General features: G+C 43.4%; 2 protein-coding genes across 2 annotated transcripts in view; one reads left to right on the forward strand and one right to left on the reverse strand.

Annotated features, from left to right (window-relative positions):
* Nucleotides 1–18,858: 18,858 nt before the first annotated feature.
* On the reverse strand, nt 18,859–109,821 carry phf19 (PHD finger protein 19). The gene is made up of 14 exons (XM_084308063.1): nt 109,656–109,821; nt 63,508–63,717; nt 58,412–58,493; nt 54,088–54,183; nt 42,920–43,014; nt 39,789–39,937; nt 36,074–36,169; nt 35,652–35,841; nt 34,692–34,759; nt 34,331–34,477; nt 33,536–33,596; nt 33,142–33,227; nt 25,308–25,403; nt 18,859–25,198 (listed from the first exon to the last, which is right to left on the reverse strand). Exons 2-14 carry the CDS (start codon nt 63,706–63,708, stop codon nt 24,859–24,861), a joined length of 1,707 nt encoding a protein of 568 aa, XP_084164189.1. The 5' UTR covers nt 63,709–63,717; nt 109,656–109,821; the 3' UTR covers nt 18,859–24,858.
* Nucleotides 109,822–140,541: 30,720 nt separating this feature from the next.
* LOC311223294 (rap guanine nucleotide exchange factor 1-like) overlaps nt 140,542–144,179 on the forward strand; it is a 147,761-nt gene continuing 144,123 nt past the window's right edge. The window contains exon 1 of the mRNA XM_084308087.1: nt 140,542–140,636. Within this exon, the coding sequence (XP_084164213.1) occupies nt 140,609–140,636 (28 nt within the window). The 5' untranslated portion in view covers nt 140,542–140,608. The remainder of the gene's footprint in view (nt 140,637–144,179) is intronic.

Raw genomic sequence — 144,179 nt, forward strand, 5'->3', positions numbered from 1 at the left:
GAATAAACATTTACAATTTTTTTTTAAATGGTCCATTTGCATGTTCTTGGTATCTGAATCTAGGGACATATATGGATCAGTGTCAGAAATAGTGTGTCTGTTACTAGGCTTGAGTAAATTGTAATGAACCAAAGGAGAATATCAATTCTATTTAAAAAAAAATATATCTTTGACTGTAAATAACACCATGCTAAAATTGACCAGACCTGAAAAATCTAAGCAAATGAATAAAGGGAAGATGATTAAACAGAAGGTTTTGTAACGTTCAGGTTTGTGGGAGATAATCCCAAAAAATAAGAGAAATTTAAAAGTAAATCCAGAAGTCAGATGATTGACAGGGGCTGGTGTGAGCTGGGTAGGGTAGTTTTTCGAAATTTTAAAGCCCTGAGTCTCTTCCTTCAAAAGACTACACTCACTTTTGGCTGTGCCACTTCCTCCTGTCAATATGCGCCGGTTTCCGACTCAATGCCCTGAGATTTCTATAATCTTATATTTCACTAATAACAGTTAAAATAATTGGTAAACAAACATAATGCTGAAAATATACACTTTTACTGTATATCTCGGGCTTAAGAGGTTAACCCTGTGAGGCCCAAATTAAAAAGAAATTAGCAACTTCAGAGGCCAGAGGGTGGGACATAAACACATTTACTATCAAATAGCATTGTGAGGCTGAACAACAGGACCAATTGACTATACATGTGCTTAAAGGGGAACTATCTTATAAATGGCTTTTTTCAGTGTTTACCATTGTTTCTTAGCTATGTGGACTTATATTAATAGGATATATGTCTCTAATTCTCATATTGGCGAATTCTTCCAATTCTCCTCTCACAATATTCACCCTCACTGAACTGAGTCATCTGAAAATGTGCATATCTGTGATGTCAGAGATTTCTCAGCTGCATAATAATGTGGCAGTTGATGTGGCAGTTGGCACCAGGCCACACAGTGGTTGGAGCCCAGCCTCAAAACGGCTTAAGATCTTGAGGTAGAAAAATGCGGTTTTTAGTACTTGATTAGAAATACAAAACAATGCATTTTTTTGGGGGAAAAAACCTAGGTGTTCCATAGACTCACAGGAATTGTGTAAAAGTGCCCAAATAGTGAAAGAAATAGTAAATAGTAGTATAATAGTTAATAGTTCCCCTTTAACATTTTTTAAATAAACATTATTTTTTTAAATGGCTAAAAGTGATTTTGTAATTTTGCAACCGTGGGTCTCACAGGGTACTTTTAACCCTGTGAGGCCCAAATAAAAAAGACATTAGCAACTTCAGAGGCCAGAGGGTGAGACCTATAAACACATGAAGGGTGCCGTGACTGAAAAAAAAGTTGAGAAACGCTGGTATATGGTGTGGCTCTTTGTGGTACCACAGTAATTTTTTTGTGGCTCTTAGTCTCTGACTGGTTGGCCACCCCGAACATGAGAGAGTAGCAGACAACAAAGTGCCTGCTCCCACAAGTCCTCTGTCCCTGTATACGTCTCCCGTACCACAAGTTGTGACCACCTCCTCAAATGACAGTACAGCAGAGCTTGTTAAGATGCTGGCAGGTGCTTTGAGTGTCAACAGAATTCCAATTCCTGAACCTTCATTATTCAGTGGGGACCCATTGAAATACAATGACTGGAAACGTTCCTTTGAAATACTGATTGATCAGAAGAGCATTGATGACAAGGAGAAGATATACTACCTCCGTAGGTATGTAAGTGGACAAGCTAAGAAAGCACTTGATGGCTATTTCTTACTCGGAACCAAATCTGCCTATGTTGCAGCATGGAAGATTTTGGAGGAGAGATATGGTAATCCATTTACAATAGCAAAAGCATACAGAGACAAGCTCCAAGCATGGCCCAAGATGGGATCTAAGGACAGCTTTGAGCTCAGAGAGTTTGCAGACTTTCTCAGGAGTTGCGAGGCTGCCATGGTCAACATCAAGGCATTGGACATTTTAAATGACTGTAATGAAAACAGGAAAATTCTTTTAAAGTTGCCTGATTGGCTAACAGCGAGATGGAACAGGATGGTTATCCAAGAAGAAGAAGAGCGTAACCAATTCCCCTCCTTCAGCCAATTTGTAAAGTTTCTGACAAGAGAAGCGAAAATTGCCTGCAACCCTGTTACATCACTACAGTCACTGAAACAAGGTGAGACTGAAAAAACAAAATGCCCAAGATATCAAAGCTTTGAAGCAAAGGCACTGACCACATGTTCCAATGAAAAGAATGTCATAACATGTATTTTCTGTGAGAAGTCAGGGCATACTTTGCATAAATGCAGGACGTTCATGGAGAAAACTGTTTCAGACAGAGTCAAGTTTGTTCAAACCGGAAAGCTATGTTTTGGTTGTCTCAAGTCTGGTCACTACTCAAAGAGCTGCAACAGTAGGAATGTGTGCGACGTGTGCCACAAGCAACATCCTACATGTCTGCATGAGGAGCGAGCCAAAGAAGGACAAAGACCACCACAAGCCAAGCTAAAGCTAAACAAAGAAAGACCTCAATCGACACAATGCAAAGAAACAACCACAAACTCTACTTCACAGAGTAATACTTCATGAAGCTAACACACAAACAACTGCAATAATTCCTGTCTGGCTTTCATCCACGACTCAACCAACACAAGAAGTCCTTGTTTACGCTCTGTTGGATTCTCAAAGCGACACAACCTTTGTTATAAGGGAAGTAGCAGAAGCGTTGGAAGCAACCAAAGTCAAGGTCAAAGTCAAGCTCTCTACTATGACCTCAAGAACCACAGCAGTAAGCTCTGAAAGAATAGACAACTTACAAATCCGTGGCTTTTACTCTGGTAAGAAGATATTGTTACCACCAGTCTATACTCGGGATTTCATTCCAGCCAACAGAACACACATACCAACAGATGGAACTGCAAAAGCGTGGTCCCATCTAGAGCACCTCCAAGGAAAGATTGCACCTATGCAGGACTGTAAAGTAGGTCTGCTCATTGGGTACGACTGCTCACAAGCCCTGCTTCCAAGGGAAGTTGTGTCTGGCGAAGAAAGTCAGCCTTATGCACAGCGTACAGACCTTGGATGGAGTATTGTTGGCCATGGGAATCCCTGCATAGACTACGGCGACGCCATCGGAATCAGCCATCGCATAGTATTGAGACGAGTAACAGCAGGTGTGAAACGTTCTGTTAATCTCAAAACTGAAGTACACTATGTGAGCCGAACCCAAGTAAAAGAAATGACTCCCTCAGACATAAGAGTTCTTGAACCAGACTTCTCAGAAAGAACTGGAGAACATGATCCTGTGTCTCAAGAACATATCAAGTGCCTGTCGAAGGTGAGAGAGACCATCACGCAAAAGAACAATGGTCACTACGAAATGCCGTTACCATTCATAGAAAAGAAAAAAGAAAAGAAAAAGAAAAAAGAAGAAAAAACGACCTGTCGGAGAACTCAAGGTGGGAGAAATGAAGAAAGATAATCCTGAACTCCACAAGGCTTTTGTGTGCAACACTAAAGCAAAGGGAAACAGATGATTATTGGATCGCCTACAGAGATTCTCGAATGTGTCAAGTGTAGAAAGTACAGAAGATGTACTGAAGGACAAAGAATGGGTGACTTACCACAAGATCGGAAGCAACTCCACCCTTCACTTACGCTGGCATAGACTGCTTGGCATAGACTGCTTTGATCCGATCTATGTGGAAGGGAGGAAGAATCTCAAAATACATGATCTCTTACGTACCTGTCTATGTTTAAGGGCCATACACGGGGTCAGATGGTAGGGTGAGAAAATTGAAATTGCTGGTGAGTGACACCACCGTTGACCTTAAAAGGTAAACCTACAACTAAAAGTTCCTTGATAGACCTGTACAGAAGGTTATAACGCTACTCGAAGCAGACTAATTTAATGTTTTGCCTAAAACTTATGTTAATAATGATATTTACATTTAGTCATTTAGCTGACGCTTTTATACAGGGCGACTTACAAGTTCTGTACAAATCCCCAGGAGGGGCACAACTAGCGGCTGAATGACCACAAGAAATATTTAATTTAGAAGATAACCAAATTATGTTCAGAGAAATCCCACGTGTGTGCGATTTGGTGGGTGTAACTGTGGCCATTATATGGTTTCATCATTTATATGTTATTTCAGTTTGTAAGTGTAATATTTGAGAATGTATTTATGTTTAATTTCTTATTTTCTTTATTATTTAATTTGCTACAATTTATAATATATTCATTTTGACGTCTGGTCATATATGGTGTCCTGTTAGGCTGCTGTCGCGTTTTTACCTTTGGAACTGATTAAAACACCTGCGAGCAAGCGGCAGGAATGGTCCGAGACGAGTTGTACAGGCTCTCTAAATTCTAAGAGTGTACCACTATGTGTAGTGTACCACTATCAAGACTGTTACCAAGAACAGAAGAATAAGACCCCTTTTTACGTAGCATGCAGCCAACGAGGTATTTAATGTTTGTTTGTATTTTGTTTTTCTGATGTGTTGTTTTCATACCGTGTATATTATTGTTTGTGTTGACCTGACGCGACTTGTGTTTCTGTTTAAGTTTTCACGGTGGATTGGAGGACCAAGCCTTTAATAAACCCGTCGAAAGGAAACCACTTGTGTCTGCAGTGCTTGGAAGGAGTTACAGGTAAGGTCAAGTAGAAGTCTGTCTGACCAGTTTGTTTTGTGATGTTTGTAATCTTGTTTTTAGCACCTTTGAGGTGCTTTGGTACCATGAGATGCAAGCATAGTCGTAGTACCCTTGAATGAGTGCTCCTGCCAGAGTCTTCAGGGTATTCTTGTTTACCAGAGAGGAGATCCGATACAAGAATCTAGTTCGTTGGTTGACTTTTTTTATTACCTTGGATGCCATTTTTGTCACAGGAAAGATTTTCCTCTAGGATGGAACCTAGGTGGAACTACATGGAACTCTCTTCAGACATATTTACATGTTGTCTAGTGTTAGTCCCCTAAATAGTATTTCAGAAATATATAAAGACTAACCCTAAATAACATTGAGAAGTTTTGATCTCTCTCTCTCTCTCTCTCTCTCTCTCTCTCTCTCTCTCTCTCTCTCTCTCTCTCTCTCTCATCCATGGCAGAGAAGCATTGTGGTGTAGATGCCTGTGACACACACACACACACACACACACACACACACACACACACACAGTCAATGTGGCTAAGCTGCAGTTACCATGGAAACAGCAGGCTGGTTTTAAACAGAATGACAGAAGGGGTGTGTGTGTGGGAGAGAGAGAGGGGAAGATAATGGGGGAAGGATAAAACAATTATTATTATTATTTCCATTTCTACATATTATTTATTCTAGTATTTCTATATTTCCTTATTCTAGTATTCCTTATTTATATATTTCTTTATTCTAGTATTTATATATTTCTTTATTCTAGTATTTCTGTCTTTATTCTAGTATTTATATATTTCTTTATTCTAGTATTTATATATCACTTTATTTTAGTATATATACATTTCTTTATTCTAGTATTTATATATTTCCTTATTCTAGTATTTATATATTTCTTTATTCTAGTATTTATATATTTCTTTATTCTAGTATTTATATATTTCTTTATTCTAGTATTTATATATTTCCTTATTCAAGTATTTATATATTTCCTTATTCTAGTATTTATATATTTCCTTATTCTATATTTCTTTATTCTAGTATTTATATGTCTTTATTCTAGTATTACTTCATTCTAGTATTTCTGTCTTTATTATAGTATTTATATCTTTATTCTAGTATTTCTATATTTCTTTATTCTAGTATATATATTTCTTTATTCTAGTATGTATATATTTCTTTATTCTAATATTTATATATTTCCTTATTCTAGTATTTATATATTTCCTTATTCTAGTATTTATATATTTCTTTATTCTAGTATTTATATATTTCCTTATTTTAGTATTTCTATATTTATTTCTTCTAGTATTTAGGGTTAGGTTTATTCTATATTTAGTATTTTAGTCTATAGTTCTTACTGGTTGGCAGATGACTTTCAACCATAGTATAAAAAAAAAAAAAAAAAAAAAAAAAAAAAGCAGCTTCAATAGGAAAAACAAACACATGTCTCAGTAATATCAGACCCACAACAAGCACATTCATGTAGAGTGCATTGTAATTGTAATTCAGTGTGGAAACAAATTTGTAACAAAAATATAACCTGACATAAATATGTAACAGAAATATAAACAAACTGGCGGTCAGGTGGCGTAGCGGAGATTGCGCTTGTCACCAATGCAAGAGGCTGCGGTCTCGACTCCCGGAGTCAGCATTGCTTGGGGCTTGGTCTGATCGCTATACTAACCCGTTTGGCTGGGTTAGGGGGAGGGCAAGTCATGGGTGGGAATCTGGCGTTGTGGACAGCGACGCCTACAGGTCAGGTCTGGGCGCTTGCTCAGCGGAGGCAGGACTTGATGAAGGCAGCGTGACCTCCCACGCGTTACACTTCACCAATGAGAGTCCTCGCTGCCAGGTGAAAAAAGAGTCACTGGCTGTCGCCGTGCGTGTCGGAGGAAGCGTGCGGATGACTTCAGAAAGAAAAAGAAGGGGGGAAAAGATAATAAAAAATTAAAAAACATTTGCACTCTGGTTGGATGCCAAACTTCTTTTTGTTGTACTGTACTTGTGCTTAATGACAATAGATTTGAATCTAATCTAATCTAATTGTTGTCCTGGGGCCAAAATTAATTCCTTTCTTGAAGAAAACAACATCTTAGAAGAATTTCAATCGGGATTCAGAAAATATCATAGCACTGAAACTGCCCTCACCAAAATAATCAGTGACATCAGGCTAAACTCTGACGAGAATAAGATCTCCATCCTTATCCTGCTAGATCTCAGTGCAGCATTTGATACAATCGATCACGATATTCTAATCGATCATCTTGAAAACCTTGTCGGTTTCTCAGAACATGTGCTAAGCTGGTTTAAAACATACATCAGAGGGAGGAAATTCTATGTTAAACTAGGAGGCCACATGTCTGAGATATATGACAACAACTATGGAATTGCACAAGGGAGTTGCTTAGGTCCTTTACTCTTCTCCCTTTACATGTTACCGCTGGGTGATATCATCAGAGAACATAATGTAGGTTTCCATAGCTATGCGGATGATACACAACTGTACATATCTGCTGAACCAAATGATACAGCGATTAACTCCATTACAGACTTACTTGCTTACTGGCAATAAATAAATGGATGAGTAAGAACTTCCTGAAACTAAACGAGAACAAAACTGAAATTCTAATTAGCGGCCCCAAAACGAAAAAAGAAACGTTAATAAATAACCTGGGAGGACTAACCCCTTGGATCAAATCTGAGGTCACTAGTCTTGGGGTTATCATAGATTCAGAACTGAACTTCAATTCTCATATTAACAAAGTGACGAAAACATCGTTCTTCCATCTCAGAAATATAGCAAAAGTACGACCATTTATTAATCAAAACGATGCTGAGAAGCTAATTCATGCATTCATATCTAGCCGGTTAGACTACTGTAATGCACTTTTCACAGGTCTCCCTAAGAAAACCACAGAGAGGCTTCAGCGAATCCAAAACTCTGCAGCCCGACTGCTAACTAGAACCAAAAGGAGAGAGCACATTACTCCAGTCTTAGCTGCTTTACACTGGCTTCCTGTAACATTTAGAATTTACTTTAAGGTCCTTCTCCTTACATACAAAGCTCTAAATGGACAGGGACCTAGCTACATCGCCAACACTCTAATAAATTACAGGCCAGCAAGAACACTGTGATCATCAGCTGCTGGACTACTAGAGGCTCCCAGAAACTGTCAAAGAGGATCGGTGATGCAGCCTTTATCAACTATGCCCCAAAACTATGGAACAAACTACCCCAAAACATCAGGGAAGCCAACTCACTAGACATCTTCAAAAGACAGCTTAAAACCTATTTCTTTGCTCAGGCATTTAAATGACAATTCCTATCAAATTCATGTGTCGGTTCTATGCTCCGCGCCAAACATGGCAGCGGTAATACGCATACGTCTGCATGTATCAACAAATGCGCATGTTGGTGAATTTATGACTGTGTGCCATTATTACTATCAAATGTAATAATTGTGGAATATTACTATAATGATGCACTGTCATTTTAAGAGCACTGCTCTGTTGTAATTCAAAATTGAACTATTTTATCACACTTTTTACTTCTTACTGATGCACTGCTCTGTTGTATGTTAAATACCCTGTTGTATGTCCGTTATATTTTTATAATTTTTAGACTATTTTTAAACTGGATCATTTTAAACTCCCACTCGGGGCATCGAAGTTTGAGGTGACGTTGTCACAACCGTTACACATAGAGTCTACACACACCTGGAGGCCATTATCTTCATGTTCCATAGAGTCTACACACACCTGGAGATGCCATTATCTACCATAGAGTCTACATACACCTGGAGATGCCATTATCTACATGTTCCTTCCAAGGAGTCTACACACACCTGGAGAGGCCATTATCTACATGTTCCATAGAGCAGTGGTTCTCAACTGGTCTAGCCTCGGGACCCAACATTTTCCTTAGTCATTAAGTTGCGACCCAACATTTTTAACCACTATGATTTATGTAAAAAAAAAGAAAATTGCAGTAATACGCAATCTTTCAAAATATGAAATAAACACAAAAAGTGCAACAAAAGTGTAACTATTGCTAAAAACCCAATGAAATAAAATAATAATAAATAATATATGCTTCTTAGCAGATTTCTTAGCTTAACATAACAGACCTAAATTTGGGGGAACTAATGGGATAACTGGGGTTGCAACAAAAGTGCAACTAGGGCTAAAAACCCAATGAAATTAAATAATAATAATAATAATAATAATAATAATAATAATAATAATAATAATAATAATAATAATAATAATAATAATAATAATAATAATAATAATAATAATAACAAATAATTATGCTTCTTAGCAGACTTCTTAGCTTAACATAACAGACCTACAGTACGTTTGGGGGAACTAATGGGATAACTGGGGTTGCAACAAAAGTGCAACAAGGGCTAAAAACACAATGAAATAAAATAATAATAATAATAAATAATATATCCTTCTTAGCAGACTTCTTAGCTTAACATGCAGGGAACTAATGGGATAACTGGGGATGTTGTTTGCTGGGGTGATGGTAGACAAAGCAACTCTGAGGTCATGCTCAATGTCCAATCTGTTCCTCCGCTTTGTCTTCAGCTAGACCAGAGCTGAGAAGCCACTTTCACAAAGATAGGTAGTGAGAAAAAAAAAAGTATAAAAAAAAAAAAAAAAACATTTTTTTTTTTTTTTTTTAACACACACATCCGCGACCCACTCAAAATGGCTCCGCGACCCACCAGTTGAGAAACACTGCCATAGAGCACACACCTGGAGAGGCCATTATCGACATGCTCCATAGAGTCTACACACACCTGGAGAGACCATTATCTTCATGTTCCATAGAGTCTACACACACCTGGAGATGCCATTATCTACCATAGAGTCTACACACACCTGGAGATGCCATTATCTACCATAGAGTCTACATACACCTGGAGATGCCATTATCTACATGTTCCAAGGAGTCTACACACACCTGGAGAGGCCATTATCTTCATGTTCCATAGAGTCTACACACACCTGGAGAGGCCATTATCTACATGTTCCATAGAGTCTACACACACCTGGAGAGGCCATTATCTACATGTTCCATAGAGTCTACACACACCTGGAGAGGCCATTATCTACATGCTCCATAGAGTCTACACACACCTGGAGATGCCATTATCTACATGATCCATAGAGTCTACACACACCTGGAGAGGCCATTATCTACCATAGAGTCTACACACACCTGGAGAGGCAGCGCAGTGAGAATCATGTTCTTCGATTTCTCCAGCGCCTTTAATACCATCGAGCCTTCGTGGCTAGCAGATGCAACAGGACCACGGCCTGTTGGCCTGGATCACTGACTACATCACCGACAAACCACAGTTCGTCTGACTGCAGGGCTGGTGACCTTCCTGTTCACCCTGTTCACCTCTGACCTCTGCTATAACTCCAGTACACGCCACCTACAGAAGTTCTTCTTTGTCGGGTGGTGCGACAGTAACCACCTCCAACTCAACACCAGCAAGACCAAGGAGCTGGTGGTGGACTACCGGCAGAGCAAGAAGGAGCCCCCAACACCCATCACTATCTGAGGAAAGGAGGTGGAGATGGTGGAGACCTAGAGACCTGGGAGTAAACTTGAACAATAAACCGGGCTGGTTGGACAACACAGAGAGCCTCTACAGGAAGGGACAGAGCAGACTGTTCTTACTGAGGAGACTCGGGTCTTTCAACGTGTCCAGCTGTTTTACCAGTCTGTGGTTGCCAGTGTCCTCTTCTTCGCCGTGGTATGCTGGGGGAGGGGGGGGGCTACATCAACTCAAGAGACACTAACAAACTGAACAAGCTGGTGAGGAGTAGTGGGAGTCGAACTGGTCAAACTGGAGGTGGTGGCAGAGAGGAGGATGAGGAGCCACCCACTCTATGAGGAGCTAGCCAGGATGAGGAGCACGTTCAGCCATAGACTCTTCCCACCCTGACACACCACAGATCACCTCAGCCAGTCCGGCATGCCAGTAGCCATCAGTGGGCATGGACTGCAGCCAATAGTAGGAGAAATAACGGCTGGAGAATCTGGCAACATTTTGTTAGGACTGTTTGATTTAACTAGTAAACACTACAGACTCTGTGCTACTACTGTATTATCCATAGAGTATACATTGTCTATAGTGTATTCACATTCTATTATAATAATATTAAAAGAAATTCCCCTGCCTGTACCTCCCCTCCCCTGTGTTTGCATTTGTGTGTGTGTGTGTGTGTGCGTGTTCATGCATGTGTGTGTGTGTGTGTGTGTGTGTGTGTATGTGTGTGTGTAGATGTGTGTGTGTGTGTGTGTGTGCGTGTGTGTGTGTGTGTGTGCAAGTGTGTGTGTACACTTTCTCTTTAACTTTGGCTGTTGAATATTAGAATTATAGGACCACAAACCAACCAACTGTGGGAAGACATGAAGAAATTAAACACTGCACTGCCCTCTTATGGACAGAACTGAAATTACAGTAACAGACAACCCCTAATCAACTGGCTCAAGGTTTCTGCTGGATCCCCACATCCACATGACAGGACAGGAGTACTAGTGTGTTTTAATGAGCCTGGCTTCCAGGTTCGCATCCAGTTCATTCAGAGATTCTTGTTCTGTGTTGCATATTGTGTTAGATTGCTGATCCAACATTATCACACAAACTTACATTTGCCAGTGGGCAGGGTTGATCTGTGGGCGTGGCCTTCAGGTGATGATGTCACTCTGAGGGTGTGTCTTAAGAACCAGACGGTACAAGACTCTGCCCTCTTCTCTGCCAGGAGCAATGGAAGGATCTAGAGAAGAGAGAGAATAGATGGGAGGAGAGATGATAAGAAAAAAGAGGAGATGAGGGGAGAGAAGAGAGGTGAGGAGAGAAAGGAGAGGCTAAGAGAGGAGAGAGAGGAAAGGAAGACAGGAGAGAGAAAATGAGAGGTGGTGATAAGAGAGCAGAAAATTAGAGGATGTGGGAAGAGTGTTATAGTAAAACTAGGTTTACTGGTTCAGTCTGGTTTTACCTGGTTACACGTGGATCTGTAACTGGTGTATCAATGACATACAAGGAGAGTGTGTATGTGTATGTGTGCGTGTGTATGTATAGTATGTGTGTGTGCGTGTGTGTATATGTGTGTATGTATAATTTGTGTGCATATGTGTGTTTGTATACAGTATGTGTGTATATATGTGTGTGTGTGTATATATATGTGTGTGTCACTGTGTATGTATATAAATGTGTGTGTGTACCTCGTGGTGGTCTAGTACCAGTAGTTGTCCAGCAGGGAGCACTCTGTCCTCTGGACCTGGTGGTGTTGTTGTCCAGCAGGGAGCACTCTGTCCTCTGAACCTGGTGGTGTTGTTGTCCAGCAGGGAGCACTCTGTCCTCTGAACCTGGCAGTAACAATGCCCCTGTCACAGTGATGATAATAATAATAATAATAATAATAATAATAATAATAATAATAATAATAATAATAATAATAATAATAATAATAATAATAATAATAATAATAATAATAATAATAATAATAATAATAATAATAATAATAAAGGACTGTTTGTCCTGCGGTCAGGTCAAGAGGACAGAGTGCTCCCTGCTGGACAACAACACCACTTTCCAACAACAGCCTTGACCAGGGCTCCAACCGGTGATCGTCCGGTCATGAGTCCGACGCTCTACCCATGCAGCCATGCTTTTGCAAACACTGGCGCTGCTCTGATGGCTGCCTTTCTGATCGCTCCGACGAGACTGTGCTTTATTTTGTTAATTTTTATAGTATTCGGAGTTTTATTTGCACCAACTGTTGGTGCATTATATGTGTATGACCGTCAGTCAATCATTGACATTGGATTAAGAAAAACTTACCGTTTGGATTGCTCTCTGGATCGGATCGCTGAACAGCAGAAATGGCCCGCCGAGATCCTTTGTTATGCCGGCCATGGACAAGACCACCAGAAGCCGCCGCGAAGACGAGGAAAGAGAGCCGGGGTCCGGAACAGACTGAGGTCCAAACGACACAGAACCACATTGCCCAGCATATTGTTGGCCAATGTGCAATCGATAGGGAACAAATTGGACGACATCAGAGCAAGGATCCAATTCCAAAGGGACATTCGGGATTGTAACGTCCTCTGTTTCACAGAAACTTGGCTGAGTCCAGATGTCCCGAATCATGCAATAGAACCGGCAGACCATTTCTTCGTTCTCCGCAAAGACCGGACGGCATTAGAGTCACTAAAGACGAGAGGAGGCGGCATTGCCTTCATGATAAACAAGGAGTGGTGCGATTTAGGCAACACAAAGGAAATGTCTAACCACTGCTCCCCAGACCTGGAGTTTATCACGATAAAATGTCGACCCTTCTTCCTCCCAAGAGAGTTAACGTCCATCATCCTCATCGGAGTGTACATTCCACCACACGCGAACACTGGGGTCGCACTTTCAAAACTTCACGACGAGGTAAACAAACTCCAGGCAGCTAATGTTGACGCTGCCATTTTGGTCTTGGGGGATTTCAACAGCGCGCGTCTTAAAACGGTGCTGCCGAATTTCTATCAGCATGTGACCTGTCCCACCAGAGGCGAGAACATATTAGACCATGTATACTCGCAATTTAAGAATGGGTACAAGTCACAGGCTCTTAGTCCATTCGGTAAAAGCGATCACGCCGCCATTTTTCTTTTGCCTAAGTACAAACAGAGTCTCAAGCGAACGCCGGTGGTCTCGCGAGAGGTTAAGCGTTGGGCCGTGACGTCAGTGGAGTCACTCCAAGCAGTGCTGGGAAGCACAGAATGGAGTGTATTCCGTGATAACACAGCCAATATTAACGAATACACCGAAACGGTGATTGACTATGTCTGTACTCAGGTAGAAGTAATAATCCCCACCACCAAAATTAATATCTACCCAAATCAAAAGCCCTGGGTAGACAAATCCGTCCGTGAGGCTCTGAAAGTGCGCACAACAGCATACAACACCGGGCTGGTGACAGGCAACATGGAAGAACACAAGATGGCAAGATACAACGTCAGGAGAGCAGTAATAGAGGCAAAACGGCGTTACAGGGATAAAGTTGAACTTCAGTTTGAACAGGCTGACTCTAGAGGCATGTGGCAGGGCCTCAGAACAATGACAGACTACAAAGGAACCCCCCTCAAACTGAACAGTGACATCTCCTTAGCAAATGATCTCAACTCCTTCTATGCGAGGTTTGAGGCTGTGAATAACAACACCAGCCTACAAACCACGGCAATGGGGGGGGGGGGTCTGCTGATGGAGACTCAGTGTTCAGGGTAACAGAGCATGAGGTGAGACGGATCTTTAAAAAAGTGGATATCAGGAAGGCAGCAGGACCGGACGGCATCCCCGGCCGCGTCCTAAAAGTCTGTGCCGACCAACTGGCCCCGGTATTCACTGACATCTTCAACCTGTCCTTGGAACAGGCCGTCATCCCCACCTGTCTGAAGAAGTCCACCATCATCCCTGTACCCAAAAAATCTACGCCCGCTTGCCTCAACGACTACCGCCCTGTAGCCCTCACCTCCATAGCCATGAAGTGCTTTGAGAAGCTAGTGAAGGGCTACATCTGTTCCTCCCTCCCCATCAACCTGGACCCTCTGCAATTTGCATATCGCCCCAACAGGTCCACGGAGGACGCCATAGCCCATGTGCTGCACACAGCAGCATCACATCTGGACAAGAGGCAGGGGAACTATGTGAGAATGCTGTTCATCGACTACAGCTCAGCATTCAATACCATAGTCCCCTCCAAACTCATAGCCAAGCTCAGGGACCTGGGCTTGAACTATGACCTGTGCCAGTGGGTCCTGGACTTCCTGACGGGCAGACCCCAGGTGGTAAGAGCCGGCAACTGCACCTCCTCATCCATCACGCTCAACATAGGGGCCCCCCAGCCTGTACGTTAATGCCAAGCAAGCAGTGCAAAAATGCTTCCGCATTCGTCACCGCACGCTAGTGCGGTAAAGCGCCCTTCTTTTCAGACAAATGCTACCGTGCGTGCACCGGCGGCGGCGTGTTCGCTCAGGTGCGTGCGTGCGCCGGCGTGCCCGCGCATGCGACACGAGCGGAGCTCAATATATATAAGTCACCGCCCCTTATTCAGTATCCAACAAATAGCTCAATTGGTAAGGACACATGGCTGTGGATCCTATGGCTTGTTTGCTGGCGAGTTCGAATCCCATCGAAAATATTTTTTAACGTGATTTTTTTTTAACGTGTATTCTTTCGCCGATTAAGGTTAGGCATTGTTTCGGAGTTGGTTAAGGTTAGAACGGTTAAGTTTAGGCGCTGTTAAGGAGCTGGTTAAGGTTAGAGTTTGTCAAAGAGAATGGCAATATAATTTCTATGGTTAAGGTTAAGGTTAGGCATTGTTTCGGAGTTGGTTAAGGTTAGAACGGTTAAGTTTAGGCGCTGTTAAGGAGCTGGTTAAGGTTAGAGTTTGTCAAAGAGAATGGCAATAGACAGCCTATTTCCGCGAAAATGAAAGGCGCATTACTGCATGCCACTACGGTAAATTTTTGCACTGCTTGCTTGGCATAAAGCTACACGCGGCCCCCCAGGGCTGTGTTCTGAGCCCCCTCCTCTACTCCCTGTACACACATGACTGCGTAGCACAGCGGAACAACAACACCATCATCAAATTTGCTGATGACACAGTAGTGGTGGGCCTGATCTCTGCCAACGACGAAAGGGCCTACCTGGAAGAGGTAGAGAACCTGTCACAGTGGTGTCAGGAGAACTGCCTCTCCCTGAACGTCAGCAAAACAAAAGAGATGATTGTGGACTTCAGGAGGTCGGGGGTCAAGGACTACAGCCCCCTCAGCATCGACGGGGCACCAGTTGAGAGAGTGAACAGTTTCAAGTACCTCGGAGCCCACATATCCGAGGACTTGACATGGACCACACACATTGACAGTGTTGTGAAGAAGGCACAACAACGCCTCTACTTCCTCAGGCGCCTAAGGAAGTTCCAAGTCAGTCAGAAGATCCTTAGGAACTTCTACTCATGTACAATAGAGAGCATCCTGACCGGCAACATCACCTCCTGGTTTGGGAATAGCACTGCACAAGACCGTAGCAGACTACAAAGAGTGACACGTTCAGCCGAACGCACAATTAGAGGGGGGCTTCCCACCCTCCAGAACATTTACAACAAGCGGTGCAAGGGGAAGGCTAAGAGAATTATTAAGGACTCGAGCCACCCGAACAACTGCCTCTTTGAACTGCTGCCGTCAGGCAAGCGATACCGGAGTCTTATGGCGAGCACAGAAAGACTCAGAAGGAGCTTCTATCCCCAGGCCATCAGGCTGCTAAACGAACAATAATCGCTAAACGAACAATAATCACTATGCAACAACCATCAAATGCACACAGCACACACACCCACACGCACACACTCACTCAAACAAACAACACACTGCAGCACCCACTCTCCACACTTTAGATCACACAAACACACTTACACTTTATATTTATTGATAAAGGATTTGCACTACAACTCGTACACCTACTGTGAATTGTACCTAAACTGCACCTCGTCCATTTATGCCTTGCACTATATAGTATTGTATATTAGTACACTGCACAGTATTGTATATTGTATGGTAACTACGTCTACGAACATTGTACATATGTCTAAACTGAACACTGTGACCTCTTTTTTTACTTCTAATTTTTACTATGTCTTTATTTCATACTTATCTTGTCATGCACAGTCTCTGGAGCGCAACAGTAAGAAGCATTTTGTACAAAAGTATTCTGTACTTCTGTATGACAACTATTAAAGAAACTTGAAACTTGAAACTCCCGGACATCACCTCCTGCCACGGTCAGATCAGTGGATTGGGACATTTAGTTGATATGTGCATGAGCATGATGAAGAGTGTGTATATCAGACTCTACTCTTCATCACATCTTGGTATTCTGACTCATCTTCATCACATCTTGGTATTCTGACTCCTCTTCATCACATCTGGATATTCTGACTCCTATTCATTACATCTGGATATTCTTTTTTTTTTTTTAAAGGGGAACTATCTTACTGTTTCTTTCACTATTTGGGCAATTTGATGGATTTATTTTATTCTATGAAACACATCTGTAAGGTTTTTTTCAAAAAAAAATCATTGTTTTGTATTTCTAATCAAGTACTGTAGAGCAGCAGTTTCTGCCCTTCAAGATTCCAAGCTGTTTTTGGCTGGGCTCCACCCATACTCACAATGCACTTTGAGTGACAGTCACCCACTGCACTGCAGATACCTTTTGGGGGAGAGATAGATAGAGAGGGACTAATTAATTTCGCTGCAGGGGGGCATAATCCCACGGGACAATGCATTGGTAACTTGTTTCAAATGACAATATATACCCACGTGAATATTATTGCACGGATCAGAATACATTGATTGGGACTGTTACTGCTTCATATAATGAACTAACTATTAATTGAGATGTAGAATAACTATTCATTATTCTCCGTCTATGCTGACACTGTGGTTACCCATCCATGACAGGTCAGAAAGTCTGCTGTGAAAAGAGCCTGTCTGCACGAAGACTAATTCCTGGACATTGATTGAATCTGGATAATAAATAGATTCTGATCAACTCACCGATCACCTTCATCCAGCCCAGAAGCTGCCTGACTATAGCGAGGCCTGCAGATCTTTAGGACTTGTCTCTCTTCTACTGTCAGATAAGACAGACCATCAGTCTCTCTGTCCACTGGTCCTCATGGTAACCCAGAGTGTGTAATGGTCTTAAAAAATAGAGCACCCTGGGACACGTCGTCGTAACACCTTGATTCTCTAAACAGATTAACTCCACTGTTACCGGGAGGGCCAGGGGAAGACTTTCTCTTTCAGCTGCCGATTGGTCAAGGTGACATTTAGAACCTGGGTCACTTTAAAAACGACTGTGGTCACTTTAAAAACTGTATACATGTTTTGCAATATTCTGAATCGTTTGTATATTATTACTTATTACGTTTAGTACTGTATTTTATTCTTGTGACTATTTTATTATTTGTATTTTTGCACAATCTAGGCGGACATGGCCACCTACATTTCACTACATGTCTTGTGTGTGTGTGTGTGTGTGTATGTATGTGACAAATAAAACTCAAACAATGAACATATCAATGACGGATCCATCCAGATAATCTGCAGGTAGATTTACTCTCTGAACTGTTAGATGTAAGAGCTGGACATAGTTTCCCACCTCACAGCCATCGATTAGTACAAAGGCTCTTATTATCATAATATTCTAATATATGATGTAACAAAGGCTCTTATAATTACAATATTATCAATTATGATGTAACTAAGTCAGTGAATGAGAGGATGACTGGTCAGTAAATGAGACAGAGGATGACTGGTCAGTAAATGAGAGGATGACTGGTCAGTAAATGAGACAGAGGAGGACTGGTCAGTAAATGAGACAGAGGATGACTGGTCAGTAAATGAGACAGAGGATGACTGGTCAGTAAATGAGAGAGGATGACTGGTCAGTAAATGAGAGAGAGGAGGACTGGTCAGTAAATGAGACAGAGGAGGACTGGTCAGTAAATGAGAGAGGATGACTGGTCAGTAAATGAGAGGATGACTGGTCAGTAAATGAGAGAGGATGACTAGTCAGTAAATAAGACAGAGGAGGACTGGTCAGTAAATGAGAGAGGATGACTAGTCAGTAAATAAGACAGAGGAGGACTGGTCAGTAAATGAGAGGACTGGTCAGTGAATGAGACAGAGGAGGAGTGGTCAGTGAACGAGAGGACTGGTCAGTAAATGAGACAGGAGTGGTCAGTGAATGAGACAGAGGACTGGTCAGTGAATGAGACAGGAGGAGTGGTCAGTGAATGAGACAGAGGACTGGTCAGTGAATGAGACAGAGGAGTGGTCAGTGAATGAGAGGAGGACCGGTCAGTGAATGGACAGAGGGGGACTGGTCAATAAATGAGACAGAGGAGGACTTAAGGTGAAGGGAGACAGAGGAGGACTGGTTAGGGACGTCAGTGAATGCAGACAGAGCAGGACTGGTCAGTGACATCAGTGAAAGGAGACAGAGGAGGACTTAAGGTGAAGGGAGACAGAGGAGGACTGGTTAGGGATGTCAGTGAATGCAGACAGAGCAGGACTGGTCAGTGACATCAGTGAAAGGAGACAGAGGGGGACTGGTCAGTAAATGAGACAGAGGAGGACTGGTCAGTGACATCAGAATGTTTTTATTCCACAACATGAAAAACATAGATAACACAGCAGCTATCAGCCGATTGGTCAAAACAGGAAATATAAACAGGAAGTTGTCAGATTGTCAACAGAAGAACAGGTCAGTGAGAAGCAATTTGTGGTAAATTGTTAATACAGTATCCTTTCCTATCAGGACTTCATCTCTCCTCGTCTTCCATCAGACGTCACAAACTGATACATTCCCCTGACATCATAATGATGCATTCATCTGACATCATACTGATCAAATCTTACCTTAGATGATAAATAGAAGCATTATGTTATATCAGATCAATATTAGTATGTTATGATATCAGATCAATAGAATCCGTGTGAAATGATCTGATCAATAGAATCAGGATATATGATATCAGATCAATAGAATCAGTATATCATATCAGATCAATAGAATAAGTATATCATAGCAGATCAATAGTCAGTATGATATCAGATCAATAGTCAGTATGATATATCAGATCAATAGAATCGGTATATGATATCAGATCAATAGAATCAGTATGCTATATCAGATCAATCAGTATGATATATCAGATCAATAGAATCAGTATGCTATATCAGATCAATCAGTATTATGTATCAGATCAATAGAATCAGTATGATATCAGATCAATAGAATAGGTATATATCAGATCAATAGAATCAGTATGCTATATCAGATCAATCAGTATTATGTATCAGATAGAGAAATAGGGTCTAGATTGAGAAAAAAAAACAGAATTATCCTTTAAAATGGAAATTTTCTGAATTCAAAAGAAATGTCATTCCTATGGTCCAAGACGGTCCAACGCTGTTAGTAAACATGAACAACTCTCCCAGATCCAAGAACACGTGTGAGTCTATCAAGTCTAATGTCTGAAGCTGCTTCATAGACAATGCATTGGGTGACATGACAGAGGACACCCAGGGGAATGCATATATACAGTACATGTGCATTTTCAGATCTGAGAGCACTACTATATAGATTAAAGCTCATTTGGGTATACAAACTCAAACAAAAATTATGTGGGTCCACAAAATCAGTCTCATTCCTTGTCAATGGAGCAGCTCTAGACTGTATACATGACTTCTGCTGTGGGCGGCGGACTGAGAGCGGGGGACGCAAGCAGACTGGAGAAGCTGGTCAGGAAGGCCAGTAACATGTTGGGGGTAGAGCTGGACTCTCCACACCATCATCGACAACCCCTCCCACCCACTACACACCGACTTGGCTGATAGAAGGAGCACGTTCAGTGTTAGACTAAGACTCCCAAGATGTAACACTGAACGGCACAGGAAGTCCTTCATTCTGACAGCCATCAGACTATATAAGGCATCACTGTGCCTCACTGAGCACAGAGCGACAGTACAAACTCTGGCATATCTCCTGGACTTTTTACCTTTACGTCGACACTTCATTCATTTTACACATAATTGTATTACGGTGTACATTATACTTTATATTACTCTATATTTCTGGCTGTACATTTTAGAATGTATATACATATTTTAGAATGTATATCCCGACTGTATTTTTATTCTTATTTGTGATTATAGATTTTAGATTCTTTACTACCTAAATGTTTATTGCGAGCGATCTGTAGTGCTGAGATTCCCTCGGGATCAATAAAGTACTTCTATTCTATTGATCACAGGTTCTTCTCTGGCTCCTGCTTCGGGAGAGAGCTGCTCATGATCACAGATATTGGCCTTTCCCAGGCCATGGAAATAACATACTGGAATTCTTAATTCAGGTGGAATTCTCCTTTAAAAAAAGGTATAGTTAGGATTTTTGTACATTTTAAGTTGTATGAAATAGTTGTTAGTATAGTTGATGTAATGCCATTAACTTAACACGTGGTCAGTGTTCTGGTTCTGAGCAAATTAGGAAGCTTCAAATGGGTCACGAGACAATAGGTGTTAATCCACACTACGCAGGCTACCGTTTTAACCCTCCACAGCAGAATACCTAATTTATTACGCTTGATTCATGTTGGAACAAGGCTCAGCATATTGTGACTATGTCACTTTGGGTCTAGTTCAACTGAGGAGGGTCATGGCAGACCCCGCCGACCCGGGTCACGACCTCTTCACCATGCTCCCCCACGACAGGCGGCTACGGCTCTATGGGGAGCTGCTAGGGTCGGAATTTTAAACCCTATTTTGCATTGCCAACAGATCATTAGCCATTACACTTTATTGTCTTGTCTCATTGTATCACTGTTTTGCACTCATTCCATCTGTGAAAAAAGTGTATGCCCTGTACTGTAAATGCGGTATCACATTCCTATGTGTTTTTTTTTAGGGCTGTCAAAATGAATGCTTTAACTCTGGAGATTAAATTAAATGATTTAAAGCGTTAAAAAAAATTATCTAGATTAATCTATGGAGTGAAAAATGTTCAACGTTCTGAACTTATCAGTATATTTGCTTGTTATTTTTTTGCATCGACTCATGCACCTTTTTGAAAATCGTCCGACATGAAGATGGAACACATTTAGTTGTTAATATGATTTATATTACTGGTAGTTCATACAAGACATTATCGTCCTCTAAGCCAAACTGCACTTTAACATAGGCCTGGGTTGTTTTTATTTCTGTTAGCGCCACGGATATAAGAAAGCGGTCTAGCTGAGTCAATGTTGATGGTTTTGTTGAACATTTGTATTTCACAGGAGAGAAACTGTATTCAAAGAAAGCTATTAAAATAGTCTTTGAATCTAAATATACTTTCTTTGTGTTGATTTTACATTAAGTCCATGATTTTACTCAAGTAAATATCTGTTACAAGCTTCGGTCTTAAATAGGAAAATGCGATTTTTAATCTAGATTAATTACAGAAAATTGTGAGATTAATTAGTAAAAAATAAATTATCGATTGACAACACTAGTTTTTTTGTATAATGGCGATTAAAGTTGAGCTGAATCCGTTTAGTGGTGCATATAGTAACAACGTTTACCTGCATGTTATTGTGTGGATTAACACTTTCCTGTCTGTTTGCTGCCTGTCTGGAGCTTCCTGGTTGGCTCAGAACTCCGACCATGTGACGGAGTAAGGTAACAGCACAGCATCAACTACACTACTAACAAATATCTCCTAACTATCCCTTTAACATAAGGAGATAAAACACGGGAGTATTCATACATACAGTATATTCATATATATTGCTACATATATTCATACATATATTAATACATATATTCATATACAGTATTTTGACCTGACCCCATCGCTGGTGGTGACCTAATGATATAACTAAATATTAACATTTATTTTCTCTTTACAATATAACGCCAAAACAGGCCTCTGATCAAAAATCAACTGTCACAATCAATGATCACAAATGGGTTTAGTACATAATATTTGGTTATTTAGGTTATTAAGTCAATACTTGCATAGATATGTATCAACAGTGCAATAAAACAAGGGAGGAATAATAGGATTATACACATTATAATCACAGAGGTTAAGAGCAACGTAACTGTACTTTACTATACTGTACTGTGATCTACTGTACTGTGATCTACAGCCTTATAGGGTAAAAGAACGAGTACAAACATTTAGAGAAAATAGAATACTTTCACCGCTAGGTGGCGCTGAAATCTCTAAAACTCAGCTGCAATTCTCTCTGTACTTATTTCAGATTCAAAATGTCTGAAAAACACAAGAAACGTCAGGGTTATACGTCCGAAACGTCTAGCGGGTTAGAATCCCAGGGAACTGCCGACTAGAATATTAAAACAGCTGCTGTTGAAGATTCATCTCCAAGAATTCCAACACCCAACAGAGATGCCTTTCAAGGACTATTTGGCTTCCATGTTGGAAGAGGCAACGGTTACCATGTGTTGACATTTAAGGACTGTATAAATCAAAAGTGTAATAATTTGGCATCTTATTACGGGATCTTGTAAACACTTCACATTGAAACAGTGATATCACGTTTCATCTATACTCTACCACTACACAGACATTTGGCATTTTCTTTCTAAAGTGGTTACCAAATTTTAAAAGGCAGCCCATGTTGGAAGAAAGAGAACTAGACAAACATTCCATGCAAGGCCTCTATTCTTTTGGTTTTTCTTAGAATGTTAAAAGGTGACCTTTAAAGGGACAGTCCACCGTTTTAAATCTGATTAGTCATTTCAGTCCAAGATGTTGCCCTCCAGTATCCCCCACCAGCGTACAACGTTTTCCCGCTTTCAATACAAACAATAGTATAGTCTGTCTTTTTTTAAGACTGAAAAGACAAACCAAACTGTGGACCCGATCTAACTAGAGGTTCTACATGAGACCCATCCTAACTAAAGGTTCTACATGAGACCCATCCTAACTAGAGGTTCTACTGTACATGGTGGTTAGTTAGATGAAATGTTTCAGACAACAGCCATGAGTGCTCTTTGTTACCATGGATACAACATTCACAATGCCCCGTCACCATGGAGACAGAGACTTTAACAAGTGCCTCTTTTGGTTTTAAACCAACTCACACGACTTTCTCCGTCATATGGAGAAATATTTCACTGAATAAAACACCAACTTTTAGTAAACAAGGAAACGTTTAGAAGCATTATATCTTCTAGCCGCTAGAAGAATCTAGCGTATAAAACTACTTTGTCAACTCAAACCGTTTGGAACACAGAAGCTTCCCTACACTGGAACTGTTGAGTTATAAAACTCTGGAACTGTTGAATTATAAAACACAGGAACTATTGAGCTATAACACACTGGGGCTATTGAGTTATAAAACACTGCAACTATTGAGTTATATAACACTGGAACAGTTGAATTATAAAACACAGGAACTATTGAGCTATAACACACAGGGGCTATTAAGTTATAACACACTGCAACTATTGAGTTATATAACACTGGAACAGTTGAATTATAAAACACAGGAACTATTGAGCTATAACACACAGGGGCTATTGAGTTATAACACACTGGGGCTATTGAGTTATAAAACACTGCAACTATGTGTGTGTGTTATGCACATATTAGGGATAAGCCAAGATGAGAATAATCTTGTGGTCAACTTTTAAATCTCAGTTTGGAATGTTGTTAAAAGACCTTGAAAAGGAGGAACAACATTTGTGGAACTAATGTTGTTGGAATTAGAGCAGGGGGACATTTAAAGATGAGGGACATCTATAGTAAAGATACATCTATTGTAGAGAGACAACTATAGTAGAGAGACATCTATAGCGGAAGGATATCTATAATAGACAACAATAGCAGAGAAACATCTATAGTAGAAACTATATGAGAGGGACATCTATAGAAGAACATTTATAGAAGAGAAAATTATAGCAGATGCACATCTATAGTAGAAACAACTATAGTAGAGACATCTATAGTAGAGACATCTATAGCAGAGGGACATTTATAGCAGAGGGACATTTATAGCAGAGACATCTATAGTAGAGATACATCTATAGCAGAGGGACATTTATAGCAGAGACATCTATAGTAGAGATACATCTATAGCAGAGGGACATTTATAGCAGAGGGACATCTATAGTAGAGACATTTATAGTAGAAGGATATCTATAGTAGAGAGAGCATGAATGTTCACAGCAAATGTGAAAATATTTGAATAAAAACGGTTCCAGTTATGTTGTTCACAGCCCAGACCTGGTGCATCTATCATATCCGAGATACTTTAGTTTCAGGCGTTTAATAACATAATTCATAATTACTTCTTTTGTAAATAAACTCAATATCCCAATGATTGTTCATAGCAGTAAAAGAAAGTCAACCTTTAAAAATCCCTAGTGTGTATATGCCTGTGTGTGTGTGTGCGATTGATCTTTGGCTCTGTGGAGCCCAAATTCTTCACATCAGCCAGACTTCCTAAAAAGGAAAACCTAGACTTCCTAATAAGGACATCGTAGACTTCCTATTAAGGACATCGTAGACTTCCTAATAAGGACATCATAGACTCCCTAATAAGAACATCCTAGACTTCCTAATAAGGCCATCCTAGACTTCCTAATAAGGTGTTGTCCCCTCCCACTCAAGCAAGTATTGGACAGTGCCCTGTGGAGTGACACGTCTCGCCAGCACCTGATATCTCTCCCCATTGGTCAGCCTGCCAGCCACTCCAAAGTAGGAGGAGATAGAGGAGTGGAGTTGGGAGGAGTCAGAGGAGAGGTGGGAGGAGTCAGAGAGGAAATGGGAGGGATCAGACTGGAGGTGGTCCGTTGCATCTTGGTCTTCCATTATCCCAGCATTCTCCTCTCCTCCTAGCTCCTCCTCTGCCTCTCTCCGATTGGCACGCTGGCTGTAGCTGTTGCTAGGCAACTTCCTCTTCCTGCTGCCCATCCTCCTCCTGATTGGACAGAACAGAGAGAACAATAAATAAAGATAAACAGAGAGAGAGAGAAAAATAGAGTTATAAGAGACAGGGGTGTGTGTGTGTGTGTGTGTGTGTGTGTTACCTGAAGTCATAGGAGATAGAGGTGGTGGCAGATCCGGAAGTGGAGGCAGCATCTGTAGAATCTAGATCTAGACTGACTGTTCTACTGGAACTAGAGCTATAGAGAAGAGGAAGAGATGATAGAGGAGAAGAGAGGAGAGGAGAGGAAAAAAGAGGAGAGAGGAGAAGAGAAAACAATAAGTTATAAATAAGTATAAATAACATCGGATGCCTAGCTGAAGCAGGCTGTGAGGGCGGGGACCAGGGTTTGGGCTAAAACCAAGAGTTCATGGAGCTTTTGCTCTATTGGCCCTGAAACTGAGGACCCGCCTTCCCTTGAGCATCAGATCAGACTGTAGGGGTGTAATGGTACACGTATCCGTACTGAACCGTTTCAGTACTGGACCTTCGGTTCAGTATGCGCTGTGTACCGAACGAATGCAACGGTACGTTAACCACCAATGGAACGTGCGTGCAGAACCTTTTTTTGCATGCAGAATTGTATTCAAAACTCCAAGCTCACCCCTTCCCAAAATATAACTTGCGCAACAGTGTTGTGCGTTCGTTCAGCCCACGCACAACATTGAGAGATTACCTGTAATTTAGCATAGCCTTATAGTGTGGCTAACGCACACACACACTCGCGCACACCCTCTCTCGGTGTGTGAGGAGGATTGGTGCTAGATTGAGATGGGGCTGTCTCTCGGAGATCAAATTAATGATAGTTTGTGGCATATAGAACGGACATTCATACACAGCAACGCGCCTCCAAACAAGGTGTGACAAACATGAATTTATATATTTTCCTTGGCATGAAACAGGAAATAGTATTTACTAGTCGTGGGACTCGATACATTTTTTTTATAGAATTAATGAGAGACTTTATAGTTAATTAATCTAAATTAATCACATTTTAATCGCATATCAATATTTGACGCGAAAAGCTAAATTTTTCAATTAAAATTGATTTTGGTATACGAGTGAATCAATGAATATACATTATACATACGTTTAAGCTGCAAAATCCTGTATTAGCTACTACATAACTACACAGACCAACAGATCAATGCAATTTTTAACAAAGTGTAAAACACAACAATTTTAGGAATAATATATATATAGCGCAAAGGACCTTTTGTAAACTCAAGCAGTTTCGAGGTAAAAGTAAAACGCAGTACTTTCAAGTACATTCCAGAACAGTTGACCATTGGAAAAAATAAACTCTTGATTGATCTCAATTTCTCTTATTTTTTCAGTATTCTGTATGAACGAACATGGAAAGTTAAATAAATGAATGTAAACTTTCCCCCACTGTACCGAAAACCCAAACCGTGACTTGAAAACCCAGGTACGTACCGAACCGTGACTTGAAAACCCAGGTACGTACCGAACCGTGACTTGAAAACCCAGGTACGTACCGAACCGTGACTTGAAAACCGATGTACGTACCGAACCGTGACTTGAAAACCGAGGTACGTACCGAACCGTGACTTGAAAACCGAGGTACGTACCGAACCGTGACTTCAAAACCGAGGCACGTACCGAACAGTGACCTCAAAACCGAGGTACGTACCGAACCATGACTTCAAAACCGAGGTACGTACCAAACCGTGACTTGAAAACCGATGTACGTACCGAACCGTGACTTGAAAACCGAGGTACGTACCGAACCGTGACTTGAAAACCGAGGTACGTACCGAACCGTGACTTCAAAACCGAGGCACGTACCGAACCGTGACCTCAAAACCGAGGTACGTACCGAACCGTGACTTCAAAACCGAGGTACGTACCGAACCGTGTTTTTTGTGTACCGTTACACCCAAAGTAGACTGAAGCTGATACTATCATAGCAGCACCACCGACTGATAATACAAGCTGATACCATCATAGCACCATAGACTGATAATACAAGCCGATACCATCATAGCACCATAGACTGATAATACAAGCCGATACCATCATAGCACCATAGACTGATAATACAAGCGGATACTATCATAGCACCATAGACTGATATTATCATAGCACCATAGACTGATAATAGAAGCTGATACTATCCTAGCACCAGACTGAAATTACAAGCTGATACCATCATAGCACCATAGACTGATAATACAAGCTCAGTGTTTCCCCTAGGATTTTTTTCAGGGGGGGGTGGTAGGCCCCCAAAACTACTGTACTTTTCGAACTATAAGACGCGGCTTTTCCCCCCATTTTTCGACCCTGCGGCTTATATAACGGTGCGGCTAATCTATGGATTTTTACAGCTAACTGGGCGCACTCCCTCAGCTCTGTGACCGTCAGATCAGACTCCTAAATCTGCTGCAGCAGTGCACGTCAACCACGTCAACAAACCATTACGGCAAGAGTCTAGTGTATGAGCAGCTCAGGGCTCCTCTTTCAACATGCTGCCTACCTACTGTACCCGGCGCCAATGTTATGAGAGCTAACGTTGCTACCTACTGTACCCGGAGCTGCTAACTGGCTAACGTTATGAGAGCTAACGTTGCTACCTACTGTACCCGGAGCTGCAAACTGGGAGCTGCTAACTGGCTAACATTATGAGAGCTAACGTTGCTACCTACTGTACCCGGCGCTGCTAACTGGCTAACGTTATGAGAGCTAACGTTGCTACCTACTGTACCCGGCGCTGCTAACTAGCTAACGTTATGAGAGCTAACATTGGTACCTACTGTACCCGGCGCTGCTAACTGGCTAACGTTATGAGAGCTAACGTTGGTACCTACTGTACCCGGAGCTGCTAACTGGCTAACATTGCTACCTACTGTACCCGGAGCTGCTAACTGGGAGCTGCTAACTGGCTAACGTTATGAGAGCTAACGTTGGTACCTACTGTACCCGGCGCTGCTAACTGGCTAACGTTATGAGAGCTAACGTTGGTACCTACTGTACCCGGAGCTGCTAACTGGCTAACGTTGCTACCTACTGTACCCGGAGCTGCTAACTGGGAGCTGCTAACTGGCTAACGTTATGAGAGCTAACGTTGGTACCTACTGTCCCCGGCGCTGCTAACTGGCTAACGTTATGAGAGCTAACGTTGGTATCTACTGTACGCGGCGCTGCTAACTGGCTAACGTTATGAGAGCTAACGTTGCTACCTACTGTACCCGGCGCTGCTAACTGGCTAACGTTATGAGAGCTAACGTTGCTACCTACTTTACCCGGCGCTGCTAACTGGCTCTATCATTATGAGAGCTAACGTTGCTACCTATATGTACCCGGCGCTGCTAACTGGCTAACGTTATGAGAGCTAACGTTGGTACCTACTGTACCCGGCGCTGCTAACTGGCTAACGTTATGAGAGCTAACGTTGGTACCTACTGTACCCGGAGCTGCTAACTGGCTAACGTTGCTACCTACTGTACCCGGAGCTGCTAACTGGGAGCTGCTAACTGGCTAACGTTATGAGAGCTAACGTTGGTACCTACTGTACCCGGCGCTGCTAACTGGCTAACGTTATGAGAGCTAACGTTGGTATCTACTGTACGCGGCGCTGCTAACTGGCTAACGTTATGAAAGCTAACGTTGCTACCTACTGTACCCGGAGCTGCTAACTGGCTAACGTTATGAGAGCTAACGTTGCTACCTACTGTACCCGGCGCTGCTAACTGGCTAACGTTATGAGAGCTAACGTTGCTACCTACTTTACCCGGCGCTGCTAACTGGCTCTATCATTATGAGAGCTAACGTTGCTACCTATATGTACCCGGCGCTGCTAACTGGCTAACGTTATGAGAGCTAACGTTGCTACCTACTTTACCCGGCGCTGCTAACTGGCTCTATCGTTATGAGAGCTAACGTTGCTACCTATATGTACCCGGCGCTGCTAACTGGCTAACGTTATGAGAGCTAACGTTGCTACCTACTGTACCCGGCGCTGCTAACTGGCTAACGTTATGAGAGATAACGTTGCTACCTACTGTACCCGGCGCTGCTAACTGGCTATCGTTCCTGTTTAAACAAAAATGTTAATAAATGGGAGCTTCCTCAAACAGCCATCTCTTTCCCGACAATCCCCTCTGTGCACGAACCCTTACATATGGTAATTAAACATTAAAACACCTGCGGTTTATAGTCCAGTGCGGCTTATATATGTACACATCATTCAATTTAGCTGCTGCGGCTTATATTCAGTTTCAAGTTCAAGTTTCAAGTTTCTTTAATAGTTGTCATACAGAAGTACAGAATACTTTTATACAAAATGCTTCTTACTGTTACGCTCCAGAGACTGTGCAAGACAAGATAAGTATGAAATAAAATAACATAGTATAGCATGTAAATTAGAAGTAAAAAATGAGGTCACAGTGTTCAGTATAGACATATGTACAATGTTCAATGCAGAATAGACGTAACTGAGTTACCATATAATATACAATACTGTGCAGTGTACTAATATACAATACTATATAGTGCAAGGCAGAAATGGGATGAGGTGCAATTTAGGTACAATTTACAGTAGGTGTACGAGTTGTAGTGCAAATCCTTTATCAATAAATATAAAGTGTGTTTGTGTGCTCTAAAGTGTGGAGAGTGGGTGCTGTAGTGTGTTGTTTGTTATAGTGAGTGTGTGCGTGTGGGTGTGCGTGCTGTGTGCATTTGATGGTTGTTGCATAGTGTTTATTGTTCGTTTAGCAGCCTGATGGCCTGGGGATAGAAGCTTCTTCTGAGTCTTTCTGTGCTCGCCTTAAGACTCCGGTATCGCTTGCCTGACCGCAGCAGTTCAAAGAGGCAGTTGTTCGGGTGGCTGGAGTCCTTGATGATTCTCTTCGCCTTCCCCCTGCACCGCTTGTTGTAAATGTTCTGGAGGGTGGGAAGCCCCCCTCCAATTGTGCGTTCGGCTGAACGTGTCACTCTTTGTAGTCTGCTACGGTCTTGTGCAGTGCTATTCCCAAACCAGGAGGTGATGTTGCCAGTCAGGATGCTCTCTATTGTACATGAGTAGAAGTTCCTAAGGATCTTCTGACTGACTTGGAACTTCCTTAGGCGCCTGAGGAAGTAGAGGCGTTGTCGTGCCTTCTTCACAACACTGTCAATGTGTGTGGTCCATGTCAAGTCCTCGGATATGTGGGCTCCGAGGTACTTGAAACTGTTCACTCTCTCAACCGGTGCCCCGTCGATGCCGAGGGGGCTGTAGTCCTTGACCCCCGACCTCCTGAAGTCCACAATCATCTCTTTTGTTTTGCTGACGTTCAGGGAGAGGCAGTTCTCCTGACACCACTGTGACAGATTCTCTACCTCTTCCAGGTAGGCCCTCTCGTCGTTGGCAGAGATCAGGCCCACCACTACTGTGTCATCAGCAAATTTGATGATTGTGTTGTTGTTCCACTGTGCCACGCAGTCATGTGTGTACAGGGAGTAGAGGAGGGGGCTCAGAACACAGCCCTGGGGGGCCCCTATGTTGAGCGTGATGGATGAGGAGGTGCAGTTGCCTGCTCTTACCACCTGGGGTCTGCCCGTCAGGAAGTCCAAGACCCACTGGCAGAGGTCATAGTTCAAGCCCAGGTCCCTGAGCTTGGCTATGAGTTTAGAGGAGACTATGGTATTGAATGCTGAGCTGTAGTCGATGAACAGCATTCTCACATAGTTCCCCTGCCTCTTGTCCAGGTGTGATGCTGCCGTGTGCAGCACATGGGCTATGGCGTCCTCCGTGGACCTGTTGGGGCGATATGCAAATTGCAGGGGGTCCAGGTTGATGGGGAGGGAGGAACAGATGTAGCCCTTCACTAGCTTCTCAAAGCACTTCATGGCTATGGAGGTGAGGGCTACAGGGCGGTAGTCGTTGAGGCAAGCGGGCGTAGATCTTTTGGGTACAGGGATGATGGTGGACTTCTTCAGACAGGTGGGGATGACAGCCTGTTCCAAGGACAGGTTAAAGATGTCAGTGAATACCGGGGCCAGTTGGTCGGCACAGACTTTTAGGACCCGGCCGGGGATGCCGTCCGGTCCTGCTGCCTTCCTGATATTCACTTTTTTAAAGATCCGTCTCACCTCATGTTCGTTACCCTGAACACTGAGTCTCCATCAGCAGACCCCCCCCCCCCCCCCCCATTGCCGTGGTTTGTAGGCTGGTGTTGTTATTCACAGCCTCAAACCTCACATAGAAGGAATTGAGATCATTTGCTAAGGAGATGTCACTGTTCAGTTTGAGGGAGGTGCCTTTGTAATCGGTCATTGTTCTGAGGCCCTGCCACATACCTCTAGAGTCAGCCTGTTCAAACTGAAGTTCAACTTTATCCCTGTAACGCCCTTTTGCCTCTATTACTGCTCTCCTGAGGTTGTATCTTGCCGTCTTGTGTTCTTCCATGTTGCCTGTCACCAGCCCGGTGTTGTAGGCTGATGTGCGCACTTTCAGAGCCTCACGGACGGATTTATCTACCCAGGGCTTTTGATTTGGGTGCGGATTTGGGTGTGGCTTATAGTGCGAAAAGTACGGTACTAGTGTTTTCGCGGGGCGCGCTTGTCACGGATACGTGGTGTCAACAGTGTCGTCATAGACGCGCGCAGTAAGGCGGTTGTTAGTATCGGTGCATTTGTCTACACTGAGCTGAAATGAAACGATTGTACATAAATTAGGTAAACAATATTTATTTACAACACATAAATTCACTTATTTACAATTATACATACAGTAGTGACAACACGCATATGAACTATTTACAATACAGGGAGGCACATACATCACTCTTTTGTCGGTCAGCAGCATTTTCTACCGGGCAGTCCGGTAGAGAGAGAGAGAGAGGAAGAACGGGAGACAGAGCGGGGGGAAGACATTCGGCAAGGGACGCCGGGTCCGGGAATCGAACCCGGGTCAGCCGCTTCGCGACGCAGCGCAATACATGGTGTGCTACTAGAGCACCCCTGTATAATTATTTTTTAAGTTTAAATATTAAATATCAACATTATCTGGCCATCCTCAGTAAATAGTAAATACTATCAAACTTGCCAAATACCAGAGTTGGGACGGGCACCCGCGCGCACACACACAGAAAGGGAGAATGGCTTATATGAACTATCCAGTTCATATATCAACTAGGGATGCTCGATATTGGCTTTTTTACCGATACCGATATACCGATATTGTCCAACTCTTAATTTCCGATACCGATATCAACCGATATATGCAGGCCCCCCCCCCCCCCCCCAAAAACTGAATAATTTCAGGTAATTAACATTACATATCTCTTGTCGTGTAATTAACACAACATTATGCATACTTTGACAATAAATAAAATAATAATTTGTTCTTACTTGCTTGCCTGGGTAAATAAAGGTTAAATAAATGTAGAAAGAAAAAAAATTATTTAGTTTTTGTTTTTGAAAACCGATATTTTCTGATATCACATTTTTATGCCAATATCGGCCGATAATATCGGACATCCCTAATATCAACTTATATCAACTATCCAGTTCATTTTTATAGTGTAAAGCTTGGCTACTTGGAGAGAGAGAGAGAGACTGAGACTTGTTACTTTTTTCTGGAGGGGCGGGCGGCCCGTTGGCGGGGCGGCAAGGCAATGGTAGGGGAAACACTGCTGATACTATCATAGCACCACAGACTGATAATACAAGCTGATACTATCATAGCACCACAGACTGATAATACAAGCTGATACTATCATAGCACCACAGACTGATAATACAAGCTGATACTATCATAGCACCACAGACTGATAATACAAGCTGATACTATCATAGCACCACAGACTGATAATACAAGCTGATACTATCATAGCACCACAGACTGATAATACAAGCTGATACTATCATAGCACCACTGATAATACAAGCTGGTCCTGTCCTCTCACAGCCCCACAGACTGATATTCTCCCTCTCACCTCTTCAGACTGTGTAACTCGTCCAGCGTGAAGTCAAAGATGTTGGCCATGTGGTGGTTGGAGCTCCAAGTGCAGGACAGCTCATTCTATACACACACACAGTAAGGATGGAGGCTGTGATGTCAGATTATGATGACATCAACTTATCAGCTCTGATCCCATATTAATACACATTTACATCATCTATACAGGAACAAAACAGAGTAGAAAAAACAGAACGGAATAGAAAAGTAGAAACAAAAAACTGAATAGAGTAGAACAGAACAGAGTAGGACAAACTATAACAGTAGAATAGAACAGAATAGAGCAGAGTAGAACAGAACCGAGTAGAACAAAACATAACAGTAGAATAGAGCAGAGTAGAACAGAACAGAACCGAGCAGAACAGACTCACACTAGGGATGGCGTCTTCTAGCAACCATTTAGACTTCCTCTTCCTCCTCTCAGCTGGAGCACTACACACACACACACACACACACACACACACACATTAATATAAGAAAGCAAAACTTAAAATATGCTGCAAGATATACTTTTTTTAGAGAAAAAAACAAGTGTTTGTTTTACTCAAAACAGTAGGCCTACTCCTGAATTATTTTATCCTTTAAGGCTTTTTTAAATCTCCCCTGAGAGGTACACAACTTCAACCCGTCACTAAGGCTATTCCATAATTGAACTCCCAAAATTTAAACACATCTAGCTTTTACATTAGTTCTTACCTGTATTTTAAGAATACAACCCTCTTAAATTATACTTTCCTTCTCTTGGTTGAAAGAGACATTGAATACAATCTGGTAGGCTTTTACTCTTAGCATGAAAAATGGTTCCAAGGTTTTTACGTACACCATATCTACAGATTTTAATGTGCAGGACTTTATGAATAATGGATTGTCGATTCAAGGTAACTAGCTTTGTTTATTATTCTAATAGCTCTTTTCTGTAGTTTAATAATAGGATCTATACTTGTTTTATAAACATTCCCCCAGACCTCAACACAATATGACATGGCACAACAAGTCGAAAATACAATATATGCAAACATTTCTGATTTAACAGCTCCCTTGTTTTGTACTCTCAACCCGACCACACCCACACACTTATAACAGGTTATCAGTAAGTCATTAGAGGAAAACAGAACCTTCTCAGGTTTAGACCCTGAGAGTCATGTTGGAGAGTCAAGTTATTCTACCTGCTCCTGGCCCCTCCCCTCTTCCGGCCCCGCCCTCCTTCACTCGGAGTGCGCTCAGGGAAGAGCTTGGAGGGGGGGTTGGGGGGGACACGCGTCCGCAGCCGGAAAATACACTTCCTCTTCTTTATCTCCTTCCCACACAGGAACCTAGAGAGAGAGAGATAGATATGGTTTCAATCTTTTCCATGAACCGTTCCATCCCGACACATATATATATATATGTATATATATATGTATATATAAATATTGTGTATAATGTATAATATATATATATATAAATATTGTGTATAATATATATATATATATAAATATTATGTATAATATATATATACATATTGTGTATAATGTATACGAGTCTTACTTGCTCTTGTAGTTGTTCAGGGCATCCAGTAGCAGCTGTCCTCTCTCAGAGGGAGGGGTGTTGGATAGCTGAACACAAACAATAATAAACATGTAAACAGCAACAGACAGTAGTATCCTGTTACAAGTTGGGTAGGTGTGTTGGACCCAAGTGCAGTGCAGAACGGATAGATGAGAGGCAGATGTTGTTTCTCAAACAAAAGGCTTCTTATTTATTGTTTGACATAGATGGCATGAGTTAGAGTTCTAGTGTGATAATGTGAAAGCAATTATGCTATATAGTAATAGTCAATTATAGACAGAAAAGGACTATGATGACGGACAAAAAATATCACTCGACTAAAGAGTCACATAAAAAAAGCAGCCATTTACATGTTTTGTAAGTCTGTCCTCTGAGCTTCAATTTAATAATTGAACAACTAATCTAATGTTTTATAACAACTAATCTAACTAATATAATCAATATAATAACAAATGTAATATAATAACTAGTCTAACTAATATAATAATAACTAATGTAATATCATAACGAATCTAACCAATATAACAAATATATCTAATCTAACACATAATAACTAATCCAACTAAAATAATTAATATAATAACTAATCGAATATAATAAATAATATAATAAATAATCTAAGCAATATGATATAATATCCAATATAATAACTAATCTCACCAATATAATATAACACATCTAACTAATATAATATGTAATCCAACTAATATAATAACTAATTGAATATAGCTAATCAAATATGACACATCTAACTAATATAAAATCTAACAAATATAATAACTGATCTAATATATCATATAGAATATAACACATACAACTAATATAATATGTAATCAAACTCATAATTAATATAACTGATATAATAATTTATATAATAACTAATATAATACATACATACAGCTAATCAAATGTCCTGGAGGTCATGTTAAAGCAGCTGACCTTTCCTAGCTGCAGGTCGTCCCAGTGGTTGGAGACGAAGGCCAGGATCTCTTCCAGCTCAAAGTACTTCTTCTTACTGCTGACACCCAGGTTATATAGAGCTAGGTGAACTAGATCCACCCAGCGCAGAGCCAGCCGACGCACATATTCTGTCCCCTTATTACATACACTGCATAGAAAGAGATAGAACCTGGTGAGGAAAGGATGAGGGAGAAGAGAGGAACGGAGGAGTGAGGAGAAGAGACAGAACAGGATACTGTAATCTGAGTTTACAATAAAACCTTTATACAGCCATCCTGGCAGTTGGATATACCATGCCAGGTTGGATATACCATGCCAGGTCGGATACAAATCTAGCATTTCGGAACCATCCCTAAATCCCTCCCTAAAAGTTTTGTAGGGCCCCTAAGTTTTTATGTTACCTGTCTCCAAACATCATGGACTCCTGCAGACTCTGGATACAGGCCTCATGGAACCACTGGTCGCAACGATAACACTGTAACATCTTCAGGTACCACCTAGAAATACAACACACAGAATCACACTGGTACCAGGTAGAAAAACAACACATAGATCCACACTGGTACCACCTAGATATACAACACACAGATTCACACTGGTACCAGCTAGAAATACAACACATAGATACACACTGGTACCAGCTAGATATACAACACATAGATCCACACTGGTACCAGGTAGAAAAACAACACATAGATCCACACTGGTACCACCTAGATATACAACACACAGATTCACACTGGTACCAGCTATAAATACAACACATAGATACACACTGGTACCAGCTAGATATACAACACATAGATCCACACTGGTAGCAGGTAGAAATACAACACATAGATTCACACTGGTACCAGCTAGTAGGGGTGGACGGTATGGTCTAAAATTTATATCACGGTATAATTTGAAGCATAGACGGTAACGGTATATATCACGGTATCATCGTTTTTGATTAAATTTTTTTTTTTTTTTTTTTTTATATAATTTTTTTTTTTTTTTATATAAAATATATATATTATATAATTAGACTTGTACTTGTATTATCTGCGAGACATCGCCACCACGCAACAAGCTCCACTGTCTGTGTGTACATTAGTAGCCTCTAACTACGGCCAGGATTCTCCGGAGCTGCAGCTGGACCTATACTCGAGTAGCCTCGAGCTACGGCCAGGATTCACCGGCGCTGCAGCTGGGCCCTAGTATTGGTATAACGTTAAATCACATTCACAAGCCCTCAGCTCGAATACGCATCGAATCAGTGTTATAAGACATTGATATCAGGAGCTATCTGTAGCTACTGCTAGCCGGATATATAACGTTAATACAACGCCTCAGTGAATTATTTAGTTCAATGGGACATTTCGTTTTGAACGGTGAACTAACTTGTGTTAACGTGAGCTAACGGCTAACGGAGCTATCATACACGTCTACTCTCTACTAGACTTGATGGAGCGTTTGTTGATGTCAGGAGCTATCGGTAGCTGGCCGACTAGATACCGTTCGGTTAGACAATGCCTCATCATGTATTAAACTAAAAGTGAATAGTTGACTGGGTCATTTTGTAACGGTAGCTAAGCTAACGTTAGCTCAGGGAGACGTCCCGTCCCACTAGACTACTAGACTAGTAGACCCGTGTTTACATGCGTGCGGGAGGGGCTGGCACGCCCACTGCGCGAAGCCTCCTAAATAACTTTTTCCAGTTCGCACATATCTATTATCTATGACTAATTCTATCTATTTTTAGGGGCAAATGCGAGTGAAATAGTCGCGCTGTGGTTACATGACGTCATTGCTATTTTAGAGCTGCACTACCGGTTACACGGTATAGGCAAAATCCATACCGTAGAGCAAATTCATACCGTTTATACCGTATACCGTTTATACCGTCCACCCCTACCAGCTAGATATACAACACACAGATTCACACTGGTACCAGCTAGAAATACAACACACAGATTCACACTGGTACCAGCTAGATATACAACACATAGATCCACACTGGTACCAGGTAGAAATACAACACATAGATTCACACTGGTACCAGCTAGATATACAACACACAGATTCACACTGGTACCAGCTAGAAATACAACACACAGATTCACACTGGTACCAGCTAGATATACAACACATAGATCCACACTGGTACCAGGTAGAAATACAACACATAGATTCACACTGGTACCAGCTAGATATACAACACACAGATTCACACTGGTACCAGCTAGAAATACAACACACAGATTCACACTGGTACCAGCTAGAAATACAACACATAGATCCACACTGGTACCAGCTAGAAATACAACACATAGATCCACACTGGTACCAGGTAGAAATACAACACAGATTCACACCGGTACCACCTAGAAATACAACACATATATTCACACCGGTATCACCTAAGAATACAACACAGATTCACACTGGTACCAGCTAGAAATACAACACATAGATTCACACTGGTACCACCTAGATCAGGGGTCGGCAACCTTTACTATCAAAAGAGCCATTGTGCCCCCTCCTGCACAAAATAAAATTAATCTGGAGCCACAAAACCCATTTACCCTTAAAATGAAGATAAGTGTATAAAGTTGTATATATACTTATACTATATAGAGAGAGGGATTGGAATTTATTCAAACGCTTATTTTTTATGTACCTATTGTTATTTTTCGTTCTGTCTCAAGTGTCGGAGAGGAGACGGGCAGAAATGACAGCTGGCACCATTCCGAATAAGAGACAACAGACCCAGTACTTTGTTGGTGGTGTGAAAATATGCCTACAAACATTAAAATATATTTGGAACAGTTTGTGTTAAATTGTATCTGAATCGGGAGATTATCTTGAATTGAAAGTGTATCTCTCCGTTGCATAAAGGCAGTGTGCATAGAATAAGGCATATTATTGAAATTAGTTTTTCTGTAACAAACGCATCTATTTCTATATTTCATGTCAGACAGATTCGGCCGTCAGACGCGCGCATCTAACGAGAGAGGGGCGCTTGTGGGGAGAGCTAGGTTGTCCTGACGACAGACAGCTGCGGTCCTGACGACCGAAAGCTATGTTACAGTCACTTGCGGGGGGATTCCCCAAGCTGGCAAAGCTGGCACGCCAGTACCTCTGTATACCCATGACATCAGTACCAATCCGAGCGATTGATTATGACCAGGCTGCATGCGCTACCATCTGACACCCGGGGAACATGTGAGTCAGTCTGAGACAGGCTATTCATGTTCTATGTAGGCTATCTTGTTACAAAATAATAATAATAATAATAATAATAATAATAATAATAATAATAATAATAATAATAATAATAATAATAATAACAATAACAATAATAATAATAATAATAATAATAGCCTCATTGAAAATACTCTTGTTGCCTTTAGTACAGTTGGTTGTTTTCAGCGTTTTATGCGCATATCCGTTATTTAGTTAGGCATATTGGACATTTTCCTCAACATGAGTAGATTTTTAATTTTTTTGTTTATTTATTAAGTGTTTAGAACATATTTGAGTTTGTTAAATACTTGCTGTTGATTTTTTTGTTGTTTGCCAATGTCTCTCTACATATCAAGCATACAGGTAAGCCCCCATTAAGATAAGATAAGATGATCCTTTATTGATCCCCTTGGGGAAATTCGAGTGTCAAAGCAGCATGGGGGGGGGGATACAGGGTGGGGGATGCATAGCTTCACTCAGTCCAGTATCTATATACACTATAGACACATTATAGTAGTGAAAGCAAACTAATCTGTCCATGCTGAATTAAACCCTTTTTAAACCCCTGAAATATTAAACACTTTTTTATTTCAGTTCACAGTATCAGCTCGATCTCCAAAATAAGGTGTTCCTTTTGAAATTTAAAATAAATAAAAATAGCAGTAATTTATTTCCATATTATTATTTTTCAAACCTACAGGGAGCCACTGACCCCTGACCTAGATATACAACACAGATTCATACTGGTACCACCTAAAAAAAAAAACAGATTCACACTGGTACAACATAGATATACAACACATAGATTTACACTAACATCTTAATTTCATTCATAGAAATAAAAAAATAACACGACAGCATCTAGGCTGTGTGATTGGTCAGACTCACTCTCCAGGTCCTCCACAGTAGCAGTAACACTGCTGCTGATTGGTGCGATGCTGAGAGTCCCAGTCTAGTGCTTCCGGGTCATAGGGCAACACCTGCTTCATGGCTGCCAGAGCTTTGGCTATGGGACCCTTCTTTAGAGCGCCCCCTTTCTGCAAGGAGGGGACAGACAGACAGAGAGGGAGAGAATATAGAAACATATAGATAATCCCAGATAAGAGAGACAGGGAGATTAACAAACTTCAGAGATTGTGTTTAACTGGACTGTGAAATGGAAATGTGACCATATTCATCGTTGAGTTTGTAATATAAACATATTTATTATGAATCATGATATGAAAATATCCATTATTAATCATGATATGAACATATCCATTATCAATCATAATATGAACATATCCATTATGAATCATGATATGAACATATCCTTTATTAATAATGATGTGAACATATACATTATTAATCATGATATGTATATCCATTATTAATCATATGAACATATCTATTGTTAATCATGATATGAACATATCCATTATTAATTATGATAAAGATATTGATTATGAATCATGATATGAACATATATATTATGAATCATGATCCATTATGAATCATGTGAAAATATTCATTATTAATCACATGAACATATCCATTATTAATCATGATATGAACATATCCCCTATTAATCATGATATGAACATATCCCCTATTAATCATGATATGAACATATCCATTATTAATCATGATGTGAACATATGTTTACACAGCGTTTCATTCTCAGTCCCGCTGAGTCCGGGGCTCTCTCTCCCTCTCTCTGGCAGAGTGGAGTCGAGGTGTCGGGTTTCACTATCTGCCTCGCTGTGAGGGGGGGATCTCGATCTCTCTCTCTCTCTTTCCCTCTCTCTCCCACGCCCCCTCTCTCTCTCTCTATCTCTCTCTGTCTAACAGTCGCAGACTGTGTGGGCTGACTGTCACTCAAAGTGCTTATGGGCGGAGCCAGGCCATCACTGATGCTGTGAAATGAGGCTTTTGAGTACTTGATAAGAAATATAAAACGATGATTTTTTTTGAAAAAAACCTTACAGATGTCTTCAATAGACTCACAGAAATTGTGTAAAGTTTCCCAAATAGTGCCATGAATAGCAATGCAGGTCCCCTTTAACATATCCATTATAAATCATGATATTAACATATTCATTATTAATCATTATGAACATATCCATTATTAATCATGATATGAACATTGTTTCAGAAGAAGTGTAATTCCTTTTCTTGATGTTCTACGTTTCCGATGTCTTTATGAAACTGTGTATAAGAAAAATGTGTTAGTGTGTAATCAGTATGTCTTTAGTGTGTTAGTGTGTATTCAGTGTGTTAGTGTGTATTCAGTGTGTTAGGGTGTATTCAGTGTGTTTTCAGTGTGTCTCCAGTGTGTATTCAGTGTGTTAGTGTGTATTCAGTGTGTGTTAGTGAGTCCTTAGTGTGTATTCAGTGTGTGTTAGTATGTATTCAGTGTCTTCAGTGTGTTTGTGTGTATTCAGTGTGTTAGTGAGTCCTCAGTGTGTGTTTGTGTGTATTCAGTGTGTTAGTGAGTCCTCAGTGTGTGTTTGTGTGTATTCAGTGTGTTAGTGAGTCCTCAGTGTGTGTTAGTGTGTATTCAGTGCTTTTAGTGTGTCTTCAGCATTTCTTCAGTGTGTATTATGTGTGTGTATTCAGTGGGTTTTAGTGTGTATTCAGTGTGTTAGTGTGTATTCAGTGTGTGTTAGTGTGTCTTCAGTGTGTTAGTGTGTATTCAGTGTGTTAGTGTGTATTCAGTGTGTGTTAGTGTGTATTCAGTGTGTGTTAGTGTGTCTTCAGTGTGTATTCTGTGTCCTCAGTGTGTTTTAGTGTGTATCCAGTGTGTGTTAGTATGTATTCAGTGTCTTCAGTGTGTTTGTGTGTATTCAGTGTTAGTGAGTCCTCAGTGTGTTCTAGTGTGTATTCAGTGTGTGTTAGTATGTATTCAGTGTCTTCAGTGTGTTAGTGTGTATTCAGTGTGTGTTAGTGTGTCTTCAGTGTGTATTCTGTGTCTTCAGTGTGTTTTAGTGTGTATTCAGTGTGTGTTAGTATGTATTCAGTGTCTTCAGTGTGTTTGTGTGTATTCAGTGTTAGTGAGTCCTCAGTGTGTTTTAGTGTGTATTCAGTGTGTGTTAGTATGTATTCAGTGTCGTCAGTGTGTTTGTGTGTATTCAGTGTTAGTGAGTCCTCAGTGTGTTTTAGTGTGTATTCAGTGTGTGTTAGTATGTATTCAGTGTCTTCAGTGTGTCTTCAGTGTGTATTCTGTGTCTTCAGTGTGTTTTAGTGTGTATTCAGTGTGTGTTAGTATATATTCAGTGTCTTCAGTGTGTTTGTGTGTATTCAGTGTTAGTGAGTCCTCAGTGTGTGTTAGTGTGTCTTCAGTGTGTATTCTGTGTCTTCAGTGTGTTTTAGTGTGTATTCAGTGTGTGTTAGTGTGTCTTCAGTGTGTATTCTGTGTCTTCAGTGTGTTTTAGTGTGTCTTCAGTGTGTGCTAGTGTGTATTCAGTGTCTCCAGTGTGTATTCAGTGCGTCTCCAGTGTGTTAGTGTGTATTCGGCACGGTGGTGTAGAGGTTAACATTGCCGCCTCACAGCTAGAAGGTCCAGGGTTTGATTCCCGCTTGGGGACCAGGTTTCCACATTGCCAGGTACCCAGGGGCCAGGTGGGGTACCGTGCCTTTCTGTGTGGAGTTTGCATGTTTTCCCCCCCCTCCCCGATAAGATAAACCAAAATGGAAAAACATGCACAACAGATCGCTAACGCCGTTGCATCCCTGACAAAGACGGACAGGAGCACTGGGATTCGTCCCCGGGGCGCGGCCCCAGGCCGCAGCCCTATCTGCTCCTGGCTGCCCTTGGGGGGAAGGACAACGGGATGGGTCAAGTGCAGACTCAATCGCATCGGCGACCCAAAAAATTTTGCATGTGTGTGTGTTCCTGTGTGTGTGCCGCCCATCACATGTGTGTCAATGCATGCCGAATAAAGTCTTCTTCAAAGTCCAGTTATTATTATTATTAAGTGTGTTTAGTGTGTCTTCAGTGTGTCTTCAGTGTGTGTTAGTGTGTCTTCAGTGTGTCTCACCCTGACAGCCAGAGCAAAGATACAGCGCCGACAGAACCAGGGAGTCTGCTCACTGCTGCCCTCTACAGGAGGAACATGGCACTGCTGGTGGTAACCTACAATAACATCAAGACATTTAATAAACACAAGCAGCTATTAACACTTTCAGCGCCACGCTTATCTGCGCTGCCTGTGGCCAGGCCTAAAAAGATGGTCATTTTCACTGTGTTTCACGATGTTTGCAGAGCTATAGCTATATTCTATATTATAGCTATGGGGACAGTACTATGGCTCATTTGACAGTCACTATCTCTCAAATTTCTTCATGTATACGTTTGCGTGTTATCCCGTGGTGAATATTGTATAGTTTCAGAGTGATCCAGGTTAATTCCTGGAAGCTGAGTTATGGAGCGCCATGTGCATTTTGCAAAAGTCGTTCGCGTTGCTCGCCTGGACGCCTATAGCTTATTCCCAGCGGAAGAGTGCTGCCTTGTGCTTCCGCGGTTTCCCCGATTGGCTGCGACACGCCCCGCGGCAGCCGCAGAGCGGAGCGGCAGAGCTTGCAGCATTATGTAGCCGTAATCCCAGATGTTTTTCATTCAACGCTTAGCTCAACTGGCAGCGCTGCGGTCCTGCGGTCCTTAATTTTTTTTTTTTTTTTTTTTTTTTTTTTAACATGCATTCTTTCGCCGGTTAAGTTTAGGCATGTTAACTTTAAGCATTGTTTCGGAGTTGGTTATGGTTATGGTTAGGCATTGTTTCGGAGTTGGTTAAGGTTAGAAGGGTTAAGTTTAGGCGCTGTTAAGGAGCTGGTTAAGGTTAGAGTTTGTCTTAGAGAATGGCAATATTCTTTCGGAGTTGGTTATGGTTAAGGTTAGGCATGGTTAAGGTTAAGGTTAAGGTTAGGCATTGTTTCGGAGTTGGTTAAGGTTAGAAGGGTTAAGTTTAGGCGCTGTTAAGGAGCTGGTTAAGGTTAGAGTTTGTCTTAGAGAATGGCAATAGACAGCCTATTTCCGCGCTGCAGCTCTCTCGCGCTGCCGTGGTCACATGGGCGTCATGGCCAATCAGAGAAAACGCGGAAGCACGCGATGCACTCTTCCGCTGGGAATAAGCTACACGCCGCCTGGACACGATACTATTTCCAAATCAAAGGTATATAATAGGTATTATGTTTCATCATGAAGGCAACAAAAGGGAGGGCGTCGTTTTGTGATGCTCTGATCGTCAGCAACGGCATACGTTTGAGTATGTGACATATGATCATTGCGATCGATGTGAAATTGTAGGATCAAAGTAGGATTGAAGTCATATGGTCCTTATCTTTGCTAGGAGGTATTCCAAAATGAATATTCCAATTGTCTGATCGCGATTTCCAGTATTGATGTCCATCGGGTCCCTGACATGAAACGGGACAAACTATGCATCAAGTGTGCTGGACGCGTTCCAAGTTGCTCGAATGAAGCATTTCACTTGTCCGGGTCCCATTCTCCGCCCGGACCATAGAAAATGTAACAGCGTGAAATAAGGTTTCAAAGGGTAGGCGATACTGCCACCTAGCAGGATTCGGCCGGCATTGCAATCTCGAGGTCTCAGAATGAGTCCCAATGATACACCGAGGTCCGTGAGACTAGGGCTGGGCGATATGGAAAAAAATCATATCGCGATAACGATATGATAATTTTATTTTATTTCTCGATATCGATAATTATCGAATTGTTATAAGTATATAAAAAAAAAAAACAAAAAAAAAAAAACATTTTTTATTTTATTTTTAACAACAGATGTATGTTTATTTTGCAGCAATTCTTTGTCATTGCCGCCATCTTTAGTGTTACATCCCCTCACACTCCAGTTCTCAGGCTGCAGCTGGTTTAAAAGCTAAAGTAAACCGGCTTCTCTGCTGGCTGTGGCTCCAGAGGAGTTGAACAGTTCTGGCTCTGCTAGTTTATTTTCGATCTTTTGGCGCTTTTTTGGTGGACAAACCACCGCACATGTGCACTGTGACTCGTGACTGGAGTCTAGTTCTGCTAGCAGACATAGCCTACTGTGTACAGACGGTTTCAAAATGTATTTTAAATTAGAAAGCAAACAAAATAAATGGACAAGAGAAAAAGAAATCTGAATTTGGTCAGTATTGTCATTTGGACAAGCAAAGCCATTACTTTAAGTTGCAGGCAAGAAAGACAAGTCTGTCCACTGTCTCTGGTTTTAAAACTGCCCTGTTGCAGGTTAAAAAAAAAAAAAAAAAAAAAAAAAAAATGATTTTTCGATTTTTTTTTGAATTTCGATATTCGATATCGATTATTAAAATATATCGCGATATTTATCGTTATCGTTATATCGCCCAGCCCTAGAGACTGTATAGAATATTAAAATCGAGGGTGGCTGGGTAGCGCAGCGGACTAAGCGCCTGCCTACCACCGCAGAGACACTGGTATCGAATCCAGCCGTCAGCAGTACCTCCGGCTTGGTCGGTCGTCCATACTAACCAATTGGCAGTGTTAGCGGGTGGGAAGCCGGCGGGGTGTGTATCCTGGTCGTTGTAAACAGCGACTCCTACAGGTCGGTCGGGGCGCCTGCTCAGCGAGGGAGGGAACTGGGGGAAGTAGTGTGAGCCTCCCACACGCTACGCTCCCCCAGTGAGAGTCCTTGCTGTCAGGTGAAAAGAAGCGGCTGGCTGACTCTGCATGTATCGGAGGAGACATGTGATAGTATCTATCAACCCTCCCTAGACCGGCAAGTGGGGGGCAAATGCGCGCAACGACCAGGAAGGGGAGGAGGGAATTGGCATAACGACTAAATTGGGATGGGAGAAAAATACAGAAAAAAAGGAGTAGAAAAAGTAGATAAAAAAATAAGAATAAACTATGAAAACCCGAGATTTCTCGGGTTCTGGTGCTCAACCGCTGGCGAGATAACCCGAGAAATGTCAGGTCTGGCGCTGAAAGTGTTAAATAACAAAACACACAAAAATAAAAAGACATTTAATAAATAACAAGCAAACATTTAATAATTAACAAGCAGACATTTCATAAATAACAAGCAGACCTTTCATAATTAACAAGCAGACATTTCATAAATAACAAGCAGACATTTAATATATAACAAGCAGCCATTTAATATATAACAAGCAGCCATTTAATATATAACAAGCAGCCATTTAATAATAAGCAGACAATTAATAAATAACTTGGTTTTATATAGCGCCTTTCATAAAACCCAAGGTCGCTTTACATAGGGGGAAAACAACAACAACAAACATGGTGGACACTGGACAGACACAACATTCAATGTAGGAAATTAGGGGTCGAAGGCCATGTTGAAGAGGTGGGTTTTGAGGAGTTTTTTTAAGGAGTCCAGAGTTGGGGCGTTGCAGAGTTCTGCGGGGAGGGACTTCCAGAGTCTGGGAGCTGCCACGCTGAAAGCTGTCCCCAAAGGTCTGCAGTCTGGTTCGAGGAATGGAGAGCTGACCAGTGTCTGAGGATCGCAGGGACCGTGACTGAGGCCCTGTCCACACGAACGTGGGGTGTTATGTAACCGCGATTTAATGTGCGCAGTTGCACTGTTCGTCCACACGCAACCGGGTTTTTGGAACACTGCAACCGTGGTCTTTGGGTGGAATTTTGCGCTCACCCCGGTTGCATTGGTTGCGTGTGGACATAGTAACCGAGATTATTTACAGTGTTTACGGCAGAGCTGTCCCAAGTAGCTGCGGCTACCAACTAAGCTCATGTGTTGTCAAGTTATTGTTATAAGGAACGCAGTCCAAACCACAACAGTCTGCATCCCCTTAACAATTGTTTGTATTGAGCCGTATTGTATCCATTCTGCAATCTGTTAAATAACGTTTTCATCCATTCATTCTACTAGCGTTAACGTTACTACGCTAATGTACGCTAGCCGCAATGCTAACTATTATAATGGCAAATCCCAATCACATTAGCATGTATGCTAACAACATCAGCGAGACTAAACTCTCTGCTCTTGGTGGTAAATTGTGTTGATGTTGGTTTTGTTTCATCAACAAATGAGGCAGAACACAGTGAATGTATCCATTTTTGTTTATTGCACTTTTTTCTTGCTGCAAGCAAAGAATGAATGCTAATGTGATAAGCGAGCAATTTAAAGATGGTGGGTTTCTGTTTTGTGAAGGACGTTCCCTCATGTAACGTAGTGACGCGTTCAACCCTTCTGATTGGTTGAAATGACCTGCATGTTTGAACTACATCGCCACCTATTCAGGGTTCCCACGCTTGCCTTGAAATTTTTTTCCATACTACCTCCTGATTTTCCAGGTACCATATTAAGTGATGATCTATAGGCCCCTGAAGTTTTCCGCCCTCATCCGCATCCCCCTCCCCTCACACACACAACCCCCTAGGACACCTGACTACTTACTTGATTTAAAAGATGTGCCAGTCAAGTCTACATTGTAAATGCTTAGAGAGTATGTCTTATTGATAATATCAATGCATGAAATAATGCAACAAGCTGTAGATGAACAACAATTCATTGAACTGGAACACATGAGCACTGGGATTGATATATGTTCTCTCTTCCACTCCTCTCCTATCTCATCCTGTCCTCTTCTCTCCACACCTCCCCTCGTGTACGCTCCTGTCTTCTCTTCCTACTCTTCTCAACTCCTCTCCACTGTTCTCCCTTTTCCTCTGTCATCCTCCTCTTCCATCTTCACAGCCTCTTCTCTTCCTGGCTAACTGGCTCGTTATGAGAGCTAACGTTGGCTAGCTACTGTACCCGGCGCTGGCTAACTGGCTATCGTTATGAGAGCTAACGTTGGTAGCTACTGTACCTGGCGCTGGCTAACTGGCTAGTTATGAGAGCTAACGTTGGCTAGCTACTGTACCTGGCACTGGCTAACTGGCTCGTTATGAGAGCTAACGTTGGCTAGCTACTGTACCTGGCGCTGGCTAACTGGCTCGTAATGAGAGCTAACGTTGGCTAGCTATTGTACCTGGCTAACTGGCTCGTTATGAGAGCTAACGTTGGCTAGCTACTGTACTTGGCGCTGGCTAACTGGCTCGTTATGAGAGCCAACGTTGGCTAGCTACTGTACCTGGCGCTGGCTAACTGGCTCGTTATGAGAGCTAACGTTGGCTAGCTACTGTACCTGGCTAACTGGCTCGTTATGAGAGCTAACGTTGGCTAGCTACTGTACTTGGCGCTGGCTAACTGGCTCGTTATGAGAGCTAACGTTGGCTAGCTACTGTACCTGGCGCTGGCTAACTGGCTCGTTATGAGAGCTAACGTTGGTAGCTACTGTACCTGGCGCTGGCTAACTGCCTCATTATGAGAGCTAACGTTGGTAGCTACTGTACCTGGCGCTGGCTAACTGGCTCGTTATGAGAGCTAACGTTGGCTAGCTACTGTACCTGGCGCTGGCTAACTGGCTCGTTATGAGAGCTAACATTGGCTAGCTACTGTACCTGGCGCTGGCTAACTGGCTCGTTATGAGAGCTAACGTTGGTAGCTACTGTACCTGGTGCTGGCTAACTGCCTCGTTATGAGAGCCAACGTTGGTAGCTACTGTACCTGGCGCTGGCTAACTGGCTCGTTATGAGAGCTAACGTTGGCTAGCTACTGTACCTGGCGCTGGCTAACTGGCTCGTTATGAGAGCTAACGATGGCTAGCTAGTTCGCAAGATTGCACTGCTTACCAACTAACGTTGATAAACCCAGGTTTACCACACAGTTAAAACACAGCTACTTACATTTGAGGATAAACTTGCATAAGAAGTTTCACTCAAGTTTCACTGTAGATGCCAAGGCTCCCTTGGCTCACCAAGTTGCCTGCATCAAATTCCAACATCCAATATACCATATAGGATGCCAAGAGCATGCTCTACAACATGGGATCATCCATTTCTATCTACAGTAAAAGCTGTTCATATGTAAAGGGTTTTTATAAACTCATGTTAATTCTGTGCTCAATAGTTAAATTTTATTACACATCATCCAATAAAATTTTCCAGGACAACTGTTTCTATTTCCATGTAATTTGTCACTTTTGCTCAGTTTCCATGCCTTTCCATACCTGGAAAATGAAAAAATTAATCCCATGTTTTCAATGTTTTCCAGGTACCGTGGGAACCCTGCTATTGCTTTGGCATTGTTCTACATGTATAGAAGACCCCCTTCCCTCTGGCAGAAGACTCCAAAGTCTCAGGTGCAGGACATCCCGTTTTAAAAACAGTACATATCCCGAGGCTGTCCGTCACCTGAACTCGAGTACAAATGTACAGGCACTTTGCACAACAAGGGCTAGCACCAGCCAACATGCACTTTAAGGCAATATGCACTTTAAAACTGGAACACTGAGCAATTTATTTTAGGTACTGTAGCATTTTTTCTTTTTAATAGTTTGTGTAAAACTTTTTATTGTGGGGATTGTATTCTTGTGTTTTTATATTGTTATATTATACTATTGCATCAGTTTAAACCACCCATGTATACGGAGGTTTATTATTATTATTATTATTATTATTATTATTATTTTTTTTTTTTTTTTTTTTTTTTTTTTTTTTTTTTTTTTTTTTTTTTTTTAAACCTGTGTCAAAATACCTGTGATCGTGTGGACTGAGCCTGAGTGTGGGGGTGGAGGAGGTCAGTGAGGTACTGAGGTGCCAGAGCATGGAGGGACTTGTAAGTGAGCAGGAGGGTTTTGTAGGTAATGCAGGGTTTGATGGGGAGCCAGTGGAGGTGGATGAGGGTGGGGGTGGGGGTGATGTGCTGCCAGGGTTTGGTGCGGGTGAGAACCCTGGCAGCTGAGTTTTGAACATACTGGAGCCTGTCCAGGGTTTTGCTTGGAACCCCCGGACAGGATCCTGTTGCAGTAGTCCAAGCGGGAGGTGACAAAGGCATGGATGAGGGTCTCAGCTGTGGAGTGGGAAAGTGATGGTCAGAGTCTGGAGGCGGATTTGGTGACAGAACTGACATGGGCTTGGTAAGAAAGGGTGGAGTCCAGGATGACGCCCAGATTGCGGACCTTTGGGGAAGGGCAGATGGAGCAGCCATCTATGTCCAGGGTGAGATCTCCAACCTTCCGGAGCAGGGCCTTGGGTGCCACAACCATGAGCTCAGTTTTATTGTTGTTTAGTTTGAGGTTAGATGACATCCAGGTACATTTAATAAATAACAAGCAGACATTTAATAAATTACAAGTAGACATTTAATATATAACAAGCAGCCATTTAATAATAAGCAAACAATTAATAAATAAGACATTTAATAAATAATAAGCTGACATTTAATAGCAAGCAGACATTTAATAAATAAGAAGCAGACAATTAATAAATAAAAAGCAGACATTTAATAAATAACAAACAGATTATTTCGCTCTGTATCTGCTCCCCTTAGGGTCTATTATTAAGAACCATGGCATCTCTTTCCATTTTTATGCAGACGACCTACAGTTATACTTGCCTTTAAAGTGTGACGACCCCGACACCCTAAAACCACTGTTAGACTCTCAGTGACATTAAAGCTTGGCTGGCTCTGAACTTTTTAAAATCTAATGACAAAAAAACTGAGGTCATTATGTTTGGACCAAGCAGGCCTGGTACCGCACCTCCAGACATGGGTGCCCTTGACTCATGTGTCAAACCCATAGTCACCAACCTGGGGGTCAAAATAGACAATGATTTTTTAACACATCCAGTGCCGTTCACGGATTTACACGTTTCTGACGCCTGACTGTTGAGTGCCAATCACGTGTTAACACGCTGCTGGATGGTTATTTCTTTTATTCGCTATTTCCATTCATAATCCATCGAGGGAGCCTGTGCAGGCTGTCCTGAATGGGTCTGAGATCGCAACCGTCCAATACGGCTGCCTAACGCCTTGAGGCCGGTATTGCACATCCTTGGAAACTCTGTCCGTCGATCTAAAAAGTCCGGTCCGGGTTTTCCTTGTCGGGCAGGAGTAACGTTTATAACACATGGATTGAGGAGAATAAAGCACTGCCGGTTCATGTTCTTTGGTGGATTATGTTGGCAACACGATCGACAACAATACTTGGAATGGCGATCAGATAATTGGAATATCCTTTTTGCAGTACATCCTAGTCAAGGTAAGGGCTATATGGTATCAATCTTGCGTTGATCCAATAATTCCTTACCCGCGATCGGAGCGTGTGTCTGTAATGTACTGTGTAACGTATTCCGTTGGTGACGATCGAAGCATAGAAACCCCCCCACCCTTTCATGCATGCATGATGAAACATAATACCGATAATATAGCGTTGATTTCAGATTGATTGTTGATCCAGGCGAGGAACGGCATGGTTTCTAGTGAAATGCAATAAACGCTGCATAGCGGCGTTTCCTGGGATTACACATAATTACTCTAAAACTATACTCATATTCACCATGGTATAAAACGGGAATGTATGGATGAAAAATTATTTCCTTTTCACAAATTGAACGATAGATACTCGATATCAAATGGGCAATAGTTTTATATCCATAGCTATGATATTTAATATAGTTTTAGCCCTGCAAACACCGGCATGTATCCCCATTCATTAAAGCGCTGGCACACACGGCGACCTCTGGCGCTGAAAGTGTTCAAATGGATAAACAAATAAATTCTGTGGTTAGGTCCAGCTTCTTCCAGCTGAGCAACTATCCAAGGTCAAGCCTCTTCTCTCCTTTAACACTTTCCGTGCCGCGGGTCCGGTGCCCCGGAACCCCGTTGCGTGCCAACGCCCACTTCAATGATAGAGCTCTCATATTTGCGAACGCATAAACTATATCTTAAATTATGGCTATGTGTATAATATGGCCGTCGCTTATCAATGACTTGTTTGCAGTCAAATTTTTTTAATTTTTTTTTTAATAATCAGTTAATTTCCGTTTTATACCATTTTGAAAAACGCTCGTTTTATGAAAGTTCCAGAAAATTTCTGAAGATTCTGTGATAAATGCCCTTTACTGGAATACACAAAAAACGTTTTCAAATAAATGCTAGATTATCGATAGTATATGTGTACTTATGCACGCTATAGAAGCGGGCTGAAAATCGATTATCCATTTCCTGATCAGCACACACACACACATAGGGCCCACGTTGATATATAGGTGAAAAAAGCTCAGATTATCCCAATACTGGTAAAATAGATTCCTTACCTCAGATCAGATGTTCTCCAAAAAGATTATTCAAATTCCTGATCGCCATTCCAAATATCGATCGCGTTTATTGATCCAACGCTGGGTGGTGGAAACACCGATTCCACGCTGTTCTGATGGTCCACAATGAATCCGATCGAGTTACATGCCTGAGAAGTAAAATGTGGAAGCAGGATTCCCCCCCCCCCCCCCCCCCCCCCCATGCGTTTCATTCATTCCAATCCAAAGGGGTGCAGTACCACACGGAGAGACGATAGGGGGCGGTATTTTCCCAATGGAGCTCAGACAGAGTCCCAGTGGTAACGGGAGGCTAGATTTATGAAATATGAATGGAAATCGCTAATTAAAATAAAACAATCAAAAACGAGATCTCTCGTCTCGTTGGCACTCAACGGTTGGCATGAACTAACGAAAAATCTCGTCGTTGGCACTCAAAGTGTTAAAGACTTTGAGAGAGTCATGCATGCCTTTGTGACAACACAGCTGGACTACTGTAATGCGCTCTATATTGGCGTTAGCCAGGCCTCACTGTCGCGTCTTCAGCTGGTCCAAAACGCTGCTGCTCGGCTGTTGACAGGGACACGCAAACGGGAGCACATCACTCCTGTCCTCGCCTCTCATTGGCTGCCTGTGCAGTTTAGGGTCAATTTTAAGATTCTGCTGGTTGCTTATAAAGCAATGAATGGTCAGGCCCCACCTCACCGAGATCCTGCACCCCTACACCCCATCACGGTCTCTGAGGTCTACTGACCAGTCCCTCCTGGTTGTCCCTAAATCCAGGCTAAAAAAAACCGGGGGGACCGTGCATTTGCGGTTGCAGCCCCCAAACTGTGGAACGAGTTGCCCCCCCACATTAGGCTGGCCCCTAACGCTCCCAGTGTGTAAGTCCCATCTTAAAAACACATTTGTTCTCCCTAGCTTTAAAAAACAAAAAAAAAAGTAGTCTGCTGCTGTAATTTTGTTTGTAGTTCTGTGTACTTTGTATTGTGTTTATGTGTTCTTTTTACTATATTATGGTTTTTACTGAGAAGCACTTTGGTCAACCATGTTGTTTTTAAATGTGCTATGCAAATAAGTTGGATTGGAATGGAGATATTGAATAAGTAACAAGTAGATCATTAATAAATAACAAGGAGACAATTACTAAATAACAGGCAGACATTTCATAAACAACAAGCAAACATTTAATACAATAGGGTTTATGTAATTACAATAGGGTTGTAATTATAACAGGATTTAGGTAATTAAAAAAGGGTTTAAGTCATTACAATAGGGTTGTAATTACAATAGGGTTTAGCTAATTACAGTATGGTTAGCGCCATTAACAATAGGGTTGTAATTATAACAGGATTTAGGTAATTAAAAAAGGGTTTAGGTCATTACAATAGGGTTGTAATTACAATAGGGTTTAGCTAATTGCAATAGGGTTTAGCGAATTACAGTATGGTTAGCGCCATTAACAATAGGGTTGTAATTACAATAGGGTTTAGCAAATTACAATAGGGTTTAGGTCATTACAGTAGGGTTTAGGTCATTACAGTAGGGTTTAGGTCATTACAGTAGGGTTTAGGTCATTACAGTGGGGTTTAGGTCAGGGGTCGGCAATTAAGTTTGGCCTCGGGCAAAATAATTTCCAAGTCATTGTATGGCGGGCCAGAACCAAAAACAATGGCTAATTTTATATATTGATAGTGAAACATTTTTAACTCTGTGATGCATTGCCTTTATTCTGTCAACTGTATGCTAATTTTATGCCTATGTTAATTGTATGCCATTTGCTGTGAAGCACTTTGAGCTGCAATCCATGTATGAAAGGTGCTATATAAATATAGTTATTATTAATTATTATTATTATTATTATTATTATTATTATTATTATTATTATTATTATTATTATTATTATTATTATTATGTATGCGTGTATCAGAGGGAGATGATAGAAATGCATTCCTCATTCCACTGGCTGGAAGATGGATAGATGGATCAAAACCTGCTCAATGAAGTGTATGACGTCTATTCAACTCAAGGCCTTCAGTGACTCACCGATTCCACACTTTCCGCAGATCAGGATGTGGTCGTCTGGCTTTAGCTCCGCCTCCTGGCACACAGAGCAGCGAGGCTCCTCCCCCGGGACGCCAGCTGGAGCAGAGTATTGGACAGACAGGATTCTGTCAATCAATGTCAATTCATACAAGAATTGCAGCCCAAAGTGCTTGCCAGCTATAAAATAAACATCAAAAGAGCATAAAATAGATGGAATAAAAGCAATGCAGAAAATAAGAAAAGGAGTAAATGCAATGCAAGTAATAACAATACAATAAAATCATCAGAAATAGAAATAAACGTAAAAATAGCAGCATAAAACAATAAAATTGCTCTCATTTAGTAAGGGGCAGACTGTATTAAAAAGGCTGAGGTGAAGAGATACCTTTTTAGCTTACTTTTAAAAATATATAGTGAGCTAGCCTCCATAATGATTTTGCCTCCTTGCAGCATACTAATTGAATCAAAACTGCTATTGAATGGTAGCAAAACAAAGGCAATGGTATTTGCTCCAACTAGGTCAACTGTCTCTCCCCCCTCTATTTTCACCCTCGACGGTTGTTCTATTGGAGGTTATTGAAACTTACAAATACCTTGGCATCTGGCTGGACAAGAACCTAGATTTTAAACATATTGATGCTTTCATCAAAAAACATAAATTCACAGTTGCTTTTTTCTATAGGGTTAAATCATGCTTTCCCCCCGCTTCCCTGTAAATTATGGTTATGGCCCTTCTTTTGTCACAATTAGATTATGGTGACATAGTTTATAGATTCGCTCGTCTTACTGCCTTAGCCAAACTCTGCTTTACCACGCCGCTCTGAGATTTATCTCCAACTCACGATATAGGACGCATCACTCACTGTACAGTGTACAATTTACTCACTGATTGGTTAGACTTCACTGGCTACATGCAGGTTTCAGCACTGATATTTTTTTCATATATGCGGCTGTTCTTGGTAAACTCCCGAGCTTCCAAGCTTGAATTAATTCAAAACTCCCTCAATCTCAGATCCAGCACCTGGATGCGTTTTAAAATGCCGCCCGTGCCGACTGAGGCAAGTAAAAGAAGCCTATTTTATTTCGGCCCTTAGTCCTGGAATGACCTCCAGACACGTCTCAAATTGGCCTCTCCGATCTCTTTGTGTTGCTTCAAACAAAAAAAATCTGAAATCCTTGCCACCTGCTGCTCCTGCTTTGATGTGTAGCACTTTTCTCCTTGACCTCTGACCTCCGTCCCCTCAGTACGCTGAGGTTGATTGTTACCGTTTTATTGTGCTTCCATTTTATTAAGCTGAATTTTATTTTCCATAAAAAACGTTGGTTGTATGGCAGTCTATTGTGCTTTGTTATGTACCGTAATTCCTCCAATAGTAACCCCGGCTTGTATTTGTTTCAACTGTAGCGGGTACCAGGCTTGTATTAGGAGGAGGCCTGTATAAGAGGGAGGCCTATATTTCAAATTTTCAAACGGATCATAATGAATAAATCAACATTTTGTGTCGGTTTGAACCCAGTAAAATGTACTGGGTTCATTTATTGAAACCAAGTACTGTATGAAATAGTAAACAATTACAGGTGGTCACTGGTCATTTCAACGTTTTCAAAGTGAAATCAAGTAACTAACTCAGTATGCAGCTCAGTATATTAGTAACCCGGCTTGTATTAGGAGGCCGGCTTATAATTGCTTAGCTCAAGAGCGCACCCGGCCATTAATAGAGACCCGGCTTGTATTTGAGACCCGGTTACTATTAGAGGAATTACGGTATATGCATGTCATAATTCGTGCTTGCCTTCTTGGCCAGATCACCCTTGAAAAAGAGACCTCTGTCTCAATGAGTTTTGTATTTCAGATTAAATAAAGGTTTGATAAGGTCCACACATAAGGTGTTCCATAGCTTTGGTGCGAAATTAGCAAAGGCTGCATCCCCGATTTTCTCTTGGCTGTTGTAGGAACCTTCAATATAACAGTAGTAGATGATTGATCGTAATGTTCTTGGGAGCACATAGTTGACAGGAGAATTGGCAATGTAGCTTGGTCCTGTTCAATTTAATGCTTTGTATATAAGGCAGGGCTGTACACTGCGATGATATCGTCGCGAATTGCCCCTTTAATTGGCCGTTGCGATTGGTAAATATTATCTGGGGGTGGGCTTGCGAGTAGTGCTTTCAAGCCTTGCATTCGCATTTCACTCCTAAATTATCCAAGGCGTGTGATGACGCGATGACGTCACTCATGCGAGCTGAGCAGTGAGCAGTGAGCACTCAGCAGGTATGATCAGCGGGAACAATCGACTGAGCACTCACTCTGATAGACTGGCTGACTGTCTGATTTAGCTATGAAGAAAAGTAAAGTTAGTATTGCTTCATATTTTCGACGCGTTCGACCTCCTATAGTGAGCCGAACTGAACTCAGACACACAGAGAGAGCTGCGGCGTCTGCTGCTCCTCCTCCCTCCCGCACCCGTGGCTGTTGTAAACACTAGTCTCTAGTGGGACACTGGGACCTCGGTGAGCCTGCCAGCCGGCTAGCTACTGATATCAACAAATGCTCCAGTAAGTCTAGTAGTGCATGATAGCTCGCGTTAGCTTACTGTTCAAAACGAAACGTCCCATTAAACTAAATTGTTCAGATAGCTCCTGATATCAATGTCTTGTTATAACACTGAGTCGATGCGTATTCGAGCTGAGGGCACGCTGAATATAGTCAATAGGGTCCAGCTGTAGCGCCGGAGAATCCTGGCCGTAGCTGGAGGCTACAGTATAGGGTCCAGCTGCAGCTCCGGGGAATCCTGGCCGTAGCTGGAGGCTACTCGAGTACACACAGACAGTGGAGCTGGTTGCATATAGCGAGCATTTAGACTTGTTGCGTGGTGGCGATGTCTCGCAGATAATACAACTACAAGTATGATTATATAATATATATATTTTATTAAAAAAAAAAATATATATAAAATAATTTCTTTTCTTTTTTCTTTTTTTTAAATCAAAAACAATCGATATAAATAATGGTAAAATTGTCATTAAAAAATTTGCCCCTAAAAAATATTTTTTGCCCCTAAATTTCTCATTTATGGGCAAGTGTGCCCCTAGTGAAAAAGCTTAGCGTACAGCCCTGTAAGGAGGAGGCCAGTGCAGACTAGAGTAGCTATGACTGGACTGATGTGGGCTCTCCTCTTGGTTCTAGTTAATAGCCTAGCTGCAGAGTAGCTAACACTGGACTGGTGTGGTCTCTCCTCTCGGTTCTAGTCTCTTTGCCTGTCAATGTGAGGCTCCTCAATCCATTTATGAAAAAAATTAAAAAATAATTTTCATATATATATATATATATATATATATATATATATATATATATATATATATATTTTTGTCATTCAGTCCATATGATCCATATGATCATTGGTAAACAAACGTAATGCTGAAAATATACACTTTGACTGCCGTTTTGACTCTCTTAGCTACATTTGAAAAGAAAACGCAATGCAACACCGCTCGGGCTTAAGAGGTTAACCCTGTGAGGCCCAAATAAAAAAGACATTCGCAACTTCAGAGGTCAGACGGTGGGACCTATAAACACATGAAGGGTGCCGTGACTGAAAAAACTGTTGAGAAACGCTGGTATATATGGTGTGGCTCTTTGCGGTACCACAGTCATTTTTGTGGCTCTTAGTCTCTGACTGGTTGGCCACCCCTGGCTGCAGAGTAGCTAACACTGGACTGATGTGGTCTCTCCTCTTGGTTCTAGTTAATAACCTAGATGCAGAGTAGCTGACACTGGACTGACGTGGTATCTCCTCTTAGTTTAGTTAATAACCAAGCTGCAGAATAGCTAACACTGGAATTATGTGGTATCTCCTCTTGGTTCTAGTTAATAGCCGAGCTGCAGAGAGTTGAATGAGCTGGAGTCTCTGTTATTTTTCAGGAGGCAGGTAAAGAGTGCATTGCAAGTGTCCTTTTTATTTATAAATGGTTGTACTTTAGCTATGTTTCTAAGGTGGAAGAATTGTGTTTTTGTCACCTTGTTAATGAATAGATAGAGAGAAGAGATAATAGATGGAGAATATAGAGAATAGATGGAGAATATATAGAGGGAAAAGATGGAAAATAAATAGAGAATAGATGGAGAACAGATATGGTATGGTTTATTTCTTAATCCCCGAGGGGAAACATGGTTTGCCACCAGAGCGAATACAAATATACAAGCATGAAAGAAACAATTACATGATACAATACAAGATACACAACACAGTAAGAATAGAGAAGATAGAGAATAGATAATAAATGGAGAATAAAGAGAATAGATGGAGAATAGAGGCTGTCTCACCATGCTGAATGTCCTTCCAAAGGACCCAGAACTTTGAGTTGTCCTCAAATGTCACAAAACAACTCTGTTTAGGAGGACTGACCTGCACACAGAGAGCAGGATGGACAGACAGGTGGACAGACAGACAGATGGACACAAAAGGCACGGTTAGCTTGTTGTAGTGATAGAAAGTTAGAAATGATGACGAACTGATGCCTGTAGTTCACTAGAGGTCTGTAGTTCACTAGAGGTCTGTAGTTCACTAGAGTAGGGCTGGACGGTATGGTCTAAAATTTATATCACGGTATAATTTTAAGCATAGACGATAACGGTATATATCACGGTATATTATTTTTTCTTAAAATGTCTATATAAATGCTTCTGAAGGGGTAAAACTGGTGCCGCGGAGTCACGTTAGAACGTTAGCTTAGCGGCTAACGTTAGCCCGTTGCTGCGCTAAAGCAAGTCTCCTCTCAGCCTCCTTAGCCAAATTGAAATGCCCAAACTATATGGCAAGGTCCATGAGCAAGTGGAGAAAAACTCAGTACAATTAAACACTATGCAACGACCACTGCAAACGTTGAGTGAATCGTCAAGTAACGTTAACGTCATTGCTACTGCTGTGACTAGCTGCTCTAGTCTACCGATCACAAGGTATGAAATGAAGGTATAGTCAAAATCCATACCGTAGCGCAAATTCATACCGTTTATACAGTATATACCGTCCACCCCTACACTAGAGGGCTGTAGTTCACTAGAGGTCTGTTCTCCTCTGTGTCTACAGTTCACTATATGTCTGTAGTTCACTAGAGGTCTGTAGTTCACTAGAGGTCTACAGTTCACTAGAAGTCTGTAGTTCACTAGAGGTCTGCAGTTCACTAGAGGTCTGCAGTTCACTAGAGGTCTGCAGTTCACTAGAGGTCTGTAGTTCACTAGAGGTCTGCAGTTCACTAGAGGTCTGTATTTCACTAGAGGTCTGTAGTCCACTAGAGGTCTGTAGTTCACTAGATGTCTGTAGTTCACTAGAAATCTGCAGTTCACTAGAGGTCTGCAGTTCACTAGAAGTCTGTAGTTCACTAGAGGTCTGTAGTTCACTAGAGGTCTGTAGTTCACCAGAGGTCTGCAGTTCACTAGAGGTCTGCTGTAGGGATGACCTGCATGCTTCAAAGCTAGTTTCCATGCATTGTATTTCTCTCCCTTGGCTGTGTGTGTGTGTCCACGATGAGTAAATATGGCTCCAGGATGAGTAAATATCCAACCACTGTACTCGGATGTTGGTAAGAACAACACTGGAACATGGCGAGTGGAGTCAAGCGGCAGCAGTGTGGGGACATTTCGGTTTTGGCTTGGATATGATGAACGAAAAAATAAGAGGGAACGAAAACAGTTAACAGAAAAATGTCTTCCTTCACATGTCACGCCTATGTAAATGGACACTTCCAATATGAGCGCACATCTACGCCGCCGCCACCCAGCAATATCACTGTCTGGAAGCAGGACAGTCGAACAGGTAAGAACACGGTCAGTGGAAAAAAAACAGTGCAGTAAAGACGTTCATTGCAAAATATCTGAAGCCCTTTTTGGTGGTTAGAGATGTGGGCTTTCGTCACCAAATGAAAACGGTAGATCAGCGTTTACACTGCCCTCTCGTACATTTTCCAGCACCAAAGTAAGTCCTGTCTTCTATGAAACAACACGCAAAGACAGAGCCTTGCACTCACCACAGAGTTATCTCATGCAGTACTTTAAATTCCTCCTGTGTGTGAAAGTCATAGAGGCGCTAACTCGTCAGTTTATATATACGTTTATCTATTTATTTTATATCAATGTCACAATGAGAGACATTGTATGATGTCTGAGAAATGTGTCTGAATGGAAACAAATAAGCAAAAAATAATAATAAATTGGGAATAAATAAATTGTAGAATTTTTTTCTCTTTAGGTCCCAAACGCACCGAACACGGAACGCAGGCGTGAGGCGGGCGAGCGATCAGCGCTTCAGTTTTGCTCCCATGTTAACTCTTTGACTGCCACCAGCTTTCCCCATCTGCACTGGCTGGCGGCAGCTTTTCTTGACCATTTTCACGATCTTTGCGGAGCTATTGTATATTCTATATTATAGCTATGGAGACAATAGTATGGCTCATTTGACACACTATTTCTAGTCAAACATGTAAAAAATTATTTGTTTCTACACACTGTAGTTAGTAGTTTATTACACGCTAAACATTGCCCATTTCCAAAATAATCCAGTCTTTTTCCATAGATGGCAAGATATGACGCGTTATATGCAATAAGCCCAAATCGTGCTGGTTGTTCGCCTGAAACCCCAAATACTCCCAAATCAAAAGGTATATACCATGTACATATGTGCCTTCACAAAATCATCAAGGGGGGGGGGGGTAGTCTTACCCCGAAAATGCGATAGTTACAAAAAGCTTGGTTTAGGTCCAGTAAAATACGACATTGTGATCGTTACAGAAACATGTTTCACGTTCGGTAAAATAGACATAGAATATACCTTAGGTTAGCCAGAAGGTACTCCAAAAAGAATAATTCCAATGAACCCATCGGCGATCGCGATTACTCATTTATATGTAATTACTCGTGTATACGGGAAACTATAGGTTGAGGCGAGAAGATCTCCTAGCGATTGCTCTGAAAGAGCTCCTCCCCCTCAGAGCGAGTCAGGATAGAAAGGGATCAGGACAGAAACTGTCTGAACTAGACTATCAAGAGTTCAAAAGGTAGGCGATACTGCCACCTGGTGAGATTCACTCGTCATTGCCATTCCAACGTAGGCAGATGAATCAGGGACACCTAGAGTCAGGATAGAAAGGGATCAGGACAGAAACTGTCTGAACTAGACTATCAAGAGTTCAAAAGGTAGGCGATACTGCCACCTGGTGAGATTCGCTCGTCATTGCCATTCCAACGTAGGCAGATGAATCAGGGACACCTAGAGGGCTCCGGCCGACCATATAGAACGGGGATCAATGGAAAAATATCAAAGGATCAAAACCCGAGAAATCTCTGGTATGACGCTGAATGAATGTAGCGGGCGGGCGACTCGCGGGCTGGAAGCGTATTTTTTCCCGCTTTGATTGGAATTTGAGGCATGTGCCATGCGCATTTTCACAGAAATACACTCAATATCTGCATTATTACCACACATAGATGTTGTTCAACCAGCTAATGTGTCTGTATCTTTCCCAATACAAATAAACCATACTATACTTTTTCAGGAGTACAGTCACACTGATTTCATCATTCTAAAATGAATTCTAACATTCTAATGAATGAGATAATAACGGGTTATACATGCAAAATGGACAATAGAACACTGGAACTGGAAATCGTTAAAAAAAATCTTCAAACGGGGACTGACTTCGCATATAGACTAGGCATTTGTTCCAATGTAAATCCGTGCACTTCCGCCCGCTCTGAAGTCTCCACATGCTGGATAGCGTGTATCATGGGGCTCTGAGATTTATTACAAACTGTGGATCTCGTACTCACCATTGTGTATTATATCCAAAAGTGAACTGGACTTCCTTATATGCACGTCGGCTCAGTCATTGGTAGGGATGGGTAGCGTTCACATTTGAACCGATACGGTACCGGTACCTGTGAATTGATACCGGTACCCAACGGTACCTTTATTCGGTACTTTAGTCTCTAAAAATGTAATCTACCTACCTCAGTTGTGGAAAAAAAATCTAAACTTCAAATAACCACACTTTTGACCGACAAAAATAAATAAAAAGTAAAAATAAAATTATTTTTATTTTTATTTTTTTAACAGTACCGAAATCTGGCACCGACGGATCTCACGTGAATCGGTACTCGTAGTACCGACGTGATTCGGTAGGTACCTTTAAAAGTACCTAATTCGGTACCCATCCCTAGTCATTGGTATGTTTTGATTTACAAGGTCATTCTTGGTTTGGTTCCCAATGTCCGAACAGAAATGGGAAAGAAAGCTTTTAGGTTTTCCGCACCTACTACATGGAACAATCTCCAGTCCGATCTGAAGATCCAAAGCTTGGTAACACCAAATGTATTTAAGGCTATGGTGAAGCCTATTGTAACCACGTTTTCTGTGTGCAGATGTTTTGTTTGACCATTTTGTAATGTTGCTTTTGTCTGTAGTGTATATCTGTGTATGTTGAAACTTTGTGTTGCTGCCGTTTCTTGGCCAGGTCTCCCTTGTAAAAGAGATCCTGGATCTCAATTGGGACAAACCTGGTTAAATAAAGGCTAAATAAAAAAAAGATAAGCACAAAATGCTTATCGAAACCAAATCGAAAATTGTGACCCATAAACCGAGGTACGTATTGAACCGTGGGCTAACTGTACTGTTGCACCCCCCGCCACACACACAGTTATATACGTTGTGAACATTCAGGGAGATACTGTGATTCAAGTTGGTCACTCATAATCGTTTACTCAGAGTGAAAATAGTGCAAATAGTTACTTTAGAGAAATAAAAGAGCTTGCTAAGGCCTAAAAAAAATAATGGTTTGTTTCCGGTTGCCGACCGACCCTGCCGATTTAGGTGCGACCCAATATATTTTATGAGTTTAAAAAAAAAAGTATTTAAAAAAATAAAAAATATATATATATCCTTTTTTTATTTTTTATTTTTTATAAAGTTTCATAGAAATCTTAGTCAAACCTTTAGTATTATTGATATTAAACATGCTGGCAGAGTACATGCATCCATGTTGTGAACATTTTAATTAAATAAAGAAATTCCCTATCCATAGTCGCCGTGGGAAAGAATAAAATAAAAAATAAAATAAAATAAATTCCCTACCTACCCATGGCCTTAACTGACAACCAACAGGAAACAAACAATATTTTTTGTTATGCCTAAGCACACTGTTGCACTTTAGTGGACCTCCAAGGTGGGGAGAACGACAGATAGTTAAGAGTGAGAGAAAGAGGAGAGAAATGAAGCCTGTATGGAACTGTATATCGTTGCGTGTACCTTTTGGAACTTGCGGACGTCCTCCACCATTATCATGTGAATCCTAAGCTAGGTTTGTTATGAGGCCCCTGCTCTGGAGGGATGTGTGTGCGTGTGCGCGTGTGTGTGCGTGTGTTAAACTCACCCTCTGTATTTTGCCAAGGTAGTACAGTCCATCAGACCATCGACAGAGGACATATTGGCCCACGCTCAGACTAGACTCCACCACTTCCTCTAGGATCCGCCCCCTGCGTCCGGCCCCTGTGGCGGTATGCAGACTGCAGTAGGCTTCTGCCTGTAGGTAGGCCTCTGGAGAGAGGGACGGCCCGCAGGATGACTCCAGCATACTGCCTGCCTACCACACACACAAAAACAACAATAAAGTCACAGCATGACATGATGGTCTACTTACAACTAGAAGTGATGACATCACATGTGCCAGTCTTTTAGTATTGAAGTATTGAAGATAAAACTCACGCAGACCTCTGCTGATATCAGGTGTTTTGTCAAATATTTTTATATAAGTTTGATCAAACACTTGGTCAAATAGAAAAGACACAGTACGAAGTACAGTAAGACACTGAATGTCACTGTGTGGACTAGTACAGTTTGCATACCCCCCTGCAGTTTGCATACCAGGCAAACATGGGGGTGGAGGACGCCATCATCTACATGCTCCACAGAGCCTACACGCACCTGGAGAAGCCCACAGCTCAGTGAGAATCATGTTCTTTGACTTCTCCAGCGCCTTCAGCACCATCCAGGCTTCATTTCTAGTGGAGAAGCTCACAGTGATGCGGCTGGAGCACGGCTTGGTGGCCTGGATCACAGACTACCTCACCAAGAGGCCGCAGTACGTCAGACTGGATCACAGACTACCTCACCAAGAGGCCGCAGTACGTCAGACTGGATCACAGACTACCTCACCAAGAGGCCGCAGTACGTCAGACTGGATCACAGACTACCTCACCAAGAGACCGCAGTACGTCAGACTGGATCACAGACTACCTCACCAAGAGACCGCAGTACGTCAGACTGGATCACAGACTACCTCACCAAGAGACCACAGCTTGGTGGCCTGGATTTTTTTTTTTTTTATCCTTTATTTATCCAGGAATGTCCCATTGAGATACAAGATCTCTTCTTCCAGGGAGTCCTGACCAACACGGCACACAACAAGTTTCAACATAAAACAGGGCATTAAACAAAAAACATACAATCACAGACTACCTCACCAAGAGACCACAGTACATCAGACTGGATCACAGACTACCTCACAAGAGTAGGGATGGGTACCGAATTAGGTACTTTTAAAAAGGTACCTACCGAATCACGTCGGTACTACAGAGTACCGATTCACGTGAAATCCGTCGGTGCCACATTTCGGTACTGTAAATAAAATATATATATATTATATATATATATATTTTTTTTTATATATATATATATATATATATATATATATATATATATATATATATATATATATATATATATATATATATTTGTTCACGTCAACGTTCACACGCACAATATACGCTTACCTAGGATTTGACTTGATTCAACAACAAAGCAGTCGGGGCAATGGCAAGCCAAAAACTGTCGAAAGTGTGGTTATTTTACAACCAAAGTAGGTGGATTACATTTTTAGAGACTAAAGTACAGAAAAAAGGTACTGTTGGGTACCGGTATCGATTCACAGGTACCGGTTCAAATGTGAAGGTACCCAACCCTAACCAAGAGACCACAGTACGTCAGACTGGATCACAGACTACCTCACCAAGAGACCACAGCTTGGTGGCCTGGATCACAGACTACCTCACCAAGAGACCACAGCTTGGTGGCCTGGATCACAGACTACCTAACCAAGAGACCACAGTACGTCAGACTGGATCACAGACTACCTCACCAAGAGACTAGGGGTGGGACGATACATCGATCCAGATCGATACATCGATGTAATTATCAACAATCGAATCGGATCGATGCGATGTAATAAGATCGATTCATATCGATACTCTTATTTTGAAAATCCTGTGGCGAGTCTCATATCCGCCCAAGAACAACAGCAGTAGCTCCGTGTGTGTAGATGTTACAGCATAGCATTCTCCCTTTCTGTGTGTGTGTGTGTGTGTGTGCGCACGTCTTTGGAAAGACCAGATGAGGTCAGAGGAGTTTGATGTTTAAATGTTATTTAAACATAAACAATATAATACATAATAAATGTAGGCCTATACATGATCATGCAACATCAACAAATTGTTGTAGGAACGGTTTGGGAGAGGGAGGTTGTGAGTTTTGAGTTCCAAAAAATGTAGCTTAAAGTTTAAAGCTCAATATATAAAAACGTGGCACTTTACAGTGAACAGGAGGTCTATTTGTATTAAAAACAATAGATTGATTTTCCTTTAAATGTCTGGAAGAGCTCAAAAATACAAATGTCAAATGATATTTTCATTACCTTTTTTTTGTTGATCTAAATGTTACTGATTGTGTTAAATGGGCATATGATATCATCTCATATCGATCGCAGGCACCTGAATCTAATCGTATCGTATTGTATCGTGAGAGACTTTGTGATATCGGCAAATATCGTATCGTTGTCCAAAGAATCGATATCGTATCGTATCATGATGAAACTGGTGATTCCCACCCCTACAAGAGACCACAGCTTGGTGGCCTGGATCACAGACTACCTCACCAAGAGACCACAGTACATCAGACTGGATCACAGACTACCTAACCAAGAGACCACAGTACGTCAGACTGGATCACAGACTACCTCACCAAGAGTAGGGATGGGTACCGAATTAGGTACGTTTAAAAAAGGACTAAATTGGGATGGGAAAAAAATACAGAAAAAAAGGGAGGAGAAAAAGTAGATCAAAAAAGACAAAGGTCAGTTTATTAAGGTCAGTCAAACTTTTAAACAAATTGCAACAAGATTATTAACATGAGGTTGCAAAGAAAATTTCACTGTATGCAGCAGTTTTGTTGTTTTTATTACATCACAAAGCTGTTTAATCAAATCACCAGCTAGTATTGCAGTTCTTCTGGTTGCTGTGCTATCCGAGAGGGGGATTTGCTTGTCATTTCCTATTTTAGTTTGCCTTCAAACATGGTCTCCATCACTTCAGTCATACTGTACATTATTTTATTATTTATGCATCAGAGAATGGCTTCTTGTGTTTAGCAAACACCCATGCCACTCTGAGTGAGGACTCGGTTGCTTTTTCTCGTCTCACAGATAATACGAAAAGTATCATTTGAGTCCAGAGACAGTTGTGGTTCGGTCCGGATCCGGACTTTGAGGATGCCTCCTTTACTTACTCATAGTACTGTATATTATATTTAGATTATAGCGTTTATTGTAACTAGGGATGCACCGAATGGGAAATTCTTGGCCAAAACCGATACCGAAAATAGGAAACAGTTGGCCGAATGCCGAAAGGCCGAAAATGATTCATAGAATAGAATTTTTTTTACCAATGTTGTTCAGCTACCTGATTATGGAAAAATATATGATTATGTCTAAACTTAACTTAAATAATAAATAATCACTATTATGGGTCCATAAAACATTTATTCAGCACTTCTGAATGCATACAGTACATTAATTCCAAGTCAAATGCATTTTCTTTTCTCTGTAGGATAACTACAAAGTGCATTCAGAACAAAGCCAATGTGCTTTAAAACTGCATAAAGATCTGCACACATGAGAGGGAGAATAGCTTATAGCAGACTTAATGATGTTACTGTAGTGGCTACAGTAAGCATTTTATATAAAAGTACCCCCTCCAATGTACAGTAAATTACCTAGTATGGTTGTCAATATTCCAATGTACAGCTTTGCTTGTACAGTTGTACAGTGTTTCCCCCCCCCAACCCCCCACCTCCTTCAATGTACAGTTCCTACGTCAAATGTATGTGATACACATGTGAGGGACCCAGAGAAACAACTAGCAGGTTAGTAAGTCTCTTTCATATTGGCAAATAAATCTCTTTTTTTAACTGCTGTAATGTAGTTGCCACTTTTGGATGTCTTGTGGGACGACCGCCCCAAAACTGTGAATAATACGTTTTATCTGAAAATCTATATTTTGATGATGAATTTGATAGTGACACACATGTGGTAAGAGCTAGCTAGTTTGGTTTCTGTAGCTAATGGTTAGCCTGTAATATTTGACTGACCTTAAAAACATCTGGGCGACCGAGTATCATGTGGGGCGACCACTGCTGAGTGTTTTAGATGATAGATATATGTCCTGTATTTGTAGTTTCTGTATATTTATATTTTATTCGTGTTTTATATACATAACTTTTTTTTTATTGTACAATCTTATGAGAAATATTTAAAAACTGTATAGCATGACATTCCATTTACTAGGTAATTGTACATGTATTAGTCATGTTTAACTAGTTTAACCTATTTTCTAGATGGCAAAAACAAGCAAACAAAAGACTGCTCTCTACAGGCAGTGGGTCAATACAGACCCTACAGTAAGAGCAGACTATCTTGCCAGGAAAAGAGAAAGGTAAAAAACTATGTGTAACATGTAGTATCTATGTTTCTGTTTTTTTTTTTTGTGCCTATTGTCAGTGACTTTGGGTCATTGAAAAGCTCTATACAAAATAATTGAATTATTATTATTATTATTATCTTTCTCTGGTGTATTTCAAACTGTCATGTTAGTAGGATTAGGAATTACCTTTTCTGCAATATATTGAACTTAAATTTGTATGTGATTTAGCCCACCAGAATCAGTATAACATTATACACTATTGTTTCAGCTACCATAGAAGAAAACAACAGGGCAAGATTCCACATTTGAAGTCGGATGAGATTTCAGAGAGGGAGAAAAAAAAACAGAGAGACAAGTGGAAGGCTGCATCCAGGGGTTACAGGGGAAGGAAAAAGATGGAAAAGGCTATGTTGGACCTGACACCTCCATCCATGGAGAACCCTCCACCAGTTCTAGCTGGTGTAGAAGTAATCCAAGCGCAGCAAGAGAATCCAGGGCAAGCTGTGGTGGATCCCCTACCTCATGAGGATTTTAATCCACCGGTGTCCTCCACACCAGAGAGAGGACAGAGACAGAATACATCAGCAGAGAAACATTATAAAAGACTGCAGGCTGAGAACCATAAACTAAGAAAGCAGAACATAAATCTGAAGAAAAAAAATGAAAAAAGAAAAAGAGCCACAAAAAGTGAGACGAGGGCAAAAGAAAGTGAAAAGTTCAAGCCAAAAGGGGGTAAGAAACTGGCAACAGAGAGAAAGCTAGCTGTTGTTCATTTTCTGACTAGAGTTGAGAACAGTCGACTTTTAGCAGGAAAGAAAGACAATCACAAAAAACAAAGTAAAAAAAAAACGAAGAGTTCTAACGAAGCCACTCACAGAGCTCCATGCGCTGTACAACAGTGAGATGAAAAAGAGTCTCCGCCTATCTTACAGGCATTTTGCCAGAAGACGCCCCTTTTACGTCACTGAGCCAAAGACTAAGGATCGAGACATGTGCATGCATGGAGCATGAAAATGTGCACCTGCTGGGCAACAAGCTCTACAGCAGAGATGTTCTGAACACAAAGAGCATCTCTGAGCTGCTGGGCATGATAGTGTGTGACCCAAAAAATAAAGGATGTATGGATCGCATTTGTGCCAACTGCCGCTTTGAGGTAGTACAGTTCGCTGAAACAGAGACTAACACAGAAGTCACCTGGGAGCAGTGGAAGAGGGTCAAATCTACAAATGGAGAGAAAACATTTGTTAACGTGGTCAAACAGACCCAGACCGGAACCATCAAGGAATTGATAGACCTTTTCTCCCAGAAGCTAGAAGCCTTGGCAATACACCAATTCAACTGGCTGCACAAGAACTTCTACTCATGTACAATAGAGAGCATCCTGACTGGCAACATCACCTCCTGGTTTGGGAATAGCACTGCACAAGACCGAAGCAGACTACAGAGTGACATGTTCAGCCGAACGCACAATTGGAGGGGGGCTTCCCACCCTCCAGAACATTTACAACAAGCGGTGCAGGGGTAAGGCTAAGAGAATCATCAAGGACTCCAGCCACCCAAACAACTGCCTCTTTGAACTGCTGCGGTCAGGCAAGCGATACCGGAGTCTGAAGGCGAGCACAGAAAGACTCAGAAGAAGCTTCTATCCCCAGGCCATCAGGCTGCTCAACGAACAATAAACACTATGCAACAACCATCAAATGCACAGAGCACACACATCCACATGCACACACTCACTTTAAAAAAAAAATAACTGCAGCACCCACTCTCCACACTTTAGATCACCTAAACACACTTTATATTTATTGGTAAAGGATTTGCACTACAACTCGTACACCTTACTGTAAATTGTAGCTAAATTGTACCTCATCCCATTTCTGCTTTGCACACTATATAGTATTGTATATTAGTACATTGCATAGTATATTGTATATTGTATGGTAACTCAGTTACTTCTATTCTGCATCGAACATTGTACATATGTCTATACTGAACACTGTGACCTCTATTTTTACTTCTATTTTACATGCTATACCATTTTATTTCATACTTATCTTGTCTAGCACAGTCTCTGGAGCGTAACAGTAAGAAGCATTTTGTATAAAAGTATTCTGTACTTCTGTATGACAACTATTAAAGAAACTTGAAACTTGAACTTGAAACAGAACAGTTCCGCCTCCTCAAACTAAACATTAGAGTTTGAAGCTGTTTTGCATATTGATTTTTCAGAGAACTATGCTTGCAAGCTGAGCACAGAGATCCAGGCATTTCACTTTGGAGGCAGTAGACAGCAGGCTACTACAGTATCCACACTTCGGTCCTGTACACTGTCCATGGAATAAAATCATATGCAACATTGTCTGACAGCCTCCGCCACGACGAACGGGCAGTGTGGGCCCACCTACAGTTACAGCATTGCAAATTGAGGTCCCTCCTACCGCCATTCCAACGGCCTCTACCGCCCGTTAACGTCCCTCGTCAAATGGTTTTATTAGGGTGGGTGCGGCTTCTGTTTTGTGCCGCCAGGAGGCGCAAAGTCAAGTTGGAATTATATCCATCCAGCGCACCGCTGTGTGTGTGTGTGTGTGCACACACTACAGAAATGGACATATTATTTTGCAATGTAATGCTTTTCTGTTGATTATTTGACTGTCATTGGTTCAGTAATGGTGTGGTATTTTTCTATTTTCGATTAACGTGCTAAGATGTACAGTATTATTCTTTACGTTGAGACAACCGAACTTGCTGGCACCGACCCGCCCCTACTCTGCCTCTCTAGTTGGGGGAAAATGTAACTGGATGGACCCGTCGACTATTTTTATCACGTCCTGTGCATCATGTACTGAATTAACTGGTAAGTTAACTTAGGTTTAACGTTAGTTTGTTTACTGCAGTTATGTCAGAACGACAATCAACTAATCAACTAACACTTGCAAGTGCTCAAATGCATATCCACATTTGCTGTCAAGTTAACGTTATCGTTATGAATGCGACCGCAAGGCTGGCCGTACTGTAACATTAGCTAACGTTCATTTAGCAGGATGTAATGTGTAACGTTTAATCAACGGGAAATGGCCCTGAATACATCAAACATCATCATCATCAAATACATCAAATATCACTATGAATTGAAAATGGGGGACCCTGATGTAAACAAGGCGAAAGTCTTTCTCTGGTCTGCATCCCCTTAACAATTGTGTGTATTGAGCCGTACTGTATTGTACCCATTCTGCAATCTGTTAATGACATTTACATATCTGTAGATACTATATCTAGATCTGTACATATCTCTTACCTACTCTTACTAGTTACACTGCTGGCCAGTATGACTTACTACCATAGTGTCTTTATACCTGTATCACTGTACATATTAATACTAGGGCTGCAACTAATGACTAATTTGGTAGTCGACTAATCTGCCGATTATTTTTTCGATTAGTCGACTAATCGAAAACCAATGTAAACAACAACAATTTTTTTTTTTTTTTTTTATTACCTATCTTTGTGAAAGTGGCTTCTCAGCTCTGGTCCAGCTGAAGACAGAGCAGAGGAACAGATTGGACATTGAGCATGACCTCAGAGTTGCTTGTCTACCATCACCCCAGACTTTGAGACTCTTGTCAGGACCAAACAACAACATCATAACATGATCCCATAGCAAATTAAAATAATGACTCATGAAACATTTGAATTTGGATCTTTAAGCCACTTTAAATGAAAATGTATTTGAAGAACAATACAGCAATCACTCATAACAAGATAAATAAATTAAATAATACAAATTAAAGTGGAAGTGTACTTTAAATAACTTTTGTTTGCTGTGTGTGAGAGGAGTCCGTGTGTGTGTGTATGTGTGCGTGTCTTACTCTGATCGCTGTGTGAGTGAGAGGAGTGTGTGTACTGTGTAATTTGTGTGTGTGTCTTACTCTGATCGCTGTGTGAGTGAGAGGTGTGTACTGTGTAATTTGTGTATGTGTGTGTGTCTTACTCTGATCGCTGTGTGTGAGAGAGAGGAGTGTGAATGTGTGTGTGTCTTACTCTGATCGCTGTGTGTGAGTGAGAGGAGTGTGTATGTGTGTGTGTCTTACTCTGATCGCTGTGTGTGAGTGAGAGGAGTGTGTATGTGTGTGTCTTACTCTGATCGCTGTGTGTGAGTGAGAGGAGTGCGTGTGTAATGTATTGTGTGTCTAGTCTGATCATCATCTCCTGCAGGGGAACAATGTTTTCAATGTCCAAAATTTGCTATGGGATCATCATGTTATGATGTTGTCTGGAACCCTGAGAAGCCACTCTCACAAAGATAGGTAGTGCACAAAAAAAAAAAAAAATTAAAATTTTTTTTTATGACTAATCGACGCAACAATTTCTCGTCGACGATTTTTTATAATCGACATTGTCGATTATGTCGACTAATCGTTGCAGCCCTAATTAATACTATATCTATACTGTACATATCTCTTACCTACTCTTACTAGTTACACTGCTGGCCAGTATGACTTACTACCATAGTGTCTTTATACCTGTATCACTGTACATATTAATACTATAACTATATCTGTACATATCTCTTACCTACTCTTACTAGTTACACTGCTGGCCAGTATGACTTACTACCATAGTGTCTTTATACCTGTATCACTGTACATATTAATACTATAACTATATCTGTACATATCTCTTACCTACTCTTACTAGTTACACTGCTGGCCAGTATGACTTACTACCATAGTGTCTTTATACCTGTATCACTGTACATATTAATACTATATCTATATCTGTACATATCTCTTACTAGTTACACTGCTGGCCAGTATGGCCACTACCATAGTGTCTTTATACCTGTATCACTGTACATATTAATACTATAACTCTGTACACTACATACATATGATTAGCATTATTACTCAGTAGTACTGATTTATAAATATATTTTAAACAATATAATGAATTAAAGTTTTGTTTTATTTGTCACATATAAGGTACATGTACATTACAGTGAAACACTTGGTTCTGTATGAGCTTCATGAGATTGTGCTTCATACATTTAAAAAAATCTTTTTTGCAGGCATGATGACTGATGATCGTGGACTACAGGAGGAAGAAGACCGACATACAGCCCCTGTACATCGACGGGGGATGCGTGGAGAGAGTCTCTGTCATCAATATGTGCACTAAACTCAGCTAAAATTTAAAACAACAATCGAAAGAGAAATCTGAAGTTGTTGTCATGGGAGATTTCAACACGGATTTACTTAAACAGAGCTCTGGATTAAAGTCCCTTCTGAACTATAGTAAATTGTTTGACCTGCACCAGCTCATCACTGAACCTACAGTACCAGAGTTACCTCCCTTTCTCAGACCATAATCGACTTAATACTGGTCTCTGATAAACAAAGGATAACAAACAGCGGCGTTGTTGATTATGCACTAAGTGATCACCTTGCAATTTTCTGTACCAGAAAGGTACAGAGGGGTCATTTTGAGGGTCACAACAACATCAAAAATCAGATCTTTAAAAAATTACAGCAAGGAAATGCTCCTGGATGGTTTAAGGGGTGTGGACTGGTCTCATGTAATGCACTGCAAAGAGGTTGAAAAAGCATGGGACGGTTTTAAAACAACATTTCTTAAAGTGGTTGACAGATTAGCACCCAGGAAGATGGTCAGGATAAAGCAGAGGACACAGCCCTGGATTAATGATGACATTTTAAAAGCTATTAAAATAAGGAACAATCTTTTTAAACAATTTAAGAAGTCCAGGACAGACCAGGCTTTCCTAGATTTAAAGAAACACAAAAACTATGTAAATAGTTTGATTAAAGGGGCAAAGAAGGGCTTTTTCAATGAAAAAATAACAGAGTATAGGAACAACTCAAGGAAACTCTATGGTGAGTTTATTCGCCCAAAAAAAACAGTACAGTAGTTGAATAGACAGAGTAAAATAGTGCAGTGCAATAAAATAGTAGAATAGAATAGATTAAAAAAAAATTACAGTGAAAGAGATACAGACAAATAGCTAGCTAGTCTATTGATAGTTATGTACAGTTCAATGTACAGTTTCCTCCCCCTCAAATGTATATATTCTCTTTTAGAAACTGTCTATATATAGACAGAGTTGTCTGTATATCCTGTATGTCATAAATGTCTGGATGTAACAGTAGTGTGTACAAGTGTATGTTGTGTATAGACAGTAGACATACACAACATACAAGTGTATGTTGTGTATGTCATAAATGTCTTGATGAATTTAAAATGGGGGACCCTGATGTAAACAAGACGAAAGTCTTTCTCTGGTCTGTATTGTACCCATTCTGCAATCTGTTAAAGTTAAAGACATAAGAAAGACATTTCCTCACCATGGAGATACCACTCCCCATTTTCTTCACTATGCTATCAAGTTTCAAGTTTCTTTATTAGTTGACATGCAAAGATACAGAATACCTTCACATGGAATGCTTTTTTCTGTTATGCTCCTATGAGGATCATAGGACGCTTGGATCATACACATACAGCCCATTACAGTAATATTCCACAATTATTACATTTTAGATAGTAATAATGGTACAGAGCCTTGAGACAAACATATGCATATTCACCACCGCAAACAGACTGGCAGCCGTCATAGGCAGCGCCATTTACGGAAGGAGGGGGGAGTGGGTTGGGGTTGTTACAGGGCAGTAGGGGGGGGGGGGGGGAGTGGGAGGGGGGGGAAGGTGGGGGGGAGTGCACAAGCCAAGTCCTGGGTGGGGGAGGTCTCCTCACACGAGGCAGCCAACAGTGCAGCGCCAATGCAGAGGAAGGGGGGGGGGGGGGGGGGGGGGGACTAGGGATTGGGGGTGTGGGACGCCGCTCGCCACTCTTATCTCCCAGAGGACCTTCGACTCCAGAGCTCTCGGTTCGACCTTGGTCCAATAATTTGTTTTGGCTGACTGACTGGCACAATTTATCCCAGCCACGTCCCTTTAAATTTGATTTGAATAGAGTGGAATATAACTCTATTGATTTGAGTGGAGTGAGTTTTAACAACTCCGTCCAAATGACTGAATGCATTATTAGTCCAAGTGTCCAAGTGTCTTATCAGTTCATTTTGGTAGATCCTGTGCGCGGTAAACAGATCCAAAATCTTCTTATTGCAGTCCAAAAGCTTCGATAATCCAAAAATGACCACGTCTTCAAGTTGGTAATCCGATTATGATGTCCCAATAGGCAGAGGGTTAGCCTTATTCTGCTTCTTGAAGAAAATATGCAATCCACTGATTAGATCCATTTAGAGTTGATTTGAGTATAGTCCGGCCACCGGCACGAAGCACAGAGCATAGCAGCGTCGGGCTCCATGGAGTAGTAGAGGCGGCGGTAGGAACGGCCTTGAAGGCCTAGGGAGAGAGGAAAGAAATGAGACTTGTCTCTGCAAGAGGTGGGAGGTTGTATCAATGTGTTCTGCCCATGACAGCTGGCTATCAATTATTATGCCCAGTAATTTTACTTTATTTACCTGTTCTATGGGTTCGTCAGACACGTTCAAACAAATTTTTGGTATCGATGACAATTTATGACTCGAAACCAAGAGAATTGATTTGGTGTGAGTGCTATAGTCTGCCATCTTTAGGTAAGGGAATAATTTTACCATATTTCCAGACAGTGGGACCCTGATGTAAACAAGACAAACGTCTTTCTCTGGTCTGCATGACTGCATCCCCTTAACAATTGTGTGTATTGAGCCGTAGCCTAATGTATTGTACCCATTCTGCAATCTGTTAATAAAATTGTCATTCATTCATTCATCACTATTTTATTTCACTGTAAAAAAATAAGTTTTATCTATTCTATTCTACTATTTTATTGCACTGCACTATTTTACTCTGTCTATTTTATCTTACTATTTTTATTATTGTCTATATCAGACTTTTTAAAACTAATTCCACTATATGATCCATGTTTGATGATCCAGTTAATTATATTGACTTGTTATATTGTTGGGAAGTTTAACGAAATTTAAAATGCAGCCCCAGGTGCTAGTAAAAATATAAGAACACAGTCCTAAACACAGTATTAAATATAAAAACAGGAGTAAGGCATAAATAACATTAACATAAACAGGGGGGTATAAAAGATAATTGCACTGTCCCTTAATGTTGTGTGTGCGTGGGGGGGGGGGGGGGGGGGGGTGCAGCCCACCATGGTGGTGTCATCAGTCATCATGCCTGCAAAAAAGAAAAAATTTAAAATGTATGAAGCACAATCTCATGAAGCTCATACAGAACCAAGTGTTTCACTGTAATGTACATGTACCTTATGTGACAAATAAAACAAAACTTTAATTCATTATATTGTTTAAAATATATTTATAAATCAGTACTACTGAGTAATAATGCTAATCAGATGTATGTAGTGTACAGAGTTGTAGTATTATTATGTACAGTGATACAGGTATAAAGACACTATGGTAGTAAGTCATACTGGCCAGCAGTGTAACTAGTAAGAGATATGTACAGATATAGTTATAGTATTAATATGTACAGTGATACAGGTATAAAGACACTATGGTAGTAAGTCATACTGGCCAGCAGCGTAACTAGTAAGAGTAGGTAAGAGATATGTACAGATATAGTTATAGTATTAATATGTACAGTGATACAGGTATAAAGACACTATGGTAGTAAGTCATACTGGCCAGCAGCGTAACTAGTAAGAGTAGGTAAGAGATATGTACAGATATAGATATAGTATTAATATGTACAGTGATACAGGTATAAAGACACTATGGTAGTGGTCATACTGGCCAGCAGCGTAACTAGGTAAGGAATGTACAGATATAGATATAGTATCTACAGATATGTAAATGTCATTAACAGATTGCAGAATGGGTACAATACAGTACAGCTCAATACACACAATTGTTAAGGGGATGCAGACCAGAGAAAGACTTTCGTCTTGTTTACATCAGGGTCCCCCATTTTCAATTCATAGTGATATATATTTTTGGGCATACACTTACAATATAAGCAGCTGGGAAACACATTATATGATGTATTCAGGGCCATTTCACGTTGATTAAACGTTACACATTACATCCTGCTAAATGAACGTTAGCTAATATTACGCGGCCAGTGTTGAAAAGCCTTGAGGTCGCATTCAATTTTCGAGAGACCATAACGTTAACTTGACAGCAATGTGGATACAGCTTTATTTGAGCAGTTGCTACTGTAACGTTACCTTAGTTGATAGTCATTCTGACATAACTGCAGTAAACAAACTAACGTTAAACCTAAGTTAACTTACCAGTAAATTCAGTACAGCGACAGCTGAAATCCACAGGACAGCCTGATCACAATAATCGACGGGCCAGTTACATTTCCCCAAACCAGAGCCTAACTAGAGCCACATTCTGCGAATCAGAGGCAGAGTAGGGGCAGGTCTTCGGTGCCAGCACGTTGGGTTGTCTCCTAAAGAAGAATACTGCACTGTATCTGAGTATCTAGATGATTATCCATAAAAAACGCACGTTAATCGAAAATACCACACCATTACTGTACCAATGACAGTCAAATAATCTACAGAAAAGCATTACATTGCAAAATAATATGTCCAAGACTAGTGTCGCATGCACACACAATTGTAGAATAGCTCCCTCTCTCCACCGTGTAACTCGACTCCCCCTACTGGTTGAACCAGGCAGAGCAGCGTCAAAAGACGTCATCTTGCGTCAACCACCGGCATCTAGCTTGCTACCGGCGGGAGACGCCTCGTTTTCCAGTCCCACATCTGTAGAGCCCATCTTGAGAGAACTTCGGGAAACCTTCCCACAGATCACAACTCTCCACATTCTGAGTGATGGGCCGGTTAAACAGTACCGTAGGCCTGTCATGACTCCTTCTACGCTCGGTTCGGTGTAGACAGTGTCGCCGCTAGCCCTCTGGCTAGTGACGTCACTGGCGCACCGGCTGTTGTGGAGGGGGGGGGGCAACCGCGGGGGCCGGGGGCGCTCTCTCGTTGTCGGAACACAGTGTGAGAAGAGCATTTATGCAGGTGAACACCAGGAAGGCTGCTGGCCCAGATGGTATAACAGGACGCATACTTAAGTCCTGTGCAAACCAGCTTGCCCCGGTGTTCACCGCCATATTTAATCAATCCCTGGCGGAGTCAGTGGTCCCTGCCTGCTTCAAGATGTCTACCATCATCCCTGTACCGAAGAAACCCTCCCCAACATGTCCAAATGACTACAGACCGGTGGCACTCACCTCTGTGGTCATGAAATGTTTCGAGAGGCTGGTCAAGGACCACATTTGTGCCTCCCTCCCCAGTGATATGGACCCTATGCAATTTGCATACAGGACAAACAGGTCCACTGACGACGCGGTCTCCCAGGTACTGCACAGCACTCTCTCCCACCTTGACCGTCAGAAGGGGGGCTATGTGAGACTGTTGTTCATCGACTACAGCTCAGCGTTCAACACCATAGTCCCCACCAGACTGGTGGACAAGCTGATCGAGCTAGGTCTGAGCTCCGCCCTGAGCGCCTGGGTACTGGACTTTGAGTGAAAGACCCCAGGCGGTCAGGGTGGGGGGTCAGACCTCCAACACCATCACCCTGAGCATCGGGTCCCCCCAGGGCTGTGTTCTAAGCCCCCTGCTGTACTCACTCTACACACACGATTGTGTGGCCAAGTTCAGCTCCAACTCCATAGTGAAGTTCGCAGACGACACGGTGGTGGGGCTGATCTCGGACAACGACGAGAAGGCCTACCGGGAGGAGGTTGAGGTACTGGAACGCTGGTGCCAGGACAACAGCCTGCTCCTGAACATTGGTAAAACCAAGGAGCTGATCGTGGATTATAGGAGAGGACAGCAGGAGACACACACACCACTGATGATTAACGGGGCTACCGTGGACAGGGTGAGCAGCTTCAAGTACCTGGGGGTCCACATCTCAGAGGATCTGACATGGTCAACACACATAGACACAGTAGTAAAGAAAGCGAAGCAGCGCCGCCTCTACCACCTGAGACAGTTAAGGAAGTTCAGAGTATCGGGGAAGATACTCCAGTCCTTCTACTCAGGAGCTGTAGAGAGCATCTTGACCGGAAACATCACTGCCTGGTATGGAAACAGCACGGCACAGGACAAGAAGGCCCTACAGAGAGTGGTGCGCTCAGCCGAGCGTACCACGGGTATTGCGCTACCTACCCTGCAGGTTCTATACAACAAGAGGTGCAAATCCAGAGCCTGCAGAATAATGAAAGACCCCCACCACCCCAATAACAGCCTGTTCCAGCTGCTGAGGTCAGGCAGACGCTTGCGAACCCCAGCTACTAGGACAGAGAGGCTTAGGCTCAGCTTCTTTCCCCAGGCCATCAGAGCCTTGAACAATGAACATTAAGAGCCACAGAAACTGAACTATACACACACAAGCACACACAAGCACACACACGACACGCACGCTGAGCACGCTCACACACTAGCAGCAACTTTAACACTCATGCCGCACACACGCACACTTATGGCCAAGAGGAAAGGCCACTTTAAATTAGTATAACAACAGGAACAGTGTATTGCACTACTAAAGCTACCTAGCATGTCCTATATGCTCTGTAAATACTATGTACAGATACCGAGATGTCACACCATGTTACCTGTTTATTGCACTGTTGTTTTTATTGGATTCTATTATATGTTGTACCACTGTATTTTTATTGGATTCTATTATATGTTGTACCACGGTATTGCACATCGTCACGGGCAAGACCACCCGCATTTCATTGTATACCTGTATGCCGTGACAATTAAAACTCTTGACTTGACTCTTGACTTGATAACACATTTTGCTGGGCAATTAATTGTCCCAGAAAATTATTGCGATAAGCACTATTATTGCAGCCGGTTAGAGACTTTTTTTTTTTTGAGAAATGTATTTCCCAAAAGTTCATAAAAAAAATAAAATCAATAATATAATGATAATAGCATAATAATGCAAGGACACAGTTTCAAAGTGCAATAAACTTTTATTTAACATTGGAAGACATTTTAAATATCCTAAATAAATAAAACAACCGAAAACAATAAAATGGACTCTCAGCCCCTTTTCCACTGCATGGTACCTACTCGACTCTACTCTACTCAGCATTTTCGGTTTTCCATAGGGATGCACCGATATGAAAATGCCACCGATACCGATACCGATTGTTCAACTAACACAATCGGCCGATACCGATATTTGTGGCAAAAAATATATATATATATATATATATATATATATTTTTATGAAACTACTGTATATTTGTATGTCTCTAAATGTTTTGATGAATTTAAAATGGAGGACCCTTATTAGGCGAGTCAATCTATGAAAAAAAAGCACTTAACCCAAAAAAAATGTATACAAAAGGTTTTTCAATGGATTCTGGTAGTATTGGGCGTGCTAAATAACATACTAAAAGTCGACCAAAATCGACCCCCCCGAAAGCCGCCATTTCCAAGATGGCGTCCCAGATGGCGGTGGAGATATTAAAATGGCTATATCTCAAATTGAGAATATGGTGCAAAGGATTTCTCAACTGATTCTGGTACCTCTGGGCATGTTCACTAACATACTAAAAATCTAGGAAAATACACCTTCCAGAAAGGATTAATTTTCAAGATGGCGTCCAAAATGGCGGCAGATCAAGCTTAAAATGGCTATATATCTCAATAGAAAAAAATATATAACTATGATTTTTCACTTGATTCTGGTACCTCTAGACATGCTTGTGAACATACTAAAAATCTAGGAAAATACACCTTCCGGAAAGGCATCATTTTCAAGATGGCGTCCAAACTGGCGCCCAGGAGCTTAAAATGACTATACAAATACAAATAGCTTACTAAAAAAGGTGTTTGCACTCTCCATTCCACAATCACTCCACATTGTGTTAAAAGCTTTGTTTGTCGGTAAAGAGACAGAGCAGAAAATTGCTAGTATTGGCCACGCAATCATACAGGCAGTCCGACCACGAGCTGTCCTTGCCCCTTTGCAAATTGGCCTAGCAGTGCAAATGCACCACTTAAACCGGTCTCGGTTCATTGTAGATATGCTGAATAAGATGGGATTCTGCTCTTCCTATTCTGAACTGCAGAGGTTTGAAATGAATGCTGCAAATTGTACTGCACCAAACATGCTTGGTAAGGATATTGATGTGTTGAACACGACCGTCTTATTTGCTGCAGACAATGTAGATCATAATATTCTAACAATTGATAGGAAAGGGACATTTCATGGGATGGGCATGATAGCTGCCTTGACACCAGGACAGAAGACAGACCAAAGGATTCCGAGGTTCAGAATTAATGAACTGAATCTTGTGCAGAGGTCAAAAGTTGTGATAATAGATTATCACTTTGCCAAACACTTTTGCAGAGACACCACATTTAAAGAACTTCCAAGACTCGCAGAATGTAACAAGATGGTTGATCTGCTTTGGGAGTTATCGTTCAATTTCAAACAGCCTGCACCTGGTTGGCAGGGGATGATGCACATTATTCATAAGGGAGATGAACATCCAGGGCAGTCTTCAGTGAGATACTTACCAATGATAGACATGTACTCCGGAGACAAAACATGCATTCTGTCAACACTGGAGTTCATTTGTGGTCTGGCATCCAAACACCACCTTGCCCCAGTAGTTACATTTGACCAACCCCTATATTGGAAAGCAGCAGAGATAATCCTAGATTCACCACAGTGCAGTCACCTCAAGTCCTTTGTCCTGCTCCTAGGAGGATTTCACATTTATGAATTTGCTAGGAGCAATTGGTACACTGATGGACGGTACAGGACTTAAGGACATTCTAGGGGTAGTCTATGGGGAGAACTAGGCCTGCCACGATAACAAATTTTGCTGGGCGATTAATTGCCCCCGAAAATATCGCGATAAGAGATATTATTGCGACCGGTTAGAGAATTTTTTTTTGAGAAATTTATTTCCCAAAACTTTTATTTTGAAGCCCACCGCTCCGTCTTTTCCGGTGTTTTAGACTTTTATTTTGAAGCCCACCGACCGGACCGGAAGTATTGTTGTTATTATCCTAGCTTGCTGATGCTGCTGGTGGACTGGGGCCAGCTAACGTTAGCTTGCTGATGCTACTACTACTTCGACATGCTGGTAATGGGCTGGGGCCAGCTAACGTTAGCTTGCTGATGCTGCTGGTAGATCGACATGCTGCTAGTGGACTGGGGCCAGCTAACGTTAGCTTGCTGATGCTACTAGTAGATCGACATGCTGCTAGTGGACTGGGGCCAGCTAACGTTAGCTTGCTGATGCTACTAGTAGATCGACATGAGCTAATGATAAAACAAATGTTGAGATTGTTGGTGAACAACTAACTTTAAGTTAGTTTTAACGTTAGCTACTAACGTTAAAACGCTAACGTTACACTACAAATAACGCTACTTGGTTAAAAGGAGCAACACTATTGAGAAATGTAGTTAAGCTATGTGGTGTTGCCCCACGGAGCTCCTGTGCTGTGCTCTCTGCTCTGTAGTAAAGCCAGCGGCCCGCCTCCCAACACGGACAGTGACTGACAAGGGGCACTGGTTCCGCCTCATTAAAACAAACGCGCAAATAGCAATTAATCGCGCCCGTCAAAATCATTGCATTAATTTTAATTATCGCGGCAATTAATCGATTTATTGCTTATCGCGGCAGGCCTAGGGAGAACTCAGTAGCCCATATGATGACAGGCAAATCAGTTCAGAGAGCATTCCGTGGCCATCTTCTGGTTGACAAATGTCTTAACCGCATGATAATATCAGAAATGGTAGATGATAGTCATGAATTTGCAGCAATGGTTGAACAGTCTGAAGCAATGTATACCTCAATAGTTAAGGGTGAAATGCCATTGGAAACAGTGTTCACATCAGAGACCCTCATTACAATAAATGAAGAGCTGGGAAAAAGGAAGATGGAACTGTGTGCTAGATCCAAAACTAGTCAGATGTGGCTAAATTACCAACACGTTAGAAGTTGCTAGGTCACTGATAACAGCAGATCGCACAGGTTCCTGGCTTTTGCACCTACGCGCTGTTTCTGAATGCATGCCGATATTCGCTGCGGCTGGGCATTACAATTACTTGAAATCGGCACACGTTTATGTCCAAGAGATGAGTCAGCTTCACATCAACCACCCAGATGTCTTCAGACAATTTGAAAAGGGTTTTCATGTTATCCGTCGCAGCAGCCAATCATGGGCAGGCCTCAGCTCAGATCTTGTAATCGAAACAACATTGATGAGGTCATTGAAGACTACAGGAGGGATGACACATGGAAGTGGAATGACCGACAATCAGAGATCCCTTTGGACAATGTCAAAGGGCATAACATCAGAGTATAACACCGCAATGCAGGAGTTCTCAAACCAGACATACACAACATCAGAACAGCACAAGGATTCAACAGAGGCAAGGATGAAAAGGGATGCTGCTGACCTGGAGAAGATCACTTCAAAACTTGCTATATGTTCACCTTTCTCTCCAGACTCTTCTTTAAGGAATGTTGTTACAGGTGTTGTCGCTGAGGATGGAGTGAACGTGCATGATTATGACTCTGTTGGACGCAACATCATGCACAAAATGATCGGACAGCCGGCATTCACATTTTCATTTAGTAGAAAGGATAAAGCCATAACCCTTGGACAAAAATCGTCTATCAAGGTTGCTCCTGATCGAATCATTGATTCTGCACTTCTTTTTCAACGTTTCCTTATAGTCTCCCAAACTGGAGAGCTGTCATTGGAGGAGGTTATGCGTTACGAACTCAGTCCTTTCCCTCCTGCCCTCTTTGAAGCCGGAAACGTCTTCCGCAAAGCTGATAAACCACAACTAGCGCACGCGATCTGTGATCATGCAAGTGATGCAATCCTAGATTCTGTACCAGAAACGGAGCATTATATTCTTGATGGTGGTTCACTCCTTCACCGAATACAATGGAAGCACGGACAAAGCTATGGTAAAATTGCACAGTCATATGCAGACTTCACCATCCAACATTATGGCTCTGCTACAACCATTGTGTTTGATGGCTATGAGGATGGGCCATCCATTAAAGACAACACACATCAAAGAAGAGGAAACAATATTCATTCCATTGTCAACTTCACTGCTGAGACAGAGTTCTCAGGTAAGAAGGAGGAGTTCCTGTCAAGAGATCTGAATAAACAGAAACTGATCCACATGATAAGTGATGAACTGAAAGAACGGGATTGCACTGTGGTCAATTCACTTGGAGATGCTGATGTAGACATAGTAAGGGCCGCAGTGGGATCATCTCTTCTTCACACCACGACGCTGATTGGAGAAGATACTGATCTCCTCGTCTTACTTCTTTACTATGCACAGAGAGATAGCAAGGGCCTTTATTTCAGATCAGACAAGTCGAAAGCTGATGGCAGTTTTAAAGTGTACGCCATAAACCATTTGAAAGAAGTACTCGGACAGGATGTGTGTTCTCAGTTGCTGTTCATCCATGCTGTGACTGGCTGTGACACAACTTCCCGGATCTTCGGAGTTGGCAAAAAGACAGCATTCCAAAAACTTGTAAAAGGGGATCCTGTCCTTCAGGCTTGTGCCAATGCATTCACTGTACCAAACCAGACAACAGATGTGATCGATGACCTTGGGTGCCAAGCAATGGCTGTCTTTTTTGGTGGAAAGTGCACAGATTCGCTTGCAAAAATGAGATATAACATTTTCAGCAAGAAGGTTGTCTCAGCTTCATCAACGGTAACGCCTGAACGTCTACCACCAACTGAATCTGCTACCAAATTCCACTGTCGTAGAGCATACTACCAGGTCATGGTCTGGATGGGAACAGATGATGGTATAGATGCTCTAGACTGGGGCTGGAACCTGCAGGACAATAGATTTGTCCCACTCATGTCAACAATGAATGCTGGTCCAGACAGTCTCTTGAAGGTCATTCATTGTAACTGTACCACTGCCTGCAAGACACTTCGCTGCTCATGCAGAAAATATGGACTACCTTGTACTACTGTCTGTGGATAGGGGTGGGCAATATGACGATATTAAATAAATATCGGGTACAGTTCATTAACGATACACTTTTTAAACATATCGTGGACATCGTGATGTTTTGCACAAAACCTCACGTCAGTTTCTAAGCCGCCGCGGCTGAGATGAGACTTACTTTAGCGCAGCACTTTCCTCTCTCCCTCACACAGACACTCGCCCAATTTACGTCACTAAGCTAAACTAACTAACGTTAGCCGCTAACCCTGGAAACGCTCACAGGGGAGTGATCCACGACACTAGTTCCATTTGTGGGGAAAAAGAGAGGGGGGGGGGGGGTATATTTCGCGAGGCTTGACAACAGAGGTTTATATAATCATCATATTGGTGTGACTGTATCCATCAAAGGGTTAAATCAAGCATTTTTAAGTGCTTTAGAGGAAATGTCAAAATATCGCAATTTATACAACGGCATGCAAATTTCTCGATTCTGATTGGCCATTTACACGTCTTTATTGGCAACAATCCACGGTCCTGGGCTCAGGACCCGCCCACAACCGAATCACATATCACTCCCCGGCTCACTCCGGGAGAAAACAAGATCGCGGACAACAAATGGATATGTTGATAGCACCATAACGACTAAATATGAAGCGATTCTGTCAAGGGGAATGTGTTAGTCCTTTAAACAATGTTGGATGATGTAATTGATGGGTCTTGAGTCAATCTAGAACAAAAGAAAAATCGCGGATTGATTGATTGATTAATTGATTGATTTAAATTTCGACTTCCTTCCCACTGACTGCAGCGTTCACTCTCACACTGTCCGACGCTGGCGTACCCACAAACACACACACACACACACACACACAGTGACACACACACACACACACACACTCCTGTCTGCAACAGCGGGGGAGTCAGACTGAGAGAGAAGCAGCGCTGTTTTAAGTGAGCATGGTCTATTGAATTGATTGATTGGTTGATTGCTAATTTTATTACTGTACCCCTGGTTTCCAACTGGTTAAGTTTAGGCTAAAAGAAATAAATAAAAAAATAGGGCGAAGAAAACGTTTTTTTCCTATAGGGCAAAGAAAACGTTTTAATTTGTTTTACCTACTTTATATAGAAGCATCTAAGAATGAAGTTCTATGGAAAGTAGGTCTGCATTCCCTTAACAATTGTGTGTATTGAGCCGTACTGTATTGTACCCATTCTGCATCTGGTAATAAAATGTTCAATCAATCATTCCAATAATACACAGTTGGATGTGTTAGTTGGTTGGATGCACTTCAAGCTGCTTCCACATGAGGCAACTTCTCTCAATCATTCCAATAATACACAGTTGGATGTGTTAGTTTGGTTGGATGCACTTCAAGCTGCTTCCACATGGAGGCAACTTGTCTTTTTTGTAGTTGTGGGAACTACTTTTTCTGGCGGATGGTTTTTTCAATAAATCTTCGATTAATGTGTGTTTATTGTATAGAAATAAGGTTGGATGAATCTGGCAGTTGTATAAAAGCTTTACACCACTTGTAGTCGTGATTTGTGACCAATAAACCATGCCTAGCAGGGCTGTACGCTGCGATGATCTCATCGCAAATTGCCCCTTTAATTGGCCGTTGCGATTGGTAAATAATATTTGGGGGCGGGCTTGCGAGTAGGGATTTCAAGCCTTGCATTCGCATTTTCACTCCTAAATGATCCAAGGCGTGTGATGACGCCGAGCACTCAGGTATGATCAGCGGGGAAAATCAACTGAGCACTCACTCTGATAGACTGGCTGACTGTCTGATTTAGCTATGAAGAAAAGTAAAGTTAGTAGTATGGATGGGAATCGATGGTTCCTAACTGGGTTTTGGCCATATGCTCCCGAAATTCTCCCGCTGTTTGGCTGCTTCTATGTGCAGTGAAAACTACTCGAAATGATGTCATTGATTTAGTTCAGGGTTAGCCGCGGAGCTAACGCTAGCTAACGTGAGCTAATCAAGCTCACAGAGAGAGATAAACAGCTGACAGCAGGTAGTACAGGTACAAATACAATAAAACAAGGGGTGGGGGCTGTTGTGTAAACCTTGTGTCGCGTCAATCTGGTCCACACGTTACTCGTTCATATCTCAGCCTGTGCTGAGATATGCCCATTCCACGGTCTGTTAATAAAGTTTTCAATCAGACAGATGTATGGAAAGGCTTTTATTATAACATTCGTTGAGGTAAAATCATTATGCCTCATTTAGTCATCCTGCAGAGCACTGGTCTCCTACTCGTGGGCCGCGGGGAGCTAATGTAAGTAGCTTTGTTGATGTCAGCACACGGGGCATTCAGGAAGTCAAAAACGAATGCGCTTGCCGATTGGTGCTAAGAACAGCAGGGCGGGTGCAAGCGTTGTGACGTAATTGGCAGACTCTACTGTCAATCAAAATTATTCAGTTTTTCCGTCAGAATGAATGAATGAGAACTTTATTAACAGATTGCATAATGGGTACAATACAGTACAGGAGGATGAAGACCAGAGAGACTTTCGGCTTTTTTACATAAGGGTCCTCCATTTTCAATTCATCAAAACATTTAGAGACATACAAATATACAGTAGTTTCATAAAAATGCTAAAATGCTATTTATTTATTTATTGATTGATTGGTTTAAAACTTTATTAACATATTGCAGAATGGGTACAGTACAGCTCAATACATACAATTGTTAAGGGGATGCAGACCAGAGAAAGACTTTTGTCTTGTTTACATCAGGGTCCCCCATTTTCAATTCATCATATTTCATATCTAAATCATATAATATCTCATTGCTAAATATATGCAATATATAATCTAATAATCCAATAATCTAAATCTAATATATAATATAAAAATGCTAAATGCATGGGTATTTTATTTTGTCTTTAATGTTAGCTTGCAAACTCATACTGTCTTGGTAAGCCTCATAATGAATTGTTTGGGGTAAAAAAGAAAAACATTGTGAGATGTGTATCGTGTATCGCCGAAAGGTCAGAAAAGATCGTGATATCATATTTAGGCCATATCGCCCAGCCCTAGTTGGTTCATTATAAAAGATACAAACCCGACAACAAAAGCACTTAAATGTTAAATAAAAGGACCACAGTAATGAGGCAGGAGGAACATATTTTTTTGCACTATAATGGTAAAATTGTTATTTAAAAATTTGCCCCTAAAACATATTTTTTGCCCCTAAATTTCTAATTTAGGGGCAAGTGTGCCCCTAGTGAAAAAGCTTAGCGTACAGCCCTGCCTAGGGGGGTCTAACGACCCTCGGCTGCGCCTCGGGCCTAACGACCACCCCTAGGCATGGTTTATTGGTCACAAACCACTCCTGCGCGTGATGTAATGCTTAAATATATCGTGATGGAGCAAAAAAATATCGTGATATCATTTAGAGGCCATATCACCAAGCCCTATCTGTGGACCATGTCAACTTCATGAATGTGACAATCCACATAACAAGTTTCTCCCAGAGGATCCTGAAGATGATGATGAGTAGGCCTAAAGACCACAATAAGTGGGTCATTTATTTTGTGTTCAACACCAAAGCCAGCTTTCTAGGTTGAATATAATAATCAATTTTAATTTTAGCCAAAATAAGCTACAGGCAGCCATTTTGATGATGCAAATGATGCATTCCTAGCAGATATATTTAGCTAGATATTTTGCTCGTTATTAATGTATAGAGGTGCCAGAATCAGTTTATAAATCCTTTAGAAATGTTTTCCCATTTGAGATACAGGCATTCTAAGCTCCCAGTCGTCATTTTGGACACCATTTTGAAAATTAAGCCTCTTCGGAAGGTGTATTTCCCTAAAACTTTAGTATGTTCCTAAGTATGTCTAGGGGTACTTGGGGTACCAGAATCAAATGACAAAATCATTTATATAATTTTTATATTGACATATATATAGCCATTTTAAGCTTGGCCAGCCGCAATTTGACGCCATCTTGAAAATGAAGCCTTTCTGGAAGGTGTATTTTCCTAGATTTTTAGTATGTTAGTGAGCATGCCCAGAGGTATCAGAATCAGTTGATAAATCCTTTGCACCATTTTCTTAATTTGAGATATAGCCATTTTAATCGCCCCGGCGCCATCTGGGACGCCATCTTGGAAATGACGGCTTTCGGAGGGGTCGATTTTGGTCGACTTTTAGTATGTTATTTAGCACGCCCAATACTACCAGAATCCATTGAAAAACCTTTTGTATCATTTTTTTTGGGGTTAAACCATATATTGACTCGCCTATATGTAAAAAAGCCGAAAGTCTTTTTCTGGTCTTCATCCTCCAGTCCACTGAGCTGTACTAATTTGTACCCATTCTGCAATCTGTTAATAAAGTTTTCAATCAATCAGACAAAAAATTATATTATTGTTTATGAAAATGTTTTAGCCCTATGCTTGACTATTATTTTAGGCATGGCAACAAATAAAATAATAATAAAATGAATAAATAAAATATTAAATAAATAAATAGGCTACACGTCTCTCTTTTTGTGTTACAAATTGTGCTCACCGATATGAACATAGGCCTCTTTACTTACTTAAAAAAAGGAAACAGCAAGAAATACGTTTATGGTATTAATTCCACCATGGCATGTGTGTTTTTATTTTATAATGGTCATGAGTCATGATTATTGCTGAAGTCTGAGTCATACAATACTCACTGACTTTCATAACCTAACAGACTAACTTGTCTTGCTCAAGACTTGTTTATGAGTTTTAATGAGAGCACTGCACTATCTCTCTCAACCAAAGCAATGCAGGTAGATGGCAAAAGAACAATTTTGATTGACAGTCGATTCTGCCAATTACGTCACACCACTTGCACCCGCCTCTGCTGTTCTTACCACCAATCGGCAAGCGCTTATTAATTTTTTACTTCCGGGAAGTCCGCCATTGATCTGCTTGCAAGATCAACAACAAACCTACCGGCGCTAATAAAGTTAGCTCCCCGCCGGCCACGAGTAGACTACCAGCGCTCCGCAGGAGTACTAAATGAGGCATAATGATTTTACTGCAACGAATGTTATAATAAAAGCTTTTCTATACATTTGTCTGATTGAAAACTTTATTAACAGATTGCAGAATGGGTACAATTCAGTACGGGCTCTCTGAGCAAAGGAAGGAAGTGAGAGATATGAATGAGTAATGCTTGCTATGTTTGGGTAAATATGCTGATGTTATTGAACGTGTAACTATATAACGTTAATGCCACAAAACGAATGCCTTTGTTAATCATAAGTAACTTTGATGCAGTAGCTTGTGTGGGCAGGTCGCTTGACTGAAACTTTTTTAAAAGTTTGAACGTGTCTGTGGACCAGATTGACGCGACACAAATTAGGTAACGTTAAAGCTTGTTGTTAGCTTAGGTGCTAACGTTAAAGCTTGTGGAATAGACACAATGAGAGGTAATGTTAACATTAGCAGAATAGACACAAGAGTCTGGTTAATGTTGTTATTGATGATTGGAACTGTGTTTTACTCTGGCTTGCTCCAAGCCCTCACGGACATAGCTATACCAGCGTTTCCGTTAGCCGGTAATTACAGGTATTTGACCGGCAAAATCTGTTGAAGTCCGACATATTTAATCTCTCCGGTCATAATGTCCGGTGAAAATAATTCCCTCTAAGCAGGGACCGAAACTAAAGCCCGCCGCCCGCCAGGGGCGCTCCGTTTTTACCTTTGGCGCTTGACACTTAGAGGGCTGCCCGCCGTGTGGCGTGTAGACGTGTAGTTCATAATGATACTCTTGTGCGAGTACATATTATAGCAGCGCTCGTCTTTTTTTTCTCCGCCGCGAGATCGTTAAAAAACTACAAGTCCCACATTGCACTCAAGTCAACGGTCCAATCACAGTAGAGTGACGTCGCTGGTTTCATGAGAAAAAAAGCAAATGACCAATCGGAAGCTCTTATTTGGCTTGTTTACTTCCTGAAACGCCACCATTGCCGTATGCGGGCAGTCTGCTCTAGCCAGCTACCGTTACTGTTTAAACAATGACCCAGTCAACTATTCACTTTTAGTTTAATACATGACGAGGCATTGTCTAACGGTATCTAGCTGGCTAGCTACTGATAGCTGCTGATATCAACAAATGCTCCAGCAATAGTCGACTCGAGTGCACAATACCTCCGTTCCCTCGTTAGCTAGCTTAGCTAGCTCACCATCTGTCCCAGTAAACTAAATTGTCTTAACGTTATCTACCGGGCTAGCAGTAGCTACAGATAGCTCCTGATATCAATGTCTTATAACATTGATTGAATGCGTATTCTAGCTGAGGGCATGTTGAATGTGATTTGACAATAGAACCGTAACGTTATAAATAGGGTCCAGCTGCATCGCCGGAGAATCCTTGCATGCTGAATGTAGGGTCTAGCTGAATATAGGGTCTAGCTGCAGGGCCGGAGAATCCTTGCTGGAGCTGGAGGCTACTCAAGTATACACACAAGACAGTGGAGCTGTTTGCAGATAGCAAGCATTTTGACTTATTGCGTGGTGGCGATGTCTCGCAGATAATACAACTACAAGTATGATTATATAATATATATTTTATTTAAAAAAAAATTTTGGCAGGTAAGAAATATGCTTGGCGGGTAGACTCTTCCCATCTACCCGCCACTGGCCGGTGAGTCAAAAAGTTAATTTCGCTCCCTGCCTCTAAGCACAATTAGATTATTTGAATTGTATTAAAATAGACTAAAATTAAATAGCCTATGCGATGAACGAAACAATCATTACATTTGTTTCATCGTTGCTTCACCAAGCAGCCGGTCTAATAATGACACCGCTGTGTCAGCGCGAGCTTGCTGCTCCTAGATTTGTGAGAAGCATCCATCTGCAGCCCCACAGAATGCAGTACTCCAATCCAGCCATTGGCAATTCAGCTGTTGGGTGGGCGGCGCTGCTGAGCCCAGACCGGACCGGACCTAAAAACACCGCTGCTCTGTCGGTCTGCAGCTCCATGCTTCACGTAAATCTAACAACAGCCAGCTCGCGCTGACACAGCGGTGTCATTATTAGACCGGCTGCTTGGTGAAGCAACGATGAAACAAATGTAATGATTGTTTCGTTCATCGCATAGGCTATTTAATTTTAGTCTATTTTAATACAATTCAAATAATCAAATTGTGCTTAGAGGGAATTATTTTCACAGGACATTATGACCAGCACCAAGTCGTTGGGAGGTGGAGTCATCACGCAAACCCACGATAATGTTGCCGTCTCTCTCTGCCAAATTTCTCAGTTCTTCGCTTGATATAATTAATACAAATGTCCAATATAACGGAATTCGTTAGCTCATAAAAATGTGATTATAACAGACTGCTGTTTAATGTCGGGCAGACTGCCCACCGACACCTCAAGTCGGCAGCAGCACGAAGTCTCGAGGGACTTATTTTATTTGGAATATATTAATGACTGTATACGCAAAAGTAGCCTAGTTTTAAGTTAAAATATTATAAATGCCTTGATGATGTCATTCTTTATATAGGCCTATCAATTGTTTTTAAGCTCAATAAACTCTGACCGGAATTTATCCCATTTGTCCGGTAGATTGAAATCTACCGGACACTCAGACCTGCAAAAAAAAATTCGAACGGAAACCCTGAGCTATACTGGAGCTTTCATGCTGTACGCCAGCGCAGGGGCGGATTTAGGATTGTAGGAGATCCGGGGCTTAGCCCAGATAGGATTTTTTTTTACTTCGACACCACAACCTTTAACTTATACCACTAGGCCTGTCACGATAACACATTTTGCTGGGCGATTAATTGTCCCAGAAAATATTGCGATAAGCGATATTATTGCGGTTTTGAGAGATTTTCTTTTGAGAAATGTATTTCCCAGAAGTTTTCAATTAACCCTTTTTATTTATTTTTACTAATATAATAATAGCATAATAATGCAAGGAAGCCGTTTCAAAGTGCAATAAACCTTTATTTAACATTGGAAGATATTTTAAATATCCTAAATAAAAAAATGCTCAGTTTGATTGTTTATTATAAAACAAACTGAAACTGGAAACAAGCCCTGTCTGGCTTTTTGTATCATCCTTTTAACATGTACATTTATTATTAATAATGTACCTTGCGGTACCATGTACAAAATGTTAATAAAGTATGAGGAAAAAACTGTGGAAACGTAATAAATAAAAAGGCAGTGAAACAATAATCAAATAAACACCAAAATATATACTATCTCTATTGGAATGGAGACTTCAGCACAGGATAAACTAGGGATGGGCAAAAATAATCCAGATCGATTGATCACATGATGTACTCGAGTACTCGTGGAGGAAAACGCTGTACAAAATAAACATCTTTTCCGGTGTTTTAGACTTTTATTTTGAAACCCACCCACCGGTCCGGAGCGGAAGTATTTGTTTCTGTATGCTGTATACAGTATTCAAATAATAATGACACGGACGCGGTGTGTAGTTAAGTCATGTAATCATAATCTGACGTAACATCTTCCCGAGCACGGGTGTAAACATCACAGGCCTCACTAGAGGATTGCCGATGGCATCGATCAACCTAGGTCTGGAACATCCTCCTTTTCCAAGTGAACTAACACATTTGAACAAGTGCTAAACTGTATGGTAACAACACATTTGAACGTAGTGCAAAATCTCAGTTTCCAAATTAACCAAAGATGGTTAACAACAACAGCATTGAACAAACAGTATGTTTTACAGTATCTTTTCTTTTTTTCCTTTTTTTTTTTTTTTTTTGTACAACAACAGCTACATCACATTTATCACATAGTGAGTTTCTGAGGTGGTTTAGATAGCCGTCCAACCCTTGTGTAAGTGCGCCCATCTGAAAGCGGGGCACTGACTGGGCCAGAAAAGGCCTTGGGTGAGAGTCTGACCGGGCTTGGTGGCTCAGTCACCGCTGGGAGAGCCTCTACAGTCTCTGGAGCAGAAATATCTGGAGCTCGTGCTGCCTCAGGCCCATTTGTTTCGTGTGTGTCCCTCGCCGTTGGCTCAGCTACTCTGAGGTCTACTCTGTTACGACGGTACAGGTAGCCCTCAACATTAACCAGATACGATCTTGGCGCCACCCTTTGGAGGCAGGTCCCGACTCTCCATTGGCCAGTGTTATCACCCGGCAGGGGTTTCATCCTGACAGCCTCCCCGACTTCCAGCTCCGGCAAATCCCGGGCAGATCCGTCATAGTAGGATTTCGCAAGTTGCTTCCTGTGGCGCAACTTTTCCGTGACCCCCAACACAACCGCTGGTTCGAGGAGCCTGTTCGTAGCCGGGATGGACGTCTTCAGTCGGCGGGACATGAGGCGTTGTGCCGGGCTGCTTCCCATGTTTTCAGTGAGAGTGTTCCTCCAGTGCAGTATGGCCTTCCATGGGTCATCACCATCATGCGCGGCTTTGCGCAGGAGATTCTTCGCAATCTTCACAGCAGACTCCGCCTTGCCGTTCGCCCTCGGGTATCTTGGAGAGGAAGTCACATGCTCGAACTCCCATTCGGAGGCAAAGCGTTTGAACTGAGCGGTAAACTGAGGGCCGTTGTCTGTAATGACCCTTTCTGGTTGGCCATTTCGTGCGAATTGTGCTTTACATCGCTTGATGATCGTCTCTGCGGCCATGTCGGGGAGGAGCTCAATCTCCCAAAAATCTGAATAGTGATCGACTATGAGAAGGTAATCCTTCTGCCTGTGGCTGAACAAGTCCATACTTAAGATTTGCCACGGCCTGGTAGGTAGCTCATGTGAGAGCATTGTCTCCCTCTGCTGGTTGTGGGCATACACATTGCAGGTTGAGCAGGTGCTCACAAAGTCCTTTATTTCTGTCTGCATGTTGGGCCAATACAGAGTCTCATGAGCGTGTCGGTAGCATGCTTCTCCTCCTATGTGACTCGAATGTATGCGTGTCAGCATCTCTGGGCGCAGAGACTTTGGGATGATTACTTTCTGCCCACGGAAAATAATTCCATTCTGCACACTGATCTCGTCCCTGAAAGGCCAGTACTCTCTAGCGATGATAGGTGCTTCTTCCTTTACATCTGGCCAGCCGACTAGAACTGTGTTCTTCAGTGCCTGCAGACACTCATCTCGGTCGGTGTGCTGCCTGATTTGCTCCAGACGCTGGCTACTCACATTCAAGTAGTCCGCCTGATTCACACACTGCACATCCTCTTGTTCCTGCTGCAGAGAACAGATGGCGTGTCGCTGGTATATTGTTCCTCTGCCAGCGCAATCTGCTGTAGCCCTGCTGAGTGTGTCACTGATGAACATTTCCGGGCCTGGTTTGTAGATGACCCTCAGGTCGTAGCTCTGCAGAGTCATGAGCATACTCTGAAGTCTCTTGGGTGCATTTAGGAGCGGCTTGCTGAAGATGGAAATCAGAGGCTTATGGTCTGTTTCTGCTGTGATTGGGTCGCGGCCGTATAGGTAATGATGGAACCTCTGGCAGGCGAAAACAATGCTGAGACACTCTTTTTCAATCTGCGCATAGTTCTTTTCCGTGGGGGTCAGAGCCCTCGAGGCAAATGCGACTGGCTGGCCTTCCTGCATGAGGCAGCACCCGAGACCGCTCTGACTGGCATCGCTCTGGACTGTGATTGGCTTAGTCACATCATAGTAGCGCAGGACGGGCATGGTCGTAGCCAGTGACTTGAGCTCACAAACCGCTGTCTCATGTTTAGGCAGCCAGTGCCAGGGCGTGTCCTTGTCCAGCAGGCGTCGCAGCGGCTCGCAGACACTTGATAGATGCGGCATGAACTTGGCCAAGTAGTTGGCAAAACCAATGAGACGCTGTACACCTTTGGCGTCCGTCGGGTTGGGCATGTCGCTGATGGCTCTCACCTTCTCCGGGTCAGGCTTTAGCCCTGCAGATGAGAGGATGTGGCCATGAAACTGCACCTCGGCCACCTTGAACTGCAGCTTCTTCACGCCTAGACGCAGTTTGACCTCGCGGCAGCGCTCCATCAACACCACAAGCTTGGCGTCGTGGTCACTCTCAGCCTCCTTGTCTGTGTCCCCGCAGCCCACGACCAGGATGTCATCTGCGATGGGCTCGATGCCTTTCAGACCGGCCAGGAGTTCATGCTGCTTACGCTGATACACCTCGGGTGCCACGGAAACTCCGAATGGTAGCTTGAGCCACCGCTTCCTCCCCCAGGGGGTCCAGAACGTGGTCATGAGACTGCTCTCATCGTCCAATTTGCACTGCAAGAATGCATCCCGGGCATCCACTAAGGTGAAGACTCTGGCCTTCGGCAGTTTGTACAAGACGTCCTCCAAGGTAGGCATGATGTAGTGCGAACGTTTTAGAGCCTTGTTCAGAAACTTTGGATCAATACATATTCTCAGTTTCTCTGGCTTCTTCACAATCACCATGTTGCTAATCCAATCTGTAGGGTCTGTGACCGGCGCCATGTGGCCATCAGCCTCATACTTGTCCAGCTGGGCCTTGACTGCTGCTTTCATTGCGATGGGGACGTTTCGAGGGGCGCTCTGAACTGCAGGAACATTGGGATCCAAGTCAAAGTGGACCTCTCCCGGGACAGATTCTACAGGAGAGTTGAATACGTCACTGTACTTGTTGATCAGCTGTTCCTTAGTGAAGCCTCCAGGCTGTGCATGTTCCACTTTCAGCACGTCCTCTGGAATTGTGAACTGCATGAGACCCAACCGTTCACAAGTGGAGCCTGACAGTAGAGGGTGCTGGCTAGTCTTCACAATTTCAAATGAGAGTTTGTGCACTTGGCCTCTCACTGTACAGTCAGTTTCAAAAATCCCCATAGAACTCAGTGTTTCCCCAGAATACAGCTTCAGTCTCGTATCACTCGGGCAGAGTGGTGCCTCAGGAGCCAGCCTTTTGTCTTGGAAACCCATTACATTACATGTGGCTCCAGAGTCCAGCTGACATTGCTGTGTCTTGTTGTGGAGTCGTAGTGTCACAAACCATTTCTTTCCTTTGGTGTGCACTGCACCGATCGACTCCTGCATGTACAAGTCCTCCTCACCACTGTTGTGCTCTGAGCATCCTGCTGTATTTTCCATACAGTTGACTTTTCCATCAGTGTATTCCTTTCTGCTTTTTTGACACACTTTAGCAAAATGATTATTTGTTCCACAAGATTTACATTGTTTCCCAAATGCAGGGCAATGTTCTTTGCCCCTTGAATGCGAATTGCCACAGTATTTGCAAGGATTACCTGTGTCTCCGAATCTGGGTGGATTGCTCTGCTTCCATTGGTTGTGTCTGGAATGTTTGGCAACAGCGTGCACGGCTTCTGTGTGGAGACTTGATGACGCAATCTCCATCACTCTCATTCGCATGTCAGTTTGTTCCGTTGCGCGGCACATCTCGATAGCAGAGATCAACGTAAGTCCCTTTTCCCTCAACAACCTGCGCCTGATGCTCTCGTTGGCAACACCAAGGACTATCTTGTCACGGATCATTTCGTCTTTCAACTGTCCATATTCGCATGTCGCTGCCCTTTCCCTCAGCCTCGTCACAAACGTATCAATCGATTCTCCTTCTTCCTGTTTGCAACTCCCGAAAACGTACCTCTCATAGATAGTGTTCTTGGCTGGCTTGAAATACTTCTCCAATTCGTCCAGTATGACGGCGGGATCCCCTTGACCGTCTACAGAGAGGTTCAGGTTATGCCGGTAAATGTGTCGGCATTCACTTCCCATCGCGCTCCGTAGGGTTGCAGCTTGTATTCTTTTGTCCTTATCCAATATGCCCGTGACGAGTACATAGTCTTCATATTCGGACCGAAAAATCTCCCAATTGACGCTCCAATCGCCTGTGAAGCTCATCGGAGACGGTGGTGGAAAATTAACGTTAGCCGCCATGCTAGCTGCCGCTGGTGAGCTCCTGGGTAACGTTACTCTCTCACTTTCGTCCTGGCTCTCTCGTTCAGTAGATGAACCGCTGCTGGAGTCCGAATCCGACATAAACTAGTCTTCAACAAATAAAATACTAGTTCCAGCTTCTGACACCATGTTTCTGTATGCTGTATACAGTATTCAAATAATAATGACACGGACGCGGTGTGTAGTTAAGTCATGTAATCATAATCTGACGTAACATCTTCCCGAGCACGGGTGTAAACATCACAGGCCTCACTAGAGGATTGCCGATGGCATCGATCAACCTAGGTCTGGAACAGTATTGTTGTTATTATCCTAGCAGAACGTATTGAGCGGACAACTTGTCTCGTCCGGTTCTGTGTTTTTGAGCTAATGATAAAACAAATGTTGAGATTGTTGGTGAACAACTAACTTTAGGTTAGTTTTAACGTTAGCTACTAACGTTAGATGCAGCTACTACAGGCAATCAACGATGAGGAGGAAGCGCCAAAGCCGTATATAATAGAATAGTAGCCCTGTGGTGCGTAGGCACGACTCGAAACTACCTGTTATAATAAATTAATTCATGTTTAACTTGTCCCCGTGTCCAGTCCTTTGACTAGCCCCACCCGTTCATTGTAAACAATGATGCATGTAATTGTATTAACGTTATTCTGTGTTGTAGCTAGCTATGCTATACGTTGTATTTAGTTTGTTAGCTATTTAGCTAATATTGATAGCATCAACGCTAGATCTTTAATCTTTATTTAGCAGTGCGGGCAGTAGCGAGTAACTACTTGGGTCTAAAAATAGCTACACTACAAAGAACACTACTTGGTTAAAAGGAGCAACACTATTGAGAAATGTAGTTAAGCTATGTGGCGTTGCTAGTGCCCCACGGGCGTGTAGCTTTATGCCAAGCAAGCAGTGCAAAAATTTACCGTAGTGGCATGCAGTAATGCGCCTTTCATTTTCGCGGAAATAGGCTGTCTATTGCCATTCTCTTTGACAAACTCTAACCTTAACCAGCTCCTTAACAGCGCCTAAACTTAACCGTTCTAACCTTAACCAACTCCGAAACAATGCCTAACCTTAACCTTAACCATAGAAATTATATTGCCATTCTCTTTGACAAACTCTAACCTTAACCAGCTCCTTAACAGCGCCTAAACTTAACCGTTCTAACCTTAACCAACTCCGAAACAATGCCTAACCTTAATCGGCGAAAGAATACACGTTAAAAAAAAATCACGTTAAAAAATATTTTCGATGGGATTCGAACTCGCCAGCAAACAAGCCATAGGATCCACAGCCATGTGTCCTAGCCAATTGAGCTATTTGTTGGATACTGAATAAGGGGCGGTGACTTATATATATTGAGCTCCGCTCGTGTCGCATGCGCGGGCACCTCGCGCGAGCACGCCGGCGCACGCACGCACCTGAGCGAGCACGCCGCCGCCGGTGCACGCACGGTAGCATTTGTCTGAAAAGAAGGGCGCTTTACCGCACTAGCGTGCGGTGACGAATGCGGAAGCATTTTTGCACTGCTTGCTTGGCATTAACGTACAGGCGCCCCACGGAGCTCCCATGCTGTACTCTGTAGTAAGGCCAGCGGCCCCCCACACGGAGAGTGACTGACAAGGGGTACTGGTTCCGCCTCATTAAAACAAACGCGCAAATAGCAATTAATCGCGCCCGTCAAAATTATTGCATTCATTTTAATTATTGCGCCGATTAATCGATTTATTGCGGCAGGCCTATATACCACCACCTTAAAGCAGACAAAAGGCACTAGAGAACACTTAAATTCACACCCTTTAATTAATGAAGCAAACTATAATAATTTATAATAATAATAATAATAATAATAATAATAATAATAATAATAATAATAATAATAATAATAATAATAATAATAATAATACACTGTTTGTATAGCACCTTTCATACAAGAATTGCAGCTCAAAGTGCTTCACAGCAGTACAAAAAGACAGGCATAAAATGAGCACAACGTTGGCAGATCAAGAGCAATGCATAAAGTGCAGACATAAAGCATAAAATAGATAGCAGTAAAATAGACAAAGTCAAGGTAAGACATAGAACATTAAATCACATCGTTTTTCATATTAGGATCTAAGATCTAGGGTTAACTTGCCGAACGTTGAGCGCCAGGACCCCCGAAAACCAGAGTATAGTCGGGTTTTCATCGTCGTTTCCTTTTAGGGCTGGGCGATATGGAAAAAAATCATATCGCGATAACGATATGATAATTTTATTTTATTTCTCGATATCGATAATTATCGAATTGTTATAAGTATAAAAAAAAATTCCCTTTTTTTTTTTTTTTTTTTAACAACAGATGTATGTTTATTTTGCAGCAATTCTTTGTCATTGCCGCCATCTTTAGTGTTACATCCCCTCACACTCCAGTTCTCAGGCTGCAGCTGGTTTAAAAGCTAAAGTAAACCGGCTTCTCTGCTGGCTGTGGCTCCAGAGGAGTTGAACAGTTCTGGCTCTGCTAGTTTATTTTCGATCTTTTGGCGCTTTTTTGGTGGACAAACCACCGCACATGTGCACTGTGACTCGTGACTGGAGTCTAGTTCTGCTAGCAGACATAGCCTACTGTGTACAGACGGTTTCAAAATGTATTTTAAATTAGAAAGCAAACAAAATAAATGGACAAGAGAAAAAGAAATCTGAATTTGGTCAGTATTGTCATTTGGACAAGCAAAGCCATTACTTTAAGTTGCAGGCAAGAAAGACAAGTCTGTCCACTGTCTCTGGTTTTAAAACTGCCCTGTTGCAGGTAAAAAAAAAAATTAAAAAAAAAAAAAAAAAAAAAAAAAGATTTTTCGATTTTTTTTTTTTTTTCGATATTCGATATCGATTATTAAAATATATCGCGATATTTATCGTTATCGTTATATCGCCCAGCCCTATTCGATATTTCCATTCATAAAGACATGCCGGCAGCCTGTGTTATCACTGGGGATGGGTCTGAGATCTCAAAAGTCCAATACCGCCGCCTAACACCTTGCGGCCGCTATTGTACTCTATTTGAAACGATGTGGCTTGGTGTCTGTCATTTTGGAAATGACACCAGACCACCCTGAAACTACACTCATATTCACGACGGTATAAAACGGAAATGTATGGATGGAAAAATTATCTGTTTTTTGCATCTTGACCGGAAGAAACTCAATGACAATCGACTATATTATTAGATCCATAGCTATAATCTATAATATAGCTTTAGGCCTGCAAACACAGCCACGTATCCCGATAAAAGGCGCTGGCCTTTCAACAGTAACAGTAAACAGCGCCATCTGGCGCTGAAAGTGTTAATATGAGTCTTTGTTTACGGTTTGATTATCACTGATACAAAGTAAAATAGTGCAGTGCAATAAAATAGTTAGTAAAATAGAATAAAATAATGCAATAGTGCATTGCAATAAAATAGTTATCATCGTATTTTTTCGGGAGGCCGGTAAGGAGTGCATTACAGTAGTCGAGTCGGCTTGAGATAAAGGCATGGATCTGGTTTTCAGCGTCCTTTTGATTTATAAATGGCCGTACTTTAGCTATGTTTCTAAGGTGGAAGAATTATGTTTTTGTCAACTTGTTGATTGTGATTTAAAGCTTAGGTCTGAGTCTACCATAACAAAATACAGTTAGCAGCTGGATAGACTACAGCTAGAAATTAGCTTCTGCTAAATCTGGTGCAAACATATTTTCATGTAACAATGATTAATTGTCAAAAAAGATTTTTATTTATTTTTTAATAGATTCCGGGCTTTTCAGAAAACATTCGGGGCTTGAGCCCAAGTAGCCACCCCCTAGCCCCGCCCCCAGGGGGCGAAATTAAAGCCCGCCGCCCGCCAGGGGCGCTCAGTTTTTACCTTTGGCGCTTGCCACTGAGAGCCCTGCCCGCCGTGTGGCGTGTGGACGTGTAGTTCATAACGATACTCTTATTTTGAAAATCTGTGCGGGTCTCATTTCCGGCCCAAGCGCAGCTAGAGTCATAATATCGATGGCTCCGGCAGTTAGCAGCATTCGGTTCGTATGATATTCTTATTTTGAAAAAAAACGTGGCAACGAGTCATATCCGCCCAGCCGGGCCAGCCCTGCAGCGGGATGCTATTGGCTTCTGCTCGTATCAACACAGAGCGGCCCGCAGCTCTAGTGCCACTGCTAACGTTAAGCTCTCAGAATGATAGCAGCTCGCCCGCAGCTCTAGTGCTAACGTTAAGCTCTCAGAATGATAGCAGCTCGCCCGCAGCTCTAGTGCTAACGTTAAGCTCTCAGAATGATAGCAGCTCGCCCGCAGCTCTAGTGCTAACGTTAAGCTCTCAGAATGGTAGCAGCTCGCCCGCAGCATCTAGTGCTAACGTTAAGCTCTCAGAATGGTAGCAGCTCGCCCGCAGCTCTAGTGCTAACGTTAAGCTCTCATAATAGTAGCAGTCTGCTCTAGTCTAGATCGGACCTCCATGAGCTGCATAATACCTCCGTTCCCTCGTTAGCTAGCTCGCGTTAGCTAGCTCACTTAGATCTATCTGTCCCAGTAAACTAAATTGTCTTAACGTTATCTACCGGGCTAGCAGTAGCTACAGATAGCTCCTGATATCAATGTCTTATAACATTGATTGAATGCGTATTCTAGCTGAGGGCATGTTGAATGTGATTTGACAAAACCGTAACGTTATACCAATAGGGTCCAGCTGCATCGCCGGAGAATCCTTGCATGCTGAATGTAGGGTCTAGCTGAATATAGGGTCTAGCTGCAGGGCCGGAGAATCCTTGCTGGAGCTGGAGGCTACTCAAGTATACACACAGACAGTGGAGCTGTTTGCAGATAGCGAGCATTTTGACTTATTGCGTGGTGGCGATGTCTCGCAGATAATACAACTACAAGTATGATTATATAATATATATTTTATTTAAATAAAATCCTTGGCGGGTAGATTCTTCCCATCTACCCGCCACTGGCCGGTGAGTCAAAAAGTTAATTTCGCTCCCTGCATCTCTCTCTCTCTCTCTCTCTCTCGTATCACGCTGTGTGGGTGACTGTCACTGAAAGTGCTTATGGGCGGAGCCCAGCCAATAACAGGCTAGAATCCTGAGGCTGGAAAATGATGCTTTTGAGTACTCCCTTAGAAATATAAAACAATGATTTTTAAATAAACCTTACAGGTGTCTTTCATAGACTCACAGGAATTGTGTAAAGTTGCCCAAATAGTGCTAGGAATAGCAATGCATGTCCCCTTTAATATTTGAATGTTCTTTTTTATTGTAATAAAAACTTTGTTCAGTTTTCTTTCGTCTGAACTGTATTGTGTACATTTTAAATAGACTTTTAACGACCTGTTGTTTTCTCATCATTTAGGGCGACCATCTGTCATGTGGGGTAACCAATGATTGTCAATAACTGTACTAAATTAAAAATAGAATATCGATCAGTTTTGGATTAAATATTAATCAATGGTATATTATGCTTAACCCTTTAATCGCCAATGACGTGTTAAGACGTCATTCCTCGCCATGCGTAATCTGCCAATGACGTTTTACAGCGTCTTTGAGATCAATATTTCAAATTTCTGTCATGGTATTCATATTTCACCCACGGATCATTGACTGGTGCTGTAGGACTCCGCTCAACTCTCCAACGCTTCAACACCGCCACCTGGTGGCCGATCGGCGAGTTACAACCGGATGTTGATAATTGTGACGCCGGTGTGTCTCCCTATTCCGGACTCCATCTGGACACACTGGATAATCGATCTGTTGCCATAACTCGATAAACAACATTATTTGGACGTATATAGTATTATACAACCCGGAAATGGTTCGCCTAGATCAGTGCTTCTCAAACTTTTTCTGTCAGGCCCCCCTTTGGCGGAACAAAATATCTTGGGCCCCCCCCCCCCTCGCCCCAACAAAATAGTCATGAAATGGGCCATGTTTAAATTTATTGAAATAACACCAATATCGTGACCTTTCAAATTGACAACACCTTCCCTCGCGAGAGCCACCTTGCCTCGCTGTGAAACAGCACTGCAGAATGGTCAGCTCCCATCTCCTCACACAGCGCAGAGAACAGGCGCGCTTTCAGGGCTCGGGTTTTGATGAAATTTACCACGTTTATAACTTCTGTCAAAACCTCATTCAGCTCAGGGCTAAGCTGTCTTGACGCTGGCGCCTCTCTGTGAATTAACAGTGCGTCCATTGCGCGTTTGGCGAGACCCCCTTGATGAGCGCCTGTAGCCCCCTCCTTTTCCCTGCCATGGCCTGCGCACCGTCAGAGCAAAAGCCCACACAGTTCTCCCATTTCAGTCCATGTTCTGTCAGGTAACTGTCAATAATTTTGAAGAGCTCATCAGCTGTCGCTCTGTTTTTGACATATTTGCAAAACAGCAGATCTTCACTCAGTGACTGGGAATTTACAAAGCGAACATAGGAAATAAGCAGTCTTTATTGCTGTCAGTCTTTGACAAGGCAACACGCATGTCATCCTCAAGGCTCAACTTGGCCCTATATTTTGTTTTCAGAGCTGTCATGGATGAAAAGCCAGCTTCATACAGACATGTGGTGCTGAATGGTATCAACACCTTAACGGCTGCATCATGAGATACTTGGTACTCAGCACCACACTCTGAAACTAGCTCTCCAGGTGGTATCAGATGAGATTTCAATGAGTTCTTCCAAGATTTGGATGGAGATGTGTCAGGAAGCTTTGTCTCAATGTTGTCTGTAAAGTTTTTCTTTTATCGAGAGTAACTTGGTGATCCTTTTCTGTGTTTTATTAAATAATGATTTTCAAATTTTGAGAAATGGTCAAACTTATCCAAATATGGTATTTTCATGGAGAACAGTGCAGCTGCAACAGATAGCACTTTAGTGATAATTTTCTGTAATCCAAAAAAAAAAAAAAAAATCTCAAGGCCCCCCCTGTCATGCCTCTGCGCCCCCCACTTTGAGAAACACTGGCCTAGATCAACATCCCATAATAGCGATCTTTTTGCTCCAGTATCATCCCCCATCGCTACGAGGAAGCTGCGGTGAGTTTCAGCGTTTTTGATTATTATTATCCATACAAACTGCTATGATCAATATATCACCCATACTACATGAAACATTTAACGTCGGTCATTGCATTATAAACGACCCCCCCCCCCCCCCCCCCCCCTCCGGTCACCAGCAGATCTGAGTCATGACGTTTAGGTAGGGCTGGGCGATATGGCCTCTAAATGATATCGCGATATTTTTTGGCCATATCGCGATACACGATATATATCACGATATTTTTACATTTCCTCTAAAGCACTTAAAAATGCTTGATTTAACCCTTTGATGCATACAGTCACATATGTTTGCATTATTAAACCATGAAGATGCTTTAAAAAATAATTTAATGAAAATGTACTAAGAGTAGTCTACTGACACACTAATAAGAAAGTGTATTTACATCCAAGACAATTTATATAAAAACTCTTGGGTGCCGGGCGGCTACGTGGCGTAGTGGGCAAGGCACTCGCCACGAAATGCTGGAGACGCTGGGCTCGTCAGTTCGAGCCCAGCGCTCCACATTTGCTTTCAGTTTAGCTGGTCGTCCGTACTAATACACATTGGCCGTATTAGGGGGTGGGAAACTGATGGGTGGGGATCGGGCGTTGTGGACAGCGACTCCTACAGGTCGGTTGGTGCGCCTGCGCAGTAGAATCAGGAAGCGATGGGGGCGGCGGCGGCGCCCCTCCAAAGCGCAGACCCCCGACGCTGAAAGATCGCGCCGCGCAGGTGAAAAGATGCGACTGCTGTTACCTAGAGTATCGGAGGGGACTCGTGCTATGTATGACTTAGTCCACATTGCAGCCGGCTTGTGGGAGGCAAGAAACAGCGTTCGAGACAGGGGAGGGTTGAATTGGATGATACGAAATTGGGATGGGAGAAAAAATTTTAATGGGAGAAAAAGTGGATCAAAAAAAAATTATATGTTTGTGTGATCACGATAACCTGCAATGTGAACTATTCTTATGGCCCTTTTTTGGAGTATAAAAATGGATATGTTTAATCCAGTAAGAATAGTACTAGGCTATATAACATACATCTGTGCAAGTAGATTACATAAACAAAACGTATTGCCCTTTTGACATGTAGCCTACATAATTATTCATAATCATTAACGTTTATTTGGAAGTATTTTTTGTTCTGTACTTAGTTTGAAAGTGGTCAGACAGTTCCCTCTGTGTGTAATACAGACAGTCTTTACACATTCATAAATAACACTTACAGAAAAGATGTGCGTTTGTGCACTGTAATAAAAAGATGTTTTGTTCAATGGGATTTTACAGAGTACCGTGAAACCATGGTATTTTTGCCCAAGGTTATCATACCATCAAAATGTCATACCGGCACATGCCTACTAGTGACAGGTTGAAGATGTCAGGTAAGACCCCAGACAGATGCCTGGGCTTGTGACAGGATATGGTGTTATAATCGTTGACATTATCAGGTGCTTGTATTGTTATAATCGTTGATATCGGTTGTGTCGTTATACTCGTTGACATTATCAGGTGCTTGTGTTGTTATACTCGTTGACATTATCAGGTGCTTGTGTTGTTATAATCATTGACATTATCAGGTTAAGTTCATAACTGTCAGGCCTGTACACTGCGATGATATGATCGCAAATTGCCCCCTAATTTGGTCCGTGCGAGTTTAAAATAATATCTGGGGGCAAGCTTGCGAGTGGTGATTTCAACCCTTCATTCGCATTTCACTCCTAAATTAATCCATACAAATTGTAGTAAAACATTAGCCTACAACCAGGGCTGTACAGTGCAATATAATGTTGCGGTTGTAATTTCATTAGACAGACCAGCGCGGACCTTTAATAACATGCAATTTAATTGACACGAGCAATGAGCTAACGGTAGCTACCATTAGGATTATGCTAAGCTAACTAGCGATCTCTGCTAACCCTGGAAAACGGTCAAAGCGGACTCCACAAGACTAGTTCCATTCGTGAGGAAAGGGGGTGAGTTATATTGACAACGCTTGACAACAGAAGTTTAAACATAACTTCATATTTATTAGTTATTCATTTCTGTATATCATTGAATTTCCATCTCCGTGTGTCTCCATCTCTTCCTGTTTACATTGTGACGTCATCACCTACGGCAGCTTAGACTATCAAAACGCGAAGGGGGGGGGCTGGCTCTCTTGTTCGTTCTCGCCCCCTCTCTCTCTCTCTCTCTCTCTCTCTCGCTCTCTCTCTACATTCAATGATTTAAAGTAGCCAAATGTTACACACAGTATAAATACTAACTGGATAGTTGATGATATAAACATTTAATTTCATTATCTGAAATATTCTAAAATCATTAAGTCTGTGTGATTATTATTTTCTCACAGTAGTGTGTGTGTATATATATATATGTGTGTGTGTGTGTTTGGCTAAAGTGGATAGAAAACACAGTACTGTGTAAAAGGCACCCAATAGTTTTTATATAAATTGTCTTAGATGTAAATAAATTTTTTTATTAGTGTGTCAGTAGACTACTCTTAGTACATTTTCATTAAATTATTTTTTAAAGCATCTTCATGGTTTAATAATGCAAACATATGTTGCAGGGACTTATTATAATCATCATATTGGCGTGACTGTATGCATCAAAGGGTTAAATCAAGCATTTTTGATGCATGTCAAAATATCACGATATCATTTAGAGGCCATATCGCCCAGCCCTACTATAATGGTAAAATAGTTATTTAAAAATTTGCCCCTAAAAAATATTCTTTGCCCCTAAATTTCTCATTTAGGGGCAAGTGTGCCCCTAGTGAAAAAGCTTAGCGTACAGCCCTGACTGTGTGAATTTACCTGGATACGAAGCGTCCGTAGCGCAAAATATAAGATCAGACGGAGCTTTTAACAGTCATATATATGACACTGCTGAAGAAGCTTTAATCACATTTCACATGAGTTCATAACAGCAACGTTTCCATGAAAAGGAAAACAAAAACATGCCACAGCTGCTCTGTGCCTCTGTGCATGAAGGAATTATAAATTCAAGACATTTACAGAGCTCTTATAAAGCTCAAAGTGGCTTCACACTAAGGTGGAAGTGAGACAAACAACACAAACACACAAGGATGGATGAGGGGGTGAAGAAAAGACAGTAGAGAACAGCAGAAGAGTGTTGAGGTGGGATTGGGAAAGAGAGAGCGACTTTGAGTCTCTAATGTCTTGTGGGAGAGGGTTCCAGAGCCTGGGAGCTGCCCTGGAGAAAACATAATTTTTAGCAGTAATAGACAGAGAGAGACAGCTACAGACAGAGAGACCTAGAGAGAGAAACAGATACAGACAGAGACAACTAGAGGGAAAGAGACAGAGAGATGGAGGGAGAGAGAAAGAGACACAGACATTGATTGATTGATTGAAAACTTTATTAACAGATTGCAGAATGGGTACAATACAGTACAGCTCAATACACACAATTGTTAAGGGGATGCAGACCAGAGAAAGACTTTCGTCTTGTTTACATCAGGGTCCCCCATTTTCAATTCATCAGGACATATATGACATACATGACATACAGATAGTCAGTACTGCTACATCTATACATTTATGACATACCAGATTTGCAAATACAGTACTGTTTGTGATACAGAAGGAGTCAGGAAAAGGGAGTATATACATTTGACGTAGAAACTGTACATTGGAGGAGGTTGGGTGGGGGGGGGTTGGGTACACTGGGATATTGACAACCATACTGGGTAATCTACATTGGAGGTGGTTGGGGGGGGGGGGGGGCACACTGTATATACAAGCAAAACTGTACATTGAGGGGGGGGGGGGACACTGTACAAACAAACAAAATTGTACATTGGACTATTGACAAAACCATACTAGGTAAATGACTGTACATTGGAGGGGGTTGGGTTAGGATATTTACAGGGGCCAGTGTTGAATTGCAGTCTCCCGTAGGTGTCCCTTGAGAGAGGTTTTGAAAGTGGGTAGTGATCCACATTCCTTTACAGCTTTGGGTAGGGCGTTCCACATTGATGTGGCATAATTGCGAAACGTGTTTAGTCCCTTATTTGAGCCGAATCTGGGTTTAACATGATTTGTGGAGCTCCCTCTGGTGTTGTGATCGTGGTATTCACTGACCTTTGGGAAGTATTTTGACATGTACATGGGTACCTTGGTCATGTAGTGTATCTTGTAGACCAGGCCCATTGCAAGTTGCTGTACTCTGTCGTCTACTCTAAGCCATCCTAGGTTGTCAAAGTGGGCAGGGGTGAGGTGGGTTCTAGGAGTAAGGTCAAGCAGTAGTCTGACCAGTTTGTTTTGAGATGTTTGTAATTTTGTTTTTAGCGCCTTTGAGGTGCTTTGGTACCATGAGGTGCACGCATAGTCGTAGTACCCCTGAATGAGTGCTCCTGCCAGAGTCTTCAGGGTATTCTTGTTTACCAGAGAGGAGATCCGGTACAAGAATCCGGTACAGAGAGAAAGAAAGAGACTGATATAGATGGTCCTGGACAGACAGAGAGGCAGACAGAGAGACAGACTTGCAGAGACAGAGAGAGCTCGACACAAGAGAGACAGACCGAGAGACAGACAGATAAAGAGACAGAAAGAGAGAAGACAGATAGTGAGACCGAAAGAGACAGATGACTCATCCATCTACCACACTAAACCGTCAGGGGAGGGAGGGGCCTTCAGGGGATTTTGACATTTCACTGCAACTGCATCTAGATCTATAGAAGTAGCCACACACACGCACACACACACGCACACACCAGCCTGACATACAGTAACGTCAATATGTCAATGGATCCGTCACACTCACAGCAGAGAATATATATATACATCATATATATTCTCTGCTGTGAGTGAGTGTATCTAGCAGAAACATGACGACCTGAGAGGAGCAGCATTCTTACCTTATAGACGCTGTTTCTATCCGACAACGAGCCTGGAACCTCCGCTGTGATCCTAGAAGAGCTTTAAAAACATCCAACGTCTTTAGTCCAACTGTTTACAAACTGTCTCTGTGTCTTTCTGTCTGTCTCCGTGTGTGTGTGTGACTGTCTCTCTCTCTGCTGGCCGCTAAACTTCAAACTCCCGTCGCCATTTTTTAACTTTTCCCGCGAATCACTGCAGCTCTCCGTCATCATTTACATAACGCGTCATCACGTCATTGCTATCAGACCATAGATATATATAGAACACTAGATAGCTTGCCCGCGCTGCCGGCCAATGGAGAGCGACGTCACTGAACCGCCGCCATCTTGCTCCAGTTAGCCTTGAGTGAGAGTGAGTGAGCTGCACAGACAAAAATACTCATAACTCGCTGAAATATTGACGGATTTACAAACGGTTTGGTTTATTACAAGCATTATTAACGTGGCTATGATTCAAGCGGTTTGTAAAAAAAAAAAAAAACATCTTTAAAAAAAAAATGTTTTATAAGTATGCAGTATCATAACTACATCTTTGATGTTTATAGCAAACCAACCCGTTTGTAAATCCGTCAATATTTCAGCGAGTTATGAGTATTTTTGTCTGTGCAGCTCACTCACTCTCACTCAAGGCTAACTGGAGCAAGATGGCGGCGGTTCAGTGACGCTGGTGACTCCGCCTTAAGCTATCTAGTGTTCTATAGATATCTATGTATCAGACGGTAACCTCGTTCCCAGCAGACGGAGCTCCGAGTAGCCTATTGCTTATTAACAGCGGAGGAGTGCTGCCGAGTGCTTCCGCGTTTTCCCTTATTGGCTGCGACACGCCCCGCGGCAGGCGCGGCAGCCGCAGAGCGGAGCGGCAGAGCGGAGCGGCAGAGCTTGCAGCATTATGTAGCCGTAATCCGCCATGATTTTCATTCGAAGCCTAGCTCACCTGGCAGCGCTGCGGTCGTGCGATCCTGTTGGTGACAAGTTTGAATCCCATCCATTTTTTATTTTAATTTTTTTTAACATGTATTCTTTCGCCGGTTAAGGTTAGGCATGGTTAAGGTTAAGGTTAGGCATTGTTTCGGAGTTGGTTAAGGTTAGAATGGTTAAGTTTAGGCGCTGTTAAGGAGCTGGTTAAGGTTAGAGTTTGTCTTAGAGAATGGCAATATTCTTTCTATGGTTAAGGTTAAGGTTAGGCATGGTTAAGGTTAAGGTTAAGGTTAGGCATTGTTTCGGAGTTGGTTAAGGTTAGAAGGGTTAAGTTTAGGCGCTGTTAAGGAGCTGGTTAAGGTTAGCGTTTGTCTTAGAGAATGGCAATAGACAGCCTATTTCCGCACTGCCGCTCTCTCGCGCTGCCGCGGTCACATGGTCACATTGTCACATTCTTGCACTCCTCCGCTGTTAAAAAGCAACACGCCTCCGAGTACTAGTAGTAGGGTATATCTGCAGAGCCACAGAGCCCAACGTCTGGGCGGGGCTTCGTGGCTTGGACTAGGTTTGAGGCGGTGTTTCGTGGCGTGGACTAGGTTTGACTGTGCGTGGGCGGGGCTTCGGACCTTGTTTTGCACTACTGCGCATGCGGATGAGGGGGGGGGGGGCTCTCTCTCTCTCTCTCTCTCTCTCTCTCTCTCTCTCTCTCTCTCTCTCTCTCTCTCTCTCTCTCTCTCTCTCTCTCTCTCTCTCTCTCTCTCTCTCTCTCTCTCTCTCTCTCTCTCTCTCCTTGTTTACGACATACACAACTTTCGTCTTGTTTACATCAGGGTCCCCCATTTTCAATTCATCATAACATGACAATATGACATACAGATAGACAGTACTGTTACATCTAGACATTTATGAAATACCAGCAGGGCTTGACATTAACTCTGTCATTCTACCGGCCACAGTGTAGTCTACAAAAGGCATCGGCAATAATTAAGTCAATCCAAGTGATACTACATAATACTACAACTCCCACAACAATTCGTAAAAGTGCATTACCGGCCAGATCCTGGTAGTGGTGCTGTCTCGAGAATGGAGTACTCCTTGTTTTCAGACCAGATAATAATAATAATAAATAATAACTTTATTTGTATAGCACTTTTCATACAGAGGTTGCAGTTCAAAGTGCTTCACAACAGTAAAAAATACAGGCATAAGCGAGCATAAAAAGATAGACAGGTAGAATCACAGTGTTTCACATTAGGATCTAGCATCCCAATAGGCTCTCCGCTTACAGTTTTCAGTAACACAAATAGTAAGAATAGTTTAAAATGATTCGGTTTAAAAATAGTAAAATAAAAATAAAATAAAATAAAATAAAAATTATAAAATAGAACGGACATAAAAAATACAGGCATGAGCGAGCATAGCAAGATATGGCAAGTGACAACAATGCATAAAGTTTACAGACAATCCATGCTGATTGATCTGCCATAAGCAAGTGAAAGTTTACAGACAATCCATGCTGATTGATCTGCCATAAGCAAGTGAAGATTACAGTCTGTTCTAACAAACCAAACTGCCATGTATTAAAGTTTACAGACAATCCATGCTGATTGATCTGCCATAAGCATAAGATTACAGTCTGTTCTAACAAACCAAACTGCCATGTATTAAAGTTTACAGACAATCCATGCTGATTGATCTGCCATAAGCATAGTGTTTCACATTAGGATCTAGCATCCTAATAGGCTCTCTATTCAGTAATTAAAAAGTGCAATAACCGACGGACATAAAAAATACAGGCATGAGCGAGCATAGCAAATAATAAGAATAGTTTAAAATTATTCAGTTTAAAAATAGTCATCAGTAAGAAGTAAAAAGTGCAATAACCGACACATGAATTTGATAGGCAGTGTAAAAGAGTAGGTAGGGTAAGAATAAATACAAGTTGTGTCAGGATATCCCTGATGTTTCCTCTTGCCACTAGGTGGTAGCAGATATCTATCAGTGAAATGCCTGAGCAAAGAGATAGGTTTTAAGCTGTCTTTTAAAGATGTCTAGCGAGTTGGCTTCCCTGATGTTTTGGGGTAGTTTGTTCCATAGTTTTGGGGCATAGTTGATAAAGGCTGCATTACCGATCCTCTTTTGACTGCTTCTGGGAGCCTCTAGTAGTCCAGCAGCTGATGATCGCAGTGTTCTTGCTGGTGTGTAATTTATTAGAGTGTTGGCGATGTAGCTAGGTCCCTGTCCATTTAGAGCTTTGTATGTAAGGAGAAGGACCTTAAAGTCAATTCTAAATGTTACAGGAAGCCAGTGTAAAGCGGCTAAGACTGGACTAATGTGCTCTCTCCTTTTGGTTCTAGTTAGCAGTCGGGCTGCAGAGTTTTGGATTAGCTGAAGCCTCTCTGTGGTTTTCTTAGGGAGACCTGTGAAAAGTGCATTACAGTAGTCTAACCGGCTAGATATGAATGCATGAATTAGCTTCTCAGCATCGTTCTGATTAATAAATGGTCGTACTTTTGCTATATTTCTGAGATGGAAGAACGATGTTTTCGTCACTTTGCTAATATGAGAATTGAAGTTCAGTTCTGAATCTATGACAACCCCAAGACTAGTGACCTCAGATTTGATCCAAGGGGTTAGTCCCCCCAGGTTCTTTATTAATGTTTCTTTTTTAGTTTTGGAGCCGATAATTAGAATTTCAGTTTTGTTCTCGTTTAGTTTCAGGAAGTTCTTACTCATCCATTTATTTATTGCCAGTAAGCAGTCTGTAATGGAGCTAATCGCTGTATCATTTGGTTCAGCAGATATGTACAGTTGTGTATCATCCGCATAGCTATGGAAATCTACATTATGTTCTCTGATGATATCACCCAGCGGTAACATGTAAAGGGAGAAGAGTAAAGGACCTAAGCAACTCCCTTGTGCAACTCCATAGTTGTTGTCGTATATATATCAGACATGTGATCTCCTAGTTTAACATAGAATTTCCTCCCTCTGATGTATGTTTTAAACCAGCCTAGCACATGGTCTGAGAAACCGACATGGTTTTCAAGACGATCGATTAGAATATCGTGATCGATTGTATCAAATGCTGCACTGAGATCTAACAGGATAAGGATGGAGATCTTATTCTCGTCAGAGTTTAGTCTGAGGTCACTGATTATTTTGGTGAGGGCAGTTTCAGTGCTATGATATTTTCTGAATCCTGACTGAAATTCTTCTAAGATGTTGTTTTCTTCAAGAAAGGAATTTATTTGAACTGAAACTATCTTTTCAAGTACTTTACTAATGAATGGTAGGTTGGATATTGGACGATAATTTGCCATTTCATTACTATCCAAGTTAGGTTTTTTTAGTAATGACTTTAAAACTGCTGTTTTAAAGGCATCCGGGAAAATACCAGTCCTGAGGGAAGTGTTTATGATATCTAGCACAGGGCTTGAAACACTATTAAATACCCGTTTGAAGAAAGCTGTAGGTATAGGGTCAATGTCTGAGGTGGAGGAGTTACATTCTGAGACAGTTTTGCAGAGTACATCTAATGTGATGCATGTGAAACTTCTCATGGTTACATTGCACGGTTTGCCGCAATCAACTTTATTTCCATCATGAGTAATGCTGGCCCTGATCAAGGTTATTTTGTTGTTAAAGAATAGTGCAAGTTCTTCACACTTAACCGTTGATGACTGAGGAGGTGTAGGGGCAGTGTTGAGTAGTACATTAATAGTGGAAAAGAGGATTCTGGAGTTTCCAGCATTTTCTGTAATGATTTTAGAGAAGTAATCTTTCCTTGCTAAGCGGATGGTTTTATTATAAGCAGTTAAAGCATCTTTGTATATATCACAGCATATGGTGGTTTTTGTTTTTCTCCATTTTCGCTCCGCTGCACGACATTTCCTTTTTTCTTCGTTGACCGTATTATAGTTTAACCAGGGCGAGGCTCTAGTTTTCTTCTTTTTCGTTTTTAATGGGGCGACAGAATTTAATATAGATGACATTGCATCATTGAGATTTTCTACCATTTCATTTAGAGAGCTGTCATGATTGTGTGGTTCATGTAGTCTGATAAGATCAATGAACTTTGATTCAGCTTTGTCGTTTATGTGAGGTTTCTGTCCTTGCGCTCTCACTCGTTCTGTTCCTTTAACCACCCTCGCTTTGTTTTCATTCATTTTCTGTCAATTGGTTCTATCCCCTCGTTCACACGTTTCTCCCCGTTGACGTCATCAGAGACGTCGCTGATTGGTTCTCTCACTTCCCCACGCTTTTCAATCACATTCCCCAGCTGTCACTGCTTTCTCCCCGTTGACGTCATCAGAGACGTCGCTGATTGGTTCTCTCACTTCCCCACGCTTTTCAATCAATCGATCCCTCATTATTTATACCCCGTTTTTTCCCCACCCTAAGTTGTTGGATCGTCTTGTTTTGTCGCCTCGATTTGTCTCTGGATGTTTTTCCCCGTTGCTGCTGCTGCTGCCTTTTTCTCTGTGCTGTTCTCCAGGAATTCCTAGAAGCCTTCGCTTGGATACCTGCTCCCGTGGCGCGCGCTCGCCTCCACTGTTGTTCCAGTTCCAATTACGCATCTCGTCTGGGTGAGTTATCTATTTGACTGTTCTTGACCTATTCCGTTTTTCGTGTGTAAACTTACACTGAAGACTACCACCTTTTTGTCAAACAGTCACTCACCCAGCCATTATCTATTTTTGCTTGTTCCTTTATGGAATGATATTTTGGGATCTACCATCTCCCTCTGTGTGCTAGCTCACACCGAAGATATTATTTCACAATTGGACTGTGTGTTTACATGAAGATATCCACTGTGTGTTTGCTCACACCGAAGATATTATTTCACAATTGGACTGTGTGTTTACATGAAGATATTCACTGTGTGTTTACATGAAGATATTCACTGTGTGTTTACATGAAGATATTCACTGGGACTGTGTTTGGATTTAGCTCACTGTGTTGTTAACACGAAGAGTTTCACTTGGGCTGTTTTTGGAATTGTGCTCACTGTGTTGTTAACACGAAGAGTTTCACTTGGGCTGTGTTTGGAACTGTGCTCACTGTGTTGTTAACACGAAGAATTGTACACCCTGTTCTCCTGCTCGTTTAAGACTGCTCTGTCACTGACTCGTTCCCTCTCTCCCTCTCTCGGTCTCGCAACAACATCTGAGAACCCACCGAGAGGATTCTGCAGAGCGGTTCAGAAGTCAACACCTGCTTCCCAAGACAACCCTCACGGGAGAAGCTGCAGAGCAGCAGAACTTTGCCCCTTGATCATTGTACCTGTCTTGTTTGACCTGCTTTCCCTGTTTCTCTTATTCTTAGTACCAAATAAACAAGCCCTCGTATTTGGCAACTCTGAATCCTACTCTCTTGTGTCGTTGCGTTTGGGGTCGGTGTCAAACCATAACATTACGATCCAACCAACAATATGACGACCCCAGCCGACACAGAGAGGGTCAGAACCGCACTTGCTATTCAAGTCGAGTTGACCAGGGATCACGGTCTCCAATTAGAGCGGGCTGCGGCTGCGGTGCAAGACCTCAGGGACCAGGTCTTGCCTATGCAGGGTTCTATGGCCGCTATGGCGGGACAACAGTCCGAGATTCTCGCTCAGCTTAACTCGCTGGGCGACGCCGTTAATACTTTTCATCCCTCACACCCTTCAGGAACATTCCCCGCAGCCCCAGCAGATCTCGCACCTCGGGAACCCCATCTCTCCGTCCCACGGCTGTTCGACGGAAATCCCGAGGAGTGTGCCACATTCATCATGCAATGTGAGTTGGTTTTCCGTCATCAACCAAGCCGTTTTTCTGCTCATGGGTCCCGAGTGGCTTTTATAACCAACCTACTTTCAGGCCATGCTGCCCAGTGGGTCACTTCCTCCTGGGCAATGGAAGCAGATTTTTTGTTCTCCTACCCAGACTTCGTGGCGGAGCTCCGCAGAGTGTTCCACCATCCAGCCCGAGGTCTGGACCCTGGAGCCCGGTTGGGGACCTTCCGACAAGGGAGCGGCAGGGTGACGGACTATGTCATAGAGTTTCGACTGGCGGCGGTGGAGAGTGGATGGAACGAGCCTGCTCTTCGCCTAACCTTCATAAGGGGGCTCAGTGACGCAGTTCGGGACCAGCTCGCTACCAGGGAGGTGCCCGACTCCCTCGAGGAGCTGTTTAGCCTTGTCATCCGTATTGACGGACGCCTCCTGGAGAGAAGGCGCGAGAGGACCCGACTGTCACCTCCTGAAGCACCCCGGACTCCTGGACGCCCCGTCCCCAACACTACTGATGGTAACAGGCTTCCCCGTCCGGTGCGCGAAGAGGAACCCATGCAGCTGGGACGCTCTCATCTGAGCCAGGCGGAGCGTCAGGCAAGGCTCAGGTCCGGTCTCTGCCTCTACTGCGGAGGTGCGGGACACCGTATCGCCAACTGCCCTACCCGGCCAAAAGATCGGGCTCACCAAGACCCCGGGAGATCCTGGTGAGCCGTTTTTCCCAGTCCCAGCGCCGCGCACCACCTGACCATCTGATGAGCGTCACCCTGGCCTGGGGGGACCAACGTGCCACGGTGGAGGCCCTCATCGACTCTGGGGCAGACGAGAACTTCCTCGACTTCGAGTTTGCCACCCAAGCCAACATACCTCTTGAGGCCCTTGTGAGGCCCTTGGAGATCTTTTCGTTGGACCAACACCGCCTGGCCGACATCTCTCAACGCACCGGCCCAGTCGTGCTGACCATCGCTGGGAACCACGTCGAGAGAATCCAGTTCCTCATTACCCAATCCCCCCTTGTCCCGGTGGTCCTGGGTAGGCCCTGGCTCGCGCTGCACGAGCCCCACATCGCCTGGTCCTCCGGTACCATCAGGGGCTGGAGCTCCTCCTGTCACGCCCGCTGTCTGCAGGCGGCGTCCTGTCCCCCGCCCCGGAGACCGGCTGGTGAGTTGCCCCCGGATCCCTCGTCCATTCCTCCCGAGTACCACGACCTCATGGAGGTATTCAGTAAGACCAGGGCTCAGGCCCTTCCACCTCACCGCCCCTATGACTGCGCCATCGACCTCCGCCAAGGGGCTCCCCTTCCCGGCAGCCGCCTCTACAGTCTGACTGTCCCGGAGAAGAAGGCGATGGATCTCTACATCTCTGAGTCATTGGAAGCAGGACTCATTCGGCCTTCCTCCTCCCCGGTGGCAGCCGGGTTCTTCTTTGTTGGTAAGAAGGATGGGGACCTGCGGCCCTGCATCGACTATCGTCAGCTCAACGAGATCACCATCAAGAACAAATACCCCCTACCTCTCATGAGCTCCACCTTCGAGCCACTGACCCAGGCCTCGTTCTTCACCAAGCTGGATCTCCGAAGTGCCTACCATCTTGTCCGTATCCGTGAGGGCGATGAATGGAAGACCGCCTTCAAGACCCCCAGGGGCCACTATGAGTACCTTGTGATGCCGTTCGGCCTCACCAACGCCCCGGCGGTATTCCAGGCACTCATGAACGATGTCCTCCGTGACATGCTGGAGGTGTTCGTGGTGGTGTACCTGGACGACATTCTTATCTTTTCCAGGACCCTCGAGGAACACATCCTGCATGTTCGCCGGGTGCTGGAGCGCCTCCTCCACAATCGGCTCTTCGTCAAGGCGGAGAAGTGCCGTTTCCACTCCAACTCCGTCGAGTACCTGGGCTTCATCGTTGAGAAGGGCTTGACCCGAGCGGATCCTCGCAAGATCCAGGCTGTGGAGGATTGGCCGGAACCCACCACTCGGAAGGAGTTACAGAGTTTCCTCGTGTTCGCCAACTTCTACCGAAGGTTCATCCGGAACTACAGTCAAGTGGCGGAGCCTCTTACCAAGCTGACCTCTCCCGCTCTGCCGTTCGACTGGTCCCCAGCGGCATGCGCTGCGTTCCGCTCCCTCAAGAGAAGGTTCACTTCCGCCCCTATCCTGCTCCACCCTGACCCCAAGAGACAGTTCATCGTGGAGGTGGACGCCTCGGATTCTGGTCTGGGCGCTGTCCTATCCCAACGTTCTCCTTCCGACCAGAAGGTACATCCTTGCGCCTTCTACTCGCGTCGCTTCCTCCCCGCCGAGAGGAACTACGACACCGGCAATCGGGAGCTACTGGCGGTCGTGGCTGCGCTGGAGGAGTGGCGTCATTGGCTAGAGGGTGCCGAGGAGCCTTTTACCATCTGGACGGACCACAAGAACCTAACGTTCATCCGCGCTTCCAGGCGCCTCAACGGTCGGCAGGCGAGATGGGCCAGTTTCCTCAGTCGGTTCGACTTCTCGCTGACCTTCCGCCCCAGTTCCCGCAACACGAAGGCCGACTCTCTGTCCCGGATGCACTCCAAGGGGGCTCCACCCTCTGAGGTCCCATCTCCCATCATCCCGGAGGCCCGAGTGGTTGGAGCCATCACCTTGGGCATCGAGGGTGTGGTGAGGCGTGCCCTTCGCTTCCAACGTGCTCCTAGCAACGTCCCTAGGAGCCGTCTCTTCGTCCCCGACTCTGTCCGGTCCCAGGTACTGCTGTGGGGCCATACCAGCCGGTTCGCCTGCCACCCAGGCGTCCATCGCACGTTCTCCTTCCTGGCTCGTCGTTTCTGGTGGCCCACCATGCGGAACGACGTCAAGGAGTTCGTATTGGCCTGCACGGTCTGTGCCCGCAGCAAGGCCTCTCACCAGGCACCCTCCGGGCTCTTGCAGCCCCTTCCCGTTCCAAGCCGTCCGTGGTCACATGTGGCGCTCGACTTCGTCACTGGTCTACCCTCCTCCCAGGGGAACACCTGCCTTCTGACCGTGGTGGATCGATTCAGCAAGGGGGTCCACCTCTTGGCCCTCTCCAAGCTTCCCTCAGCAGCCGAGACGGCGGACCTCCTGACGCACCACGTGTTCCGCCTTCACGGCTTTCCCCAGGACATCGTCTCTGACCGGGGGCCCCAGTTCACCTCCCAGGTATGGCGGGCTTTCTGCAAAGGATTGGGGGCAACGGTCAGTCTCTCCTCTGGCTATCATCCCCAGACAAACGGGCAGACGGAGAGGATGAACCAGAGCGTGGAGTCTGCTCTTCGGTGTGTGGCAGCCGGCATCCTGGAGCCGTTTCCTTCCCTGGGTTGAGTACTCCATCAACTCAATGGTCAGTTCCGCCACCGGCCTCTCCCCTTTTGAGGCCTCCCTGGGCTACCAGCCCCCTCTTTTTCCCGCACAGGAGACGGAAGTGGCAGTTCCCTCCGTGCAGGTCTACCTCGACCGCTGCCGTCGAGTTTGGGAGATCACCAGGACCGCGCTGCTCCGAACATCTGAGCGCGCCTGTCGTGGTGCCGACCGGCGCCGGGGTCCCGCGCCGACTTACCGCCCTGGGCAGAGGGTGTGGCTCTCCGCGAAGGACCTCCCGCTACGGTCCTCGGCCAAGAAGCTCAACCCCCGCTTCGTCGGTCCTTTCGAGGTCCTGAAAGTACTCAGTCCGGCGGCCCTGCGCCTGAAGCTTCCTGCATCCATGCACATCCACCCCGTGTTCCATGTCTCCCGGGTTAAGCCCGTCTCCCTCTGTCCCCTTATGCCTCCGGCTCCTGATCCGCCGCCTCCTGTGCTAGTGGATGGTCACCCCCAGTGGCAGGTCCGCCGGTTGATGGGCGTTTGTCGGCGGGGCCGGGGGTTCCAATACCTGGTGGACTGGGAGGGTTACGGCCTTGAGGAGCGTAGCTGGGTCTCCCGGCAGCTCATCGTGGATCCCGGCTTGATCACCGACTTCCATCGGGCCCATCCTGACGAGCCGGGTCGGCCTGGTCGCCGGGTGGCTCCCGTGGAGGGGGGGGTACTGTGAGGTTTCTGTCCTTGCGCTCTCACTCGTTCTGTTCCTTTAACCACCCTCGCTTTGTTTTCATTCATTTTCTGTCAATTGGTTCTATCCCCTCGTTCACACGTTTCTCCCCGTTGACGTCATCAGAGACGTCGCTGATTGGTTCTCTCACTTCCCCACGCTTTTCAATCACATTCCCCAGCTGTCACTGCTTTCTCCCCGTTGACGTCATCAGAGACGTCGCTGATTGGTTCTCTCACTTCCCCACGCTTTTCAATCAATCGATCCCTCATTATTTATACCCCGTTTTTTCCCCACCCTAAGTTGTTGGATCGTCTTGTTTTGTCGCCTCGATTTGTCTCTGGATGTTTTTCCCCGTTGCTGCTGCTGCTGCCTTTTTCTCTGTGCTGTTCTCCAGGAATTCCTAGAAGCCTTCGCTTGGATACCTGCTCCGGTGGCGCGCGCTCGCCTCCACTGTTGTTCCAGTTCCAATTACGCATCTCGTCTGGGTGAGTTATCTATTTGACTGTTCTTGACCTATTCCGTTTTTCGTGTGTAAACTTACACTGAAGACTACCACCTTTTTGTCAAACAGTCACTCACCCAGCCATTATCTATTTTTGCTTGTTCCTTTATGGAATGATATTTTGGGATCTACCATCTCCCTCTGTGTGCTAGCTCACACCGAAGATATTATTTCACAATTGGACTGTGTGTTTACATGAAGATATCCACTGTGTGTTTGCTCACACCGAAGATATTATTTCACAATTGGACTGTGTGTTTACATGAAGATATTCACTGTGTGTTTACATGAAGATATTCACTGTGTGTTTACATGACGATATTCACTGGGACTGTGTTTGGATTTAGCTCACTGTGTTGTTAACACGAAGAGTTTCACTTGGGCTGTTTTTGGAATTGTGCTCACTGTGTTGTTAACACGAAGAGTTTCACTTGGGCTGTGTTTGGAACTGTGCTCACTGTGTTGTTAACACGAAGAATTGTACACCCTGTTCTCCTGCTCGTTTAAGACTGCTCTGTCACTGACTCGTTCCCTCTCTCCCTCTCTCGGTCTCGCAACAACATCTGAGAACCCACCGAGAGGATTCTGCAGAGCGGTTCAGAAGTCAACACCTGCTTCCCAAGACAACCCTCACGGGAGAAGCTGCAGAGCAGCAGAACTTTGCCCCTTGATCATTGTACCTGTCTTGTTTGACCTGCTTTCCCTGTTTCTCTTATTCTTAGTACCAAATAAACAAGCCCTCGTATTTGGCAACTCTGAATCCTACTCTCTTGTGTCGTTGCGTTTGGGGTCGGTGTCAAACCATAACAGTTTAGGAGCCTCTTTTTAACTATGATTTCTTTTTTTGTTTTAGTAAGGGTTATTTGAGTATCAAAAAATATACAGTGATGGTCGGAGAGAGGTAATTCAGTTATTGAGATATTTGTTATGCTTAGCCCAGTTGTTGTTATAACTAAGTCTAGTGTATTCCCAAGCCGGTGAGTTGCATTTGTTATATGCTGTATTAGGTCAAAGCTATCCAGTAGATTTTTTAGTTCCATAGTTTTGGAGTCTGTTTTCTTATTAAAATGGATGTTCAGGTCTCCATTTAGGATCACCTTATCATATCCGGTAACACATAGTGAGATCAGTTCAGAGAGCTCCTGTATAAATACTGGTGAGTGTCTAGGCGGGCGGTATATTGTGACAATAATAGTTGATTCTGTTTTTAGTTCAATGGCAAGATATTCCATTGACATGAACTCGCCTAGTTCTGTGATTCTAAACAAGAGTTTTGAGGAGAAGATTGCTGCAACTCCTCCGCCCCTTTTATTATTTCTGGGTATTTGAAAAAAGTTATAGTCTGGTGGACAAGCTTCTATCATTATTGATGTAGCTGTGTCATTATTTAGCCATGTCTCTACTAGGCAGATGCAATCTAAGTTATTTTCTTTAATCAGATCATTTACTAAGAAAGTTTTATTATTCAGTGATCTGACATTTAGGAAAGCTAATTTTATTTGTTGGACTTCTTTAGAGGAGGTCTGCTTTGGCTTGACCGTGATGGCCCTGAGGTTAATAGCAGGTAAACGCATTGATGGTGTATATTTTTCACCATGCCATTGGCTGGTTAGGATTACTTGTATGTTTTGAGAGATGGCATGGCAATTGTGCTATTCTGTACCGTACTGACTGTACTGTGCTTTCGGGGACATTTGATCAGACGAGATGGCCTTGTGTGATATGGGGGGAGGGGGGGGGGGGACGTCTTGTGCTGCTGTAATCCGTGGTGAGATTGTGTCCTTCATGACTATCTCTCGTGCTGGTATGAGCTTAATATTCTTGGAGGCCATCAAGGCATGACGCATGTTTGCTGATAGGAGCTTTGAACCTAAGCGATTTGGGAAGAAGCCATTTCTTTGAAAACGTTCTGGGTTATTCCAGAAAACATTGAAGTTGTCAATAAATTTCAGGCCGTGTACGAGACATGCAGCCCCTAACCATGAATTAAAATTTAGGAGTCGACTGAATGCTTCCTGTCCTCTGCGAAAGCATGCAATTGGTCCACTGATGGACACATCAGTGTTTGTGTACACAGACTGATGTTCGTCTAGTGTGTTCATTAAACGTGTGAAATCGTCTTTCAAAGTCTCTGTGCCAGTCTTCTTTCGCAGGATGTCAAACGATCCAGAGTGAATGACAATTTTTGTTATTCCCGGTCTGATTAGTGTTGGACGTTTTTCGGCCAGCTCTTTGACAGATGTATTGTCTAGACAGATATTTTCTGTGTTTGCCATCTCCACATACCTTGTTGTGGAATCTCCAATCAGTATACAGTCTATTTTCTGTGTGAGGTTAGCATTTTTCTTTCCAACAGTTTTGGGGCCGTTTGTTTTTGGGCTAGGCCTAGTCTGCCGGTTCTTTCCACAGTCCTGTGGCCTTGGTGAAGCCTCGTTAGCCTTCTCAATAGCCGGCATGTTAACGCTGGTCCCGTACCTTCGGCGTTGGCTACCGCGACGTTCTCGGCGCATGATAGTCTCTTCGCCGTTAGCCGTTCGCTCGGTCTGGGTCGTGTTTGCTAGCCGTGTCGCTAGTGGCTCTGTTTTCCTCGTCGTCTCGTCGTTAGCGTGTGCTCCGATGTTAATTTTTTTCATTCAGGCCTACTTTTTCTGTTAGCGTGAAGCTATGCCTTCATCAGATCGCATGGAATACCTTTTGCGACGCCGAATTCAGTATGCAGTAAAGGAATATAGCATCAGCCAATGGACATATCAATCTACCAGATGGCGATCAATAACTGGGAAATCCTTTTTGGGATCCAACCGGCCACAGGTAAGAACGATTTCATGCTGATCAGGCCTTGTTAGCATAGCCAACCAGCCGATGAATGAATGAAAACTTTATTTAACAGATTGCAGAATGGGAAATACAGTACGGCTCAATACACACAATTGTTAAGGGGATGCAGACCAGAGAAAGACGTTTGTCTTGTTTACATCAGGGTCCCCCATTTTCAATTTATAGTGACATTTATGACATACACAACATACATGACATCATGACATCATGACACATCAGTGTATGATGCTACAATAACGAATGCCGTTATTGGTAATCAATAATCAGAAACAACGTCCCCCACCCCCCCCCCCCCCCCTTTTATGCATTCATGGTGGAACATGATACCGATCATATGCATTTTGATTTTAAACCTATTCATCATCACGCTATAAGTATTGATGAAAAAATTATTTAGTGTGGTGATTTTTGGCTGGTGAAAATGCTGAGTGGCTAGTGACTTTGGAAAACCACTAGCCACAGTGGCTAGTGAGCCAAAAAGTTAATGTCAAGCCCTGCATACCAGATCTACAAATATACTAGACATTTATGACATACCAGATCTACAAATATACAGCACTGTTTGAGATACAAAAATAGTCTAAAAAGAGAGTATATACATTTGAGGGGGAAGAAACTGTACATTGGAAGAGGTTGGGTAGGTGGGGTTGGGTAGGTGGGGAAAACTGTACATTGGAGGGGGTTGGGTGGGGGGGACTGTGCATTGGAGGATTGGAAGAGGTTGGGTAGGTGGGGTTGGGTAGGTGGGGAAAACTGTACATTGGAGGGGGTTGGGTGGGGGGGACTGTGCATTGGAGGATTGGAAGAGGTTGGGTAGGTGGGGAAAACTGTACATTGGAGGGGGTTGGGTGGGGGGGACTGTGCATTGGATGGATATAAGATATGCAAATATGGTTAGAGTTACATTGATGGAGAGACTGTTAATTAACTGGTTAGAGTTACATCAGAATCAGTAAATAAGAGGTTGAATAAAATTATATGGGATATAAACTAAATTAAATATAGCACACATACAGACCCCCCCAGTACTTTGTGGAGACGAAGATGGGAGGCCCGTCTGTGGACCTGATGATGAGTACCAGTCTTCTCCTCAGACATATAAAATCAGTTTTTCAACATCCCAACAGGCCACCTTGTTTATGGTTTGATTCAGTTTGAGTAGAATGCGAAAGACAAGAATGACATTGATGTGACATACTATAAAATCAGTTTCTCATTTCGATATAGAATATTTGTTGACAGCCCTACAAGTACAATTAGTTATTGCACACTACATCACCCCTGAGTGGAACATGGAAGAAAGGGAAAAAAGAGAAAGAGAGAGAGAGAAAGAGGGAGAAAGAGAGAGAGAGAAAGAGAGAGAGAGAAAGAGAGAGAGCCAGTTAGAAAATGGGGGACCCTGATGTAAACAAGACGAAAGTTGTGTATGTCGTAAACAAGGAGAGAAAGAGAGAGAGAGAGAGAGAGAGAGAGAGAGAGAGAGCCCCCCCCCCCCTCATCCGCATGCGCAGTAGTGCAAAACAAGGTCCACGCCACGAAGCCCCGCCCACGCACAGTCAAACCTAGTCCACGCCACGAAGCACCGCCTCAAACCTAGTCCAAGCCACGAAGCCCCGCCCAGACGTTGGGCTCTGTGGCTCTGCAGATATAATTATGCTATTGGGAGCTCCGTAGGCGCGTGATTTTTTTCCGTAGCCTATGTTTGCGGAGACGCTCTCTGATTGGCCACTGACGTTTCTGGTCATGTGACATGTGCGCCAATCGTGTGACGCCTGTTTCTATCACCGGTTATATAGCATTACTGGCAATCGCGTCTCGCTCTTCGCCATAATGAGATATCTCTTATCTAAAGCACCTACTGTGCTCATGAACAAAACAAATGCACCCATGCACCTGACCAGGCCACGCCCCAGCGTCCTCCTATAAGACGCCGGACATGGTCACACTCCCCCTTCCTCTTTTTTTTGTTTCCATCATGGACGCTGCAGTGCATTCCATGAACTAGTTGTTATGAAATGCAGAGAGAAATTGAACAATGTTGGGTTTTCGCCGAAGATTCGCCAGCCCCTGGAATCTTCTCTGCACATCCTAATAGCGCTTCGGGCCTGTCCTGGGGTTTCCTCATCTCGTGACAGCGGATCGAGGGACGTCGCGCGGCGGCTAGCTGTCGGGCTAGGGCGCGCACAGGTAGGGCCTGCGCTACCAGGCATCAATGCTAGCATTTGTGATACTGCTCGTTGTCCCGTGAGACAACCGACTTGTGTATTGGCGCAAGGGGCAGGATATCTGGGTAAACGTTGTCGTCATGACTCTGAGTTGGATGTTTTCCCAGCTATCCTGGAGGCGTGTAGCTTAATCCCAGCGGAAGAGTCGCAGAACGCTTCCGCATTCTTCGCCGCACGCCAGTACGGTAATGCGCATTTCCTTTTCCTTCGCCCAGGTGCTCGCGAGGTGCTCGCGAGGTGCCCGCGAGGTGCTCGTGCGCGCATGCGCATGAGATCCCCGCTTGGTTCGACACATATTAACACGCTTTGGTTCATATTAATCATGCTTTGGTTCATAATTAATACGCTTTGGTTCATATTAATCACATACACGCGATGGACGCAGCAGGCGATCACTGCTACTGTTATTCAGCCGCGCCGAGGTACAAAATATTAACCATTAAATAAAGGTTGTAATTCCTTCATAGTTAAAGACAGTAGAGGTTATACTTTATTATCTAAACATGGTAAGTTAGAGTGCTGTGTTCACTCATAGTTAAATACAGTAGAGGTTGAGTACTTCATTATCTAAAGATGGTAAGTTAGAGTGTTGTGTTCAGTCAGACAGTAGACAAGTAGAGGTTGAGTGCTTTATTATCTAAACATGGTAAGTTAGAGTGTTGTGTTCACTCATAGTTAAATACAGTAGAGGTTGAGTACTTCATTATCTAAACATGGTAAGTTAGAGTGCTGTGTTCACTCATAGTTAAATACAGTAGAGGTTGAGTACTTCATTATCTAAAGATGGTAAGTTAGAGTGTTGTGTTCAGTCAGACAGTAGACAAGTAGAGGTTGAGTGCTTTATTATCTAAACATGGTAAGTTAGAGTGTTGTGTTCACTCATAGTTAAATACAGTAGAGGTTGAGTACTTCATTATCTAAACATGGTAAGTTAGAGTGTTGTGTTCACTCATAGTTAAAGACAGCCGAGGTTGAGTAGTTTCTTCTGATATCACTTTCAAACTCCAAGTGATTTAGATCCAAAACATTTTCTAACACAGATTCATAATGGTTCTTCAGTGCAAGGGTTCAATTTACAATCAATAATCCATTGTAGGAAAATCCAGAACACTGTTTAGTCTGTGACGACGTGTCGCGATAATATACATGTATTCCATAATATGTAAAGTACAGTTGACAGCTGCGTTGTGTTAACGTTACAATGTACAGGGAAATAACATTATGTGGTCCTCGTTTGGATAATATGTAAAGTACAGTTGACAGCGGCGACAGCGAGTGAATCGCGTCGCGATAATATACATGTATTCCATAATATGTAAAGTACAGTTGACAGCTGCGTTGTGTTAATGTTACAATGTACAGGGAAATAACATTATGTGGTCCTCATTTGGATAATATGTAAAGTACAGTTGACAGCTTGCGTTGTGTTACGTTGCAATGTACGCGGAAATGCTGCGTTGTGTTGCAATGTACTACATGCATTTCCATTTCAGCACCTGGGCGAAGGAAAAGGAAATGCGCATTACCGTACTGGCGTGCGGCGAAGAATGCGGAAGCGTTCTGGTACTCTTCCGCTGGGATTAAGCTACACGCATCCTGGAGCGCGCGGCTAATGCTAATGCTACGATGCTGGGTCACTGTTCCTTTGTTCCCCGCCGTGGGCTGTCACCACTTTTCCCTTTTCTTAACCGGTTCATTGATGGTCAGTCGGTAGCTAATGTGGGGGGTTTTGCTGAGGCTTATTTACCCTTTTTATGGGTGAATGGGCTGACAACAGGGCGCAAGGCAGGTGTGCCCTGGCTTGAGAGCCAGGTAGCATCGATCCTTTGCCCTGGCAGGGTTGAACGGTGTCCCACCCGGAAGCCGACGCCTGAGAGCGAGTCGGCCCGGCAGGTGGCGGTATGGGCTGATGATGTTTATACCGCCACAGGATGGAATTTTGCAGCGGCCAGTGTCATTGCTCAGTTGACTGTTTTTCTGTCCACATTGGTGTAGGGTAGTGGGGCTGTAGGGCCAGCCGACGCCGAAAACATTGCGCATGTTTTTGGGGTTATAGAACTTTTAACTCAGTCGCAAGCTATAACCGCAGGGAGGATCAGGACGCTATCAACTCTTATTCACAGGCATCTCTGGTTGGAGCAGTCTTCCCTTGGGGAGGAGAAAAGGTTTCTTCTCCTTAGGGCTCCTCTTTCCGCGGAGGGACTCTTTGGTCTTTCCGTGGAAACGCGGGCGGTATTTGACCTGGGCCCCACACCGCCTTGCACCATGCAGCCAGAGGTGAGAGCACGGCCTCGTCAACGACTGTGGCGAGGCCCTCAACCAGCGGCCATGTTTCCCCCGCCTGAGGTACCCTGGACACAACGAAAACGGGACATTTGTTGAAATTGCGGGACAGTAATGAATAATCATGTTTACATAATGTATTAATTTTGATCAAAATATAAGCATTTAATGTATTAAAAAGACAATAGTGTTGTGTATTAATTGCTTATTATACTCATAATCACTGTATAGAAGAATACCACAATCCAACATGCTGTTAAATTACCTACCGACTCCTAGAGGTTATATGGCTATATAGAGTTAAGATACATGAACCCTGTGATCTCTCTTGTAATGTGATACTGAAGTGCATACATGTATTCAGGGCTTGACATTAACTTTTTGGCTCACTAGCCACTGTGGCTAGTGGTTTTCCAAAGTCACTAGCCACTCAGCATTTTCACCAGCCAAAAATCCCAGCACTCGCGCCCCCACCCAAAAAGTTATAAATATAGGTCATTGGACAATGTAACTGCAAAGCAATATTTGCTTTGATGTCTACTCCTCTATTCAGTGTGTGTGTGTGAGAGAGAGAGAGAGAGAGAGAGAGAGAGAGAGAGAGAGAGAGAGAGAGAGAGAGAGAGAGAGAGAGAGAGAGATCTGGGGCAGCTGTCCATGGTGCTGAATATTTGCGACAGGGCTGTGTAAAGCCCTTCCCACGGAGCAGACTCCGGCTCAAAGCTGACCCAAAGGGTAAAGCAGACCCAAAGCAGAGTCCAAGTGCGAAGCTCCTATTTTCTGACGCGCGGACGTCAGCGGCGCCCACTTGGTGTCACACAAACTGGCGCGAGATGTGTAAACTGGTGTAAACTGGAGGGGGACATGTAGGAAATTGGTCCGCGGAGATCCACTCGACTATGGGAGCACCTTAATGGAGCCCGTATGCTTCTGCGGGAACAGCAGCTTCAACTTGTCCATCTGAGCTGATTTCATTGAGACCAGGGATCTGACCGCAACACTCTCCTCTAACAGACCAGTCTTCGCCCGCTTGGTAGCTAGAGTATGTATGTGGCTGTTTGATATTTCATGATCCTTTTGGGGATTAGTGAGAGGACAAAAACAGTAATTATTAATAATAATAATAATATATATATATTTTTTTTTTGCTGGACACTTATTGAAATGCGGGACAATATTCTTCTCTTGCGGCGGGACAGAGGGCTGAAATGCGGGACTGTCCCGCACAAATCGGGACATTTGGTCACCCTGCCTACCCAACCTCCCCCAATGTACAGTTTTTACGTCAAATGTATATACTCTCTTTTCTGGACTCTTTTTGTATCACAAACAGTACTGTATTTGCAAATCTGGTATGTCAGAAATGTATAGATGTAGCAGTACTGTCTATCTGTATGTCATGTATGTCATATATGTCCTGATGAATTGAAAATGGGGGATCCTGATGTAAACAAGATGAAAGTCTTTCTCTGGTCTGCATCCCCTTAACAATTGTGTGTATTGAGCTGTACTGTATTGTACCCATTCTGCAATCTGTTAATAAAGTTTTCAATCAATCAATCAAACATTCCCCGTCCCATGGCTACGTGGAGGAAGGGAGATACTACTGCCACGGGCAGAGGAGAGAATGGAGGAGTTGATTGGGACTGATTGAATACACCTGTGCACCACGTGATCACCCACATCCCACACACACACACACACACACACACACACACACACACACACACACACACACACACACACACACACACACACACACACACACACACACACACACACACACACACACACACACACACACACACACACACACACACACACAGAGACACACACACAGAGACACACAGCATAGAACCCTAGGAGAGACAGAGAAGAGTTGAGTGGAGATGAGGAAGGAGCAAAGTTTGTGGAGAGAGAGTGAGATACTGAGTTTGTGAGGTGAGAGGTAGTTTGAAGGAGAGGTTAGAGCGAGAAGGTGTTCGTGTTACTGGACCCTGGACTGGCTGAGATACCCCCTTGTGAAACTGACCCTGGACCGGATGACAAACCCTGAGTATTGAACATTCCCTTTTTTTATGAGAGCCTGGAACGTGTTTTGACCCTGGACTGTTATATGACCACTCTATTGCCCATCGGACTTGTACTGCAGATCAATAAATATCATTTGTTTATTGAAATTGTGCTTGTGTGGACATTGGAATTGTTTGTTTTGGTCGGTGTCGAGCCTGAACACCACAAGGCTCATCACAGTTTATATACGCTGATGACAGACGTGTCCTTCACCAGAGTAATAAACTCTCTGAGGACCAGAAGCACTGCCTTCAGTTCCAACTAGTGCTGTCAGGCGATTAAAAAAATTAATCTAATTAATTACAGGATTTGTAATTAATTAATCTAATTAATCGCATTTTAATCGCATAACCATTTTATGCCTGATATTCTATATTCTATAATCATATTTCAAATTGCATGTGTCCGGATGGCAGAATTCAGTACTGTATCTACAAAACCTTCTGTTTAATCATCTTCCATCTATTAATTTGCTTAGATTTTTCAGGTCTGGTCAATTTGAGCATAGTGTTATTCACAGTCAAAGATAAAAAAAAATGTAATTGAGATCCATAGATGTCCCTAGAATCAGATACCAAGAACATGCAAATGGGCCATATAAAAAAAAAGTCTGTAAATGTGTATTCTACGTTCTTATGGAATGAATGAGATAAAAAAAAAAAATAAAAAAAAAAAAAAAAAATATATATATATATATATATTTTTTTGTAATACATTTTGAGTTCATTTTCATAACGCGAAAATTTGCTGTGTAATTAATTAATCTAATTAACGCGATAAACTGACAGCCCTAGTTCCAACACATTGATATGTAGGGTGGACAGAGCAGGCCGACTGCCCCCTATTGCATTGTCCCAACATGCCCCCCCCCCCCAACTCGTGAGGGAGGCATCGCTGAAGACTGTCACGTGAGAAGTGACACTGCCCATGGGGACACCTCTGATCCTCCTATTGCAGTCTCCAAGCACTTGGTGAAAGTGTGAGGAGCCAGAGAAAGGCATCCTCTGGTACACTACTCACTTGGAGAGAAAGCGCAGAAATAAGGAGGGAAGATAGGGATGTAACACATTCATAATACAGGTGGCAGGTATAAATTGGACCTGCGCATCACTCGTGCGCATCAATTTTTCGATCTCTTGCCATAGTGATTTAGACAAGCTTCGTGGAACCGAAAAGCCTGATTTATGTCAAGTTATCCTGAAAATGATCCGGCTAACTCAGTCACGTATGAGGAACAGGGCCAAGATTAAGATCATAGTTTAGTAGTTTACATATTATGACTAGATTAAGGTCATAGTTTACATGTACTGTATTATGACCAGATTACGATCATAGTTACGATCACAGATTAAGGCCACCGTTTACATCATTACCAGAGATGACTAGATTAAAGTAATAGTTTATGTATTATGGACAGATTTATATCATAGTTTACATGTATTATTTATGACCAGATTATGATATTCCTTTATTGATCCCCTTGGGGAAATTCGGGAAGGTCAGTTAACATGTATTGTGACCAACTTCCGGTTTACGCTCTGATCGGATGGCGGCGTAGCTTTTCCGAGCTCTGTGACCACTTCACTTTTATATTGATTACGACGTTAATTTTACAACATACTTTCACATGATACATCATAGTGATGGCAAAACAAATATCGAACAAGATGGGGACATTAAATGAGGTGGACGTTGAATGTATCAGGACTTTGTTTCGTGCTGAGCTCGATGCTAGCATGCTGCAGCTAACCAACAGACTGGACTCGCTCCAGGAGGATGTAGCTAGCACGACCACGCGGCTCTCTAGGGTGGAAGAAGGGATGGCAGAGGTTGCGGTCGTAGCTGAAACCAACTCCACCAAGATCTCAGTGAAGATAAATTCCTTTTTTACGAAAATAAGATCGCTGACCTAGAGCAGTGGTTCCCAAAGTCGGGGTCGCGACCCAAAGGTGGGCCGCGAGCAGCCACGGGTGGGCTGCGAGATGATTAAAAAAAAAAAAAAAAAAAAAAAAAAAGGTTTATTTTTAATTTTTTAATTTTTAATTTTTTTATTTAAATTTTTTTTGTCAGGCCACTGAACTTAGAAGCAGGCCAGGACAGTGTTTCTAGTTGTATTCTAAAATTCTATTCTATTGTATTCTAAAATGTGACTATATGGTTTTATATTAACTTAATAAATAAACAAAAACGAAAAATCTACTTATTTCAACCAACATTTCAAACCAAATAACAGATTATGCACATAAAACGCTGAAAACAACCGAAGCAACAATAGTATTTTAATGAGGCTATTATTATTATCATTATTATTTTGCAACAAGTTAGCCCTCTCATAAATAGCACATATAAATGAATAACTAACTTGAACTAACTTAATAGGATTGAAGTGATATTTGGCTTAAAAAATCGGTCGCCTGGCAAAAAAAAAATAAAAAAAACGCCAGACGATGTGCATTGGGCCGCGGCTCTCTGACGCCTTATTTTCTGGGCCCCGGCCTGAAAAGTTTGGGAACCCCTGACCTAGAGGACCGGAATAGAAGGTGCAACGTGAGAATTTACGGCTTGCCCGAGAACATTGAAAACAAGGCGCCGATTCATTATCCCGAAAAGATGATTCCACAATGGTTTCCGACCGTCTCTAAACCGGAGATTGAGTGGGCGCATAGAATATTCAGGAACGGCCCCCCGGACAAGGGCGAACGTCCACACGCTTAAATCTTTTGCTGCCTGCGGTTCCCTACACGTCAGGCTATTCTACAAGAGGCCAGGAAACACCCTCCAAAAGTGGGTAATTATACCCTCATATTCGCCGCGGATTTCAGTGACCATACCGCCAGACGTCGCAGGGCCTTCTCTAAAGCTATGGGAGTTGCTCGGGAGAAGGGCATAGAAGTCTACCTAATATACCCTGCGACTCTGAAGATCAAGATGGGCCGCGGAGTTGTCTCCTGCAACCACCTATTCACGTCATCCGTTTTGGTAGGCTAAATTTATATTCTTCTTTTTTTCCCGCGCCCCACTGACAGTACCTCCGCACCCGACTAGGGGGTCACACCACAAACTTTGGGAACCACTGACCAAAGTAGTGGTGTCATACGAAACTAGACAACCTAAGGAGTCCCTAGGTACCACGTACCAGGCATGGCATGCTATCTTGTTGGGAAGGGGGCAAAATAATGCTGCAAATGCAGGGTAAATTCTGGAGAGGGAAAAAATGTCATTGACCTCTGACCTCAAGATATTTAAATGAAAATTGGTTCCATTGATACCCAAGAGTCTCCCCTTTATGGACACACGCACTGTATGCTAATCCTGTGTAGTTTTGGGCCCAAACCATTGGATTAAAAAACCGCAATCCCTAGAGTTCTCTGCCTTCTGGACATGAGCTATGATCTGGTGTTGACTAGATGGACCAGACCTGTAAGTAGAAAACATAGGCTTTAGTAGGCTATGTTGACAATAAGAAACAAATAAAATGACACCGGCCTTATCCTTTGAGATGGTCAAATACATTCTGGACTGGAATCTATTATGTAGTTTTGTACATTGTGTTGGATTCTCCGGTAATCAGCCAGTATCACCTCGTCACCTGTGGTTCCGTGAATTTGTCTGCGTTGTGTTTATCTCTTTCTTATCGTCTAGCACGCTCTCCGGTTACTCCCACCCGCTACGCTACGGGACTCAGGGCTCTGATTTGTCCCCTTTGGCTGCGGGCCGCGTTCTTCCAGTGAAGCGCAAGCGGCCCCACATTTCGCTTCTCATGGAGACAGGGGACTCCCAGTTGCTAGCTAGGCCTAGGTCTGTCTATGAGAATGCTGTGCTGTCAAGCGGCTCCCACACCACACCTCCTGCATCTGTGTTTGGTGAGCCTGGTGTTGTATCTGTCGACGGAGCAGGGTTCCCTGTATCTAAAACATTTTGTCAGAGGGGGAACTCTAGGCCCAGGAGGTCGCAGCGTGGGTTCCCCCCAGCCCGCCCTCGCCAGGCCAGGTATTACGTTAGTGCCTCCCCCGTCTGGACTTCCGATCCCACGGTGGTCAGTTAGGCACGCGTAATTTGGGTGGTAGTAATATCACTACAGGGCTACGGTGTGTAGAAACCCACCCTATCGGGCAGTGTGGGACCACACACCATGCATGTCCAGCTGCAGAGCAGGCTGTCCTCAGCAAGCTAAGCCGGGAAGATGCTCAGCGGGGGGAGCCTATGTCACCAGGGGTGATGGCCGCTCCCCCCGTATCAGACCGCCCCTTCTGTCGGGGTCCCCCCCTTGGGTGCAATTGCCTTGTTGGTAGAGTCAGGGTGCGATATCCCGGCTCCGCGGGACACCCTGCTGGCGAGACCAGGGTTGATGACGCACAGCGGGAGGGACCGGGCCGCCTGTATAATTTACCCAACGGAGTTTCACTTCTGCGTTCGGTTTGCGCGATCTGATTGGCCACTGGCGTTTTTTTCAGCGCCAATCGCGTTACTCCTAACAAACTGGTTAAGCTTGGCGACTCTTTCGAAGTTGATTAAGGTTAGAGTCAAGGTTAGGGTTAGGGTTAGGGTTAGGGTTAGTTGGTTAAGGTTAGGGTTAGGGTTAGGGTAACAGCCTGCTGGCGCGATTGTTAGGAGTAACGCGATTGGCACTGAGAAAAACGTCAGTGGCCAATCAGATCGCGCAAACCGAACGCGGAAGTGAAACTCTGTTGGGTAAAATATACACGCAACCGGGCCACCTATCTACGATTCCTAGCGGACCAGCGGCAGTTGGCGGCGGGGGCGCTTTGGAATTTTTACCATGTATGGCTGCAGTAGTAGCCATACAGGTGCAGCTCGATAAATTAGAATATCGTGGAAAAGTTATTTTATTTCAGTAATTCAATTCAAAAAGCGAAACTCTCGTAGATTATAGATTCATTACACACAAAGTGAAATATTTCAAGCCTTTATTTGTTTTAATTTTGATGATTATGTCTTACAGCTCATGAAAGCCCAAAATTCTGTATCACCAATAAACATTTTAAAATAGATTTTATATAGAAATGTCGGCCTTCTGAAAAGTATGTTCATGTATGTTCACTCAGTACTTGGTTGGGGCTCCTTTTGCGCAAAAGATTGCATCAATACAGCTAAATATATAGACTTTTCCACGATATTCTAATTTATTGAGCTGCACCTGTATGTCGGTGTGGATGGAGAGAACGCTGAGGGCGGCGCTTGTGTTACAGTTTACACACCCCCGCCCTCTGTTTTTGGGTTTGGTACAGACGACATCGCCGTGGTCCCATGGGAGGACGCGATGAGCCGTGTTTCCTCCCGATATTCTCTGGTGCCCGAGAAATCGGGGGGGGGGGGGGGTCTCAGACCCATACTGGACCTGTCCCATGGAAGGTTCAGAATGTTGACCGTCACCCACCTGTTAAGCGCTGTCAGGTGGGGGACTGGTTCACCTCCATAGACCTGAAGGATGCGTATTCGAATCCCGATCTTCCCTCCTAGGACGTACCAAGTGCGTGGAGACCGCGCTGGGGCCTCTGCGTCATCAGGGGATACGAATTTTATTCTACCCTGGACGACGTTCTGGTCCTCGGCCGGTCAGAGAATATCGCCAGGTCTCATACCAGGCAGGTGGTGGAATTCCTCACCAGCCTGGGTTTTGCTGTAGATTGGTAGAAGAGTACTCCTCTTGCCAGTCAACGGGTGGAGTACTTGGGCTTATTTCTAAGCTCAAGGTCTATATGGGCATCCCTCAGAGAGCGGCGGTGAGTGAATGTTCTCGCCGCGCTCGGGAGGTTCCGTCCTAGGACGGTCACGGCGCTGTCCGTGATGCGCCTGCTCGGTATGATGGCATCTGCTCACTCTTCATGAGGAGGATACAGAGGTGGTTTTCCAGTATGAAAATAGACCCCGGTGAGAGACAAGTGGAAGCGGCTGAAGGTTCTCATGTCAGTACTGGGGGACCTCGCCCTCTGGGGGGGGGGCCTGGGGCCCTCACCAGCGGGGTTCCCATGGGCAGCAGGCTGTCACACGTCACGGTCTTCACCGACGCCTCCCTCACGGGATGGGGGGACGTGTCAGGCCAACGCAGTAGGGGGCAGCTGGCAGGACCATGCTGCCCGGTCTGCACTACATTTGGACTTGAAGGCAGTCCTTCTGGTCCTCAAACGGCTAGGCCACCTTGTGGTGGGCAAGCATGTTTTTATCAGGACGGACAACACGACGTCAGCATCGTATATCAGACGGGGACGAGTACGCTATCCCCGTCTGCACCGGGCGGCGGTCGAGCTCTGGCTATGGGTGTCTCTCAATCTGCGCAGCCTGAGGGCTCTCCACGTTCCCGGTAGGGAGAATGTGGGTGCAGATGTGATGTCGCGGGGCAGTCCTCACCCCGATGAGTGGGGACTACGTCCAGACATAGTCAGACAGGTCTGGGACCAATTCGGGGAGGCCACGGTGGACCTGTTTGCGAGCAGACAGTCCCACCAGTGCCCCTTGTGGTTCTTGGTCAGTCGGAAGGACAACCCCTCTCTGGGGGTGGTTGCCTTCTCGATGTGTCCGTGGCCGCCCGGGATTCTGTACGCGTTCCCCCTCCATACACCTGATAGCTCAGCTGTTGGGGCGGGTACGTCAGGAGCGCGGGACTTTGATCCTGGTCACGCCGGGCCGGGGCTCGGCTGTGTGGTTCCCGGCCCTGATTCAGCTCTTGGTGGCCCTGCCGTGGCCTGTTCCATGGTCACCGCAGGCCCTCTCTCAGGCACGCAGAACTCTGTTCTGCCTCCTGTTCTGGGGCAGCCTCTAGGCTTGGCTGCTGAAAGGGTGAATCTGGTGGGGATGCGTCTTAACTCTTCTGTGGTTAACGCCATCCGGAATGTGCACGCTCCGTCCACTACCGTGGCTTACGCAGGGAAGTGGCGTATGGTTCGAGAGTGGGGGGCAGAACACTGTTTAGCCACCCTCTCGTGGGACGTTCTTGTTTGGCGCACGGCGTCTCAAGCCTGTGGAACGTTCTCTGTCTCAGAGTCGGGACCTCCAACTGTTCTGGAAAGGCTGTTGGGGGCCCCGTTTGAGCCTCCTGAGCAGGCGCCATTGGATCGTCTGTCTTACCACCGCGTTCCTTTTTTGGGCCATAACCTCCGCTAAATGCGTGGGTGAGCCATGTGCTCTCTCGGTGCGGTCGGAGTACCTGTCTATTCGGGCCGATAGCAGGCGACTCTGTGGCCTGATCCAGCCTTCGTGCCAAAGAATATCCGGAGCTCTTGTCGCTCCTGGGATATGGTGTTTCAGGCGTTTCACCCTCCTCCTCACGTTAGTGGGTTGGAGGTGAGCCTTCACCTGTCGTGTCCTGTCCTGTGGGATCTCAGGGCTTCCGATCAACTGTTTGTTTGTTACGGTGGCCCTCGCGTGGGTAAGGCACTGTCCAAGCAGCGCCTGTTACATTGGTTGTGCGAGGGCATTGCCCTTTGCTACACGTTGGCTGGATAGGTTCCCCCCGGGGGCGTCAGGGCGCACTCCACTCGTGGTGAGGCGGCCTCTGCTGCCCTGTTAGGGCGGGCCTCGGTGGAGGACATCTGTGCTGCGGCCTCCTGGTCCTCCCCGAGTCCTTTCGTTAGGTTTTACCTCATGGACATGACTGGGGGTTCTGTCTCCCAGGCGGTCCTGAGGTCCGGGACCTCTCCTGCATCCCACCATCAGGTGGGCTAGCAGGGGTGTGTGGGTGTGGACCGCGGGGTGCTGTGTCACACGTGGTCCCGCTTGCGCTGTGCGTTCAGGGGTGCCTGGTTCACCTTCTTTCGTACTTTGGTGGAGTTGACTGCCTCCCCCCCTTCGTTAGGACGGGCGGGTGGATGGAACTCCCCTCCTCCCTGGCTGGGGCTTACGGGCTACGTCCAGACATAGTCAGACAGGTCTGGGACCAATTCGGGGAGGCCACGGTGGACCTGTTTGCGAGCAGACAGTCCCACCAGTGCCCCTTGTGGTTCTTGGTCAGTCGGAAGGACAACCCCTCTCTGGGGGTGGTTGCCTTCTCGATGTGTCCGTGGCCGCCCGGGATTCTGTACGCGTTCCCCCTCCATACACCTGATAGCTCAGCTGTTGGGGCGGGTACGTCAGGAGCGCGGGACTTTGATCCTGGTCACGCCGGGCCGGGGCTCGGCTGTGTGGTTCCCGACCCTGATTCAGCTCTTGGTGGCCCCGCCGTGGCCTGTTCCATGGTCACCGCAGGCCCTCTCTCAGGCACGTGGAACTCTGTTCTGCCTCCTGTTCTGGGGCAGCCTCTAGGCTTGGCTGCTGAAAGGGTGAATCTGGTGGGGATGCGTCTTAACTCTTCTGTGGTTAACGCCATCCGGAATGTGCACGCTCCGTCCACTACCGTGGCTTACGCAGGGAAGTGGCGTATGGTTCGAGAGTGGGGGGCAGAACACTGTTTAGCCATCCTCTCGTGGGACGTTCTTGTTTGGCGCACGGCGTCTCAAGCCTGTGGAACGTTCTCTGTCTCAGAGTCGGGACCTCCAACTGTTCTGGAAAGGCTGTTGGGGGCCCCGTTTGAGCCTCCTGAGCAGGCGCCATTGGATCGTCTGTCTTACCACCGCGTTCCTTTTTTGGGCCATCACCTCCGCTAAATGCGTGGGTGAGCCATGTGCTCTCTCGGTGCGGTCGGAGTACCTGTCTATTCGGGCCGATAGCAGGCGACTCTGTGGCCTGATCCAGCCTTCGTGCCAAAGAATATCCGGAGCTCTTGTCGCTCCTGGGATATGGTGTTTCAGGCGTTTCGCCCTCCTCCTCACGTTAGTGGGTTGGAGGTGAGCCTTCACCTGTCGTGTCCTGTCCTGTGGGATCTCAGGGCTTCCGATCAACTGTTTGTTTGTTACGGTGGCCCTCGCGTGGGTAAGGCACTGTCCAAGCAGCGCCTGTTACATTGGTTGTGCGAGGGCATTGCCCTTTGCTACACGTTGGCTGGATAGGTTCCCCCCGGGGGCGTCAGGGCGCACTCCACTCGTGGTGAGGCGGCCTCTGCTGCCCTGTTAGGGCGGGCCTCGGTGGAGGACATCTGTGCTGCGGCCTCCTGGTCCTCCCTGAGTCCTTTCGTTAGGTTTTACCTCATGGACATGACTGGGGGTTCTGTCTCCCAGGCGGTCCTGAGGTCCGGGACCTCTCCTGCATCCCACCATCAGGTGGGCTAGCAGGGGTGTGTGGGTGTGGACCGCGGGGTGCTGTGTCACACGTGGTCCCGCTTGCGCTGTGCGTTCAGGGGTGCCTGGTTCCCCTTCTTTCGCACTTTGGTGGAGTTGACTGCCTCCCCCCCTTCGTTAGGACGGGCGGGTGGATGGAACTCCCCTCCTCCCTGGCTGGGGCTTACGGGCCCTCAGGGGGTGCATTTGTCGGGGCCACGCGTCCGCTCTGCCCTTTATCTCAGTAGGCAGAGCGAGACCCAAAGCCAGATGATATATAACGTAAGGTTATCCTATAACCCTAGTTATATGAATACTGGCTGAGCGTCTCGCTCATATAACTAGGGTTATAGGATAACCTTACATTATGGTTAGGGTTACCATGCAAGGTGCAACCATGCAAGGTGACCATGCGACCATGCAAGGTGCCAACCTGCTCATCGGGAGCAGTTAGGGGTTAAGTGTCTTGCTCAAGGACACTTCAACATGCTGCCCCGGAGGAGCTGGAATCAAACCGGGAACCTCTGGATTACCAGACGACTGCTCTACCTTCTGAGCCACTGTTAGGGTTAGGGTTAGTGTTAGTGGTGGTGGTGTTATGGTTATGGTTAGTGGTGTTAGGGTTAGGGTTAGTGGTGTTATGGTTAGGGTCATGGTTATGGTTAGGTTTAGGGTTATTGCTGGCAATCTGCCAGTGTTGTTTACATACTGTAATGTACTCTCTGCATTCTGCCACAGGGGGGCAGTGTTGGCGATGGCCTGTCTTCCTCTCAGCATCTACATCACTACATCACCAGCCCCAGAGGGGAGGCAGAACTACAGCATTCATCCCACAGAGACACCAAGACACTGAGAGAGAGAGAGAGAGAGAGAGAGAGAGAGAGAGAGAGAGAGAGAGAGAGAGAGAGAGAGAGAGAGAGAGAGAGAGAGAGAGAGAGAGAGAGAGAGAGAGAGAGAGAGAGAGAGAGAGAGAGAGAGAGAGAGAGAGAGAGATGTTTGTCAAGCCAGTGTTAGAATAGAGGAATAACAGATCACCATTCTCTCATTCATCTGTTGCTCTGACTCTGTATGTCTTTGTGTCGGGGTTAGAGCTACAGTAGTGTTTGGGTTAGGGTTAGGGTTAGGCTTACATTGTGAAGATGTCGGGTGGAGTCGACAGGAAGTCTGGTAAGTTCACTTCCTCTTTTAAATATGTTGGTAAATGTTAGCATAGCGTGCCACCTACAACTGCACGGTTTACCTGACTAACTGACTTTATATTTAGCCTCTCTGTCTGTCTGTCTGTCTGTCTGTCTGTCTGTCTGTCTGTCTGTGTCTGTCTGTCCACCCATGTCATGAACTACCAGAAGGTGTTAATGTTCAGTTTTGTTCATTGTGAGGATGTCATCAAATTAGAGCTGTAGGTTGAAATATGATACCAGCTCATAATGTACATAACCCTGAAACTAGCAGTATAACATGACCATGAAACTAGACCAGCAGTATAATATGAACCTGAAACTAGACCAGCAGTATAATATGAACCTGAAACTAGACCAGCAGTATAACATAAACCTGAAACTAGACCAGCAGTATAACATAAACCTGAAATAAACTAGACCAGCAGTATAATGTAACCCTGAAACTAGACCAGCAGTATAACCTAAACCTGAATCTAGACCAGCAGTATAACCTAAACCTGAATCTAGACCAGCAGTATAATATAAACCTGAAACTAGACCAGCAGTATAATAAGAACCTGAAACTAGAGATACTACATTGATACTTCCCACGCTCTTAACTATGAGCCACTCAGGTTTGACACTCTGGTTACAGACACAGGGCTAAACATGCACTCAATCAAATGCCTGTGATACACAATGTCCTGCACCACCAATCGCTGCCCAGCGTCTGGTATCAAGAGGAGCACGCGGTACTGCTGCTGCTATATGCCCCGCCTCCCTGATGGACCAGGACCACTGCTGCTGCTACGCGCCCCGCCTCCCTGATGGACCAGGACCACTGCTGCTGCTACGCGCCCCGCCTCCCTGATGGACCAGGACCACTGCTGCTGCTACGTGCCCCGCCTCCCTGATGGACCAGGACCACTGCTGCTGCTGCTACGTGCCCGCCTCCCTGATGGACCAGGACCACTGCTGCTGCTACGCGCCCCGCCTCCCTGATGGACCCCTGCTGCTGTTACGTGCCCGCCTCCCTGATGGACCACTGCTGCTGTTACGTGCCCGCCTCCCTGATGGACCACTGCTGCTGCTACGTGCCCCGCCTCCCTGATGGCCCCCTGCTGCTGCTACGTGCCCGCCTCCCTGATGGACCCCTGCTGCTGCTACGTGCCCGCCTCCCTGATGGACCCCTGCTGCTGCTACGCGCCCCGCCTCCCTGATGGACCACTGCTGCTGCTACGCGCCCCGCCTCCCTGATGGACCAGGACCACTGCTGCTGCTATGTGCCCGCCTCCCTGATGGACCACTGCTGCTGCTATGTGCCCCGCCTCCCTGATGGACCACTGCTGCTGCTATGTGCCCGCCTCCCTGATGGACCACTGCTGCTGCTATGTGCCCCGCCTCCCTGATGGACCAGTGGCTTGCTGTTTCCAGTTTAACATCCAACCACACACAGTCAGTTAACAAAAGGCACTGCACTGGTGCATTGAGGAGCCCCAGATGAGTAGACCCCTGTGCCCACGGTGAGGGGGAAGATGGTGGATGGAGGACCAAGTTGGAGGATGCAACTGAAGCCAATGTTGTAGAAGGGAGTATGTGCAACATGATATTGGAGACTTCCGCCCAGGAATGGTCTGCCATTTTTACTCTGGGCTCCCGTTGTGTCCCCAACCAGGTGTGTCTCCATGACCTCATCACGTGCCTGGATGAGAGCTGGGGGAGGAACTACATTGCCAATTCTCTTGTCAACTATGTCCCCCCAGGGCGCCCTCGTGGCTCATACCATAGTGCCTCGCGCACCTACGCAGCCGACCCGGGTTCGATCCCATCTCCCGTCGTTATTTGTCGCATGTCCTCCCCACCTCTCCTCCCGTTCGCCCTCTCCTCTGTCGGTCCTGCGTGACCAATAAAGCTGTAAAAATGCTAAAAAAAAAAAAATAAATAAAAAAAAAAAAAATATATATATATATATATATATATATATATATATATATATATATATATATATGTTCCCCCAAGAACATTACGATTATCTACAACTGGTTTATTGAAGGTTCCTAGCAACAGCCAAGAGAAAATATGGGGATGCAGCCTTTGATAATTACGCACCAAAGCTATTTGGACATTAGGGAGGCTAGCTCACTAAATATTTTCAGAAGTACGCTAAAAACTCTTCACCTTAGCCTTTAATACATTCTGCCACTTTGCACTCAATGCATCCACACTGTGATTATTGTATTGTAAATTAGAGATATTTTATTGTTTTCTTTTCTCTTGTTGTATTGTTATTTGCATATTACATTGCTTTTATTCTAGTCTATTTTACTGTATTTATGCAGTGAATCACTTTGGGCTGCAATTCCTGTATAAAAGGTACTATATAAATAGAGTTTATTATTATTATTATTATTATTATGACCATGATTAACCCTTTCACTGCCACGCGGCAGAATGTTAACCCTTTACTATCACACAACCGACGGCGATGCTCCATGCATCCGCGGAGCTAATGATGCTAATAATGGAGCATCGCCGTCGGTTGTGTGATAGTAAAGGGCTAACCTTCTGTATTGTCACAGTGAAAGGGTTAACTGGCTGTCGTGTGGCAGTGAAAGGGTTAATATTTGTTATATGACATCATGATTCATATGATTAACATGGCATTGTGTCCTGTGAGGTCAGGTTAATATTATATTGAATGAACTCAATGCGATGCATCTTGATTATTTTGTATGGTCAAAGCAGGAAGCCATTCTGTTCTGTATTCTCGCACTGCACACTGGGAGAAGCACACAACAACAACCAACCAGCATTCAGCGTGTCTCTCCTGCTTGGCATTCTCCTACGCAGAGAGTTGGACGACGTTCCACTTGCGTTCCTCTGTCAAACATCTCTGCCCAGGAAGTAAACAAACTGGTGCTGCCTATACAGTATACTCCTCTTATTCCCCCTTAACATATTGAATAAATAATGTAAAATAATAGAGTTTTTAATATAATTTAATTTCATGGCATCTGTGCAGCCTTGTTTATTCACTGTGTCCATGGAAACAATGAGAAAAGCAGCCATAAATGTATGGTTTCCTTATGTGGAAAATACGTTTAGTCTGTTTACTTTTCTGATAACTACATCACTGAATAATTACTAAATGTTCAGATAAGCTTAACGTTTGGTTATTATTATGTGGTATGCATGCACCCAATTCAAAAGCATAGCCTCATTTTCTTTCAAACTAATTTGGTCACGGATGTCCAGATTTGGTCCAGATTTAGTCTCTCTTGGGCAGAGCTGTTTAGCATGCGTTGGCGTACAGCTCTGCGTAGGAGTGTGCCTGCTTGGAGGAAGTAGCTGTTGCTTGGTCTGTTTCCCTTCAGGGAGAGCTACATATGCTTCATATGCTGATAAACTGGAGACACAAATGGCACAAAACGACACAAGAGGCTTGTGGCGGGGACTGAAGACAATAACTGACTACAAAGTCAGCGCCCCCTCAATGGGGAGCGACGACGCCTCTCTCGCGGACAAACTCAACTCCTTCTATGCTCGGTTT

The sequence above is a fragment of the Notolepis coatsorum genome (assembly GCF_963971535.1).
Source record: "Notolepis coatsorum genome assembly, chromosome: 2".
Lineage (NCBI taxonomy): Eukaryota > Metazoa > Chordata > Actinopteri > Aulopiformes > Paralepididae > Notolepis > Notolepis coatsorum.

Coding starts and splice junctions, on each gene's coding strand:
- phf19 (XM_084308063.1), bottom strand. CDS start 63,708: ATGCTGGAGTCATCCTGCGGGCCGTCCCTCTCTCCAGAGGCCTACCTA. Junction 35,842..36,073: donor TCCATGATGTTTGGAGACAG/GTAACATAAAAA, acceptor TTTCCTCACCAG/GTTCTATCTCTTTCTATGCA. Junction 25,404..33,141: donor GAGTTACACAGTCTGAAGAG/GTGAGAGGGAGA, acceptor TCTTCTCTATAG/CTCTAGTTCCAGTAGAACAG.